The sequence below is a fragment of the Polistes fuscatus genome, unplaced genomic scaffold (genome assembly GCF_010416935.1).
Source record: "Polistes fuscatus isolate 324 unplaced genomic scaffold, CU_Pfus_HIC Scaffold6, whole genome shotgun sequence".
Classification (NCBI taxonomy): domain Eukaryota; kingdom Metazoa; phylum Arthropoda; class Insecta; order Hymenoptera; family Vespidae; genus Polistes; species Polistes fuscatus.
Genome location: NW_025113140.1, coordinates 12,395,622 through 12,533,974, shown reverse-complemented (window position 1 = coordinate 12,533,974; position 138,353 = coordinate 12,395,622). Strand labels below are relative to the sequence as shown.

At 37.0% G+C, this 138,353-nt stretch overlaps 5 long non-coding RNA genes across 7 annotated transcripts; 2 read left to right on the top strand and 3 right to left on the bottom strand.

The window, feature by feature from the left end:
- The first annotated feature begins 18,918 nt into the window (after positions 1-18,918).
- Positions 18,919-21,954, top strand: LOC122523237. Of its 2 annotated transcripts, XR_006305269.1 has the most exons (3): positions 18,919-20,103; positions 20,295-20,608; positions 20,932-21,954. It is a non-coding gene; the product is annotated as an uncharacterized LOC122523237 (long non-coding RNA). The 2 variants fall into 2 exon arrangements; XR_006305268.1 differs by having other exon boundaries at positions 18,919-20,608.
- Positions 21,955-30,618: 8,664 nt separating this feature from the next.
- Positions 30,619-33,169, bottom strand: LOC122523278. The gene is made up of 2 exons (XR_006305270.1): positions 31,440-33,169; positions 30,619-31,350 (listed from the first exon to the last, which is right to left on the bottom strand). It is a non-coding gene; the product is annotated as an uncharacterized LOC122523278 (long non-coding RNA).
- Positions 33,170-42,825: 9,656 nt separating this feature from the next.
- Positions 42,826-45,008, bottom strand: LOC122523355. The gene is made up of 2 exons (XR_006305281.1): positions 44,735-45,008; positions 42,826-42,947 (listed from the first exon to the last, which is right to left on the bottom strand). It is a non-coding gene; the product is annotated as an uncharacterized LOC122523355 (long non-coding RNA).
- A 159-nt stretch (positions 45,009-45,167) lies between these two features.
- On the bottom strand, positions 45,168-46,420 carry LOC122523356. 2 transcript variants are annotated; one of them, XR_006305283.1, is made up of 2 exons: positions 46,285-46,420; positions 45,168-46,121 (listed from the first exon to the last, which is right to left on the bottom strand). It is a non-coding gene; the product is annotated as an uncharacterized LOC122523356 (long non-coding RNA). The 2 variants fall into 2 exon arrangements; XR_006305282.1 differs by having other exon boundaries at positions 46,294-46,420.
- A 19,691-nt stretch (positions 46,421-66,111) lies between these two features.
- Positions 66,112-117,315, top strand: LOC122523354. Its single transcript, XR_006305280.1, has 3 exons — positions 66,112-66,248; positions 115,052-115,178; positions 115,864-117,315. It is a non-coding gene; the product is annotated as an uncharacterized LOC122523354 (long non-coding RNA).
- The last annotated feature ends 21,038 nt before the right edge of the window (positions 117,316-138,353 follow it).

The window sequence follows — 138,353 nt, the reverse complement described above, 5'->3', positions numbered from 1 at the left end:
ACATTAGATTAGTTATTATGTTCCTTTCTAGTATGAAGATTTATTCACGATTAGAAAATTTATAACTTTTTTGAGTAGAATTAAATGACAAGTGGCCTGAGAGAAATTCTCTCTTATCGTAGAAATACGAAGCAAGGCGGGTCGATGAACAATAAGGTCGACGGATAGATTCAGCTATCTCAACAATGGTGGCTTATTATCTTGAACAAAAGCGTCTTTCTGTTCTCCCTAAAGGGGGTGGTCCAAGAAACCCCAGGAAAGACGTGAACAACGTAAGCCTACTAATGGATTCCTTCAACAGCAGCTGTCGTCTTAAGATTGACCGACTTCAAACGGATTAATCTCTACGTCCATGACACTCGACTTTCTATGAGTTAGGGATCCAAATTCGACAAAATTTTCATTTTCGAATGTTGACCTAATAATTTCTTTCTTTTATTATTATTCTTTGTTTTCATGTAGAAGATATTTTGTCAAGTCGTTGTTTTGATTTACTATTACATTTCATATCTTTAAAACACTAAAATGAATTTTGCTTTAAGTTTATCAGTGAATATAAGAATGAAAGCTTTAATAATCTTTGTTATATACATCTGAAAAATTTCAATTATATATTCGACTAAATGTAGATAATTTCAATTAATATAAATCTGTAATATAAGAACTGAGATAATATAAGAATTTTAAAAATTAGAAAAAATGAGAAAATAAGTTAATGATTGATCAAAAACCAATAGAGTCGACGAAAATGTCCAGCCATCTTCTAAGAGATGGCGTAGGTAGCCATTTTACGTGCATTTTCAATAAATTATTGATTCTGACCAGTGTCCAGTTTACTAGAGCCACCTACGCATCCTCAGAGTAAGTTTGTAGTTTGAATTGGAGCAGCATCTCAAGAAAGCAGAAAATTGGTCGGTAATATAGTTTATCTTCTTTTACGATGATAACTACTTATTGTCTATTTTTATTTTTATTTAACTTTACTAATTATCAATGATATCACTTTTTTTATATATATATAAATTCGTAAAATTATTAGCACTATTTCAAATGATCATCTATATTTTATTATCGATTATTATTAAGGGGGGAATTAAAAGAAAATTAAGATATTACTTAACGTTATTAAACGTTTAATATTTTTATCAACTTTTCTCTTTAGAGAATTTCTTTCTTTTTCTTAGATAGTATAAAATTGATTATGTGTACTTTTTTATCATGCTTTATTCTTCGCAAAAATGATGCTACTGATCATTGAAATATTTTTCTCTTTTCTTTTATTCTATGTTAAATCACGTAATACGATTTCCGAGTTATAATTTTCGCTAAACCAGTCGACACCCTATTTCGACGTTAAGAGGTGGTTTGATATAGGCACTGGACAAACTGGTCAGCGAGACTGAGTTGCAGCATCGAGATGGACCAGTCATGGACAATGATGGACCGGTCGTAAGGTAAAAAAAATGCAATAGCGCGATGTGAAGACCGGAAATCAGCGAGAGATGACCAACCGGTCCGGCAGATGTTGGTCCATCTGCGTATACGATGCTATTCGACCAGTTAGGAAAGATCATTGGGGATGAATTCTTCCTTTAATAAAATTTCTTGTTGTTAATTCAATATCAGATAAGCGGTGAACTTATTGTTAGCGATAAACGAATTATTTATAAATCACACATTTTTAAATTTAGAAAAATACTTATAGAATAAAACTCTAGAATAAAACTTGGAATAGTATATTTAATAAGAAAAAACAAATTTTTGTTTGTAAATGTTTAATAGATGAAATTAATTGGTATATAAATTAATGAAATAATAATGTTAACCAAAATAATGACAGAGATATATCGATATCATTTAAGGGGGGAAATACGTGTAAAACGATGTTTTCATTATGATTTTCATGAATTTTTTTAACGTATTAAAAATTTATATTATTTATTAATATTATAAGGTCATTTTACACATATATTTAAGAATATATTCCGAAATTTTTAAAGATTTATCTCGAAAACTAGCGGAGATATCAGCTTTCACGCATTTTAGGTTTCTATCCAACTGAGCAGTTTGTATACATCTTGGAAGCCACAATTTTTATCAGAAATCAATTACAAAGAAAAATTACTTTTTTTATATGTGTATCTTCTATTTGAACCTCATTTCCCTAGAAAAAATGAAAATTTGTATTTTTTACAGTGGTGTAAACATAAAGCATGATTTTTTACTATTTTTTCATATATTGTTCATTATAAAAAAAATACTTTAAACAAAAATATCGCTTATGATTGAGGTTCAAATAGAACGTAATTATATAAAGAAACTATATTCCAAATTTCAAAATGATTGGTTAAAAACTTTGTAAGCTAGAGTGTACACAAATCCGAAAAAAGTCGTTTTGTGAAAAACGCGTTTGAAAAAAGTTCGACCGTTCCGTATTACATGCCACGCGTTCCGACACTTGAACGACGGGCGCTCACTTAACCGTTTATAACTTTTGAACGACTTGGATTTTTGAATTGAAATTTGATGACTATATTTTTTAATAATTTTACAAGCGATTTATAAAAAAAAAAATTAAATTTTTTGAAGCCTTTACACGTATTTCCCCCCTTAAAAATCTTTACATCAATCATTTATCACAATTCTAAAATCGGTGTGTATGAAATATTATTGTTATCTATTTTACTAGGAAATATTAGAAAACCGAAGTATATTTGCTTTCATTCTATACCATAGATTCACTGTTTATTTATCTTCCGTTGCTTTCATTCTATATCGTAGATTCATTGTTTATTTATCTACCGTGTGTAAATGTTATTAGTTTCGATTTAAATAGTGTACATACAATGACTGCGCAATAATTTGAATAGAAATAGAGATAGTAATTACATGTTGTGTACAAAATAAGCATTGGTTCTAATATCGATGCAAAATTAGTATGGATTCGATTTTACATTAAAATTTCAATTATTTAGTGCATCGAATTACTAACTTATTTTCTAATAATTTTTAAATTAATTTCATTATTATTTTTGAATGTTATTATTAACAGGGGGTGGAAAGTTATTATGCTTTATAATAAATAGATTCTTTGGTTGCAAGCGTGAGAACATTAAAGAATATTTCAAAAGAAATTGTTTTAAGGATTTATAAATATTAGCGATGATACAAAGCGCAGTTATTGATCATGATATAAAAAATTACAAAATTTCAACTGACGAAACAGAAATGAGACTAATTCTTTAATTTTACATCGTTTCGTGGTACTTAATATTTCCATTTAATTTATCTTTATCACTTCTTAAATATTTCATTAATAAATATTAAAATGCTCTAATATGCAATAATCAAAAAATGCTTTACCAACGAAATTACTTTCGTTATAAATTTTTTATTTTTATTTTATTAAATATATTTTATAATTTTATTTTTATTTAAATTAATTTAGAACGAATATTATTAATCTTTAACATCCTTTGCACAAAATTTAAGGATACAATTTTAATGGGAATTAAGTTCTAATACAATATTAATGCTTCCTGAATAAATGACAAAGTAATCGTCGAAAAAGGATTTATTTAAAATAAGGTTTGATTTCGTTTTCAAACGATCGATCGAATAAAAGATCTTTTTTTTTAAGGATGGCCAGTGTCGGAGTATCGGTCTCTCCTCTTTAACATTCGTTCGTGTCATCGAGATATATAGGGTGAACCGAATAATGTGACCAATTGGTAAAGTTGCATTGAAAAAATCTTTATATTTTCGATATACTCGAGATAATTAATATGATTATATTATAAAATTAAATTTGTATTAATACCGCGGTATCCAGCGGTTTGTATTCGATCTAAAGAAAAATTATTCAAAAAATATTGTTATTTTGTTCGGTTTCATTGTTAATAAAAAAAAGAAAATAATTAAAAATAGGAAACGGGTATAAGGATTGAATTAAGTATATAAAGAATTTTATACGTGATTTTTGAGAATAGATTGTGATAAGGGGATGAAACCATGCTGTGGTTGTAATTCGGCAGAAATGAAGATGTTAAATAAATAATTGAATAATATATATATATAATATATATATATATATATATATATATATAATTATGAAATAAATAATTAAATAATTATTTTTTTAGTGGTAAGGAATGAGAAAAGTGGTGTCGCCGATTTAATCCTAATGTTTCTCGGCTTTGGTGTTTTTCTAGAAAGTGTAAGTTGGAGAAAGAGGAGAAGAGTTTTAAAAAAGGGAACGAGACGGAGAGAAAGAGATAGAGATAGAGAAAAGCGAGATGAAACAAGTACGATGAATGGATAAGCGAAAAGAGGGGAAAATTTTGTCCGCGCGAAAATGTTCGCGGATGGTCACGAAGGGTCGATGCTATCTTCCAGAGAGATTCGCGGTGTGAATTTCTCGTAAAGTGGTAAAAACGGTGAGCTCCTTACACACGGTGGCTCTCAACTTAAAGCTTATTTTTCTGCAATCATCTCCATTAAAATCGGAGATTATAATTGTCTCGTTAATTATTTTCCAATATAAAATGAAAGGATTTAATATTGAACCTCTGTACAAATTTATCAAATGTTAATTATTCGTAAAATCGTAAAATTAATGAACGGTCGTTAATACAATTTAATTTTACGTAAAACAAATATAGAAATAACGATTGATGAGATTTCTAACAAAAGAATAGTTCTTCGTTTTTAATGATTTTGATGAAGTTTTGACTGACGAGGAAGAACAGGAGTATGTTAGTAAATTAATTTTTTATCATTGTTTTTGGTAATTATTAGGAAAATTGAGAGATAGCATTTCTTCAAAATTTGTATGAAATATTAAATGGAATATTATGAAAAAACTAGAATAGTATTGTAGAAACAATTTTTGAGAACCATAAGAGGTGAGAGTCGTCAGGGAAGCGAAGCACATACGAGGCATTACGAACTTCTCTCTTTCTTCTTCTCACCCGCTCATTCTCTCTCTTTCTCTTTCTCTCTCTATAATTCTTTCTTTTTCTTTTTCTATTTTGAACGTGTTTCTTTACCGCACTCAACTTTACCGCCTTACGGGAGCCGCGTGAAAAAGTAAAATGAATAAAAGAGCAGGCGGTGAGAGCACGTCGCCTGATGCTTTGCTATCTGTGTGTTGGTTTCTCGGTGGTGACACTAGTGATATATGTGTGTGTTGCCCGGCTGGCAACGTTTTATCGCACGGTTTATGTTGCTCTCTCTTGCGTCCTCTCAAGGCCGGCATTTGCCAGCAGACCTGTAAGGAGTAAGAATGCTAATTGGAATGCCGCTGGCTTATCTTTCTTTCGTCTTTCGCTTTTTCCAGTCGTAGTATTTTTCTTTAACGTTCAAACTCGACTCATCTGAGATCATCCTAATCAATTTCTTGAGCTTCAAATAACATTTAACGAGTTGAAACAAAGCGAGGAAATTAACTAAATTGTTTCTCCGTTTTCAGTTTCCTTGTTAATTAAATTCGTCGTTAACGTTGCGTTTTATTACATTTTATTATTATTATTATTATTACTTTTTCTTTTTATTCTCAAAACATACGTTCTATTAAAACAATTTCTTCTTTTGATTTTTCATTAAAAATCTTTTTAGAATATTTTCAACGGGTAATGCATTCTTTTGTTCGATTTACTTTGCTAGATTCTACCCCAAATTAGTACTTTTGTCATTCTTCAGGAAATGCAATTTACATCTGTTTCGATTTTTAGACGTTCCAGGTCCGTCGGATAATTTCGAATCGATCGTAATGCCCCGGATAGGGTTTATTTGCAATTCAAAAGCAGAACGTTTCGCATTTTTAATGCATTTCGTTATGTGAATATGAATGAAAATTGATAAGGCCAATGCGTCTATGTTCGTGTGTAGTCGTGTAGAAAAGAAACGATTTTGTTCGTTTATTGTTAGAAATTTAAAACTTCGTAATATCATCGTCGAATCGTTCGTAGCTTTGTTAATTTTGTATTTTCTTTTCTTTGAAGATTGCATTCCAATTTCAATTTGAGTAATCTTTAGGAATTACTTGTTGCTTTTATCGACACTTATTGCTTCGTTTTGATAATGCATCATAAAATTTTATTCATAAACTTAATGTTAAGTTATGTTTTCTTATGATTTTGTTTTCTTTTGATCTTCAGACGATGACTATCACGATTAAATAAGATTTTAAATTTTGTCAGGGAGTGTACTATGAATCGGAAAAATGTTGTCAACCGAAAAAGATTCTACTTTTGGACAACCCTTCTCTCGAAGGCTGGACGAAGGGAGGAGTATGTTAGTTAGCGGGGGGATTTAAAGGGTTCGCATAGGTGTTGCAGGAAGTTAAGAACGCTAAGTTGGGCGTGGCAGACTTGTAAGTATCACTGGACCTATAATCCAATGGCGTGATATATTTATAAAAATGAAGGATCTTTTTTTCTTTTAAAATTATAGTAAGCATTTGGACAGTAAATTGTTCTCGTTCAATTTTTTCACCTAACCGAAGAGTTGTAATGTAAATATTCTTATCTTTAGAATTTTTTCGTAAATCAGTTACTTTCGTTTCTTATTTTTGAAAATTCAGAAAATATTTCTAGGACTTCTAATTATTTTCTTTTCTGTTATTATAACTTCTAAATAAATTATTCTTTGCTAAAGTATTTTCATTTTTTCTTTAGAATTTTTTTAAGATTCGATTACTTTCATTTCTTATCTTTGAAAATTCGTAAAATATTTTTCAAACTCTTCATTCATGATTCAACATTATTGAATTTTTTTATGCATTAATAATTTTCCAATCGAATTATTTTCATTATTTGTTCAGAATTTTTCTCAGAAATTGATTATCCATCTATTTTCCTTTTTCTTCTTTTTTGAAATTCACAAGATCGATCAAACGGCATTTTTGAAATTTCTTATTCGAAATTATACGTCGATTTGTTTTTTCTTGAAAAAGAAAAATATCTTTCCGCAAAAGTATCTTATTTCTTGTGATGAAATCAGCGAAGGAAAGGTCAGAATCGTTTTCGGAAGGGTCGCTACGTAGAAAACGCTTGAAGTGGCCTCCACTTTTGCGTGGGTTTATGCTTTCCGGTTCCTCCGACGCTATTATCCGAGCTCCTCTGTTCTCGAGTTGTCGGCGTTGTGTCCTGAAACAATAAAACACGTTCATGAATGAAACCCTTCTCGAAGTACCTCTGCGTTTTCTTCCAAGCAACGTTACTACCACCCTCCCCCCAGAAATATACTTCGCCCTTTATTCTTCAGATTCATTCCAACGTAAGCAGGCGCGCGCGCGCGCGCGCTCGACCCTTAGGACGGGTGCGCCACCCTCTTTTAACGCGCTTTATCATACTCCTTCCATTCATTCGCGGCTTTCTCCGTTAATAAACTCAAAGGTACGCTGTGAGATACGATCTTTCTGCGTTTCCGCACGAACGGCGAGAAAAGGACGGATGAGAGATCATCGTTGATCTTGGGATCGATGTGATAGAGTTAACTTACACCTTCTTCCTTTCAAAGCTTCTAACTTTTCGTCTATGTGTAGAAAATATATATCAAAGTGTAAAATATGTGTTATATTATATATCAAAGATTATTCCACTTTTTCTGACGCGATTCAATAATTTTATCGGTCATTTAACTAAATGCAGTAAATTGTATGATTAAAAGTAAAGGAAATATGTTTAATTTATCGATACAACTTTCTTAGAACCCAAGCGAGTTATAAATTATTCCTAAATTTAGCTAAGAGCCAAGTTCTTGATATACGAAGCAGTGCATTTAATAACGAAACGACTCTAAAGACGAAAGAGGAGAGCGAAAGATAGAGTAGATTCAGAAGGAGAAGAGGGAGAAAATAGAAAAGCAGAGAGAGAGAAAGAGAGAAAGAGAAAGAGAGAGAAAGAGAAAGAGATATGGATAGATCTGCATCTCATTCGTAGTACGAAGCTAGAGATTGTAGTGGGCATCCATTGGCTAAAACTATGGGGTGGGTTGCCAACGCTATGGGCCACTATCGGTTCCTTGGGGATGTTTCCACCCCTATTTCTAGCAACTACCCTTCCTTTACCATATACACCGAATACACTGGTATAGTTATACAGACTCGTACGTGCCGAGCTGTTGGGTATTGATCGTCGTTGCCTCGAGAATAGCACGTTCTACCTACTTCTCCTTTACCTGCAACAACGCGTCCTTACACATCCTCACTCGTCCTTGCTCGTCCTGTGTCCTGGGACTATGTATCGCGGCGTTCGCCGTTCGAGTTCAACTTCGGTAGCAGAATCGGCTGGCCATTTAAACTCTACACTATTATTCGGGTTCGATCGATCCACAGCTTTTCTTTAAGGTTTTAGGATTTTAGGTAAAAAGTTTAATCTATAAAGGATCATGCAGACAATTTTTTAAACATATATATAATAAAACGTTCATGTTGATTTTAATATTTTTATGCTTTATACGATATTAAAAGATCTTGTTTTTAATTATTTAACAAGAATTAATAAAAAGAATGGTAACGCGGAAATAAAAAGGAGAAATTGTGCTATGCATTGGAATGTTTTTCGAGAAATTTATAAAGTCGTTCTCAGAAAATGCCTTGAGGCGAGAGCATGAAAAAAGGTCAGAGGAAGAAAGTGTGAAGAGGAATCAGGGAACGTGAGAGGGAGTGAAAACTAACGCGGCAATCGAAAGTTTTCATCTTTATTGCTGAATTCCACGTACTTTTGGGTAGAAAAGGACGGATAGAAATGAGGACATTCCTTTCCCCTATCTCACTCGGATTTGGTTTCGCCGATTAAGGATCCTTCTAATCCTTTCAACTTGACTTTGCGTTCTAGAGTTCGTAATGCTCTTCTTTTATTTCTCCCTTTTTTTTTCTATCTCTTTATCTCGCTACGTTTTCTTTTCCCTTTTCGCATAGAAACGACCAATAAATTTAAACGATATAACCTTTGCAATTTAACTTTTTTTAGAACGCAAATAACACACATATTGTAAAAAATAATTTTATTTCATTATATATAAATCTTATTTTTTAAATATTTAAAATAGTGTTATTGATCTAAATATTATATTATACGGGTTTATAAGCAATTTTTAATCAGTACTTCCTCTTTGTAAGACACGAAGCAGAATAATTACTTTAATATAATGTTGGCTTTAGTTGTGGAGGAGTAATTCACTTTGCATAATCCCTTTTTTCTGAAAATATACTTTAGAAAGTCTGAGATTCTCATTAATTAAAATATCGGTACGAAATTGTTTCTTCTGAAGTTTTCAACCCTTTTTCTAACCTGGTGCTCAAATGCGGTGGGTATTTCCTTCCCCTTAACAATAAGCTGAAATTACCCCAGCGCTATTGGCGCCTTTCGACGTTTCCTTCGTCGTTTGGAGGGGGTAAGTCGGAATGGTGAGTCAAGGAGGCGGAGGGTGGGGAGGACCGACCTGGGGAGCCACATTTTCAAGCGAGGGTAAGACGAGGAGTAGCGATGTTGGCAGTGGTCCTAGTAGTGGTGGTAGTGGTGGTGGTAGTACTGCTGTTGCTGATGCTGGTGGTGGTGGTGATGGTGGAGGTCTAACGTTTGTAGGGGGAATACGTGGGGCTTTGAAATGAAAGGCGGGGTAACATGATGGCCGCGGCTACCGCCAAGGAGGGGAAGTAAGACATTTGTCCATAAACAAAACTGCCAGCATACTACGATAAATTCTACTTAAGCCTTTTAAGAACTTATGATATATATGTACACTTTTTTCTAGAATTCTTGACACTTCTTTTTCACTATTTTATGTCTTGACTCTTATCCCTCGTATTTTTTAGGTACATTTGAAGGATATTTTTTCTGTAACAAAATATTTAACATTCGTCATTTTTAATATCTATCATTTTTTATTTTCGATTCTTGATTAATTTGGAAAACGATATCTGAAACAATTTTGGCTAGTTATTCGTGTAATTAAATAACAATTTGTTAATATGTTTAAATTTCTTTTATTAATTGTTCGGTAAAGGTATTCAAGCTCATCTGAAATGTTCTCTAAAATGCTGTCGTCTGTTGCAGATGTGAGTAACCCTGTGGTCAACCCTACACACACTTCTACATTAACTCACGGGTCTGTTCTGTTAATTAATCTCATTAATTTAATATCCTTGTGAGTCTCTGAATACCATGAGCGGGATCATTTTTATCGGAATAACTGTCAGTTAAAAGTGACATTGTAAAGTAATTTAAAGCGATGGCTTAATTTATTTCTATTATTTCTTGTTCAACTTAATTAATCTTTTAACGGCTATTGCTTTGCTTTCTCTTCTATAGGATTTAATGATCGAAATTTACGAGTAACAGGGTTGAGATAGTTACTTCTCGATTGGAATGAATAGCTTGAACGGAATCACTCTCGTTCTTCATTACGCGATAGTGGTAAAGAAATAGAAGGACGGACAGCCTCGACCGGCAAGCTCCGGAAAGGGTTAAAGGCGTTCAGGTACTCAATGCTGGAATTTCGAAGCGGTAGGAGGATCAATGCAGAGAAGTAACGTGCTATACTCGGTGTATTCGGGCTAGAAAATAGCGTTCGCATTCGATGTTGACTACGGGCCTTCTAACCCTTCGACAACTCGAACGAGAATGCCCTTGGTTGGATGTATATAGCTTTACAGGAAGTCACTCTCTGCCTTCGTTGAATGACCAGTACATAGGTAAGCTACACGTCGCTCATTTCTATCGGTGGGAATCCCTACGAATGAGTTTTCTCGTGTTTGTACGTGTTCGTCGCGTAGCTATCTTTACGCGAGCGAACGAACGAACGAACGAACGAACGAACGAACGAATAGAGGAACAGATAGACAGACGGACGGATGGACGGACTAGCGGACAGAGAGGGTGGTGGTGGTGATGGTGGTACTAGTGGTGGTAGCTGCCTGGACAGAGAAATGAGAATAGTGTCGGTCTACGAGCTGAGTGGAGTTGGTGAGCAAATTGCTCAAAGTAATTAATCGCTTTTGCCGGGTTGGCTAGCCACGTTGCCGGCTGAAGCTCATCCAAGGGGTGGCACCAGGTACCCTACGAAAAGCCATCGAAGGACTTGCCCAAAATGGCCGACTTAACGAGTTCGCTGATCTCGGAATTTCGACTTTTTCCATCGATCGACGATGAGAATCTTCTTGCGCTTGATTACCCTTCGATCCGTCCTCTTTGTTCGAACGTGAAATCGTTTGACTCTTATAGCGATAGGGGAGATATTTTAGTAGCACAGTTTTGAAGATAGAGTCGAAAACGAAAAATTTACTTAATCTCAGCTCATTAATCATTTGTCTTAAATAATAAGTAGGTTGTAGATATGTTGCAGATATGACTTACAAGCAATAATGTATAAAGAAATTACAATAAAAATGTACAATGAAATTTTTCAAATATATCGAATTTAATATTACTATCATTCTCAGAGCCGTAATTGTATCGTAGATGAACGTGGATAAGTACCGTACCAGAATAATCTTTGGGTCGTGTTATCCTCGGCTGAAAATATTAAAGTATTCCTTGAAAAGAACGACATAGAGCAGAGCGTCCTCATTTCGTGAAAGAGTCCTTCGACATTGTGCGTATACGTTACGTCGCAGATCCACGGGAGAAAAAGAAGAAAGAGATAAAGATACGTAGATAGAAAAAGAAAGAGCGCAAGTGCTTTACTGTAGATTACTGGAAGGTTGGAAAGAGAGAGAGAAAATATAAGACAAGGATAGGTTGGCTATTTGAGACGAATGAAAGGAACAAAGATAACGAGAGAGAATGACAAAGAGAGTCAGATAGAGAGAGAGAGAGAAAGAGAGAAATAGAGTGTGTGTAGAAGTGGGAGAAGGACAAAAGTACTTCGTGAAACAGAGTAGGGAAAAACGAAGTAGAGAAAAGGTGGAAAAATGCCAGGAAAGCTCCCCACCCATGTCGAAAATCTCGGACATTTGCGACCCTATCATGAGAAGTTGTTGCCGTGAGCTTTTACGCGGCTAACGCGTTGAAGAATAAGAAGACGAAGAAGAAGGGATTTAAAGAAGACGACTTTACACTTCTGGGAGGCGACTAGCCTACTACTACTCTTAAAACCATCACTACTACTACTACTACTACTGGCATTACCAGTTTCATTTCCACTACTACTACTACTACTCTTGCTTTCTCTCTCGAGAGAGAGTTAGGAAGGGTAGTAAGGGGTTCTACATCCGCGGAGCTGGGCGCGACTAACCTCTATCGATCGTAAGAAGACTTCCACACCTACGATCCTCACACTTCTACCAGGCCAAGCCACTTCTACCGGGTGAATAGAGAGTAAATAAATAATCAAAAGCTAATGACTATTATCGATGAATATGTTATAATGATATATTTTAACGATTTGGGGAGAACGAAGATTAGATTAAGTATTTTTATAAATTCTAATCGTGTTTTAGTTTCATCAGAAATACATTTCTAGTGATATTTGTGAAACGTTAATAATACTTCCAGTCAATTGTGAGACTATGAAATGAATTCGGTTGGGATTGGATAGTTTTATTTACATTAGATTCTTCTCATTCTCTCTCGATATTTTTAGAAACGAATTATCGTAATTTGTAATGAAATTTTTCGTGATTTTATATTATGTCTATTTTTTCGAACTTCTATTATCATACTTCTTACGTCTTATCTGTTTTTGTCAGCAGCAAATAGAAGGTGGACACCGGTTGGATCCGACCGAGTTGTCCGTGGGTTTTGTAGTCTCATGGATTCGTAAGAAGCGTAGCTTTGCTGTGGTGTTCAGCGACATAAGAACGTCGGTGGTTAGAAGAGTAGGGATGAGGAAGGTTTGTAGTGAGGGAGTAAGAGGGGAAAGTAAGTTGTATTGATCCTAGGCTGCAGGGGTGGAAAACCAAGCAGGGTTAGTACGTGTTCTTAATCGTCAAGTGACCGCCCACCCTCTCTACTCCTCTATCACCCCGAATCTCCTCCTCTACCTTCTACAGCTTCTCCAGCTTCTCCAGTTTCTCCGCCTTCTCCTTCTTCTCCTCTTTCTGTATCTCCACCCTCCACCTCCAACCTCTGACACATTCGACCGGTTAAAGGGGCTTGCTTCTCTTCTCGCCCTTGAGAATCGTCCACCCCTCTTTTTTGCCTTTGCCTTGGCGACGACGCTAGAACAAGGTATTGTCTCGGGATTAGGTAAGGGCTCCGTTCTCCTTTCTTCGCCATCCCAGATATACTCCTGTTTTTGTAGCTTGCCGCATTGTCTCCTCTTTACGATGGTACGTTGGGGACAAGCAGGAAGATCTTACGTTAATGCGTTCGTTCTTTGATAACGAACCGTGACTCGACGCTATGTTCTCTGTTATAATTATTCGTTGAGATAGATACGTTCTTAATTAAAGTCTTTTTATCTTTTAATTCATTTATCATTCCTAATCTTATTATTTAACAGCATTTTGTTTGTTTTATTTTGAAAGAGAGATACTGTTTTCACGATTGATAAGTTAGATAATAATATGATAAAGATAACAACTTATAAGAATAAAAGGTAGAGTATTTACTATACAACGTTGACATAACCATGATCAGCATATAACTTGATCCTAAGAGAAAAGTGCTCGCCAATTTGAGAGACTGACGTGTGTCGGCTAGCATATTACACCGTTTAAAATTCAAAATGGTGAAAGACATTCGGAGAAGTGTCAGCATTAATTGGATTCTGTTGAAATTCATACGTTATTGTCTGTAACGGTCAGAAATATAGAACAGTGACGAGGTATGAAGAGGGGCTGAAAATGTAATTAACGAGGTTACATAGCAATTTTTAATTCATGGTAGAAAGTAGAATTGCTTTAAAGTGTTTTTCAAATACATAGTTCTTTTTCGTAGTACGGCTATGATTATTTCTTTTAAATTTATTTTTTGTTTTATACTTTCATCGCGTCTCTTCTCACAGTTTGCGAATGATCAACTTTATCAAGTGGACTTTCGTGTCACATTTAAGACTAGTTCGAAAGTTCGCCTGGAACGTCCGGAGATGCTGGACCAGTTTTCTAGGAGAAACCTCTCGCACGACCCTTGGCTTGGACGAAAAGCGGTTTCCCTTCTCGCTCTGAGAGACAAGTTACTCTTCTCTTTTGGAATCCGGAACTCTGCGGTCCAGAGATTCCAGTAGAGAAAGATGTCCCGTGGGAATCGTCTTGGATGCTACTACGGTGGTACCTTCTTTCTAGTATTTTGTTTCTTTTTTTTTTTTTACCACAAACAAAACATGAAAATTTTTGTTACATAGGAATTTCACGAACAGATTGTATTAACTGATAAAAGCATTGGGAGTTTCACGACGAAAGCTTGCATGATTTCTATGAATCGTGATTTCAATCAACAGCAGTAACAATAATAATGGGCTAGAATTTGCTCTTTCCCTCTCACCCTTTCTCTCTCTTTCTCTTTCCCTTTCTCTCTTTCTCTCTCTCTCTCTCATGCTCTTTCAAATCGTAAGCAGTAATCGGGGGCGTTTTCATGGTGCGTTTTCGAATCGTACAGCTAACGCGTCACAATCGCGAGCTCGTACCGTTGACGCTTAAATTTCTCTCTCGTTTGCCCATGTTCCACGCTAATATTTCGACGGTGGCTCATTGGGCAGCGCATGGTGCACTTTGCCCGCAAACAAACCCCGAAACAACAATTGATTCCGGCAAACACGTCGCACCGAGTAGAACAGCACCGTGTAAAACATCGAACGACGAGCTTTTCTTGCTTCCTATTGGACATCGAGGGGTCGTACTGCCGAAGAAATTTACGGGATTGTATCCGTTCAAGAGCCTTTTTGTGATACTTCCTTCCTGCTACCCTAGTTTACCCAATCATTCCACTTGCCGGACACCCTTCGATAGCGGCAAGGGTATGTCTTTGCCTTATCGTTATTATCGATAAGTTTTTCTTTATATTTATCGATTATTTTTGGCTCCCTTTAAACAGATTTAGATATTATTTTTATATAAATAACGTATACAGATTTTTTTAAGTCTCTTCTTTTCTTGGTTAATCATTTAAATTTTAATAGGTTTTTACGATAATAAACGTACCTAGTTGTAGACCAGTAAAGTGCGAGCTTTTGTTGAGTAATTCGAGTACAATTTGCCTTTTACGAAGCCATAACTGTAAAAGCGTTACACTCGTTGAGTGAATTGCGAATGTCCAATAGGTCGTTTACTTTAACCTCCATATTCGTCGTTTGATTTGAACTAGACGTTCAATTCTATTTCTAATAAATAACTCCGACCAACTGGAGCCTTATTTAACCATGAAAACAATTTCTTCAGTCTTATAATGGTGCTACGGTTGTGATAATTTAACGTGAAATACACGTATCCGACGATTCAGTATGAGGAATAAGATAAAAAAAAACAATTTGTCTCTGCATGTAATAATTAATATATTGTCCGAGCTTCTGGTTGTCATAGTTATTTCCTAAATCGAATCACGTACGTATTTTGATGTCTATCCGTATGGTAAAATTCAATTCAATGTGTTTCATGAACTTTCATAAAATTTTAGGCGACTTTAAAAGAGAAGAGAATACAATTAATTAGATATACTATTCAATAACTTTACAATTTATTATATAATAATGAGTTATAGTATATTAAATAATATAAATATGAATAAAAATAATAGTATATTAAAATTGTGTATTAAAATAAATATAGGATAAGGTACGAGATTTCGTTAATTCTACGAGAAATCGATTTCAACATCTTCCAGCACCTTATTTCCAACTAGAATCACGTTTAACGTCTCTCAGATATGAAGATCTCGTTTTGCAGGTTATAGTCCAGCCAATCTTAATCGCACGACGGAAATACGCTGTGAGATGTATAATGCTCGGTAGGAAATGACGTCATCACTCAGTGCACTGTTAGAGGAAGATAGAGAAAGAGAGAGAGAGAGAGAGAGAGAGAGAGAGAGAGATGGAGCAAAGAGACGGAGAGGGTTGAAGTGGGAACACGATAGGGTAGTGAAGAGAAGCGAGAGGTTTGAAGAGGGTGAGAGAACAGGCTAGTGGGAAGAGGAACAAGGGAGGAACGGAGAGGGACACAGATTTTAGCGAAATACCGGCAGGTAGGATCGGTTGAGTTATGCTCGTATTTCCCGTCAACACATCCGATGATGTCTACGGTAATGTAACCGAAATGTATGAACGTTCCGTACTGCAAGATTTGCCCGCGTAAACGTCCACTATCATAAACGTACTTGAATGTATACGTGAGGAAACTGATCAGGGTACGCTGTATCAGTTCTTCGTATTGCAAAGCATACGTATGCTTTTCAAAAGTCATAGATCGTGGCACGATAGAAGTCAATACGGTGATTAGAGTTTGATTCGTAGTATGAATGAACCTGTTTCTCTATTTGTAAGTTCTGAAAGTAATGCAGTGGTCTCATTATACGTAGAATATAAGAATATATGTATTGGTACATTGATACAAGATACATCCGATTAGCTATCAATGAGGAAACTCATGCTTTTGAAACAAATTTTCTTTTCTTAACGTTCTAGGTCAATTCAGTAATTTCTTATGACTCTTTTCACTTTCTACGGATTAACTTTACTCGAGTACGTACTCGAACGTACAGATGTGAAAAAGAAAAGAGAATGAGAGAACGAACACACGTATTGTGTGTGTGTGCGCGCGTATGTGTAGCGAGGATAAAAGAAAAAGAAAGAGCGATGAACGCAGACCAGCGAGATTCGATTCTCTTTTAACCCCACCACCAACGACAGTGAGAGCACCGGTGGTGGTCTTTCTCTCGCGAGTCAGCCGCATGCGCCGTAAAAAAGTACGGCCGAAGCGGCAGCGTTTCACTCTTCGAGCTTGGTCTACCCGTTGACCGATAAAAAAGCTCTCCGCCGCGAGCTTTCGTCGGGGTATCCTCGTCGCGTACAAATCTACTTTTCTACGCTGTTCTTTCTTTCGTCGTGTCGCGAGCGAGCATTCCTTTGTGATAAGAACCACGGAAGGTTCTCCTTGTTGGGAAGGCAAAAAAGAGAGATAAAAAAACAGATTGATTTCAGAAGAGAAAGAAAGAAAGAAAGAAAGAAAGAGAGAGGGAGAGAGAGGAGAGATGGAGGAGAGATGGAGATAGAAAGACAAAGAGAAAGAAGATTCAACGTCGTCGTTCAATGTCTTCTATGCAAGTCGTCGTTGTCGTCGTCGTCCATGGTGCTCGGTCTCCGACGTCGACGATAAGGGTTGTTTCTCCGTGGAAACCCTGGGGGTGAGAATACGAAGCAGACCACGCCTCTTGTCTAAGGTTGCTCCCACCATTGCTAGATCTCTGCTCTTCTCCGCCGACGCTCCAGGAACCTAAGATTTTTCCTCCCCTGCATCTCTCAACCCTCCTTTCCTCTCTACCTCCTTCTCTCTCTCTATCTCTCTTTCCCTTTCTCATCCCTCTCATTCTCTTTTGCTCACTCTTCGCGTCTCACCCTTCTCACCAACGGCGACGACCACCGCTCCGTTGCCGACTTTCCTCCCACTCGGCACCTCAGTCCGGGCGTCTACCACCCCCCTTCTTCTATTGATCCGGCTCTAAGGGGTTGTTTCTTGTGCTCCCGGAGCTTCTGCATCGCCGTAATCCCCTCTTCTTCCTCTCCCACGTACCTCCGGCGCTCGCGTCGATTTCTAACCGAGGCACCTTTGCTTCCTACTTTTTTTTCCTTTTTCTTTTTTCCTTTCTTTCTTTCTTTTTTCTTCCCTTTTTTATGCTGTTTCCGTTTTTTTTCTCGACCTTGGCTTTCCTTGTTTTCTCCCATTCTTTTTGTTCATTCCTTCGAGAGAGAAAGTTCATTCCGATAAAATCAATTGTATCCTTTCGTTTTACTGTTGACTCTCGTCTTATTCTTTCTGCCTCGTGAAAAGTGTATCAAATGGAAGTCGCTAATTATCGAGTAGATAACGAAGTGATGTATACTTTTACACGCGATAATTTATATTTAAATGATGATAACATATCGATATAATAAATATAATTTCAACAATGATCATTGACATTATATGACGACTACAAAATTAATTGATCCTTTTATCAAAAAGGATTTCATAAATGTATATAAAGTTTTTGTCAGTAATGTAATACACGTTCTGGATTATATAGTAGGAAGTTTATTGAAGTTCTAGGGATACTTTCTCGAGAAGCTTTCAAAGCATAGATGGTTAGACGAGTCAAAAGTGAGATCGTGGCAAAGTTTCCGCGTTTTAGCTTAGCCATGGAGCGTTACCAACAAGCGCTTACCTATGTGCCATGTAATATACAGTTGAGGTTCTACGTGTAACGAAGTAAAGGGGTGGAGGGAACTACGGAAGGGCGGTGGGTGGATGGGAGGAAGGGTGGCTTTAGCCTGGGGCTGTTAAACACGGTGGGTCTTATCGGTAAAACTGTTCGGTACAGGCTACTACGTTCAGCCATTGGCCGCGCGAGTATCTCTGACCTTATACTCCTTGTCCGGTGGATATGCATGCTGGTACATTACGCCATATTAATGTCGCCGCTCTAAAATGGCTTATAGAAAGAGAAGGTTATAGGTTAGGAACGGCGCTAAGCGAAAGATCGTACCTCGCGGTTGACCAGATTCGATATATTCATGCGTTCATAAACTATAAACGGCTAAATAAATACTATCAATTTTTCAATTAAGTTTCAGCGTTTTATGTTCATCTGTTATCCGAAAAATCTGAAAATTAATTAATAATACCAGTTTTTATGGAATACATTAGAATGGAAGCCTCTTGTGCATACATTTTCGATATATTGTATTTTTGATTTTAAAATTATGATTCAGGAAAGTTAGTATCTTATAAAATTTGTATTTTTTCTTCAATGATTTTTCATTTAGATTTTATTAATGAAATTATTATATAATTATATTTATTTATATTTGCAAAGTTATTTTCCTCTATTTTAGTTCTCGTAATATACATAATACAGTAGATGCAGAGGGTATCGATAGATACATAGGTAGGATCACTTATAAGCCCGAAGTACATATGTGCAGGCAGCAGCCTTTCTGGGCATTAGATGGTCGGGCTAAGGTCTTAGAGGTCTCCTGGCAACCAAGCCTATCAAACTATCTTACGGTCTAACCCTTACAAACCCCTTATACCCTAAAAACCTTCCTCAACCCCCTGGAATCTCACTTCGAGCCCTTAACGACCGATCCCACGAGAGACACTGCAAAATTGAGAAAATTATCCTGCTTCGCGTTATACGTAGACGATAACTGCACGATTCTCACACTGTCTAAAGCGAGCAAGCAAACGTATATATCTGTATATACATAGAAAAGCTTCTCTATGTATGAGTTTTCGAGATGCAAGTTGAAACGTTGAATGGGAGGGTGGAACTAAATGGCCGACGGGTCGCTGCCATCTTAGTTGCGAATTAAGGAAAGGGTGCCGGACCCTCGTTGGAAACTAACTCTTGCACGAAAAGGGGATGGCTGCGTTGCGCTGCATCGTACTTCCCTTTGCGGCTTAGCCTGCATTGACGCCATTATGTGCGTTACGCTACCTTTCTGTTTACAGCCATTTTTGGAAGGTGAACATTGCAACCAAAAAACGATGCAAATTCAAACGCGTTGATTTGGAATGAAGAAGGAAAATACATGGATATTGTTAAATAATCATTTATCATTAATTTTAAATAAAATAAAATCATCCTTTATTGTTTCTCAGTTTGTAACGCGTTTTAGAAATTTCGCGAATATTAAGATAAGATCTTTAACAAATTCGTGGTTGAAACGTTTCGAGAGCACGCGTTGCCGGATATTATTTTTAGCGCGGAACCGTGTTTCCGCAGCAAATTGTAATATAATTTGGACTTGAGTTAAATGGCACGTGGAAATGATTCCATTCCATTACTCTAGAATACCACGAACTTGGTACAAACTAGATTTCTCACTCCGTATGGTAAACGGTTGGACTTGTATTAAGATGTAAGTTCGCCATTCGGAAACGAACTAAACTAAATTGATATTTAACCTGTCCTTCAGCCGAACCGGAGAGAGATAAGAGCGAGAGGAAGAAATCATAAAATGAATTCGGTATTTATACCATTTTGATTAAATTTAACTAAATATATGATCATAAAATTAAAGATACAAATAAAGGGGTAGAAAGATTTTAAACTCGTTGAAATTATGAGGGTTACGAAACGATCGCGTTTGTTTTCCTGAATACAATGAACCATGAACTCGTCGTGTCTCTCTCGCGTTAACTCCTTCCTGTATGTAAGTTTCATCTAGGTGAATAACAGAGATAGAGAGAAAGGACACAAGTGTGCAGATCGTAGAGGAACACCAACGACCAAAAGGGTCGGCCTGTCGTCGTTCTAGCACGGTTACAGCGGCCGCGAAGGCTGACAGAAGTTGTAAACTTTATGGTAAACCGTAGCGGCGACTGTCAGCCACGGCCGGTAAATGGTGAAGGTGCCGGTGCAGCCGTGTGCTTAATCCAATCCGGAGTTTGTTCTTTCGGCGATCGACGTAATCACTGGCCACACGTAGTTTCCAACCTGCTAGTACGACCGACCTAACGCTTCGTTCTAAGGTACGAGAAGCCACCACCGTTACCGAGTATGTATCTTGCTTACAAGTGTTTACCGATTGAGACCTTTTCGGGATTATCGATGTTTTCTAATTGACTTTACGCTGTACTAAAAAGTAAAAAAGTAGCAACGGTTTGCGAAATTAAAGGCTTCTGAAAAGATCGATTTCTACTAGGTTATAAGTTTTGTTGTTTTCCTTGATGATGATTTATTAATGTAATCGTTTTTATTACATTTAGAAAAAACAATTGTATCAGAAAGAAAAACTTAAGAAAGATTGTTATTTGTATAACAACATTAATATAATTAATTCGATATTTTGCAGGAGCTCGGATTTATAGGTCGAAGAGAACTATATGAATTTCAACGTACTATAATTTCAAGCGAATCCATTGCAGAAATATCGCAGTATTAGATTTCCGTACTTTTAGTCAAACGAAATTGCAATCTATCGCTCTTCGAAAGTACATATAGACAAATAAATGGATGTAACGAGGGGATGCACCAAAATCTATAGCTCGTCACTATATTTTCGATCAATAATGTACCACAGTAACATTTATAAACGCTATTGCAAACCTTACCAAATATTCAATTACCTATCGTTTCGATGAAATTAACGAGAAAGCAAAGAAACAATCTGATTATTTCCACTCAATTTGCGCGGATTGTCGGAGTGTAATTAAAAAGTCTGGTTATCCTGGATTCAACAGGTTACATGGATAATTCGAGTGCTGATCGGTTAATCCTGAAGCTATAAAAATAGCGATTGCTGCTAATGAAACTGAGAAATTTTTTTGTGAGAAGGAAAAACTAGTTGATAGAAATAAGTTCCTGAAGGAAGTATTGTCTATCTCAATTTCTCTCTTTTGTGTGTGCGCGTCCATAGGGAATTCATTTAGGTATAGTGAGAAGCTACCTCTATTCAGGGGTGTTTCGGCTGGGACGCGATTAATTATGGGGTTCCTTTTGGGGATGCCGAGCTCGAGGCTTTGAGCCCAGTCGGGGGTGGCACGTAGGGTGGGAAGTATAAGATACGTTCACGGCCAACGTAGAAACCCAGCTTAGCTTCCTCGAGTATTAGATCAATAATTCTAACCTCGAATTGCTCAGACACGAATGTCGAAAGGGATTCTCGAAGTAATGCGATATTAGTTCTCGTCTAGTGATACTTGTACTAGTCGAGATCGTTTTACTACGAAAGTATGAAATTTCAAAATAAGATCGGGTGATTTGTTTTCATAAAGAGCCATAAAATGAGAAGTAATGGTATATAAATTCAAATAAGACATCCATCCGCGGAATTGTAATATAGGTATGTAATTAATAAATTGATCAGAACACTGCACTCTCTGAAGTAATTGTTGAATAATAAAAACTCGTGTTTTAAATGCCATAAGTAATTACTCACTGTAGTCAAGTGCAGGACATCAGCTTCTCCGACTTGGTTGTCCAACGAAGTTACGTTCGACGTTTAATAAAAATTCAAAAATTTGTTGATGCGTGAAAAATGTCTTTCCGAACGGAAAGGATGCTGCGTGGACTGCAGCATCCCTCAAACTGACCATCAAACAGAGATTTCCGTCTCTTGAAATACACTGAACCAGTTTCCGGTTTCGATACATCGGCTTGTCATTAAAATGGATTTTTCGTCTTAGACCCCGAAATGATCCCCTCTACTTAACCGTTTCTTTCTTTTCCAAAGAATGCTGCTTGACTATTGGTCCATGGATTGGTCCAGGGATCGTGAGAACTCGACTAGTAACGGAACCTCATCCTTAGGTACAGCAAGACAGGTTTCGTCAATTAGAAGTCGAGAACATAGAAAAGAGTTACCTTTCGGAATCTTCTTTCAATTGCCTTATTTTTCACGTAAATATTTAAGAAGCCATTATTCTCGACTTCTTATCTGAGAATCTTATTTAATGTCAGATGTAATGTCATAACAAATATCATTTTTATACTGATAGCTTTATCAATAAGAATATTCAAGAATTCGTTTAGATTTGAGTATGAGTAGTATGAATGATCTATTGCAAGTTAACGGTTAACAGATTCTTTTTTATATTACTTAATTAATTTTATATAAAAATATATAAAATTTTATTATTGTATATTATATAAATAGAGAGCTTATTTTTTTGTCTTGTTAGATAATTATAATAGACATTTGCTGAATTTCAAGCAAGAAATGTTAATATTTTATTATTAATTTAAATTTTGAAAATTTAATAATGAGAAATAAGTTAAACATTCATCATATTTTTATATATAGAAAATACGAATTTATGTAAATGTCATCCATCCGATGCGCATCGTAGTTGTATCAGTGGTCCTGCACAACCAGTTTCACCCCTCGTTCTTACTCTTCAGTCGCCGTGCGTTGTCTATCCGCATCTCATGAGATGACCAATGGTCAGTACCGTGAGAAAACTCTGGACCAAGGTTGCTCTCGATCGAACAGGTTTTTCCAGAAATTCACTCTATTAACAAAAATTATAATGCGAGTTGTTACTTAAGCTGAAGATTTAGGGTGCATAAAATATTATGAGAAAGCATCTTGGTATCATACTACTAAATTTTTATTTAAAATGTATTGTATAGTATTTTATATATATATATAATTTATTATATTATATATATTAAGATTTTTTATCCTGAATAAAATATATAGAAATGCTCTTTACCCGGAATGACCAAAACATTAATCATTATTTTGTTGTTTTTAACAAAAAAATGAAAGAAGGTTCGTCATAATATCTTTAAACATGAAGCTATCTACTTATTCTTTGTGCGTGTTATAATCCTTGTTGGATTACGTGGATGTATCGTTCATAAAATCATATAATACCATGATGGTGCTTAAACGCGTAAGGGTTGAAATGCGGATTTAGGGTAGATGCCAGAGCGGCGATGTCCGTATCATTAATCGAGCTTCGAATAACTTGGCACAAAATGTACTTTGCTCTCAATAGAATTTTACATAAGCTGAGCGATCCTATAAAGACATTCAACGTGTTTCCGTTGAACGTTTCGCTTCCGTGAATGGATTTATGTAATCACTTTGCTTTCGTTCCCTTTGCTTAGAAACTCGTTCGGCCTTGATATTTTGATGCATTCATTCCATAAATGATCTTTCGCAGTGTATTATCGTAGCAAATTTATTGAACTTTTGATTAGATTATTTTTTTAACTGAAACTTCTTAGGCGACGGTAACAATAAAATTTTATGAAACTACATGAAAAGAAAGTGAGCATAGATGTAGAGAGAGAGAGAGAGAGTGAGATAGAATCAACAGTCGATCGATAGTTGAACAAAATTATGGAAGGTTCTAGTGTTAGTTGGTGTGAGTGTGCGTGTGAGCGTATTTAATACCTATTAAAGTAAGAATAATATAAAGTACATTTGTTTAAAAATTACATACATATTTATTAAGGGGGATAGGGTTAATTCGGTCGAAAAATGGCATATTTTTATGAATTTTTATTGAAGAAACCGTTAATATAAATGATGTTATTCCAATGGGGTACTGTCAAGTCATATTTCAAGAATACTCTGTGAAATTTCGTGAAAAAATATAAAGATTTAAGCCAGTGGCAGCAACTTTTGTTGTTTAAAAATTACATACATATTTATTAAGGGGGGATAGGGTTAATTCGGTCGAAAAATGGCATATTTTTATGAATTTTTATTGAAGAAACCGTTAATATAAATGATGTTATTCCAAGGGGGTACTGTCAAGTCTAGTCAAGAATACTCTTGAAATTTGTCGTGAAAAAATATAAGATTTAAGCCAGTGCAGCAACTTTTGTCAGGCGCTGGCGGAAAAACGCGTTTTGCGGTGGACATCAGAACTCAAGACTGGATCATCGAAAACAAAAAAACCCAGCGATTCGGTGTAGTTTATAAGGTTTATCTAGGGAGCCCTGTCAGAAAAATTTTTTTTAAGTTTTGGATTTTTGGTGGCATCTAAAGTCAAAAAACGATTTCGACCAAATCAACATTTGAGCAATAAACTTAAATGAAAAAAATAAAAAAACGCGACGCGTTACCTCGCTAAATAGGTGTAGAAAAAGTGTGAAAAAATTTAAATCGATCGGTTCAGTAGATTTTAGTGACAGTGTCCACCGACGTTTTAAAAGCAGTTGTGGGAAAATCGATATAAGTTTGACATGAGAAATTTCAAAATTCATCATAAATAAGGAGGTATATTATTTTTACGTGCATAGAGTCGTCAATTTCGGGTCTGTACATTATAGAAATGTCATCAGAGGTGTCCAGAATACATTGCTACTCTTGTCCATGTCTAACCCGACCTTCTTTGCTTTGAAGCGTAGTTTTGATTTCAGCTCGATTAATCCTTTTTATGTAATATAAAGCATACTAAAAATGCTGTATCTCCGTCAATTTTTCTTAGATCGACTTGAAATTTTCACAGAATATTCCTGAAATATGATACCTTCGCCTCAAAAAGTTTCAAAAAATCGAAAAAAAAATTAAATACCCTACCCCCCCCTTAATACACTTCATATATATTATAAAACAATTTCGACGAGATATTTTATTAGATAAAAAATTTCAACTAACATACACAAAGTCATCATTGGTCAAGAACGTTAAAACAATCCAAAATATTAGCAGAGTTTATTAGAGTGTTCGAAATATATTAAATGATCGTTAATTAATCGAAAGAAATGTATATTGTAGTCTGAAAGCACGGAATATAAGTTCGACACACTGTTCTCTTTGAAATCCACCGTATAAATAGCTCTGTTTTTTGTGAAAGTCAATTAAAATTCTTCTATTAATTGTTGTTTATATGCCTTTCTGAAGACTACATATATATATATATATAACGAAAGTAATAAGTAAACAAAATTTATTCTTCTGAAAGTCATATAAACAACTAGAATTTTAATTGACTTTCATAGAGGATAACGTGCCAGTTTAACAGTGGATTTCGAAGAGGACGGTGTCTTGAACTTATATTCCATGCTTCTAGATTAAAAGATACATTTCCTTCGCTTAATTAATCAATTAAAGTAAATCTAATGCAGTACTGTATTTCATTAATATTTAGGATTGTTTAAATTAAAGTACATTTGTTTTAACGTTCCTGGTCAGTAATGACTTTGAGTTGAAAATTTTCATTTAATAAAATATCAGATCAAAATTGTTTAATATTCGAAATATATTAATAGATATGTATTTAATTTTTAAACAAATGTATTTTGCATCATTCTTACTTTAATCGGTATTAAACTGATTCTGATTCTAAAAAAAATTTAAATAACAGTAAAAACAAGAATAACTAATTGTTAGACACGAAAAAACCGGATATTCCCCCTGTTTTTACAATTATACTAACATGTATGATTTTAAGGTACGAGCGTTTTCTGTACATTATTTTCGTATTTGTTTAATTTACTTATTATAACTAAAGCTTTAAGTTAAACTCATTACATATGTTATTAATGTATACTAATGTATTTATTTCTAAATGTTCTTCAATTTAAACACATTATATCGATAGTATTCAATCAAAAATCTAGTAGGTGTAACGGTGTAGGATTTTAAGGGACATTCACCGTATATGTAAATCAATTGATTATTTTTCACATGATAATACGAGTTTCACTTTTATTGCGCGTGGAGTCCATACACATCTTTTTGTAAGATGATAAGAAAGAACTTAAAATAATTATTACTAATATTTATAAAACTCTAATTCTATATTAAATGTATATATTAAATATTCATGACAATTTTTCATCATTGTATCATTTTTATACAAACATCAGACTATTGAAACTTCAATATTTACCATTCGCTTATCTAGAAGTTTCGTGTTAAACGTTTCGATTCATGGTCGGTAAGAGAAGCTTAGCCGCGACATTCGTGGTTCCGCAATTTCACCTAGGATCCTACGTGAATTTGGATTTGGGATTGTAGTGGTGAGCATGGTAGCAGCCATATTCGTGTGGGTTGGACGACGAGAATCGAGTCCATTAATTTTCGGCGGGCTTCGCGCGTGGAGGGGGAGGGGGAGTGGAGGGGTGTGGGCTCGGTCGAAGAGAAGTACCACATTTCTATTCGTATAACGTGGGTTGGGGGGAAGTAGGAGTCTAGAGGGTTTGGGTAGAAGCTGACTTGAAGACGTCGATATTCACGACGCCGACGCCGACGCCAAAGTCTCGTCTCTTGTTCGACGTTCTCTCGCCTTTGTCTTCTATTTCGTTCTATGTACATATCTATGTATAGTTTCCGAGAGAAAGAGGAAATTGTGAAGAAATGAAGCCTGGATAATATTGACAAAGATGTTTCTCATTCAATATACAATATCTTTCTGGTATTGAAATTATTATTTCCTTAGTAATTATAATATATATGTGTGATTTTTTTCTAGGAATAAGTATGATGGCAAAAATACAACCTATAGAAACCCGTGAAATTGTCAAGCCACGTTGACAGAACTTCGAATTATTTGTTACGAGGTAAAATCATTCTATACCACTTGGTAGGTCCAGTCCGCACATCGATTAACGGACTAATCCAACGGTTCTAACTCGTCGAACTTGAGGATCGTAATCGAAAACGGAAACTGAATCGGAATGTCAATCGAACATATAGATCGAATTTGGTAGTTAACGATCGTTTGATTGGAGAATGAAAAACGATGATGAGATTGGAGTTTCGAAGGTGCATAAACACAGCTGGTTCATACATTGCCGAGGAGAACAAAAACAATATAAACTTTTGGAAGGGACGGACAAACTCGGTGCAGTAGTATCCGAGTGAAGATACACAAAACGTCTCCGAGGGTGCAGTTGGTGTTCGACTCTATGGAGAGATAGAGATAAAGAGAGAAACAGTGAGAGTAGTATGTGTGGTAGTGGTAGTAATAGTAGTAGCAGAAGAGGTAGGAGCGATGCCTGGCACAAGTTTACAATTTAATACCGGTGCGAGAATACACGAAGGAGGAGCACAGCGTTGTTGGTGGCAGTTGGTCGTAGCTAGAGGTGGCAGTGTTGAGGTGGGTGGAAGGAAAGAGAGAGGTGCTTCGGGAGCTGATGGGGATGGTCGGGTGGAGGCCGTAGTGTTTGGAGGTTAGACCGCAGTTACAATATCGCTTGATTAGAAATGTACATAGCGTATATGCGCGCAGGCCGCATATCCAGATGGTGGGTGGTTGGGTTGGGTCGATGCCTGGGCAACTCCATAGTTTAATGCACGGACCGTGGAACTTGCAATAAGGAAGGGTGAACGGAGAGAGAGAGAGAGAGAGAGGGTGCAGGGAAAGGAAGGTTACAGAGGTCGAAGTGATGCTAGGGGTTTTGTGTAGGTGTCCGTATGTATCGACACATACGCTAGTAACAAACTCGCGACCAGCTCTGCGTCATAACGCGATCGCACTACTTGCACCAGCTTTCTCGTTTGTTTCTTCTCCGAAAAGAATGCAGTACCTCCTCTTATTCTTCACTAGCCGTTTTTCTCTCTCATCTACTTTCATTTTCTCTTCTAGCCTTGTCGTTGATCTCTCTCGATCTATGTTTTTTAATAATGCATGTCTTATTTCCTTTAGCGGAAAAATCATACTATTTGTAGCACAATAGATTTCGATGCGCGAGACAATGACCGATCGATGAAATCGAGCAAAGATAATAATACATCAGATATTTTACGTCGTGGTTAGTTTATCTTAAATTAGTAGATTTTTTATATATTCGAATTGTTTAAGTAGATATTAATTTATCATAAATTTATATCTTTTCTAGAGAGATTATTATCGGATATAGTTAATTGTAATTTATTGAAACTTTTCCATTTGGAAAACTGTTTTGAGATTCGTCAATGTAATGCTAAATGGAATGTTATATTTAAATAGACTACATAATTATCAGACTAAATATTTATAAACCTATATTTAGTAACCTAATTTGTAAAACACACTAGCGGAGTTGAATTTCATAAATGGATTGAATTCAATATTAAATAGAATTATAATAGCAGTATATTTTTCATCAGTGAAATTTGCGATATTTAATGGAATCAGAAAACAACAAAAAATATCCGAAAGACGTTTTCAATTATTATTATTTATATAATATATATATTTCATTTATTTTTACGAATGATCATTACCGTTAAATTTATTACATTTCGATCAGCGTATTGACTCAAAATGACATCAAACAATTTTCGGTGAATGGAATCGAGTCTAACGTTTTCCTCGTCATCTTCTTCGAGAACACTACACGATATTGCAGTGGCATTCGGCGTTTCCTCTCAAGCGCGAGCTTTCCAAACTTTGACCGAATCGAGAGAAGGTGGATCGCATGGTAAAAGAGGAAGTGAGATGAGAGTAACCAGAGGGTTGGTTAGGATGAGATAGAGAAGGAAGGACCAGTAACGGGAGAGAAAGAGCGAGCGTTATTGAGAAAGCAGAACGGCGGTTACCTAAAGAGAGGAGTAGGAGAAGGGGTAGAAGGAGGAGGAAGAGGAGGAGAGGCAATGGCTGAATATTCCTCGAGGACGAGCTGCGGAAGTAGCGACAGTCGTTCCCCGAAAGCCCAGTCTAGAGACCAAGGCATATCGCTAATATGCTGCCATCTTGATACTATATACGTGTTTCTGCTTTCTATACTGCTATTTCGAAACTGAATGCTATGTATCCTTGTCCTCATCATATCGTGGTTGGTTCTTTGAAGATATTAAACAAATTCATATCTTTGACGTTAGGTATTTCGAAGTAATCGATATCAAGAAAAGATATTTTTAATGAATGATGAAACTAAATAGTTTCATGTTTCGTTTTATTTAAAATAATTTTCTTCTTCGACTTATACATTTGGCGAGAAACACTGAAGTGAGATTTCAAGCATTAAAATAATAATAGCACGGCAGAATGTGGATAATAGCGGTCTTGATGTAGGTGTCTTCGGGTATGGCTGTAAGACAAACGACCTCGTTCCTAGAGAGATAGCGAAAACACCGACAGAAGCGTTCCTAGCAGTTAATTAGCTGAATAATGCAGCGTTAATCTAGTCAAAATTGCATGCATTTGGACCACGCACGTAGTTTCGTTCTGGGAAACTCACGAGCTCGGACGTTCGCCCGCCAAAGTATATGCGTTCGTTCGTTTACGCGAGCGTACATACAGATATACATCAACAGAGTACGTATACAGGTAGCAATACGATTACACGCTGAACGGAGATACACAAAATTGTTAGATTTACTTCGGCTGGTTCATAAGCGCGAGCTAGCTCCTTCGTTTTGTTGAATATTGCATCAAAATCCTTGGTAAGTCTCTGCAGTTTGCAATTGTTTACGGAATATTTACGTTTAAATGAAGTTATTCATCTCTAATTTAGCGTATATAAACAGATAAGTATTGTTGCTACAATAATAGATTGTTATATCAGTAAATAAATGTATAGGTATGAATGTATATTTTTATAGTTTTTAACTTAAAGGTATTGTTAGTTTTATTTCATTGGTTGATATAAGAAAGATCGGAGTGTTCAGTTCAGTTTTCTTCATAGATGTGTTAGTGCATAGAACTTACAATCTCCTTTGCTATTAACCTTTTTCCTTATCCACCATAGAACACAGCTCTTTTCCACTACCAGTCCGCAAATTCACGACAGGAGCAGTTTCTCGCTCCCTGTACCTACATGTAATCGAAAGTAATTATATTAATTGCATTGCACATCCCTAGAGCTGTTACGCGGAGTATTGGCTCGTCGCCTCGTCGGTTAATTCATACACATACATATACACGCTTAGAACGCTTTTGTGGATCTGTGTGTCTGGGTCTATGCGTGTAGATCCGCGTTACCGCGGCTTAGAACCTAAGTGTCAGAGGGACCTAAGTGCGCAATTAAACGTTAACGATTTCGCGTCTGCAAGAGACATCTGCGGTCTTCGACAAGGTGACTCGCGCTTCGCCTGAGTTTAATCGCTATCTCGCAATTAATTCTTCTTTATCGTCCGATTTTCTCTCATCTAAATCTAGTATTTATTTTTATTTTCTCTGCTTACAATTAATCTTCTTGGATTTGTTTAAGAGTAACTTCTATCATCACCAGATCATTGGGAAACATTTTTGAAATGACGTTTACAATATTGATTTATATTATTGTGATAAAGAATGTGGAAATAATTATAATAAATTAAAGATTAACTCTATATAACTTAATGAATAGTATAAGTATTTCGTATTATGGAGAATAGTAATGAAGGAGAATTATTAATTCCTCTTTCTCTTCCTTTACCATTCGATTCGATTGCGTTACGATGTAGAAATTACGATGTAGTTCGAGTAGTGTAAGAAGATTCTAATAATTAGAAGATAAAGCATGCGTGCCAATACGTCCGAGAGAATGCGATTCCCGTCAAAGGTTTCAATGCTAATCTACCACATGGGCGACGCCTGTTATTTCCTTATAATTACTCCATTTCCTCTTGCAACTATGTTTCGCGTCGATGAGCTGCTAACAGTGGAGAGTAGGAATGAGAAAAGGGCAGATATTCGAACATTACGTAGATACGCACACACGATCGTGAAAGCCAATGGATGACAAGCGGTCGCTGCTCCCAAGATATCGAGGAAATGAATGGAATTGGCTGCCGAGCAAAATCGCACCGTGATAATTACCTATTAACTACACTGTGCCTGTTATCGACTGCTACCACAAAGAATCTCCTCCTAAGTGCATCATTTTCTGATAAGCCAAAATTCTTGAATAGAAAACATTAACACAGATTACATATAAAGTGTTTCTAATCTCATATTGTATCTTGGCGGGTATATGTATATATATATTTACCTTTAAGATCGACATATCATTCTTTAAGTTGAATTTACAGAGATTAGGTAGGATTTTTTTGTCTTAAGAGGCAAGGATTCGGTAGGGAAGTCCGGTCAAAGGCCTTGAGTATCGATATCGCGTAACTGGGTCGCCGTGTACTCTGGAGCTTTTAATCTTGAACTCGGACTGCCTCAAAGAGATTCCGCAACAGCAATGTTGCTGAGCAAAGCTTCAAGAGAACTCTAGACTCGTAACGGAAATAGTAACGTAGTAAGGTTAACGCTTCGGTACTAGCCGTATACTCTCTCTCTCTCTCTCTCTCTCTCTCATTCTTGGAGATAGAGAGACGTCTCTCTAAAGACTGACAAAGCCGCGATCCCTGGCGCGGACCGGCTGAAATGCCTGGGGGTTGATTGATTAGAGGGTACGACGTAGAAGAGAGAGGCTACTCGTAGAGAGACCGGGCTGAGTTGTAGGGGGTGGGTTTAGTTCGGCAGGACCCTTGGGTTATTTGGGGGCGGTGTGGAGACGGCGAGTCGAGCGTTCGAAGCGAACGTAGACGGTGAACGGTGCAATAGTGGGGTTGTCCAGGAAGGAAGAGGAGGTGGCGAGCAGGAGAGTAACCGGGGGTAGGAAGAGTGGAAGCATGAGGAAGAAGAGAGGAGGAGATGGGTGGGAGAAGAGGGACCGGAGGCGGTAGTTCGAGGTGCTACAGTTTATAATAGTTGCCGCCGCCCTCGGGCCAACCGACCCTGCCCGCAACTTCCACAGAGTTGCTTAAACCTAGCCTCCTCTTCCAACCGGGATGATCAAGTCTCGTCCTAATGTATCCTTAAAGAATTTCCTCTTTTTATTCCCATTTTTATATAGATGACTATTATTTTTTACTGATTGAACAGTTGTCTTAAGATCTACGATATGATCGATCTTTCCAGGTCGAACGATCGACCGACTAAGAGAATCACGCAAGCGGAATATTTCCCTCGAGGCAATAGCATATCCGCGATCACGAGTGTGTGTGTGTGTGTGTGTGTGTGTGTGTGTGTGTGTGTGTGTGTGTGAGAACGAGCGCGCACGCCTGTGTCGTAGATTAGTTTGTAGTTCCTCGGGAAAAGAAAAAGAGCGAGTTATTAGTTGCGGCTAAGGGTCAGAGGAACTGAGAAGGAAAGATGACGAGGTCAGGTGTACCGTAACCATGTCGACGATTTAGCCCGCTTATCTCCAACGTTCCGACAACTTCCGCTTCTACTTTGATCAAGGAAAACGAACTTGATAATTGAGTTTGCGTTTGGTGATTACTTCCTTTCCGACCTTCGGTTCTATCTTTTTTTTTTCTCTTTTTCCTTATCCATAGATTATTTTATACGAAAATATTCACTTTTTCTACTTTTTATTTAATCGTATAAAATTTTTTCCGCATTTGATCACTGATACCAATTGGTAATTAGATTTTAATAACAATAGTATTTTAATATCTGCTAAACAGACCGCATTTATTATAATGGTTAGAATTTAATGTATACGTATAATCCATTGACTACAGTATTGCCAATGTATAACGGTTAAACTGCACACACACGTGCGCGCATGTACACAGACTCGTTTGGTAGGTACTATCGAAATTGGTCTCCGTGTTTCCGAATCAAATTCGAAGAAAGGAGCGATTTATATGTCTACGTGCGTACGTGCACACCTATGAGCATGCTTCACGGTTTCTCGGTCCCGTGACAGTGGTCTCCGTTATAATTCTCCGTTATCTATGGAAATTCTAAACCGTACTAAACAACAATATATATCCCAAAACTATGTAATTCTCCGTACTACGACTGCATGGTATGCAATATGCCTTGGTGAAGGATTCTGACCGATGGTGGGTCTATCTTGTTTTATGTTACTTTATCCTATTGTCGAAAAACTTTGTTTCATTTGTTTCTTTTTCTATAAAGTATTTTTTAAATACTATTCGTTTTGTCAATTATAGTCTTTAACCATTGGAGGATTAAATTATAAGATTGTATTTAAATGATCTATTTATTTACAAACCGAATTATATTAATAATTAATAATAACAATGAATATTATCGACAAAAACATGCAGGCTATCGAGCAAGTATCTGGAGAAAAGTGTAATCGAGAAAAAGATAGAAACTGGACGAATCTCAAAGCCGGACATGGAAGTGGACTCCAGAGTCAAGTCCCACGGCAATGTCCTTGAAAGCTGACCGTGCCTTAGGACAGTACGTAATCACACCACTCCGCTATTACTTCCTATAACGCTATCTACGCCAGGAAACGCCATTGCTCGGTCGTTCCTACGTTGGTACGTGGTTCAGGGAAGCCGAGGATGATGAGATCTGCAGGCTTGCATCCTGATGAGACTATTAGGATGGCTTGATAAGTCCATAATATTCTGGTCGATGCTGGGCAGCGCCGTCGACTCCACCCGGTGTCCTCGCCAAACCGCTCATCCTCTTCCATCTCGAATCTCTGCAAGTCCTGATTTCCTTTACTATACCCATCTTTCTCTCTCTCTCTCTCTCTCTCTATCTCTCTTTCACTTTCTCCCAATCCCTTCACTCGCTCTCTATATCTTTCTCTTTCTCACACTATGGTATTCTACTACGTACTTGGAATTTACGTATGTGTACGTTTATGCTGCTTCTCGGTCAGATTGACGGCGAGATAGCTGACGTTTCCATCGACTTTGTCAACCTCGAACACCTATCATTTCTCAAGGTAGAGGATGTATCGAGCTTTTCCTGGAATATAGATTTCCCATAGAGTAGATGGGTGTCCATCCATCATTTCTCTTTATACAAATTAATCAATTTCGTCTTAATTGTTTATATTGTGTAATAAAACGGTAAGTTTATTGGACAAGATCTTGTCGATGTTTGGATCAAGTTCTAATGAGTTTTTGTGCCGACGAATGGTCATACCTTTATCACTGTTTCCTTTTCGTCTGCTCTTTCGAAACAACTGAGAATTAACTTTGAGCATTACAGATGTTGAGGTGTACCGCGGTGAGAAGCTAATACCTTGTTAGCCTGACAAATTCGGTCCATCTCTACTCCTCTCTAAATACTACCTATCTTGATCTTTGGATTTACAACAACTACTTATCTTGATCTTTGAATCGTCATCACACCTACTTTAGTAGTCATAGTTCTCGGTTAATTACTAATTGTCGTAACAATTGATTGTTAAGACAATTAATAAGTTATATAATAATATCTATTACGTATAATATTTCTGAAATATGTTGGAATATATGAAAAAATTCTTATTCTTTTTTCCTTTTTTTTTTAATTTGTTAAATAGTTAAGGAATGAAGAGAAATTCCAAAGTCTTAATCACTGACAAATATTGGCAACTTCTTGCGCGAATTCCATGGCTGCTCTTCGCTTTGGACGATAGCTCGAAATTGGCGCGAATGGAATCTCGAGCAGTTTCGAATCGGCGAATAGGTGAAGGGTGTCGGTTATCGAAGGATGACGGCTCTTGCTCGCTTAATCGTGTCGCATTCTCATCCGCTTTACCCTTTCACCCTTGCACGATTTCACTCTTGAATCTTCTCTATTTCTCTTCCCTTTTCTTCACCTATATATTTCGTTGCCTGCCTCCTATTTACTCATCCCATTTATCAACATTTGTTACCACTTTTTTTTTCTTTTTTAATTTGTTAGTTTAATTATAATGGTCATATTTTTTTTGCTATACTGGTTGATTTTCAAGGTAATACATTATATTCTTTTGATTTACTTCTCATCATCCTTTATAATGAAAAAAAGAGAGAGACGAAGTGGGGGAGAAAAAAGAAAAAGAAAATGTGATATTAAGAATTGAAAGGAATTCGCCCGATATTTAACGATTTGGATGACAATTACTTTATCTCGAGTCAAAGAAGGGAAGGAAAAAGGATGGATGGTGAAGGAGGAAGAGAAAAGCTCTGTACGAACGATCGTTCAAGGGTGAATGGGAGTGGTGATAGGACTAGCAGCATAGGATAATAGAATTGCATACCCGAGGAGTACCAATATCCGGAGCAGCCTTGTCGGCGGCGTTTAATTGCATTAGTATTTTATCGCGAGACCAGCTGTCGGGAGACTTTCCGATCGAGCAAGTGTCACCAATATTGTTTGATTTTATCCTATAAACAGGGAATGAAAATTAGTTTGTAAATGAAAATGTCTTCTGAAGAATACATGTCACATAATTGTATTTTATTTTTACACGTAAGATTAATTATTGAAATAATTGTTCCATGTGTTACAGAAAATAAAGTGGTAAAAAATGATATTTCAATAAAGGAAGATTTATCTAAGTAATATTTTTTAATGTAAATATTAAACATTTTCAATATGATCACTAGTTTAAAATGTCAATGTTATATTTATTTCCTCTAACCCTGTAAAGTTCCCAATCCACCATAACTTTATAAAGATATATTATTCATGCAATGCAAAATGCCTCGTTCAAACTCATTCTATTCGACTGACCTGACACTTTGCAGAGCATCGAAAGAGATTCAAGGGTGAGTACGAAATATTCGTTGGCAGGGTTACTAGCCGGAGAAAATGATGTGAAAGCTTATGAAATGGCGGTCTAGTCCAGTGAGATACTGTACTATGGTGTGTTTCCACCTTGCACCGAAAGATAATATGCCGGGATAGTAATAGTTAGAGCTTTATCTTTGTTGGACCATAAAACTAACCCCTTCTACGTTTGACGATAAGCCCACGTCGCATTTCGTTCTATAGTCAATCCTAGAATTTTAACGATTATTTACTTCCTTCTTTTATATAATACGTATATATATATATATATGTCTAAGTTATTGAGATATTATTGTTATTTTATATTGTAATTATTTTTTGTTATCTGATATAAATTATCAAAGTAATAATTATATATTAATTTTTAATTATATATTAATTTGTCAAAGTATTAGATATTGAAAACACCAGTAAGATTTCAGTAGTATATTTCTTTCGTCAACATCTTTAAGAATCTAAGATAAGATGTACAGAAGCTGTCTTGCTTGATTTACCTGAGATTGTAAGTAAGAAAATTAAGAAGATAAGACGAAAGGAAGATACCGGTCAGGTTGTTATTTCAATGACGTTGTATAGTAGGCGATCGTAAATTGTAAAATCTATCAAGAGCAACGCGGTCGACATAACTCAGGGGGTTGCTATCCCGGGTGGTATGAAGCATGGCGGCCAGACTCGGCATAAATACCCTGCTTGCAGAATAGTACCGGAGCAGAGAGCAAGCCCAGACCCGTTGTGGCGTGGCAACATCATCTATCTCGAATAATTTATTATCGCGCGACTACCGCGTCCTCGAAATCCGGACAAGAACGCGACTATAGGAACTGCGGACAGGAAACAAGTATCCTACCGACGAATCTCAACGTTCTCGACTTTGGACTCGATTGTGAGTCACCGAGGTCGCCGAGGTCATCTTTCCTTGAGACCTTCTGAAGCCACTGTGGTATTCTGTGATTTTTTGGGTCATATGATTTTATTACCCACATCATTTATATATATTTATATTATATCATTAATAAATATACTTTAGTTTTTTGAACAAGTTCCATATATTGAAAATGTATAATATAAATTTGAGGATCATTTGAAAAGTTCATAGATTATTTTTTGTTAATAAATAGATTTCATTTTTTACGTAAAACACACATCTTAAAGTAGAAATTAAAAAGAAAAAAGAAAATTCGGTATATATTTCTAGTAATAAAATTTTGTATGAATTCATTTATTTATTTGTTGATTTTTGTTATTTATCTTACAGTCTCAATAAATGTGATGAGATTGTAAGATCGATAAGCTTTGTCGAGCTTGCAAATGGGCGATCGTGCGAATCGAAATCTTGTGAAGTAAATGCACGTTGACGTTAGAGGCCGTGCAACAGGCTGTTAATAGGTCTAACCAATCGCCATCGAGGACGATTTTTAATGACCTCGTATACTATTCGATCGACGTCGTTAAATTATTTTTAGTTGTGAACTTCATTGCCAATATTATTTTATCGTACTTATATGTTGTTGAAGATTCAAGCAGAAATAATGAAAGATATCAAAAATATATTTTTATAGAAATAATTTAATTTATTTTATTTTTTAATATATCACCAAAAATATGTACCTGATCATTATTGATAATATTGATGAAGACACACAGAAAAAGTATTAATTAAAAAATAAGTAAAAAATATATCAATCTATAATGTTATTCTAAGAAAAATAAGAAAAGATAGATGTAGAAACTTTTATGGCTTTTATTAAATTCATACGTACTAAATGATTAGTGAGAGAAGATAAGATTTCATCATATTATATCGATCTATACTCCATCTAAATAATATTCATAAATTATAAGAATTAAGGTTATTCTTTTCGAACTTGGGTCATAAGGCATTTTAAAAAGAGAAATTTTCTTATTTATCGCACAATGATATTATCTGATATTTGTGGTGGAAAAATACGAAATTATTAAAAATTAAAAAAATCTAATTAAATATTGATAAGTCAAAGTAATCAAAAGATCATAATATTAATTATTTGTAACAAAAAATTAACAAATTTTTTAAATAACCTTAAGACATGTGGCGCCATCTTACAGTGAATGCTGGAACCCCATAACGCAAGGGCTTGAAGAAAATCAGAAGGTGTGAAGAAGAGAACTTGTAAAAAAATTCTACTAGATGGCACCAGCCTTCAATTTTTTCGATTAACAGCACATTTTTTTTTTCGTCGGTGAATCGAATTTTTCGCGGGAAAAGTAAGTAGCGAAGAGAGATACGAAAAATCGTAGAATTTTATCGAGTTTTTAAGGATTGTTCTATGTGCCATAAACATTATAAAATTGTTATAAAATTTTTTATAATGAAAAAGAACGCACAAAAGTAGTGATCACTTATAAAAATAATTTATTTTTTAATTTTTTAATTTTTTTTTTTTTTGGTTGGAGTTGTCTTTAAAATCGCAAAGCTAGGAGGGTTAATATCGAACGTGCTGCAATATGGTGCCCGCTCGAGATCGCAAGCACTTCCCATCTTGATATGCGGTTCAGGTGTAGATACCGCAGAAGAGAAGGGGAGCGGAGAAGAGGAAGTACCAGGTTGGCGGGCAGATTTTCAAAAAACCGGAGAGGCTGCGCGCGCTTCGCCTTCATTGATCGGAGGGTTGTGTCCAGAACGGCCACTCTCTCTCCGTTTTGCTACGAACGCAAACTACCCTCTTCGTCGGCACGGGGACACGGAAGAGGGACTCGTGCGGCGCCGACTTTCAGGGCGGAGCCCAGGAATCTCCTACAACCGTGTTTTCTCTCTCACTCTCTCTATCTCTTTCTTTTGAGGAAAAAAATGTGAAAAAATAAAAAAATAGAAAAAATAGGAAAAAAAATCACAAAATATAACAAAAATTGTTATATATAGGCCGTCAGATTTTTAAAGTTTTTTTTCACTTTGTATATCTTTTGAATCCTTACGAGAGTTTCCATAGGAAAGTTCTAATAATTAAAAAAAAAAAGATACAAGAGAATTCTAAAGAAGTAAAGAAATAGGAGGATGCTTAAAAAAAATACATCGCTTGATCCAGTCTGTTGAAGTCTCCGTTTTAAAACGATCGCTATCGTACCTTTCTTTAAACGTAAATGCGAATTTTCTGAAATCAACATATATATTACGATCTGTCGAGTTTATCTCGCTGAATCTCGGAAGTTAGCCGGCAACAGAATCGAAAATCGGTTGGTGAGAGAGTTTCTCATTACAGTTTTGGGATGATTTCGAAAAGAACCTTCCCTTTCCCCCTTGTGCTCGGCCGGTACACCGCAGCATTTTTCAGTCTAGGGTACCAACCTCTACTGGGTCCTGGCTTTCGTTCTAAAGGTAACGAAATAGAGAGAGAACGAAGAGAGGAAGAGATAGAAGCAACGAGAGATAGTCAAGCAGAGAAAGGAGGATGAAGAGGAAGAGGAAGGTGGGAAATGACGAAGTGAGGGAGAGAGAGAGAGCGAGTTAACCTAACCTCAAAATTCCAGCATCAATTCTGGAGCCCCTCTAGTGTCCTACCCACCCGGTGCAATTAGGAACTACCCCTTCTATCCTATTCTGCCTCTATCCTCACTTCCCTCGACCTCCCACTCCGTTGAGAGTGCCGAGACCACGTGATCTGGCAACTACACTCTTGTTTTTAGGGTGGCGGCCCGGGAGTCGGCGGCGTGGCGGGGCAGGAGACGGTGGACTGATGCGAGCCAGAAGGAGGGTGGTGGCTCCAGGTGGAGGGAAGGAGGGAGGGAGTGTTCGAGTTGCTGGGTAGGAATACCACGTCCGCGTCGCCATGGCTACCGTAGGGGGTGGTATATACTTGAAGGGCTACCCCGCTGTACAGTCTCGGCAAAATCGTGAAAACTCGCGAAAACTGGTTGCGGAAAAAGTTCGGTCAGTTCTACGAATACTTTTGGGGTTGCTTTTACCCCGTTGCTTTCCCTTTCGTGGCCTCCTGTTTACATCGCTTAAACGTCTAAGACAATTAATGATTGAGCCTTCGCGGTTTTTCAACGGATTTCTCGTTTCACCCTACCATCTTATATTCCTACTAAGCTTGGATATCCGACATTTTGAGTCATCTCGACATTTGACCATGATTCACCACGTTATCGCGACGTCAACAAGTCAATCATCGTTATTTTTTTTTCTTCCTATTTTTAAATTTTCTTTTATAAGTATCTTTTAGTTGTCATTATATTTTTTTTGTTTTTCCTACAATTTTTTTTTAATCAATTTCTTGTAAGATTATAAGAAAAAAAAAAGTTATGCAAAAGAAGAATACATTTTTTAAACAGAGTGATTTTTTATTTCGGCGAAAACTTTAAAGTTTATCAAGCCACGCATTTTATACGTGTATCTTTGTAACAACCTATCCTTTACGAAAACGGTTATGTTTATTGGCCCCGTGGTTAGTACTAAAAACGAACGATAATATCTTGCCGTTAATGTTTAGGAAGCATAACAACGTGCTCGTATGCGGAAACATGAACCTATTTACGAATGTATCATCAATGAGGTATATATTATATATAAATAAGAAATCATCAGAAATGTTTGATATGATACTAATAGAATACGAATTTGTAAAGTGGAATCGTTTCAAAGCTCGGTACTTTCCATTTCCCGCACCCTCGTCTTCAAAGAGTAACATTGATCCAAGTCTGTAATGAAATGTCATCAAAGATTCATGGTCCTTCCATTAGGAACACACTAATTATTTTAACTTGCGTCGCGTCGTTCGCGATTTGGTCATTGCGGCAAAATTGAGTCACTTCATCGTCTCCTTTCGTGGATTAGTGACTTTTAAAAAAGTATCTATAAATTCAATACATGAGATTTATATGTACTATATATGAGATGCATCACGAATTGATATATTATTTTTAAAAATACAATGAACATGAAAGTTAATTTATTAAATATAATTAAAAAAATATATTTGAATTTATTTTATTGAGAGCGAGAAAATATAACTATGTATACATATCAGCTCAGAATAATTTTCTTCATAAAAAAATGAAATTTGGATTGAAGGGATGGTGCGATTATGGCGTCGTTACACTTGATTTGGTATAAGTGGCATTGCCATCAACAATTTCAACTATTGACAGGGTCATAGTTGCGATACAGAAACGCTACACGATGGTTGGAGTGGGGATAGTTGGGGGTCCAAGAGCACCTCGCGGTTGCAGACAATGCACCCGAGCAGAAAGGTGGCGTGCCTTAAGCTCGTTAGAGCTACACGACTAGTGCTAAAGGCACCAGTAGAGGAGAATGCGGACTTGTCAACATTCAACCGACTGAATTCGCTAACGTGTTGAACCTAGTCGGATGCCTCGAGCACAAGCCACAATCTAATCATGGCACGCCACATTCGCAACTTCCCGTTTTACGAAGGCACCCCTATGATAGTACCCTCTTTTTCCACCTGTTTATCCGTACGGCATATTATATTCTTTTTCTAGAGTAACTATATGTATCTATGCCTGTTTCGTTCATTTAGGACAAACTCCGAGAAGCATTTAATTCTACAGTATATTCTTACCTGTTTTCTATTTTAGATTTTATCTAGAGTTTAATCAAAAATTAATAACATTACGTATACTTATGTAGATTTTATTTTAACATTTTCAAAAAGCAAGGTTACTTTTTAGTGTCAATTTTTAACGAAGCGATAAGTTTCAATCTATTCGCGTCGATCGTATTTTCCTATATTTTTCTTCTCTCTCTCTCTCTCTCGCTCTCTTTCGCTCTCTCTATCAGGTTCTCCGATTTTGGTGAAGAGTCGCGATGGAATACGAATTGGACTTGCTTCGATCGCACTAACACGCCGGGGCTTTTAATCGCTTCGAAATGATTTTTGTGGTCCTACCGTTTTGATAAAATAATAAGCACGGTTGGATAGGTTTGGGGGGAAGTGGTCGCGGTCAGTTTTAATTTGATTGACCTCCATAGAACGCGATCTATAATATTTCAACGACGAAATTTACACGGCGTTGTCCGATTCTCGCGCGTATCACCTACGTGTAGTCTACGTATCGATATTTTCAATTGTAAAGCTAAAGCGACGATCGACGGTGTGTTACCTTTTTTAATTTAAATTAATTCTTTTTTTGCTATACACACACACACATAATTAAATAAGAAAAAGATTTTAGGTAAAATTTTACAAATAATTATTTTATCTAACGATATATTTCTATGATTATAATTTTATTGATACACGCATACATAAATTCACTTATAAGATTTCTAATTTTACAAATATAATAGTGTACTTATGTTGTAAGAAAAATATTTAAAAACTAAAAAAAATAAAAAATTAGAAATAAAAACAATATAAAAAAAGAATGTTTACTCGTGTCTGTTTTGATTACACAACTCATACGTTGTGATACATCTTACTAGTTTCGTGAATGTCTTGTCGAGAAAGCGAATGACGCACCCTGCTTCATAACAACACCGAGGGCAAAAGATGATCATCTTCAGATGATCATCTGCCACGCTCACAGTAATATCTAGGCGGCTATCGAGCATATAGCTAGTAGACGAAGGCGGAGTCTACTTTCCCCTTTCTCGCTACTCCCACCCCGCTTTCAGCGATTCTACCGTAGGTAACATAGCATTAGGTAAGCTTTTCGTTTTATTGATTTTTCGAAAAAGCGCGTGCGCGCCCGGAGTCGCGCTCTCCGCACTATCGCCTACGAGCTGCATCGTTGTCGTGAAAAACGCACCCCCATCCCTCTTTGTCTCTTTCACTCCTTCCAGGACTCCTATTTGGTTGCGCAAAACATTCTCTCTCTCTCTCTCTCCCTCTCTCTTTCTTTCTTTCTCATTCTTATTTCACTTCCCCTTCAACCGGTACAGCTCCTCGCGCTTTTCCCGCGAAAGAAGTTGAAAACTTTTCACGATTTAAAACTCGTTTCTTCCTTCGTCTTTTCTGAGGGGGATCGTGTCCTATAAAAAGGAGAAAAAAAAACACAATTTTTTTCTTTTTTTTTCTATTTATTTTTTCTTTATTACTTTTTTTTTCTTTATTATTTTTTTTCTTTATTATTTATTTCTTTAATTTTTTAGGATGATTTTTTCTTCTGTATACATTTCTGGGGTGAATTTGAATGAAGTCAAATAATAATAAATGTTTTTTGTTTTTTCAAAATAATGACGATGAATTTTCTCATTAGCTTAGTCTTTGTATTAAATATTAAGAATAAAAAATCATGCATACAATTTTGCATCGAAAAAGTTCCTATTTTATTATGCTGCAGATACGTTTTATATTCAACAAAGTTCGGTAACGAGATGCGAGCATAGCAAGCTATATTGAAAAACCTGTTGTTTCAACCGATTTTGACTCAAGCGAAATTTAAACATTCAAACGGAAGATAATTATCCTTAATTTAAAATCGCACGTGAGTTATAGCAATTTTGGTTGTAATAACTGAGCTATATTGAACTTTAGTATTGAATTGTAGAATTTTTTCCACCCCCACCCTAAACAATAACAAAATTAAAAAAAAATTTTACGCCGAGCCATTTTTCTCTAAATAATATTTTTGAATATTTTTTTACATTTCATCAGTTCAATCTCTAGGTATTGTTCGATATTTTCATGCTTTGTTTGGATATCTTAAAGCATGCTCATTAAAAAGAACACGATCTTCCTCAGAAAGATCATAGAGAAGTGATCGACATTGCGAATGCTTCGATTTCGAACATCGATAGAAAGAGAGAGAGAGAGAGAGAGAGAGAGAGAGAGAGAGAGAGGAGAAGCAGTACGTCATTACGAAACGAGAGAGAACAAATCCTTGGCCGCCGGCAACGAACATTCATTATTACTCGGCATGAAACGCTAGCTCGTCCAGCATCCTCTTCTCCTCTCACCCGTTCAACTACCCCTCGTACACCTCTTCGAACTCAACGCACCACCGTCATCCCACTCCGTCATTTTCTCCTCTCCACCCTCTCCCTTTCTCACTCACTCTCTTTCGCTCTCCTTGTCTTTCTCGCACACCGTCTCATTTCGTCATCGCGTATCGCTGCCTCGCCCGGACGACTAGACCGCTCTGCCATTGGTCGACACTGCCGGCCGTGTTTTCCGAAATCATTGGCCATCCCGCGCGCGTACATGGAGCACGGTAGAATGCACGTGCACGCTTAGGAAGAGAGCGAGATAATAGTAGTGGTGGAAAAGGGATGATGAGAAGTAGGAAGCGGGAGGAATGGGTGGGTGGTGAGGTTGAGGCTCTCGATGAGTATGCAAGAGGCGTACGCACGTATACACACACGCACACTTATGACATACATAATCGCACATATACGCGCACAAACTTTCTCTCTCTCTCTCTCGTTCTCTCTCCCTCTCGTTCGTTCATTCTCTTTCTCTTTCCATCTCATCGCGAGCTCGTAGTTTCGCCATCGTCATCAATCATCGAATGCCACCGGCAGCGCCGACATTTTCCGCGAAAAGCACACGCACGCACGCACGCACAATCTGAAAGAGGCCACCTTTCTCTCTCCCTCTCTCGTTTCCTCTTATTTCCTCTTTCTACGTTACGTGCGAATCTGCGTGACTTTCTTTCGTTCTCCGTCCAGTCCCTTAACTTCAAGGTCACGTGGAAAGGAATACGCGAACGTGAAGATTAAGAAGATAGGACTCTAGAATAGAGTTTCTCGATGAGGAAAGCGAGGTGGTTACCACGGCGCGTAAAAACGCAGAACTGAATTCGCGAGTCCATACCCACCAGGCACATAGAGGGATACGGCCGCGGCAACGTATGATTGGCAACAATCGGCACTCTGATCGAACGTTTGTTTCAGAACACATATGCATTTGTCTTTCTCCTGCAAACGTACCAGCCGCTCTCTCCTACCTCTTCGCACTCACCTTCTCTTTCTCTTTCTATCTTCCTCACTCTTTCTCTCTTCGTTCTATCTAGCAACGGCAGCTTGCCCTCCTCTCACTTCTTTCCCCTTTTCTCTCGCACTCTGGTTCTATCTTTCTCTCTTTCCCACTTTTCCCTTTCTCTCTCTCTCTCTCTCTCTCTCTCTCTTTCTCTCTTTCGATGAATCTCTCTTCACACTCCACTCTCTTTCTCTCTCCTCTTTTTCCTTCTCTTCCCTCTCGATCAAATTTTCCACTCTTTCACTCGTTCTCTCCCTCCCTCTCTCTCATTCTTTCTCTTTCTGTACCTACCTCTATCTGTCTTTCATACATACATGACTACTTTTCTATCCCTGTTTCACTCTCGCATCATCCCATTGGATTCTTCTCTCTCTCTTTCTCTCTTCACTTTGTTTTCTTTCTCTTTCTCTCTTATGTTCAACCGCGCCTCGCTTTTTCATCTCCCTTCTCCCTCTTTCTCACTCCCTTTTATTCCTCCTCCCACCATCGATCCTCCCGATGTTTATGTATCGTTAGAGCTACGCGGCAACGTATATTACGTGGGAGGTTTTTGTGCACGTGCGAGTTGCATATTCTATACATGTTTCTCTCTCTCTCTCTCTCTTTTTCTCTCTTTTTCTCTTTTAGGAATACACGAGAGGTTGGTAGATTCATGTAGTCGTTAGGCCCCGTGTGTATACGTGCGCGTGTTCACGAGTAATTTTGTTACTCGTGTATCTACCAGCCAAAAAATGGACGAGTATGTCGTCCCACGGCTGTCATCGTTCGCGCCGGAAACCACGTGTAAATACACACCATGACTCTAGCATTCGTCTCGAACGGCGCAAGCGTGCATGTTGCAGTAGGTCAGTGGAAGTGATTCTTTCCTTTCTTCTAATTATTTTTTTTGTATATAGTCTTACGTAACTATAGAACGTTTATCAAGAGGATGTCAATTGCATTAACGTGATATGTTGTATTATAATATAATTAATATAATTATTATATACGAGCTTTGGAAGAAACAAATTGTTTTCTTTTACTTTCATTTTTATTATACTTTCAGAAAATATTTTTTTTTTTAAGTAAAATAGGTCAAGCATCAATGATGTCAGATATAGTCAGTAATATTTAAGCAGCTTACTACTTGCGAACGGGAACATCGTCATCGGTCTCATTGATCGTCAAATTTGGATATTTTTTTAGGAATGGCGAATGCACGTCTTTTTCCATATTTCATGTCTTATCTAGGGACAATATATTTGTCATTAAGAATCAATATAATACGAGTAAATAGATGTATAAAGGATTATATAAAATCTCAGTCAGGCATTTAATTTATCGTGAGATATATGTACAGCACAAAAGGTTAGGTCAGTGACATTATTGATTCGGTCTTAGGATACGTACGTCACCTACCTGTGGAAGCTCTATACGCGGGAGCTTGTACGTTTTACGGAGTCCTGGGAGATGGTCGTTCGTAATTTAAATTTGCGAATAACACGAGCCTTCAACGCGGCAGCGAGTGCAACGACAATGAGTTGCACATTTGTAAGGTAACCTGAAATTTTCTTTTTAGAAAAAAGTGGGGGTTGTTTAAGGAGCGTAAGGATTCTTGAAGGTTTTTTTTCTTATCAATCTTTTTTACGAGAGTGGCGACACTCACGTTTTATTCGCGAATTCGTAAAGGATTCTTCGTGATCGGTAAGGTAGCTTCCTGAGTAGACCGACCGAGTCGGTAAGGATGCCATAGTGGTGAAAACTAGGATCATATGATTCGTTCATCGACGACGTGGATCGTGGGAAAGATGATTTACCAGCGCGAGTTTCAATTTATTGGAATTGGAGAGCCGTTTAATTGCTCGAAACGAGTCGCGGTTAATTTCTTGGGTGAGCCAAGCGACGCCGCAAAAATATTCTCCTGGCGTTTCGCGGAGAGAGACTGGAAACGCCAATTATTTGAACCTTTTTCTCTTTCTCTCTCTCTTTCTCTCTATCTCTTTCTCTCTCGATCTATAATACCCTCGCAACCCATCCCCTCTTTACTCTTTCGAGCTATTCTATTACCGTTTCCGCGTCCGAGACAAACCACACGTCGATTTTAAAAGCGTTCAACGCCGTCGCGACGATTAAAGCGAACGGTGAGCCGCGTGCATTTTTTACGAGCTTACTGGGGAACAAGCGCGGCCACGAGCCATTATCATCGAATTTCGCTTCGCCGAGGCGCATTATCGTTATGAGCTGCGTCAGCATCGCACCATGATCGCTGATTCGACGGCGGCTCGCGCGGGGAAAATAGAAAGAGTTTTTGATTTTTTATGAAGAAAAAGAAAAGAAAAAGGAAATTAAAAATAAAAAAAAGAAAAAATATTTTTTCCACTCGACATTAATCGAATGAATGTACGAAGTCAACTGATTTAAGTAGAGAGAATAGAATAAATGAGTAGGAGAATGGGTTATGAAGAAGGTCGTTTATTACACGACGATGAGTTTCCACGATGAATTGGTGTTTTATGGTGGGAGATGAATCGGGGTGGTTCGATGAGCGACAAGGATCGTTGCCGCGAATATTGTCACGAATCGTCTCCTCTTCTTTCCCTTTTTTTCCTGCTCGTTTCTATATCGACACCGATTCCTAGGTATATGCGAGAATAAATCGTATCGACTCACGGATGTCACATATTTACGCTTTCACTGTCGAATCTGTCGGACGCATCGATGGCTTCAAATTGATCAAAAACGAGGAAAAAAAAGAAGCGAAAAAAATCCAAACAGAGTAAACGTCGTCGTTCTTCCGATTCACATCGAGTGTTTGTTTCATATACGATTTGATTTTTGTATCTAGGCCGACGATGATTATAAAGCTTTTAAGAAATCGATTTAAGTCTGTTATTGTGGGTAGCAATGAGGTATTGTTTTTTTTGTTGTAGATATAACCGAGAACAGCCTATCTTTTTTTTTATCTATAATAGTATCTTTTTTTTTTTTTTTTTTAGAAAAGCCAATACTTTTTACGTCTGTACGATATTTATGGAGCTATCATTATCATACTATCATTATAATTCTTTCATTAAAGACTCGAATGTCTGAAGTATCTGAGGAGTGGATATTAACGTCGCAGTATGGCGAGAGTCCAATAGCCGTACTTTTTTATGGAACGGGCATTTGGCCATCTCCCTCTATGCCCCATAAAGCCGACATGGAAAGTCATCTCTTAGGATGAAACGGCGCGTGGGTGAAACGTAAAACGTTAGGATGTAAAACAGTCTCCGTCCATTGTTATCTCACTTCTCCTCCTATCCTTCTTCCTCCTCTTCCTCTTTCTCCGACCTTCTATCTCATCACCACGGAAATGCAGAATCCGAAGGTAGTACTTCTGGTACCATAGTGACGAAGGAGGGTCCTAATGTGTCGTAGGAACATGGGAAGCATGTAGGGTAAGATCGACCGAACCGTAATCGTAAGTAAGAGCTTCGAACCGTCCTTCGAAATTAAATTTGTTTCGAAAATTTTCAGGATTTTCATATTTTATTGCAGTTACGATATCCTGTCGTTTTCATAATTTTTGTTTTACATTTTATTATATATATATATATATATATATATATATATATATATATATATATTTATTATACATAAAAGTTAAATAAAAGAGTCTGTATTTAACATTACAAAAAATAAGAGTTATATCTTGAATGGATTGAGCATAGCATGGAGCTTTCACTAGTCAATCGCTAGGATGTAGACATGGAATAACACTGAACTGCACTCTCTCGATTGAGTGTCGGTCGAAGTGCTTGAACTTTATTCTCTTACCTTCTTTCATTTCTTTTTCCATACACCTTTCACCACCTAAAAGTGATTTCTTTACTAATTTACAAACATAGAATTCTGGGTAAGTTGGAAAAGATGTATAAATCGTGAATCTTTCTCCGGTCGTAATATTTCACCATCGCCAAAGTTCAAGCAATGGAAGGACACAATCCTCGCGCCTGATTAAACAGCACGCTAATTCGGCAAACTCATACATCCTGAAGCGAACGCATGGTAAACTGACGTCGTGTAAACAAGACACCCGTTGTATCCTACGAAAATATTGATTGGCGGTGGAGTTCTGCAGACATGCCTCTGATTCCTTTGTACGTGTGACAAATAATTGTGGTTCCTGCTGTTCTCGATCGATATCCAGTGTGCGAGAGATCGGAGATTGAATTTTTTCGTAGGATTTCGTGCGAGCTTTCGAAAAAATAATGAAACTATCACGCGCGACCGCCTTTCGATAATATGTAATTCGGTTCGATGAGTTTGGACTTATGTAGACTGTTAAAGCGATTATAAGCTTAGGGAAGAGATAATGCATAAAAAAGTATTCGAAAATGTGAAACATTTATTTATATAATGTGGTTGTAAGATAATAATAGCAATCGAAAATATCTTGTTTGTCAGACTATATATCGATCTATACTACTAAACTTGTTTGAGCGTGGACTGGTTTGTATTCCTTTTCTGACTATAAAGTGGCATAAATTACTTCGTCAGACTACATATTGACACAAACTACTTGGCTCGCTAGATAGTGAGATACGCAACGTTTAATCATAAATCTATTTACGCTATTAGATTCTTGCTGAAGAATTAAAAGGAAGATTTCAGCGGACAACTGTACAAAGTAAAATTAACCAAGAACAGAGTGACGTTATCGTGTGATCCAGGGACCCTTCCAGTAATCGTTGTTTTCGTTAGACGTTTCTTGTCCGTCGAATGAGCACGTGTACGAGATACTATAACGAAAACCCTAATGTTTTCCGTCGCAACATCCCCAGCCACGATGGAGAAGCAAAAAGAGGGGTTCGTTAAAGGAGGAGGAGGACGAGGAGGTGATGAAGGAGGTGGGAAGCATTTTTTCCTTTTGCATGAGAAATGGAATGATCCGAGGGGTTTCCCTCGAGTGCCGCACGGAAGGACGTCAGGTTTCTAGGCTGGCCGTGTAACGTGTAATGTAACCCACTGCTACAATAGCCAGACGCGTGCTGGTGATGGTGGTGATCGTGGAGGTTATAATAGTAGTAGTAGTGGTGGTGGTGGCGGCGACTGTGGCGGTAACGCTATAGCCTGGCCCAGGCTCTCTTCTCTCTCATTGATTACGCGAGAAAGAGGGAAAATTCCGGACTGTGCGTATACAACAGCAGAAAGGTGGTGTAGGCGTGGCAACGCGTTCGCGTCGTGACGCCTTATTCGTTGAAAACTTTGCGCAAAAGCACCGCCCTACGCAGGTCGTCGTCTCACTTTCCCTGTGTTAGTTCGTTCGTGCAACTTCGCCGCTTCGTTCGAACGCCTCGCGCGTATTTAGGAGTGAGCACGAGGAAGGAAAGAAGGCCCCATGAGAGGCTGTGGAGTGTGCGTCAGAGAGAAACCGAGAGAGAAAGAGAATGAGAAAGATAGAGTGATGAGGGTAAGAGGTGGGGGTGCACCTACACCGACGGCGCCATCATTCCCCGCCAATTTTTTTCAGATTGTGGCTCCCTCTCGACGCTCGGTACTCAAACCATACCGTTCTTTCACCCCTTTGCATCCCTTATTCTTTCTTTCCCTTCATCGAGACGATATAAGTCTCTTTGTCGAGACATGCCAGGATTCGACTCGATTCCATGCTCCTGTCACTTTTTTCGGCAGAAGGGAATCTGAAGGGACGATATAGAATTGTTTCTACTTTCTCTTCATACCTTTCTTCATTTTACTATCCTTATTGAAATTGACGAGTCCATTACTTTTACAAAGGAACAGGAACAAAATAATCCTGTTTACCTTATAACACGAAGGTTGTTGGCTTTTCAAAGAGAAATCTTTTCGTTCTTGTGAAAGAATTTTTCTCATATTTACATTTCTACAAATCCAACGATCAAAAATACATTTTTCATCTTATAACATAACCCATTATTCCTAATTAATAATTATCTTTGATCTTATCTTCAACTTATACGCAATATAACGTATTCCAATATTTTGCAACAAGCTAATTATTTGCATTATACAATACATAAATATCATTGTACAGTACTTCATATCTTTACAGTCTACCTCGATAAGTAATGTCGTTTAATATAGATCGAAGTTCAAGTTAATAAGAGAAAAATATTTGGAAGGGGGATGGAAATTGTAGATCGCGGCATGTTGCATCGTTCAACGCACGTGTGATGAAGCGGAGAACGCATGCGCGTATTGACACGCGCGGATCGAACGCGTTCACGTATTAGTGGAATACGAGTTAGGTAGAATCGGTGTCGTACGGAGCACGTGCGCTGCTTTACGTCGAAGGTATTTGCACGATATTTTCTCTCTCTCTCTCTCTCTCTCTTCTTTCTCTGTATCTTTAGAAGAGGTTGTGGAGAAAGAGACGATGGAGTTGGAGCGAGCGGGGGAAGTTAATAAGCAGTCGTCGGAAGTGACTGGACACGAAATACGCGTGAGCTTGAGAGCTAGAAGGGGCGTGTGTTGAAAAATTAGTCTTCTTACAAAAAAGGCTCATTGAAAGGGAGCGGAAAAGTAGAAGGGGAAGAGATTCTCTGCGCGGTACGAACGGTAAGGGGGTTGGATAGGGAGCATAGGAGGTGGTCTGTCGGTCCTACGGAGATGGAACGAGCATAGAAAGAGTCGAGGGGATGAAAAAGTTACGGGGTGAGCCGGGAAATCGAGCAACGTAAATACGCGGCACGTTGCTATGCGCCGTAAGCACCCGCCCAGTCGACCCTCTTTACAAAGGGTGATTCGAAAGTAAGGTACGTGATACCGCCAAGTAAAAGGGAACGAATGAATAAATTAAGCCACCGCCCGAGCGTCCAGGCGGAAGGGTCGCATGTACTGTCTCCCTTTTTCTCTTTCACTTTACTCCCTCTTTTCTGCCTACGAAAGTCACCATCACGAACGCCATTTTGGAGAACTTGGATCTTCAAGCTAGAATAGACGAAAGTAATGGGTTCCGTTCAGTAGCAAGCGTCTATCAAGTATTTCTTTCCTTTTTTTAGGCACAACCGACAACTCTGAAGTGACATATTATATTACGTTTTTTAATTTCTCCGATGTTCAACATTTGGTTCTTTTGAGAAAGGATTTTTATCTTTTTCTTTTTTTCTTTTATGAAAGATATTGAACTGAATTATGTCTATGTAACTTATAATATGATTATTTGTGACTCTTACATAGCTGCAGGCCTGCAACTACTCAAATAATACTGATTCGATCAGTGATGCAAGTTGTCATGAATTCGAAATGGTAAATAGCAATAATTAAATCGGAAGTCGACCGAATTTCGCGCGCTATGCCGATGAATTCAACGTAATCGCCGACAGATTAACCAATAGCGTCGCTAATCACTGCCAGCCACGACGGCACTGTACGCTGGTTTCGTTTTAGTAATAAATCGCAGTGACGTGTACCAAACTATAGATTCCGCTAGAGTTAAAAGGAAGTTTTGCTTTTTTTACAAGTAAGTATAATAATATTGAAGATACATTTAACATCATATACGCTCGATGATACGCAGTAAAATATTTAATTATTAAATATATCGCTGAATTAGTAATTAATTTTTTGTTTAAATGATTATAATGATATTCGGCTAACTTACCACTTCATTTCCTTTGAAAATGCTCGTTTGAAGATAAAACCATCCGCAAGATAAAACAAAAACATAAGACTCGTGCTTCTATTCATAATAATCAGTTGGGTATCGGAGGATAGAATTGTAGGGTCCTGGACATTGTGGGAGGAGGAAAAAGGGGAGAAAGATAAGGAGGGAGAGTAGATAGTCGAACTAACGAAAAGAGAAGGAAGAAGAAAAACGAAAACGACTAAGAGAAGGAGAAAGAGTCGTTTAATATCCAATTTCCGAGACGTCAATCCCTTAACAAATTACCAGTCATCTGTATTAAACTAAAATCCATCTAATTTTCTATCTTCCTTTCCTGATAGCAGAAGGATGAGATTTTACTGATATCAATGTTATCATTGATATCAATTAAAAATTTGTATCTTGCATTAACGTTGCCCTTTGACGATCTCACCAATCTTCTTCATATTTAATGTGAATAAAGAATCCAGCTCTCGTAGTTAGACCAATTTCATTTGTTGATTTACTACTGCCACTGTGAAGAAAAAAACAAAAGAAGGAGGATCAGTTAAAAGGTAAAATTATTTTCTCATTAATTTGTAGATAAAGCGAATGATTTTTATTTTCTTATTGGAATTTATCAAAGAATTTTTAATAGTTTTACGTTCAATTTCATAATACTTTGTTTTTTATTCTATCATCGTTCGCTGGTTAGTATGCTGGTAATTTAAAACAGATTTTTATCGTACATTGCGATGCCGTCTCTATTCGAGTAAGTAAATTTTTAGTCAAAACGCATCATCCGAGGAACCGTCCATTATGCTCGATGTGAAGTGGAAGCATTTCGAGTACTCTATTCGCTTTCCTCTCTCTCTTCCTGTGCTATTTAACTAAATACGGTTAGGGAGGCTTTTATCTAAAGAATTATGAACTTGCCTGCAGAATTATGAATTCACGAATGTAAAAGAAAATGATCGGAGAGAGAGAGTTAGAGAGAGAGAGAGAGAGAGAGAGAGAAAGAGAAAAAGTGTAGTCGAATTAAGGTAAGTGTCAAATCTTAAACTAAAAATATAAGTTACGGTTAAAGTTACTATATATTCAGAAGGTACTAGGTCAAGAATATATTATACTTTCATTTTTTTTTATTTTACCATTACGTAACGAGCATTAAATTTTTATTTTCAAGTGAATACTTTTGAGAATTGAAAATTTCAAAGCGACGAATTTGTTTGCGTTCTCCACCCAGAAATATTTTTTTAAAGTGAAAAAAAGAGATATGGAAGGAAAGAAGTAATAGAGGGAGAGGGATGGGGAGGAGGAACAATTTATTCCAAGGATTTTAGAGAAGTGACTTTGGATGTAATCTTCGACAAAAACTCCGATCTAGTTATGCCGTTCTTCTTTTCTTTTTTGCAAAGATGGGTTGAAAGAGTAAGAGAAGTAGAAAGATAAAAAGAGAGAAAGATAAAATGCATCGTGAGCTTTAGAGACGCCCTCTCTTATGGATATCTGTGAAACGGTCACTGATGGTAGGAAAAGTCGTCGTCCGGTGATAGCGAGCTCATTTGTTCGTAGGGACGTGCTTGCGAAGTAAAACTGTTGAAAAATGATATCCGAACGCTTGGGGGATCGAGTTAGGGAGTGAGAAAGAGAGTAGTTTAGAGAGAAAGAGAGGGAGAGAGGGAAAGAGAGTGAGCGAGAGATAAAAACGAGGATGCATGAGAGAGAGAGAGATGAAGAGAGAAGAAGAGGAACAGACTCGGCCTCCTCATGGCCGTTAGAACGCGTTACCATCCACGTTCTCTCGTACCTTTTGGCCCTTCCCCTTTTCCATGCCGTACTTTTGCAATCTCATGTCGCATAGGATAGGAAATTCTATTCGTGGATTTTTCGTTCTTTCGTTTGCAGCAGCCAAACGTTAAAATGTGAATACCATTATTAAATGGCTTATAGCGTACAAGCTTGAATATTTTTCACGGAATATTTCATTTAAGAATTCAACGTTTATCGTAAATGTTCGTATACATCACTTAGAGAAATCTTGCATTTCTTAACAAATTTTTGGGAAAGATAGATCAGTTAGGTACTTGAAAGTGTTTAGGTATACATGAAAGAAGCGGTTTGTATGTGGATTGGACATTGTTGGCTGTACCTTAGTAACATTGTCCGGAATATCGTTAATAGGACAGGTACACATTAATACCTCAAAGTACACCCCCTTCGTTTGAATGTAGCAGAAATGGAAACCAGAAGCCCCCGTACACAGAACTCGCTTTGTACTTGGAAGACTCTTGATCGTCAAAAGCATTCTTTCGAGCGTGTAGAGAAAGGTCCGTGGTAGAAGGACGTGTTGAGACGGAGGAGGGTAAAGAGCGAGAGGTTGAGAAGAGGAGCCGAGAAAAAAGAGAAGAATATAGAGAGTGAGGGAGAAAGACATAGAGAAGAAAGAGACGGAAGAATCTCTGGTAAAAAGAGCCGGACGAAGGTTAGATTAATGGTTGAGAAATGCAAATTGTCCGGTAACCCCGTAGACCGGCTGGGTGGTTGGATAACGCCGTCTCTCGGCCGCTTAGCAACCAGCAAAAACCCCTTAGAAATATATCGTAGGTCATTTCCCTTGCTAAACTCGAGGGAAAAAAAAATGACCGGGCATGGGTCTTGCTTGGCGTTCCAGACTGCGAGCTTTCCAGCTTTGGCATTCTAGCTTCGTAGCTGGTCCCTGGTTCTAGCCATGAGGACGTTCAGGAAAGAGCACCAAACATACGTATTCGGGAACCAACAACTTTTTCACGCTATGGATCGTATGTCTTCTCACGAATTCCACGTTGAACCTATGGAATGGAAAAATGGCCGCGAATTTGTTTCGACCAGTAGTGAGGGAGAAGAACTGGTAAAGGGTGAGAGAAAGCTTGAGAGGTAGAGGGAGTCGATCCTAAGAATGGGATTCGTGCGTTCCGAACAAAGAGGGTTGGATTGTCCAGGGTGGTTTATAATTCGTTCTGGAGGGAGAAGGATTGAGACTGGCCGACTTATCGATTAGGCTCGATCCATTTTGGTAAACTTATTTTCTTTGTTCACCATTGATACTCTGATACGATATATCAGTTCGTTTCATATAAATCATTTTTGTTTATTCTTTTTAAATCTTGTATGATTTATCTATGATGTATATTTATATGTCAGCGTTAAATTGTATAATTCAGTTAAACCGTGGAAACTCTAATTTTTATCTGAAATAACTAGGCGTTTTTGGGAAGCATATATAAAAAATTGTATTATATACTAAAACTGGCAGTCTTAGGAGATAAAAAGGTTATAATATTAATTCACAAGAGGTGAATGTTTAAGTTGGAGATTGAAATTTGACCCATCTTTAAAGTCTGCTTTTTTTTCTACAACAATGCTAATAATTATTCATTCTTATTTCTTCTTGTACTCTTAAATCAATGTTCTGTTAGTCGTACCATTCTATCGGATCTAATCTACGGACCGAATTTCAATTTCATTCCTTAACTACTTGCCTCTTATAAATTCATTTATTATCTAGCTGAAGTATATAATTTGTCTTCTTTTCACATTTAAACAGGTCAGTATAGTTATTTCAGGGTTTAGCTAGTCATTTCATGAATTAATGAATTTCACAAAGTAACGCTAATGTATGTAGAAATATTTTTTTTTCTTACTTAATGCTTATTATTTTTGTGTTTTTACGGAAGATATTTAATCTGCTTTGATCTTGAATTAGCTGCGAGAATGTTGGATTATAAAGGATGGCTTCAACACTTTCAGAAACGGATTAATCGTATCGATCGATTGGGTGAAGAGAAGTTTTATCAATAAATGTACGCTCTAAAGTTTTCTTTTTTCCGAATGAAACTAGGTTTTAAATCAGCATGATGAGAAACCTTCATATGAAAGAGAATTTGTTATTGTTGATTGTGTAATCTAATATTATTAATGATAGATAGATAGGAATATATAACTTTTGACGATTGTCAAAAATCAATGAATTAATGGGAAAATAAAGTTTTTATATGAATTATAGGAAGAAAAAATATACTTGCATGTAGATATTCGTTTATTGTCAATTTTATTGTTTATTTTAATTCTTTAGGGATTTATAAAACGTTATCAGTAATATTGTAGACATTGAATGAATTTTACGAGCAGTTAATGTAAATTTTACTATCGACTTTTTTTTATACAAATATTTTAAGAGAAAGATTGTAGCGTAGTCGAGGGGGCAGAAGGTATATTGACTTATACCACTTACGCATAGACGGATGCACGAGTATAACGAAAGTTATTGATTTGCATCACTGCTTCTCTCCGCTTTACAATGGTACGTTTCTCGTGGTAAACGTTGTACCGATATTTCAAACGAACGAGCGTTCGATCGTCGAAAAAAAGTGTTTCTGCTCTGCGGGGTCGAACATAAAATCTATATATCGAAAATAAAAATAAGAACAAAAACGAGGGAATTTTCTCGTAACACTTGTTGGCAAAGCAATCATAAAACTTTTAATGAATCATTGATTAACGATAAGATATTATATAAAAGAAAATAAATGAAAGAGTCTAATGTGAAAGAATTTATCAAGCGTAGGATGAGTTGTGAAATCCGTAAATCATAAGCGAGCCAAGGTCTCTCGATTACGTCACGAAAGGACGCAACTCGGGGTCAACCTGTAGCACCCCTTCGGCAGAGTAGTAGCTATCTATCGACGTCGGCGCGTCTCGATCGTTTGGACATTGTGTCAACCGTGTCACTTTGACCGTATACATCGGCGTATTCTCATCCCACTCGCCATTCCTCCACATTCACCGATACGTTCGTTTCTTTTCCCATGTGTTTCGCTTTGCCGTACAAGTAAATTAATCTTTTCCTACCAACCCAGAATTCGATTAAAATCAGAAAATATAATAAAACTTTAAGAGAAATTTTATTCTCCATTATTTTACGAAAGTATTATTCAAATTATCTAATTATGTAAATATCGAGTATTCTATTAAAATATCATGCAGGTTTATTTGATTATTTAAATTACAAGGATAATTGCAATAAAAAGAATAAGTCAATTGGTAAAGAATAATTCATGTTAAAATGGGTTGTAGTAGTACCAAGAGGGTAACATTTTTGCATAATAATACAGAAAATAGCGAAAATGGCGAAATGGAAGATTTCTACTACCAGTATTTCGCAATTAACACGCTCCTTAATCCTCTTGGTGAGAGTAGAAATATTTTCTCGGGAAGGTACTCGCTTTGGTTCGGCCCGTTCTTTCCTACGGCGGACATTTTGCGAAAGTTGAGCTTACGCGCGACAAAATGGTATTAACGCCCGGTCGTTGGTCTAAACTTGCTTTGTTCTAGTTGCTCGATTGTTAAAAAGACATATAGGTATATATATTTTACTTTTTAGTTACTGCAAAGTAAGATTTAATGTCTATTAGGTTAATATATAAAATAACGTTCCTTCTCTTCAAGGGAAATAGGATTGCAGCAAACAAAAAAGAACAAAAAATAGGACTATTTATGTGACGAGTCCAAATAAAGTTCTTCCGTTTCAGACGATTAAATTGCAAATATTTCTACCAATAGTAGCTTATCGATAACGTCAGCGTGTCTGTAACATGCGCTGACCGAGCACGTAAATCTCTTTGGGTTATTCTTGAAAATGGGAGTCATAGGAGAGTAATAAAAAAGTTGCGGGAAACGAGGCTTCTCCGAGGCGAAAGTACGAAAGGAAATGAAGAAAAAAAGCTGGGAGGTCGAGAAGTGGGATACACTTATTTTCATTCTCAGTCGAAAGAGAAAGAAAAAAAGAGGGAGTGAGAGAGATAGAGAGAGAGAGAGGGAGAGAGGGAGAGAGAGAGAGAGAGAGAGAGGAAATCCTAGTGGAGGAGGACCACGTAGTCTCATTTGTTACCCTTAATGTCCTCGAGCCTCGTTCTCCGGTGCACCCTCGCCGGTCGTGGATCTTACGAGAGGGTGAGAAAGGAGCAGTGTGAAAGGGACCAGTCCACGTATGCACTCTCTACGTGCTATCACCTATTTCTCTCCCTTTCAGCCTTTCTCTCTCTTCGCCTAGGATTTCAGGAATTCCTTGTCACTTATACACAATGTTGGTATGCTAATGGTTTATGACATCATTGGTCACCATTGTAATAATTTTTTTTTCTTTACCTTTTAATTTTAAATTTACGAGTAAAAATCATTTTTATATACCTTTCTCTCTCTAATATAAATTTTCAAATACTATTCTGTTTTAAATACAATTTATATTTTATATTTTTCTATATATATAATTTATATTCATGCTTAAAAATTTTTTGAAGAGTATGCTTACATATATTAAACTATTCATCCGATTACTTATTAGCTTTTAACATTTTTTTTCGCTTTCGTTTTTGTATTCATTGCCCTTTGTAAAGCTTACATTTTGATTTCAGTTGTACGACTTATTTTTCCTACGCTTATAGTCTGTTTCTATCCATCGAACTGAGAGGATGATGTAACGGTGACAGCCGAATAATATAAACAACGATTTCCTAATTGTTATCATTCAAATGGAAAGAGATATACAGTACAGGGCAGAGATTGAGAGTGGTTTTTTTCTACGGTAATTATAAATTTGGTGGTATGAGAAGGTATTTTAATATTGAATTTTTTATCATGATGTTTCTGAAAATGTTTCTTGTCAAATAAAAATATGTTACTTATTTTTTGTCGGTTTATTTTTATATCTAGAATTAATTCTCGTTCGGATATATCCTCTATATATATATAATATATTTATACATATATAATATATATTCTGTATATAATATATATACATACATATATATATATGTATATATACAATTAAATGTATTTTATTGAAGGATGATTTTATGAAAGGGTCTCTTTGAAAAAATTGATGAAATAGAAGTTCCTCGAGAGAAAGTTGCCGAAGTAATTAACGATTACCAATCAACAGCTTCCACTTGGGTTAGCTTGAGGATGGGAGTCAGGAGGGTTCGTATAGCTTCAACAGGGGAATCGGAGGAAGGAGGAGAAGGAGGGGGAGTGGATGGAGACCGAGAAAGAGAAAGAGTGGACGATGTGTGGTCGTTCGCTAATATGAATGTCCTGTCAGTAACAGCGGCTCCTTGCCAAGAACGTACCGCTTGCTAATAAGCCCGTTTGAAGGGAATATTTACGAGGGTGAAAAAAATATCGCGCGATATCCCCCAACCTTCTTTCTTTCTTCATCATCTTCGATAGGTACTTCGGATATACCAAAAGAAAGAGATGGAGAAAGAAAGAGATGGAGAGAGAGAGAGAGAGAGAGAGAGAGAGAGAGAGAGAAAGAGAGAGAGAGAGAAAGAGGAAAAGCACCAATTGATTTTTCTCGATATCAATTAAAATCTGACTCGAGCCAGGTCCCTCTTCTTAGATCCTCGAAGGAAATTAATTGGAAGGACTTTATAAGCAGTACTTATTTGATTTATTTTCACCAACGACAGCTTACGCGTTCATTTCTGATGCTTCGGTAATCGAGCTATAAATTGGAAAGAAATTTTTTAATTGCCGTTAGTTTAATGACATTTAATGTAATTTATTTTAAGGGTAAATATTTATACGCATATAATTATTTAATTTTAAATAGAATCTCTCTCATTAGAAATTTTAAATATTTTTGCTGTCATTTATCGTACGAGTTTATAAATATAATTAAAAGAAGTCGATGTTTGTTATTATCAATGAACACACGGCTTATCGACGTAGAGTAATTTATATTGAAATTAGATCTTGATACGTATTCGATCATTTAAAAGACAAAATATAAAATACCATCCGTGTAATTATGCGAAAGTGAAAAGTAATATCGGTCGATCGATGATTTAGTCACATTTAAAATTCATGAACATTTAATAAATGAAATAGTACAGTACCATTATTGCTCGTTTATCGGAATATGTTTTTCGCGAGAGAATATTCGTTTGTATAACTTTTTAAGTATCTCTCTTTGTATGTAGTAACCGTGATTGTGATCGGATCCTTTTGGTGATGATAAAGTTAACTCAAAGAGTTGACCTTACTCTCGATATTCTCGTATATCAAGAAAAATACCTGCCCGTATTGTTTTCGCCTCACGTTTCCTTACGACATAAATTACATGAATTTTCGGCCACATACGCGAACCCCTCTTTCGATTTATCAATAAACAAAACGAAGAGAGTAGGAGAGAGAAAAAGAGAGAAGGAGAGAGATAAAGAGAGAGAGAGAGAGAGAGTTTTGCATTGTCGTGGCTGAGCTTCCCGAAAACCGCTGGGCGTTCCTCGTTTCTTTTTTTTCAACTCTTTTTTTTTCTCCTTTTTTCTTTTCATGTAAATTTTACTGCGCAGCGGAAGGAGGCCTAATTTTTTTCACAAGGGCGGTTCCCGCCGCCATTTTGTGCGGCTGGAAGGGTCGCTCGGAGCCCTTGAATTTACTCTAATTACTTTCCCGGGATATTACGGTTCTGCAAAAATGTTATTGATAACAACGACTTGCTCCACGCGGATTCTACAGCTTTTTTCTTGTTCTTCTTCTTTTTTTTTGTTCTTTACAACAGCAGGACGGTAGTTGTAAAACGATTATTTGTAATTTCGTGAAATTATACGAATTACATTAGCAATTACGTAGCCACTGTTCGAAGTGAAGATAATGAACGCTTCTTTCTCTTTCAGATCTCTTTTTTTGTCCCTTCAAAATAATTCGTATTATCGATTATGTTCATCTCACGTTTCTGTCACTGATACTATTTAGAAGCAAACAAAAGTTCTTTTATATTATAAAGTTGATTTGTCTGATAACGTCATTATCTTTTGGGATAGATATAAGTGAACGAATTTTCATAATTATTATGGTTATTATCGATCGTGTTCATCCTTTCTTGCGAATAATTTAGATCAAACAATATCTTTGGTATTATATAAGTTACATATTTTTATGGTTTCTAGTATTTTCAAATTTTTCATAAATAAGTATTTAATGTTAATAAAGTTTAAAAAATATTTTTTTTATGTTTATTTAAGTTTAATTTTAAACTTATAATGTAATGTTACCATAGTTTCGTTTATCTTAGAAACCCATGAAGTTAAACAGGTTTTAATCACCACATTGATCATTTTACTCCATATTAAACACCAATTAATTATGTCTGGCAATGTATATGATTGAAAATGAAAATTTATAAGTAAATTTCTTATATTTTTTATAGATTTACGGGAAAAACAGTAACGGCAGTGCTGGTGAATGAACGCCGACCGTCGGATAGACGCCATTGTAGGTGACATTTTATTTAATCTTTTTCAAATATAGGATTCGGGATAATTTTCATTAATAGCCTCAAGTTTGTCTAAATTAGTAACAAAGTAGTCGATACCATAATTACGAGGAGTTGAAGAATTCTTTTTTTGTAAAATATCAATTGTTCATCGTTCCTTTAGATATAAAACGTTCATTCAATGTTAAAATAGTAGAAAATGCGTAGAACAATAAAAAATAAAAATAAAAGAAAATATTTCATTGTCACAAACAAATTAAAATTGTTATAATTAGGGATCTTAAAGTTTTGAAATTTGAAAATATATTTTTTCGGTGGTAGTAAGAAATAATAGAGAAATAAAATCTTATTAAAGAATAAAAATAAAATGTCAAGAGAAAAGTTTCCTTTATTTTTTGAAATCTAATTTAAAGACATCGATGCGAGTCTCTTTTCTCGTGCTTCAATCTTTGCGAACAAAGAAAGAAAAAGTAAAAGACGAATATAATAGGTAAATGGAAAAAAGATTGGAAAAGAGATCCACCTCTAATCGCGGCACATTAAATTCATTCTCTACGGTTCATCGATCGACTGTTATATTGATATAATCGCTCGGGTAATGGAGCGAACGAATCCATTTTCTGTAACCACGGTTCTTCGATCGACCAAAGTCAATACACAAATACCGTGATATATACACCTGTGTACGCTCGGTTTGATTCATTATTCCGATGGTTGTAAATGGAAAAGGAAAAGATAGAAAAATTGTAAGTATAGTATAATGTAATTGTCTAGAAGAACGAATACTGACATTAATTGTCAATATATATGATATATATCATAAATGGACATTGTATTATTTACGATACATAAGTGATCAGACCTTAATATTTATATGTTTATATGTAACATAAGTATATAATATAAGAAGAACATTATTAATGTACAAATTTGGCCAAAACACGGAACTATGGAGACGTTGTCGAAGTATAGCAATTCATCGGAATATGGGAGAAATTTAACATATAAATTATTTTACTTGCTACTTATCGGATTACGATGCTTTGAATAGAAGCATTAATGTTGTTCCACGTGTAACGACATAGATTAATCCGGTTTGTCGGTAGCATCGCGATATTGTAATCGTGAGTAGAATCATCAGTTTCATAAACATAGTTCTTTATGTATAGTTTACGATCTTTAAAGAATGATTTGTATTGATGACAAATCTCCGTAAGATTTTTCTTTTTTCGATTGCTTATTGATATTAATTATTATATTTTTTCTTCTTTATATTTCTTTAGAATAATCTCTTACTCATATTCTTTCTTTTTCTTTTATAGATAATGCTTATTTTACGATTGAAATTGAAAATACATAATAAACGTTTGCGCGTTGAATACGTCCTATTAGTTATTAAAATAAATATATGCAAACTTATATGTCTTTCTAATTCAGCTGAGTTAACATACTTCGTTGTTTCGCATTCTCATGTAAAATTAATTAATCGAAAAAGCAATACGTTAAAGTATCGATGAATAAACAAAGATAGGAGAACTGGCTGTTTCGAAAGCATTACAGTTAGCCCATTCAGCGAGAGAGAAATCGATAGAAATCAAGATTATTAGATCGGACGTTGTATTGTGGATGGACGACCTATCGTTTCCAAGTTCCAATGTGGTCCACAAGAATTCGATATCAGCAACAACCTGCTGGCCTATCTCTTCCTCACATGATACAGATTTCATCGAATCTGTCTATCCTCCTAGCACAATTTCAATACTCCCGAATCTTAAATTATTCTACATAGATTTCGCATTGATTTAAATATACGTGATAATTACTAATTTTATAGAAAAGTTAAAACAAAAAGTTAAAAACAATTTTTACAATAAAAGATATTTCACTTATTTCATTTGTTGTGTAATCAAGCTAATTAAAAGATTGAAAGAATTTTTAAAGAATTAAAGAACGATCGATATATTATATTTTAACTGGTTATTCAGTTACCAGATATTTCCAATGAGTTCAGGAAAAAAGATAGAGAGAGAAAGAGAGAGAGAATGAAGGGGAGGGAAATCGAAAAATATTTGGTATATCGATGGAACGGTCCTACTGACCCATGTTTCACGCGCGATGCATTGAATCGAGCCCACCCATTGTTCCCCGATCACCGTGCTCCTAACCACGTGGGATTTTCCAATCACACGCGCTGATCCCGAAGCGCGGCTACGCTTAGGTTAATTCGAAAACGACGAACGGATGGCTGCCTCGAAAAAGTGGACTGTGGATAACGTGAAAGATAGAGAGAGAAAGAGTAAGAGAGATAAATAGAGAGAAAGTGTGAGAGAGAGAGAGAGAGTGAGTGAGTGAGTGAGTGAGTTTGTGTGTTTGCTGGAGGGAATATCTGGAAGCATCGTTGAGGATGGTTAATCCTTCGAGGAATACGACTCGTCCAGGATATTTTGTTGTTCTCCGGAGGTCCCTCAAACTCTGGGAGGGGCTCGAACGTTGGACTCCAGGACGCAGTGCCGCATAATAAGCATTATCCCTCCCGTTATAATCGCACGATCGGACGCTTTCTCTCGTTCAGGGCTGTGCGTTCTCTGGCCCTTTGTTTGCGGAGATGCTTTTTCGGGAAAAGTGCGAGAAAGAGAGAAAGGAAGAGAGAGAGAGAGAAAGAGAGAGAAAGAGAGAGAGGGTGGGTGAAAGATGGAAAGAAAAAAGAGAGAAGAGACACAGGAATCGAGAGAGAAAAAAGGGAGAAAGCGAGATAGATAGAAACCAACTCCCCCCTAGAAATGAAAACGACGACGAATGCTAAACGATCCCTCAACCTCAGGCCAACCCTCGGCAACCCTCTTTTCCTCGTGTTTCTCCACGTTGTACGGCCTCGCTGATAGGGCAAAACTCCGGCCTACGTCGTTGATGCGAGACTCATCGCAAAAGATGGCTGCTCTGCCCTCCATTGTTCCGCCCGTAATGGTTAGGCACTTTGAAATATTATGTTGGTTGTACCATCATCTTCGTCGTCGTCATCGTCGTCGTCGTCGTCGTCGTTGTCGTCGTCGTCGTCGTCGTCGTCGCCATAGATAATTCGACCATGAGATTCGAACGAATGAGATTCTACGACGACGATATCGTTGAGAATGTCACCAAAGATGATGGTCATGGCAACGACGACGCCGAACTGTTGAAAGTAGTCCCTTTGTCGGGGAACTTTCCTTTCGGTTAATTTTTAATTAATTTTCAGCCCCCTCCAGTGTCCATCGAACCATTTTACGCTTTTACAACCCTCCGTATTTTTCTCTCCACGTGTGTTAAAGCTTCTTTCTTTGTTTCTTTACTTACGGTTCTCACGATTCTTTCATCTTTATTCTTTCTGTTTTATATAGTAATCAATTTAGTAACTATATGACTTTAAATTTCTTAACAATTTTTTTTTTAACACGAATTTTTTTCTTTCTTTTCTTTTTTAAATGTTTTTTGTTTTTAATATTTTTTGTTCTTTACTTTCTTTTTTACGAAGAATCAATGGGATCTTTTCAAGCTTGCATCGATATTACCGTTCCGTTCTCGATTAGCTCGCCTCGAAGCCCGATGGATTCAGGTAACGTCGTGGCTAGCTCACTGTATGACTCGTTATACTTCGTCGTGGTGCGGTTCACGCTTGACGTTTGCAGAGCTTTCTCGCTCTCTCTCTCTCCTCTCGCCTTTCTCCTGTGCCAGCACGATGCAGATCGATAGGATTAGCTCGGTGCGATGAACAGACCGAGAGAAGCGACCGATCGAACTGTCTAACGATCCAATCCTGTATTCGGGAAATCTTTCATTGAGTCGCCTAAACGCGATCGATCACGTTTACGATTACGTCGAGTACTAGTTCAAGTCAAAGCAAGCATTTCTTTTTTCTTTTTCTTTTCATTATATTCTATCTCTTTATTTTTTTCTTCCTATCATCTTTTTTTCTTTGTATAAACGAATTATATCCGAAACTATCGAATGATGAAAACTACCGATAAATTTGTTTCTCGATAAACAAATAAATGCGATTGTCGCTTCGAGATCAAACCATTTTGCTCGACGATTCTTTTTCTTTTACTTTTTTCTCTGTTTTTATCAAAATTCACTTTCAGAAATGGATCGTTCTATATTCCGTATCGTTGCGCGGTTAGCTCGAGCGTTGAATCGTTGTTCGACCGTTTGACCGTCTTGTTTGTTATTTTGGTGTACACGTACGAGTTGGTAACACAGTTGCTTCGAAGACTTGGCGATGATCGAACGTGTTGCCATTTAGTCACGTATTTATGTAACGCTTTCGTGAAAACTTATTTCTTATCGTTTTCATTTCAATGTTTTTTAACATTTATGTATGACAATTTAGTGTACCAATACAAAGAAGACATCACGTGTAATTAGAATGTCAATTGATGTCTTTAGTTTAATGGATAATAAGGAGAAGCTCAATGTTTGAAGGTAAGATCATTAATTTGAATTATAGATGTTTCATCCGGTAAATTTAATTAGTGTAAGCTAATGATTTTCAATCGTAAACAGGGGTTCGTATCAATGCGGTCTGAATGTACGAAAGTGACAAAAACGATCCTGTAAAATTACGCTCGATTGAGCTTGCGATTGTAACGATTCTTTACTTCGCTCCTTTTTTTTCTTTCTTTTTTAGCGTTTTTACATTTTATTGAATTTTTATTACCTTACGCGCTATGTTAAACACTATTATCGATTTATTTGCACCGATTAAATGAGGCCTGTATGGTATCCACTCTTTCATATTCGACGTTCGTGGATCGGTCTTTCAGTAAATTTCGTGGAAATAGATCGATTACATTGGTCAAAAAAAGAACGTCAACAAAATCGTAGAGAAAAAGTGGATGAGCTCGTTTTTTCGGAAGGCGGTCGGGAACATTTGTATTGGCGTGACTCTGCTTGACACATACACATCTACCTGTATTTATTTGCATTTATGCGTACGTGTGTGCGTATACGATCGTGTTTGTGTATATGTCATGTATCGTACGTTCCGAATCAGAATCGCAGGTACTGTTACGGAATTACGCTTGCTACTGTGTATAGGTTACAGTATTTTCCCTTTATCGACGTGTTATTGCCGATAGGTCGACTGTGTTGCACTCGTATACAATAGTGTGCTTCGTTCACTTGTATTTCAAAGTTTTATTTAATTGGTAATATTTTTATTTTGCATTTTTATTTTTGTTTTATTTTTCTAAAATTTTTAAGATTCTCGCTAGTTCATTTGTTGAAGGTATAGTTATAATAACTTAGGACTCATGAGAATTTATTTTTTACAATTGTACGGATTCATTAAATATTGCATTTGATGTTTAACTTGGATTTTCGATTACCGAAGGTCTTTTAGTAGTGACAGAAAGTAACCGAGAAGAAAAAAGAATGATTCGAAATTTCGTCCTTGAAGTATTATAAATAAATCGTAGGATAGTCGACGATTAGTTAGGATTATGATCGCAATGGGTTCGATAAAACGTGAGTGTTAATGTCGAAGGTTATACGGTATAGGTTTATCGAAAATAAACGGTGAAAATCGTTTAAATTCCTGTATATCGTGCTTGCCCATATTGAGTCGGTAATCGATTATTCGAAAAAGAAGAAATATTAGCGGTCATTCGATAATAATTCAGTACAGCTTAATGTAGGAGGTACTTTATTGCTAATATGTTCATTAACTTTTCCATGAAGGTTATAATTTGTGTACAGACATAGGATATACATTTATGTATAAATTCATACATATGTACATACATATGCATTTATATAAAGCGGAAAAGATCATTGCCACATTTCATCAGAAACAACAGAACGATGTTCGACTCTATTTTATCCATTCAAAAGGAATTTTTGATTGACAACGAAACGCTATTTGACAGAATATCGAGCGATCCTGTTAGATAGGAATAGTGTGCGATTAATTACGAAGTTTATTACAAAAGAAGAGAAATAGCTGAGAGAGTCTTGTTCGATGGAACGTCTGATTTGCGATTTATAAAAAGCTTAATTTATGTGACATGGAGGACAAACATACCAATCACACAATGCATGAGAAATGTGGCCAGCTCGCGTTACCTTTCACCTTGATCGATTTGGAGTTTCCCTTTCGCTTTCTATCAACGAATTAGCACCGATCCAAATATACATCCACGTAAGCATCTTCTTTAGTTATTTATTTTCATTTACAATTTACTTGCTATTTCGAATAATAAGTATTGTTAGAATCAAATAAATCATTTTGTGTTGTCAACAAAAAAAAATAAAAATTATTGTGATCCAAATAATTACGATATAAGTAATTAATAACGTATTGAATTTATAATAATATCGAGTTTTGATTAGTTCATTTAAGTCATTTTAATAAGATGATCAACGAACAAATGTGTTTTAATGTATAGTATTTGAATGTAATTATAATATAATATGAAGAACGAGAATTTTTCAAGATAACGATAAGCACATAACGATGAGCTCATACCGATAACGTCGAAGTGTTTGATGGAAATGGAAAAAAACGAGAACGAAAGAAGAACAAAGGGACGAAAAAGCGATCAATCTATTTCACATGGAAGAGATCGATGAAATCAGTCATAATCCTCAACAATTATCGTATCTGGGCTCCCTTACTTTTCACGCGATAAGAATTTTTCTGCAAATTCGATCGGAGTTCTCGATAACTTAGTTGAAAAAAAATTTGTAATAAAAAGTTTTTAAACAGTGTTATTTATATATACATATGTACTGTGTGGGCACCTAATTAGATATATATGTATATATATACGTGTGTGCTCGTAACACGTGTATAAATCATTTACGTTAACACAAATTAGTTAACTGATTGAATAATTTGCAAAGGAAGCTATTGTTAGGTGTAGATAAAATAAAAAATAAATAAATAGGAATAAAGTGCCACAGGCTACGATAGATGGCTAATAAGTAACAATCTGTCGAACTTTACGAAACTGCATAATTATTTTCGTAGGTTTTATGTGAATCCTTAATTTTATTCTATATTATGAAACAATCGTTATATTTTTTATCGTTTCGTTAGAAGGACGATATTTGTTTGAAGGGCATTTTTCATAAAATTTTCAGAAAGATAATATCATTTATTAAATTTGCTTATTTCTAATAACTCATGAAATAATTAACATAAGTAGTACAACGAATTTAAGAGCATCACGTTGAATTATTTATTATAATATTATTAATATTTCGATTAGCGAGTTCATTAGATTTTTTTTTAGTACAGGCGACTATGAAACTTGAATTATTTTTAATCAACATCCCACACTATGTAGTAAGCGATGATTAAAAAAAATGAAAAGAAAATAAAAGAATAAAAAAATGAAAATAAAAAAAAGAAAAATCCAATAGCTTTTACATAGACTTTCACTGAACGATACTCGCCCATACATATTTATGGCTTGTCTTCGATATATTTTATACATACGCGCTTTAAAAATACAATCCATGCGTCACATGTCTTCATAACATGTAATTCCATAAACACGAATCGAACTATTGAGTAATATTTTTCAAGAAACCTCTACTAATGGTTTCCTACAGATTATACATATTTGTTACCGTTATAATAGTGAGTGATACGTTTTATATTGCATTAAATAAACTCGGTTATCGATAAGTTAAGTAAATTTCAATACGGATCAAAAACTCTAGCTCGAAATTTACGATTGTTCGATAGTTATAATCAATTTTTTTTTATTGATGAATAATCGTACTTTTATTTTATAGCATAGCGCTATTGTAATCCGATGGGAATAAATATATTTGTTTATAAATATTGTTTAAATTTAATAAAAAAAAAAAAGGAAAAATATATATTTTCAAGCAACAAGGAATACTACCATTTTGATGTTTTATTCCCTTTAGCGAATGCCAATGAATAAGTAAGTTTCAGAAAAATGTAACTACCATGTTAACGAGTATTGTTTAACGAGAATACATAAACCGTAAAACATTTATAAGTTCGTTATAAATATTTTAGAATGTTTGAGAAACAAATTCCAAGGAACTTTCGCCGACGGCTGTGATAGAATATTTTTCAGTACCGCCGGCGAGATTCTAGACTGATAATATTCAACATTAATATTAATTTTGTTAATTTAATTATTTTGTTAGATACAATGAAATTATATCATTGAAAAATTCGATAGACTTCTTATTTTTCTTTACACTGACCGATGACTTAATATTTAGAATATTTGAATTTAGGAAGAAACATAGTTGTTCAACTAAACTTGAGTTTTTAATCAAAACATATTCGTTCAATCTGCCTAATTAACTAGTTATTAATATTTCAGAATATAAAAAAACAATGTACAGTAAACTACTGCATAATATGGACTAACGCAAATTGCGTACCCGACGGCAGGTATGTTAAAAAAAAAAGAACATATTTCTATAAAATTATTATCATGGAAAATATTCCTGTCAATCAAAAAATACTTTTTCCGTAGTGAAGCTTAAAAGAAAATTATTTTTATATTACTCAGCAGTATCTTTTATATTTTATGATAGACTTTACTAACTTTCTCAATTAAAAAATTATGATATAATCAAATAATTAGGATATTACTCATTCTCGAATATTGCAGGATATTTCAGTTCGAATAAGAAAACGAAATAAATCATTTACTTTAGATAATTAATTTTATTTTTTTTAAGCAAAGTTTTTCGTAATCCTTTTGTTTTTTTTTTGTTAATTATAATAGAGTGCTTTTAACAAATAAATATTGTGTTGTATTTTTCAAAAAAGTGTTATGTAATTTTTGTCCATTCGAAAAAAACTTTGTAAGTACTCGTGGGTGGAAACGCGGGAAGAAAGAAAATGGACGAGGCTCGTGAGGCCGCCATAAAAATACGGTGATTTCAACCGACGGCAAGCGCAAGTTCGGCTTTCTTCTCGCGTATCGATTCGCCTCCATTTTTTCCCATGTAAAATGGAAGACGTCGTGCGAAGAATAAAAAGGAAGAGTTTCCCAACATAAATCTTATAGAATCAAACTACTTATGAATATATTGTCGTTTTACAATCGATAATTTTAATAATTTTTGTCGATAAATTAAACATAAATTATTATTATCCCTTTACGTATTTTGTATTTCTAGACTTAGAACGAGGTTTAAGGAAGATGAAGAAATAGAAAAAAAAAAGAACGAGAATCCCTATTTTCCGACCTATTCCAACCTATTTGTTTTTTTGTGATAATGAGAGAAAAATGAATATCGTTTGAGGTAGGTAGCTATTATAAGACGAACATTTACATCCGAGAAAAATTTATCTTCGTAGTCTTTATCGCGTTTGAAACTGGTTGGATATAAAAAGGAAATCGAGAGGAAATCCATAATCGAAAAAAAGCGCGGGTATAACCTTCGGGCTAGCAGATAGTAGAAAGCTCTTCTTCACTTTATCCGCGATCAGAAAGTGAAAGGGAATCGCACTTTCGGTTATCGATGGGAAAACGAAAACGCGGACTACACTTCGTCGGTACCGTGTGAACGGCGGATTTTTATATGCTCTGGCTGATATTAATTGGGCTGTATTGTACCGATGGAAATTCAGATTAATCGAAATAAACAACTACAGTATATATATTTGATATTTGTACGTGCATACGTTTGTACTACGAGTAATCCTGCTGGAAATATTTTGATAAATATATTAAATGGGTATCGATCGATTGATCAATTTTAATTTTATAACTATCTATAAAAGAAGTTGAACAATATTTTTCTTAATGTAAGTAAATGAAATAGGATAATAAAAAATATTAAATTTTAGGAGAACGAAGTGAAAGGTAAAAGGATAAAGTTATTCGTAAGGCTCGACCTTTTAACGATCAGATAAAACGACATCGGTACAAAATAGAATCGGTACACGGAATCTGAACGGGACCTGTTGAATTTTTCAAAAACATCGAGAGTTATATACGTGATGATAAAGTCCATGTTAAAGTCATTATTTTCTCGAAAAAAGACAGGATATTGACATCTCTATAAAAGTCCTGTCAAATACCGATGACTCTTGAATTTTTACAACAAACAATTTTTACGATTTTTTATCATGAACCGATTATTGAACGCTCGACGTCATTGACTTATTTTTATAATCAAGAAATATAATTTGTTCTCCGAATCGTGTCTAATATTAAAATTAAAATGAAAGGAAGAAAAAAGTTTATATATATATACATATATATTTATATATGTATAGAATAAATCTCTCAAGAACCAGAATTATTGCAAACCAATTTGCAAAATGTTTTGTTATTTTTAAACCTCACATTTCTTTTCTTCTAGCATAATTTTTCTACACACAACTATTAATAAAAAAATGTTAAAGTAACACTGTTGTAACACTGAGTTATCACCTAAACGAAATAATATTGGACGATTGTAGAAATGATAATAATGAATTAATTAATTCGATTGAATATTTTTAATAAACGGAAACAGAGCGTACGATCCACCGAGTTCGACGAATTTTAAAGACTGAGAAGTATATCATGTGAGTCCCAAGTTTCGTGGGACCGTGAGAATATTCTTCTGTGGGCCGGCCAATCGCAGACAGTGGCGAAAACGAGTTCGTCTCCTCTTCGTGGGGGATATTCTTCTACCACTTCTACCACACGCACGAACCACTACACATGCTGTTCACATACATGATAACTAGACGAAACTTCTACAGGCATGGATTCTTTTTATAATTGAATTATTTATAAATCAGAGATTCATCTTGAAAAAATTTATAATGAATATTATTTCATTTTATTCATTTTAAAAATATTTTTTATATAATCGATAGTCAATTTATATAGTCAATATCATCGAGACATAGTATCAATAATAGATTGAAATCTAAGACAGTGAATTTAAAGATAAATTGGAGATGATATATTTTATCTATGAAGAAGGTCAAGAAAACGTTCTTATATTTATGAAAAAAAGTTCTATGATTCATAGTATATGTATAATCTTTACTGATGTGAATGAAGAGTTGGTCAGTGTTAGTAAAGGGATGCTATACAGATTTCGGAATATTTGTCGTGCATGTAAAGCAAATATTAATAAAACGTAATATCTTCTGACGTGAGTGTATGAAAACGTAGTGGGTGAGCCGGAGGCGAAAAGTTTGGAGCTGATCTTTCTTCCTTTCGTTTTAATATTGGAATTGCAGAAGAACATTCAACGAGCGCACTTTCATCACTCTTTCCGCACAATGATTTTCGTTATGAGCAATTCGTAATCAAGACTCGGCTTTTGGAGATCGACGAATTGCGCTATTAATCGTTAGTGCGAGCGCATGGTTTTATCGTCGAGAGACAGACCGGTGAATATCACATTTCTATCTATGTAGTAAACGACAGGTTGGTCGATAGTAATTAAGGGATAAAAACGTTAATGAGGAGAAATTAAGGTAATTATCGTAATGAGATTGCTATCAATAATGATCCTTTTTTACATATATATATATATATATATATATTCAAAACATACCTAAATGATATAATTTAATACTTATAAAAAGAAGAAGAAGATATAATTTTTAATGCTAGAAAATATTTCTAACTTCTACAGAGAGGAAACAGTCATTAACGTTTATTTAATTTGATCTTAATATAATTACTTAGCTTAAATATTTAACATATATTTCAGAATAAGTAAATTTATTAAATCGTGCGAGAAGCAATGATTGTAAAAGTAGATAATTTAAAAAAAATAAATAGTAATCATTAATTATTATTAATGAAATTTGTAGTGTATTTTGTAAAATGTATATACCTTTTTAATCCTGTTTCTTTTTCTATTTCCTCGAAAAAACAGAAGCTCCTACATAAAAATACCTAACGATATTTCAGATATGTGTCAGAGAATTCTGGCGTTCATGTACGACGTGCGTGCCCAAGGCAAATACGTTTGATGCGGGATTTTCGGTTGTACACGATATGCACGTGGAATTTCGATCGATTTTACTCAAATTGGAACTCGGACCATAACCCAACGATTGGATAATACTATTCGAGACGCTAGCTAGGTATGAGAACCTTTCGAGTGGACAGCATAACACGTTTCTCTTGTGAAGAAACATCTGGCAGAGTCAGCAAGACCCTCTTTCAATTTCTTCATCTTATTTATTATGCATCCTTTTATTTGTACCATCAAGCTCATACCCTTATTATTTACTTATTAATCTTATACGAGAACAATTAAATGATGAACTTTTTATATTTTTAAAATCTCAATATTCTAAGAGATAAAAATTTAGGACTTGGTTTGAAAATCATCATTAACGTTAATACTTCGTAAAACTCTAAGAAACTAAAATAATATTTCTCTTAGCTAAACGAGCGTGCTGCGTCCCCTAAAAGAATTTCCTTTTCCTCGAGCTGAGAAAAATAGCGGAAAGGAAAGTACTCTCGCCGACGTAATTTTATTTCTCTCTCTCTCTCTTTCTTTTTCTTTTTCTAAAGACAGAAGACCAACGACGCCGTTATCATTTTATTATCTTCTTGTTTTACAACGAGTCAAATAAGTTATTCCGATGGTCCAGCTTCGTGGAGAGTTTTAACGGTACGCAACTGAAAATGGTGGAAAATAGCGCGGGGCGTCAAGCTAGTATAACGGTCGTATAAATTCCGCGGAATTGCCCGATGCTCGTTCGTGATGTGTGCCAGCTCAGTCGGAGAAAGAGAAAGAGATAGAAAGAAAAAAAGGGAGAGAGAGAGAGAGAGAGAGAGAGAGAGAGAGAGAGAGAGAAAGAGAGACAAAGAATAGGAAAAAAAACGATCGGTCGTCAGTCGATAGAAGAGGGGGTTCAAGGGAGAAAGGATGAACGGAACAGAGTGAAAAGTTGAAGAAAAACCGTGGCAGTGTTTACTGGAACCGGTCGTGGAAAAAACTTTTCAGACGGCGGCTTTTGAATGGTCGTCGATCGTTCGGCGAACTCTGCTAGCTCGTTTCACGACGCTTGGATTTACGGTGTCTCTGTCTCTCTCTTTCTCTTCTCGTCCACCATTTTTCCTTTTTTTTTAATTTTTATCGGCAAATTCATCATAAATTTATCGAGTATCATTTAACGCGACACACTTTTCCAACGAGCGGAACCGCATAAAATTGGACCCCTTTTTTTTTATTAATAAGATGAAGCTTTCCGCGTAAACTGATGACTTAAGAAAGATATCAATTTTTTTGTGACTACACAGCGAGGATAATTATTGAGTTATTTAGCGGAAAATATTATACGTACTTAACACGAATGATCGTGTAATTGTGAATGAGTGTATGAAAATATCGTACATTTACGATACATGTATTTAATACACATGGACATGTATGTGTACGTAAATGAATATAACAATATTGTACGTTCACAATTACTAATGAGTGAAAAGAAATTGTAATATAAGTATAAAATATATAAGTTAAGCATAAATGAAATTAAAAATTGATTACTCGTTTATATAATTTTTATAGTCGATTAAACGTATTTTATTATGAGTTTTTAGTTAGCAATTGGTGCTATATCGATCGCTTTGATTTACATCGAGACATACCTAATTATCAGGCAATTTAATGAAATCACGAATTTTGCATTCCCCCTCTCTGATTATTATCAGATATCGGTTTAATAATGCGATATATTCATCTGATTTCAATACTTATTTCCAGTCTATATAAATTAACGAATATTCTATATATATAGTACGCTTATATGAACGACAACGTCTAATTATCTCGTTTCTCCAAATCACAGTTGTAGGTACTAATTAGCTATTATCAATCGTGTAATACTTTCGGAGCGTACCACGTGTCAATTATCCGCTTGAAAAAGAAGGAGATAAAAAAAAACTCCATCAATTCTATGAAATCATCTCCTTAATGTGGTTTAGGGAAACTATTCGTTCTTTCATTGATTTACTTCGTTATCAGAAGGTGAACGTAAACGTACATGCAATCGAACGAATTGTTTACCTTAACATTTACGAGTATCGTTTGAAAAGATCAAATGTTCCGTGATACGTGAGATAAAAACCACTTTTTTACATTACTCTTTTTTTCTATTTTTTTTGGTTATAAAATTGTAATCATTTTTGATTCAAAAATGAAACGAAAGTTAATCATTCCGTTGGTTGTCGTAGTTTATCGATTCGAACAATTTCCGTAATATGTGGTTAGATGGTCGATGGAAATTAAAAAGCGAAAACATATTGAAAGCGTTTCACTCAAGAAAGTTTGATGCGGTTCACGAAGGTGTATGTACGCAGCGAGTAATGACTGGTTGGTGAGAGGATGAGTTGCTAGTGGAGGTAGAAGGTGGCGTTTGAGTTTTCGATCGGAAACGGGGTAGCGTCGCCGTGCAAGGTAATGCGATTAACGCCATGCAAAATTGGACCTCTTTGAGCAACGCATCGTTCGTTCGGTTGACGATGCAACGCAGTTAGCCCTTCGTGAAGTGGCGTTTGGAGGTGGAGATCGTCACGTCAGAGAACGAATACCACCGACTCCTATGTGTGTACCAACCTTCGAAGTGTCGAGATTTCTCGTGATGTCAAAAACGCGAAGATTTATCTCCACCGAGCCGTAAGGATGTTTGAGTTCCCGATTTCACACGTTATCCTGATTTGATAGAATTATACATTGCACGACATGTCATTTCTTTTCAATGAGAAATGCTTCCTTTCTCACACTTTCTTTCATTCTCTCTTTATTTCTCTTCTACATAAATAATGATTCAAATGTATAGAAAAAATACTTATTACATTTCCTGAATTGAAACTCTCGATCGCTGATAAATGTTTATTAATAAAGACATTCTATATGTTTCAAATAAAAGTTATAAAAATTAACAAGCTAATTAAAGAACTACGATCCTTGGTATTTATTAACGTTAACGATCAGCCAATTACTTCGCCTTTTATTTGTTAGCAAATTAAGATCCAATATGTATACGTCGCGTCGTCGTTGTCGACTTTGGTCTCATGATTCGATACGTGAAACGCTTGGTAAACGCAAGAAATGGAGAGTAAAAAAATGTTATTTAAGTGTAAAAGAGTTCAAAGTTAGATGACGTCAATGTATTACCCTTTCTCTCTCTTTATACAGCATTCATTAACTTTGAAGTCAATTTCGTCTAAACAGTGCTTTCCTGTAGACAGCTGAATATTACGCGGTCAACGCTGAACAAGCGAACGATGGAATAAATAGATAATTAGCAGCTCGTGGAAAGAAGTGATAATTTTTGCGTTTCCCACTCTCATTAATCTTTCCTCTCTCTCTCTTTTTTTTCCCTTCCTTTGCCAATTGACTCCAACTCTATCTCTCATTACCGAAGAAGAAAAAAGGAAGAATTACCGACCATACTTATGTTTATGTTTTGATAGATATTCATAACGATGTTTACATGCATGAGTAAACCACCATTGGAATTCTTCGATTATTATATAAGTGATAAAAAATTTGGTAGATCAAAACGTCGGTAATTATTATCATATATCCATTTATAGTTAATCTCCAATAGTATAGATTTAAAACTATTCTTTGGTGCCGGTTATATAATGGTGATCCTCACATCAGTAGTCTTCATCAAGAGTATATATCTACCCAATATGAGATATCTTTGTTAGGTAAAGCTCAATAGATGCAATGCTGAGAAGACAAAGGTGTCAGGGTACGATGGTAAAATCGGTATTCGGAAGAGGGCGCATCGTAATTCCGAAGACACAGAGAATATATATCAGTAGAAGGTGGCCACAAATGGAACCCTTAATACGTTGGCATTGTACGTTAGATTGGAATCACCCTGAGCGATTCTCGGCTGGTTTCATCGGTCGAGAGATTGAAACCATTTCGACGAGCATAACCACCGTCGAGTTTCGTTCAATTTCGATGGAGACGATCGGGGTGACCCGATTGGTTGCTTTGATTCACCCACTGTTCATCATGGAACCTAGACTTAAGCGTTAGTATGAGGTGTGTTCTACAAAAATACAAGTTTCCAATAACCGATATAGTCTTTTCTCTCTATCTATCTTTTTCTTTTCCTCTCCCTTATCTTTTTCATTCTCTTATGCCCAATCTTTACTTACCCCTTTTTGTTTTTATTTGATGGCACAGAGAAACAATACATTATGCGCGAAAGAAGTAACACTTCTTTCTAGTTTTCCTCTCTATTAGTCCGTCATTTTTTTTCTATAGTCACCATCGACAGGCATCATCTCATGCTATCTTTGTTCTGCTTTCTCTCAATCTATCTGTTTCTCTTTCCTTCTCTTTCTTTATCTATCTGTCTGTTTCAATTATCTTTTTCTTCTTTTCTAAAACAGTTTAATGCGTGTATTATTTCAATCTACGTTTTTGGAGTTCTCCGATCAATAAACAAGGATCAACAAACAAACTAGAAATCATTCTTCTTTTCTCTTAAATCGGTCAATCTCTTGTGATTTGTTTTGTTGAATTTAAATCAAATGAATACTTGATTGAATAAGTTATTTGATCAGTTTGAAATGCTTATTACTTTTACATGTTTAACAAGTAATCTTATAGATACTCGCTAGATTTTGGCCCAGACACGGAGTCAATCGAGATTATCCGTTAGTTAAATGGTAAAGCATAAATGTTGAGCATATTGCCAATTTCACAGGTGCATGAGCTTCGAAATGGGTTATGCTGTGTTACCATAGGGATTCGTAGTAGCGCACGACCGTGCGTAATATCGGTCATTGACAGCGATAGTGTTCCGCAATGTTCCAGAGAATGTGCGTTCATGGTCACGCACATACTGGGTGGTACTAGGTTGGTTTATCATTAGATTCTATGATATCTGATCGAGGAATTAACTAGAATAGCTTACATATGTTACCTTTGTACTGATCATTACTTTTTTGTTAAATGGTACGTACTATGGATGTTAACTATTTAATAAATTATTATAATAATAAAAAAAGTTATTAATTCGTAATTAAATAGGATTGTATTTTAATTCACAACCAAATTTATTTATTTATCATATATATATGAAATGTTAATATTTTATAATATATATTATTAAATTTTCATTTCCAAAATTTCAGTCTACTTGTATATCGATGTATACGAGTATACTCGTATATCTATGTATGCATATCTATGATTCAATTTCAATGGAAAACGACTCGTTTGATATTCGAGGGCAATGATCGGATCTATTAGGCTTATACAAACGTAATGCGGGGAATTGTATACCGGACAACAAGTATCACCCAGTATATAGTTCGGTCGCATGTATATAGTCGTTAACGTGGCACACGTACGCACGGTAACAGTGAACCACAGGTTTGTAGGAGAAAGTGAGAGGGGTGATACACCAGGCGTTAATTGGTTCAGTGTCAAGGTCAAACCTCTCTCGCGCGTCATCACATTATCATCGATTATTGGACATATCTCGTGGTTATGTAACTATAAGTATATGTGTTTCTGTGTGAGACCGATATTATAGAGACCGATAAGACGATGATGAGATAGTGGGCCACAATATGATATAGTTACTGCCGAATCGATTGCCAAGTGTAATCGTGTGTAAGTTAACCTCACTAATAATGTTCCGTTAGAGAAGTACATCGATGAGCTTTCATTGTCCAACACGTTCATTGTTTCGTTACTTAACTATACGCTCTGTTGTATACGTGCCGATAGATTCAACAGGCTGAGATTTATAGTGCTGAGTTTATATAGAGTTCAACCAGCGTATGGGCCTAAATTCCACAATTTAAGTATATATCCAGATTACTTATTTTTTTTAAATTTTATTTTAATATTTAGGAAGTCTCTCTGAAGAAGTTGCATACTTGTCTGTTTTCATAAGACCAAAGATCTGAGATATTCAATTTAAGCATATATAGCAATAGTAAATCAAGAGTATAAAAAGTAATTTAACATACAACATTAAAGCATTAGAAAAAAGTCTTATGGTATTTAATATTTTTAAGAATTGAAAAAAAAAGGAAGAAAGACAGAAAGAGAGAGAGAGAGGAGAAAAAGAGAGAGAAAAAGAGTAAGATGACCTTGGCCTAGTATACGAGAGTAAACGCGGACATCCAAATCCACGTGGTACTTCGTGCCTTTGTCCGAAGGTCGTGGTTCACAGTATACGCGAGAAGTGAGAGAGGGATGAGTGCGCGTGAAAGAATTGCGACGAAAAAGCGAAGAATAGAAAGAATTGAGAGCGTCGGCTGGACGAGGAGCGTTGCAATAAATCGGTCAAAGCGTTCACTCGACGTTGGGAGGGGTCGTTGTATGTATATGTATGTATCTACGTCGATAGTACGTGCCTTGGCTCGAGGAGGGGTGTATACCACTACGGTGGACACAGTTTTTTCACGTCGTTTAGCTCGATTTTTTCCACTGTCAGCTGCGGGGATCGATCGAAAAGCGAACGAGACAACGGTGATTGCGTAATGGCCAGTGTGCTGTAGTGCCGATCGAAAACGAAAGTAGATGACGCGACTGGATACATATATAAACGTATATACATATATAGACACATATAAACATATACATGTACATACACATACGCATACATACATATATACTGGCTAGGGACTCAGCAGACGGACAATAACCAATCATGTGCAATTAACCTGTGACACCATGACACCTAAATACTCTGCTGTGATACCTACATAGCGGTTATGTTCCCATTATGTGGCCGTATCGACATGTGTTTCACGCCGTGCCGTGGCACGCGCGTTGCCCGCGTTCCTCCGTGCATTTCTGCATTCTATGATATGCCAGTGCTAGGATCGAGCTTGTAGAGATCACGCATAGACTATGTATCCACCATGTCTACGATATATATATGTATTATCTCCTATGGCCCGATTATATTGGATATACATAAGCTATAGATCGTGATTGCGTACTGCCCAATAAAGTTATTGTAATCAGGTCAACTTGCTCTTTTAGGATACATACAAATAATTTATTAGCAAATAGACCCTAGAAAGACAAAAGTTGTAAGAGTTAGATTCTGATTAGATCAAGAATATCGTTACTTGGTTTGGTTGTAACATTTTGTAGAAATAAAGAGAGGAGTAAACTTATGCAAAGATTTTGCAGCCGGTGTCTTGCGAAGATAATACCAGGGATATACCTGTGATAGGTCAGAGGTGGTAAACTTTAGGTCAAGACCCTAGAACTCCGCTGAGTCTTTTACGGCAACCTGCTAATCCTGTTTCTCGCGTGACACCCCACTTAAACTCGTCTTGTGTCTCTTAACCCCAAACTACGTAGTTCAAGAGAGCAACGGGATGGTTTGCAGACTCTGCATAAACCAGTTTCTTGCTAGAGGTCCTATAGCCTTGTGCTGGGTGGTCTAGCAAATTTTGTACGATATTTATTGTACGATGGGTAACTTGCGATCCAGAAATTTAGCTTTATTCATTAGAATGATGCTCATCGTGAGAACGAGACAATTTCTTAAGATACGAGGTGGCTCGAAATAAAAATTCACGGATCTCCCTTCTTCATGGATGGTAAACGTGAGATTGTAAGACTCTATGGAAAATAATGAATTTTATGCAAGGATAGGATAAAAGTATTTTGAGTAGATGAAAGAGAATTTACACGACAGGATTGATCAAAACTGTCACCAAAGCTGAGGCTTCTTGCATACGTAATTGTGAGATATTTCGTTGACAAGTAAGGTCTATAAATAAAGGATAGCCTTGTGCGTCGTGTAATGCTAAACGACGAAATTTCAAGAAACCAGATTCTTGAGCTAGAATTTTAAAACATGAAGGTTTGGATGGTTGCAGCGTTACGCAGACTGTGCCAGAGATCATATGAATATCGTGCACATTATGGAATTAACGAATGTATTAGAATAATGAGAGATTTTCCCAATCCTTTCATAGAGGTACATATTTCAGCAACACTCGTTTCTTCTCAACCAAAATATATTTTATAAATTTTAGCGAGTTGTATTTAGTTAGCAAAGAATTATCATCGAAATCCTGATCGATAAAATAAGTTGAATGACTTCCTTGTAAACTTATTGTGCAGCTCGGTGTTTTTAATGAACTCGAGAGAAATTTATACGGATCGATGCTTCGATGCTAGCTTTTAGCCTTTGTTCAATTATGTTTGTAAAAGCGAGGCTGACTTCTGCTATTTGTCATCGAACGACGGTACGATTATTGAACGCGGCATGCAGGCTGTTGATCGTAGGAAATGAATGAAACAAGTTGCTATACACGTTTCAATGCCGATGTAATATACTACATGAGTTTATAGTTATACCACCTTCATAATTTCAACGCGTAACAGAGTATGCGAGTTATGATTTTCGTAATTATAATTAAACGTGCTTTCATTATTATTAGTATAATAGATGTCGGTTATAAATAGGATATGTAATGATTTTGTCTATTGTATCTATTGTAACCTATTGTTAATAACCATTGATTTCTCTACTGTTTATATTTTAATGCTTTAGAAATCTTTCAGTCGAATACAAATGATTTGGAATTAGATCTTTTTCGAAATAACGTACGGATCGATCATTTTCTCCAGTTGAATGTGTTACCCCGTCTTTTCTTTGAAATTCGTTCAAATAGATAAAAGTATCATGCAAAATGGTCGTTGAAAGAGTTGGATGTAGTGAACTGGGCGATCCAATTGTAGGTCTGACTGTGAACACAAGTTCGACCGATAATAGGAAACTTCGTGCAAGTTGATCGTATTGTGAGTTACCCAACGTTATTGGTACTACGAACCTGACAAGTTTCTCAAACGTAATGTGAGAGACTTTCTAGAACGAAAAGATAAGGCTAATATTTTTGTTTGCAACGAGGAAATAATAAATTTCTATAAAACATTCAAAATACTTTTTAAGTTAAGTTATAAACAATTTATACATACGAAATATCGCATTCAAATAAATAAGAAATTCATCATTGATTATTTTCTTATTAAAAAATGTAAAGATGTTACGGTTGGTAAAGGGAAGGGATTAAAAACAGGTTTAGGTTCGTTCGAAAGACAAGACAATTCGTATTCTTCCATTCTTAAAGCTAGCTTGCTTAGAAGAAATCCGGTAGGCTCGGTAGAGTTCTGCAGGATTTTGCAGAGCTGTCTGCAGCTCAAGGGTACGTGGAGGGGGTCGAGCTGAAACTTTGCAGGGGGCCTAACAATGAATTCTAGCTCCATCATAAAAGGTGCCTCCTCGGATTCAACCCCTCTCTCTTCTATCCTTCGAGCACCAACTGGCTATGATTCTGCAGAGCTTTATGCAAATTGACTGAAAAGCGGGTTTTTGCATTGCGACGACTACCGATGTACCGTGAGGAAGGCCGTCAGTTTTAAGTTTCGAGCTGAACGGATAAGAAGCAAGCGAATGGTACATCGTACGCGAACGATTTTCGGAGCTGAAAACGAAAGGTTGATGGAACGAAAAGGGCGGTGGTAGTGGCGACGGTGGTCGCGCTGCTACCACTGTTGGTGATGGTGGGGGTGGTAGTGGTGAAGAAAAATGGCGGGAAAAGCTGGTGAGTGCGTGGGCGCAGGATCGATGAAGAGCACAAAATGGCGACGGTAGGGAAGGACGGAACGACTAGAAAGAAGAGGAGGCTGCGAGGGTAGAAGGGGTGGCCTCTAAGGGGGCCGACGGGATGAGGGGGAGGAAAAAAGAGATAGATAAAGAGAAAGAGAGGAAGAGAGACGGAGCGAAGAGGAGAGAACAACGTGCCACAGAAGGGAGAAAGGTGAGTATCGAAGGAAAAAAGAAGTCTGCGAAAAAATTGAAGCCAACGCTGGAATCGAACGTGGTCTGTGGGTCAAGGATGCTGAGAGTGAAAATCAAAGAGTATCGGTCGTGGTATCTCTCCGCTTTCCAGACGGCCTAGTTTTTTTTTCTATCTTTCTTTCTTTTTCTCTCTTTAGTCGGATAAATAAATTCCTTTGGCGTGTATATGTGCATGCGCGTACATGTTTATTATGACTCGTTCGTTTCGTAAAATTCATTTGTTTTCAATCAGTGAAATACGATGTATCGCATATTTTCGAAGGTCAGATATTCTATCAATTGTCACTTACGTATTTACGATTATTTCCTTTGTTTTTGCGAGATAGAGAGATAGAACTATTTTACGTAATATAAAAACTCTATTTCTTTATTAACCTAACGAGGCTATTGATTAGTCTTTAATATAGGATAACCGAATGAAAATTTAATATGATCGATAACGTACGATAATTAATATCTAATATGTTGCAAAAAACGTTTCACAAAATCATGACCGCCAGCAGGTAGCTCGCATCGAGACGATTGATTTTTATAATTTACCGTATTTCACTCCGCATCGGCACCATTAATCATAATGTAATACGATACGTATAATAGATGTTAAAGAGAACACGATGTTGCCGAAGATCATTTTTCTCTTTGTTTGGAAACGTCATTTTTTGTTTTTCTCATTCTCGATATGGGACTCTACGTAATTTTCCACAATCTTTTTATCTTCGGTTAAAGATTTAATGATCTTTTTCTTTTTCCTGGTTATTATCATTAGGAGTACATTTAACGAGTATTCTGTATGAGACATGTTTACATTTCCAAAGAAATATTTTTCAAAAGATCTTTATTTCTTTTTAACACACGGAAGAATAATCGAGGTTAAGCATTGATAGGAATGCAAAATTGTAGAGGAATGTTTGTAGGACGAAAGTTTATGTTACAAGATAATTGTTAAATATTTCATAAAGATTAAAAATTTCCCTTTATCGTTTAAACAAAGTCTTTTGAAAATAAATGTATCTTGAAATTGATCGTATTTAATTTCGATTTTCTAATAAAGAAGAAAAAATTTCATTTTTATCGAGTCATCGCGTTGATTCTATTATGTTTATCACATTTCTTTCTTCTGTTCCTTTTAAGCTCGTGGAAGAACATGCTGGGATATTAAAGTCTACGGTTGTCTTAACTGAATTTTTATCTGAGTTTATGTACGATATTCTCTCGTTTTCCCTCGAGGAGTGAGTTGGAGGGGTAGTCGTAGAACATGGAGTATGCTGCTTGGGTAGGCTGCAGCTTTTCACGACAGCTCGTAAAATAGAAGCAGCACGCCCTTGAGACCTAGATGAGAACTCGGACTCGAGGATCAAGTTAATTAGATATTGAATTAATGCTCCTGCGAGATGCAACGAGTTAGACTGAGTTTCTACCGTTGAAATTATCGAATTGACGCACTTAGGAATTTCCTTAATCATAAAAATATTCTTTCTCGGTAACATCTCTATTCTAATACAAAACCTTATTCTTATGAAATTTCTAAATTAAAAAAATAATCCCTTTCAGTGATATCTTCCTTCAAATAAAAAACTTTATTTTTATGAATTTTCTAAACTATAAAAATAGTTCCTTTTATAGATATTTTTCTATGAATATATTACTTCATTCACATTCATTGTCTCCACTTTCTTTCTCTTTTTTTTTTATTTTATTTTCTTTCGCTCACGTACTATAGTCTCTTGCTACCCTTCCTTGAACGAAACTCTTACCTTAAAAGGGCACGATCGAGCTCATCTTGGCAGAATTTTAATTACCGGTGTATCCTTACTCTTAATTAATTATCTCTCCCGTGCCGTTTCTTAATAATTTTAATTAAAATTATCGAACCAGGCTCCTTTATCTCTTTTATTTTTTCTTCGGCAAATCGACAATTTAAAAATTTAATTACCGCCTTCGATTGAAGTGTTTCGAGTGTATTAAGGCCTTAGATTTCGTTAATTTAATACGTACGTGTCGTGTAGGAAATGGACATAAATGAAATTGTCAAAGCTATCTAATCTTTTTTTCATTCAAAGAAAATGAATTGCTTATCGGACGAAATGTAACGAAATTCCTGTCAAAGATACAAAATACTTATCGGAAAGATTACGAAAATAGCTTCTTTGTTATAAAAGCAGAAACCTTTAGGCGTATGCGAACATGGGGTAGGCTTTTTCTCTTTCTCTCTCTCTCTCTCTCTCTCCCTCTCTCTCTCTCTGCCTCCCTTTATAGCCGAAAACTCCTAAGGGGATCGCTCTGGTAAGCGATGGTGATGTTGGCGTAGGCAAAATGGTGGCTTCGCCGGCGAGAGGTGACTTTCGTGCTAGGTACTTCGTAATGGCTAAGTTTACTTTGGCCATTTGTATCGAGAAGAGAGCGAGTCCAGGAGAGGTGGAATGAAACAGGGGTTTCGGAGGACGAGGAGAAGAGAAAAGAAGAGAAGAGAAGAGAAGAGAAGAGAGAAAACGGTCGGGCTAGACGGAGGGACGAGGCGGTGGGTGAAAGATGGAAGGCGAGAGAAAGAGTGAGAGAAAGGTGGGAGAAAGAACAAGAGGTGAAGGGGGAAGGGGGTTGCTGCGGTCGGAGAACGAGAATAGAAGGAGAGTGAAGAAAAAGGGAGAAGGAGATATAGAGAGTGGGAAAAGAGAGGGGATAGAGGAGGTGGAAGAATCAGGGTGGATTTTACCGCTCTAGAAAGGGGGAAGAGAAAGAGAGATAGATAGATGGGGGATAAGAGAGGGGAAATCGGGAGGAGAGGCTTGCTATAATAATTCACGATATAACGCCAAAGTACAACAAAGTTTTCGGCTGGTGGTGGTGGTAGTGGTGGCGGTGGTAGTCGGACGCGCGACGTCGATAAATTAGCTTAGACTTTTTACATAATAGGAGGAAGAGCTAGGGAAAACGTATTCCTCAGTGGAGATGAGGAGAATGAGGACGATGAGGGGGTGGAAGTAGAGGTGGTCTGTGGAGAGGTATACCTAACTACCTCCGACTACGACGGTCGTCTCTTCGGGTCAAATTAATTCCGGTATTAAAATTTGGCTTGCAAATATTCTCGACCCGCGGGCAGGCCGAGTGCGCTCGGCCGCTCGTGCGCGCGCGTACATGAGCGCACAGTTACGGCCTCGAAAAGGTGCACACGTGTACGCACGTAATTTACATCTCTTATTACGAGAGAGAGAGGGAGAGAGAGAGAGAGAGAGAGAAAACTCGACCAGTTTCGTTTGGCTACTACCACGCTCCCGATGTTTCGACGTGCCATCCTCGCGGTAACCAAAAGCTGAGAGGACTCATTGCTACTTCTTGCATTTTCATTCTTTCAATTTCTCTTTTCTGCTTTTCTATTTTTCTTTTTTTTAATTGGAATGCGAAACGGTACCGCTCGAGTTACCATTTTCTCTAATTCTTTCAAAAACGATTTTAATCTTAGAATTTCTACTGATTTTCTTCTGATTTTCTTCTTCGTAAAATTAGAAAAAAATCGTTGTATTTTCAATCGTTTTTGTAAGAATTTCACAGAACTCTTTGATTCAAACATGATATAATTTTTTTGAAAGACCAGAATGAAAATTCAAAACGCGTTGGAAAATAGAAAATAAGATAAAAGGAGGGAATGTTGACGTTGGTGCAAGCGCTCTCGTGAATTCTCATGGAAATTTTCATATTCATGCATTCATTGTTTATTGGCGTGTCGCCGGTGAGCCGGTGTAGGAGGGGAGAACGCGTAGTCGCAGGCAGTAACGTAAGAACAACAAGGCATTTCCAACGAATGCGTTCGAAGCTCAGAAGAGCTGTCATTACGGCCGATCTGTAATTGCTCGATCGTTCGTGAACGAAGTCGAGACGCTATGCAGTTTGCGAGAGGATAAGGATGAGGATGAAAAGGATGCAGAGGAGGAGGAGGAGAAGGTCGAATAACGCTGAACCTCCCGATGTGACGTGTCGTTTCCATGTATGTTCGCGATACGTAAAATTAGTGTGTGCGGGGACCATGGAATGTTTGCAAATTTCCAAGTCCACCGTAGTCGATTTCCATTAAACTCTGGCTCGTTTGAAGAGGCTATCCGATACGCGTTAAGGTACGGGTGTCTCGTAGGTATTCCATTACGAATCAGTATTGCTCCATTTCTCTTTCTCTCTCTTTCTCTTTCTCCTACGCGCAGTTTCCTAATCGATTCAAGTTTGATTAATTCTAGAGCTATCCAACTTTTTGCAACGAGCTCGTTTGTCATGGTAAATTGACCGATAGATAAGAATTAGCGGCAAGTTTGATTAAGATAAATAAAAATCTTTGACCTGAATCTATATCCTTCTTAACGACTTTATTAAAAAAATAGTAGCGAACATATTTGATTCAATGTTAATAACTAATATTTTATTCTTTTCAAAAGATATAGTAATAAGACAAATAATTGTTAGAAAGTGGTAAAGATTAAAAAAGTTTTTTTTCTTTCTTCTGTTCATTGTTCAATGTTTACAATCTTTCAGTAATATTTTAAGAAACACGATTGACTTATACTCGATGATAATTTAATGGGTAGTTTCACGAACCGCGAGATGGTTCGTTCGTCTCATTCGGCGAGGTCTAATTTTCGAATCAACCACGGTGGAACTTCCAGCGGTTTAAACATGCACAAGTTTTGATTTTTTTCTTAGCCGTATTCGCGTTAATTTGCCACGGCAGCAACAGCAGTAGCAGCAGCAGCAGCAGCCGGTGCGCGGTTGCTTCTTGCGCCATTCTCATCCCGAAACGGGCGATTTATATAGGTATCTCATACTCTTTGTGCAGACGGCACATTTATTTTTCCACGGTAGTTAAGCTTTTACTTGGACCGCCCGCCACTCGTCTTTTCGTTGACCAACAACCGCGTCGAACAGGTAATCCTCTAAACCACCGTAAATAATATCCGTCATCGTCATCAAGAATCATCTCGTAATCGTTATGATTCATATTCTATCTAAGAATATGTTAAAAAAAAAGAAGAATGTTCTTTTGTTTTGATTGATATCTTATATGTCCAAATTATTCATAGTTTTAAAATTCATCTGTAATTTGCTCTAGTGAAACAGTATCTGTTATATTTATCTAATAGAATTTCTAATTTTGTAGGCTATCTTGATTAATCGGTAATATCATTTAAAATTCCATGTGTGTCTAACTAAATTATCGATCATACGAGAATACTTATCGATCAGTTCTTGACCTTCCCAAATAATTCTTTCAACTAGTCCCTTCTCGTATTCAATTCATTTGCCGACACTTTCCTCTCTTAGTCTATTCTGATCGTGAATCGAAATGAAGGCCGTTTGAAAGGAAGTCGACTGCGAGAGCTCGCTTCGGCGATTTCGATGAGAAAGGGAAAGGAAGGTGCGAGAGGAGGAATCGCGAAACGAATTTAAAGCGACACAGGGAGGAACATTCAGCTTTGTTCTAATTGATTCGAGTCGCTCTTCTGGGTCGTGATCAAAACTCCGCTAAACCGAATTTGATTTGCTGAAAGCTTCTTGTAATTGGACGTAATGTTCTCGTTGCCAACGACTGTGCGAATGTTTGCTTAAGAGAGAGAAAGAAAGGGAAAAGAGACAGAGAGATAGACACGAAAGAGGTGGAGAAAAAGAAAAAGAGGGGGATAAAAGGAGGAAAGGAAAAATGGAGAAAACAGTAGAGGTGGAAGAAAGTACGTTGGAATAAGGGACTGTTCCCTACCGAAAGGGACGACTACGTTGCGAATTCGATTGTCCTCAGGTCTATCCTCTTTCTCTCTTTCATCCTCATCCTCTTCGTCTGATTGAAAACATCTCTGGACCCTATTTTCTACGCAGCCAGGAACGACCCTCCCAGGCACTTCGTGGTCTCCGGAGGAAGGTGGTCCCCTCATTCTATCTTTCTCTTTCTCTTTCTCTTTTTTCTACGAAAAAAACACAGAGCGCGAAACCTCTTCAAATAAAGTCCCTAAGCGCTTGCGGGACAGCTTCAATTTTTCGCTCGTTGCACCTGCGGCTTTCGAACCACCCCCAAAACTGGTCGTTGGGAGGACCTGTTCGACATCCTCCGATCGGTGCTCCGTGGCTTAAGGGTGATGTGTCGGTACGCCGAATGATACTGTGAAAGCGTGTCGTTTGCTACGCGGTCGATGGCCTGCGCGAGTCCGCCCTTCTCTGTATTTTTTTCCATGTTCGATTTTTTATCATCTCTTTATTCTTCGTCGTCCTTTGCAATTATTATTTGCTTTATTTAATTTTGTTACAATTTTGTTTAGTAAGTTTTATCTCATTTTGGTCCAGTTATGATTTCATTACCAATTTCTTTCAAGATGCATCTATGATTAATTAAATAAATCATAGGAAAATCGATTACATTCGGTTTCTAATAAAGTTGATCTAAAGGTAATATTTTCATTGTCTTTATTTATTAAAAAAGGTTATTGAAAAAGGGTACTTCTCATACTGATCAAAGATGACACATGCTAACACACAGATGATTATCGTCGTTCAAAGCGTTTAACATTCATTTTCGACGACGTTTTGCACGGACGAACACGTTCGGAAAAGAATAATAATTATAATACGTTGAATATATAACGAGATTCTGTTTATGCGTTTTCTCGAGGAAAGATGAGTGAATTTAATGTAGTCGGGACGGAGTTAATAAAGAAGGTACGGACCATGTAATATTCATGAGTCCAGAAGAAAAAGTGTAAAAAAAAAAGATAGAAAAGACTCGAAGGGGTCCTGGTGGATACCGTAACATCGTAAAGTAGCGCATTGTTCGTCGGTCAGGAGTATGTGTTTTAAAGGGATTTCTATTTATTTTTTCCCTATCTCTCTTTCTCTCTATCAATTTTTTCCGCACTCGGTATAATTACATGTAATTACATAGTTACATGTAAGAGTCAATAGCTCGTCAGAATTAGTTTTCCCATTGTATAGTATTATATTTCTATAATTTATTTAACAATGAAAACCTTTCAAAACCTTTAAATTTATTCTACACTTCATGTTAAATATATTTGTACTTAAATGATGATGCGTGATGCCATGAAATCGTGTGACCTCTACGTTTTACGAGTCATTATGAATCGAGTACTAGTAACAGGTGATTCCGCGAATGGTAATAAATTGAATTTCTGTAAAATATGGATTTCACGGTATTTAAACTACATCGACGGCGCATTATGTACACAGATGGTATACATATACACGTTTATCCGATAAAACGATAAATAATTTTATTTATTTCGAAAGGAGTATCGTTCCTTTTTTTAAAGAAGGAAACGATCGTAAGAAAGAAAAATAATTAAACGCAAGATGGTTGATTTCGATGGTAAAGAATTTTTTCCAATTTTCTTTTTTATCAATACTTAAATATTATTATGACGGTATCTATTTAAAAATACGTTATCGCGCGATATGGGAAAGTATCAATCGTTTTATTTTTCGAAATATGATGAAAATTAAATAAAGAGGTAAAGATCAAACGCCGCAACGATTATATATATTTTTGCAATTACTAGCTATTTGGTTGATTCTAAAGAGATACGTAATTAGTACGTTTTGGTTGCATTATTGTAATACAAATGGAAAACAAGAGGTCTTTTCATTAACGAAACTATTGATTTTACGTCCATTTTTCTTGTCTTTTCTTTGTTCTTTCGCGTAAAAGACTGGTGCGATTAAGCGATAAGTTCGAATGGTCTCTTTTGTTTTTCTTTCTAAAGCAGGTAAAGAGGAAGTAAGGACCGGTTTAAGGTAACACAACGATACGACCACAGCACTCGTGAAGAGTTTACTTGTAACGAGCCACTTCTTAATCTCATATCTTTTTTTCCAAATCCCTTGGACGCTCGACGTCAACTGTAACAAACTCTTGCGATTTGCATCTACGATTAAATGAGAGTTAATCCACGAAGAGATGGCTAATAAAGCGTAAGGATTTCGCACTAAAGCCTAGTTTAATTCCTCCAATCAAGTCGAAGGTCTCGAACCGCGGACAAAGGACTATCGGGGAATGAAGGTAAACCTTTTTACGAAGGATTTTCTTGCCGTTAGGAAAATCCAGATATAGACCCTTCTGGGAAAGTAATTTCCGTGGTTATATATAATTTGAAGAAATTTTTTATACAAGAAAATCCATCAAACATTTTCATTTATAAACGACATATCTTCGAAAAAGACTGTATATTTTAGTCGGACATTAGCGCAGTAAAGAGAGGGCTCCGTCTGGAGTAAAAGCGAGGCCGAGCGTAAATGGCTTCGATTCGGCAAATTCATGAAACTCCACCGTCGGGCTCCGTTTTCTTTTCCTTTCTTTTTCTGTCTTTTTCCCGCTCTCGCTCTGTTATTAGTAACAACAAGGTGACTCTAGAATACGCGTACGTGCGTTAGCTCTGGCTCGAAGGTTCGCTCACATTTTGTACTTTAATAGAGGGCTTGCGCGAAAAATGCGGAGAATAAGAGCGACGAGTTCGTGCGAAGGGTCGACGAACGAGAAGGGGTATAGAGGGTGCGGAGGTAGAGAATGAGACGAAGAGAGAAAGAGAGAGAGAAAGAGAGAGAAGGTGAGAGAAAGAGAGAGAGAGAGAGGGAGAGGGGATGGAGGAATCTCCCTTCACGGCACCACCATCTCGGCCGAGGGCTGTTTTTCGCGTGACTCGCAAAATGGCCGCCACCCCCACCACCACCCGATGTGCTTGCCGGTTGGACTGAACGCATAGAGGACTCGAATTTTCTCCATCCTGCTCTCTTTATACCCCATTCGTTCGTTCGTTCGTTCATTCGTTCGTTCGTTCGTTCGTTCGTTCGTTAGTGCATCTCTTTCTCTCTTTCTCACACACGAGGTTTATCCCTTCCGGAGTCTCACCCACTACTCTAGTCTCCCCTCCATGTGTTTCTAGTGATCCCCACTCCAGCCACTGGCGAGAGTCCCTATCGGCTACCCCCACTCTCTCGACATTCTCGACACAAGCAAAAGCCACCCTCCGTATCTATCTTCGACTTCCCCTCTTGCTCTCTTTTACCCTCTTCCGTCCACTCTTTTTCTACCCCCTCTCTTTCTCTCTTTCTCTCTCGCCCCCTCTATTTCTCTCTCTCTTTCTCTTTCTTGCTCTTCTTCTCCCACTCTCTTTTCTTCCACCTCCATCACCGCTACATGATGTTCCAGGAAGGTCGCATAGGAATATTGTTACGTAGAACGCGAATGAAATTTATAACTAATTACGGGAAAAGTTTAGATGACCGTCGGTTCGTTCGGTGGCTGGCGAAAGGGGTGCTGGACTCGGGGATTGACGAGGAACGAGTTTGGACAGAAAAAGAGAGATAAAGATAGATGGATAGAGAGGTAGAGAAAGAGAGAGAGGGAGAGAGAGAGAGAGAGAGAGAGAGAGAAAGAAATAAAGAGTAGGAATTATCGGAGCATAGAAACCAAATTACATTAATTAGAGTGTTAAACGTCCGTTTCGTGAAAAAAAAGAAAGAGTAGGAGTGAATAAAAGATAGGAGTTAAGAAGGGTGGGTCTAGTATCGTAGCCGACGGCGATAACGGGGCTTAAGACGGATTCTGTGCTTTTAGGTTTACATAAACTCATGTTTTATATATTTAGCCAATCTATTTAGCTCATCAGTACACAAAACCATTCGAATGTATTTTGGAATTGTTTGGTAACTATGACATCTTGTTTTATCAGCACTCTTTTTTTGATTTTTTATATGACATCGACTGACTTCGTATGACGTAGAATGAGCTAGTTCTTATTTGCTTATTTTAGATGAGAAGGATCAAAAAAATTACATTCGACATATATTACTCAAGTTCAATGATGTTCTATTTTATTCGTACAATTATAAAATTCTTCATGAAAATGATGTTCATTCTCTTGTTTGTAGTTTCCGTGTGTAACAAAGAGAAAAATAAAGATGGCCGCTTACCTTCATTAATGTTAGCTCGAGTCGTGTAGATACACTCTATACTCGTTTTACGCATTCGCTAGCTTTATGAACTAGCTTTTATGAGCATGTAATTGCAAGTAAATGAGTATTTACATGAATGCACGGAAGCATATATTATTACGCATCAATAGTTTCAGGTATTTGTCGAAATATTCTCGTTTGAAAAAGTTTCCATTGTCCAAGCTTAACAAATTTATATTTTAATTTTGACGATTGATCTTCGTTTCGTAGACTTTGTTTTAAGACAATGCTTAGCATATCTATGTCTACGCGCCGATACTATCTAAAGGTGAAAAATCGTTTTAACAACAATTAATTTGGCTTAGATCTAATTTCGAATATTCGTGTATAGCTTTTTTTTTTGATTTAGGGGAAATCGAGATTTCCCGAGAATGGAGCAAGACAACGCGGATTTGATTTTTCTTATTTTCTAGTCGAAACGACAAGTTGTTGTCGTGAACAACAGGAACGACCACGGACACTTTAACTAAATTTGCGGACGCAATTTAGTAGGACTAAGCGTCTCGGTGCTATGAATTACTAATGTCCGTCGTGCAGTGTTCCATTTATACATGCTTCATTTGTGTTAGAACGAAAAGGAAGAGTAATTTAATTAGGAACGAGCTGAACGTTTCAAACGTATGCGGCTTATATCGCCTAGCAGACTGTAGAATATAGAATACGAGTATATTCATACAAGCGAACAGTAAGCGCGAGCGCGCGAAATACGAAAATTTATTTCGTCCCACGATAATTCGATCCTTCACAAAATGATTTATAGTTCATCGTATCGACACTGTTATTCTGACGAGTACGTACATTTTACGCAGATCGTCGATAGAAATTAGATAGAAGATTTATAAATGCTATGCGTCGTCATCGTTTTACGAAGCTCTTTCGTTATTTTAAAATTATTCCTGGCTTCGTTTCGTAATCTAAGCTTTACCATTCTTATAATCTACCGTTGCTATCTAATCGTATAACTATAAATAATATTTGTGAAACATTTGTCAATAAAATCGATAAAATCAAATAAAAGTTAGCGTTGATTAGTACGATAAATTGAATTTAAAAAAGCAATAATTTAGACCTAAGTGAAGTTTCATTAACTCCTTCGATTACAGCTGAACTTTAAATATTTGGACGATATTAAATATCCTTATTTAGGATGATTTATGCCACACATTAGGTCCTTCATTAAATATACGCATGGTTAATAATAGCGAGTTTCTCTGGTATCTTTAACAATTGTAAATAGTGAAAGAAGTAATCGAAATTATCACAATGCGATAGTTTACAAAAAATAAATAGTATTGGAAATGCTATTATTGTACTCCTTTAGCCGCGTTACGAGATCCAATTTTTTTTTTGTTTCCTTTATGTGGAGGTCAATCAGTTCCCGCCAAAACGATCGCATGTCCAGCTTCAAACCGCTTTCACTGTGACGGATCGTGTGTGCCAATAAACACGAACTAAGCGATATTTTCTGAAACAACCTGTAAATATCTCCGATTCTCCCTCAGGAAAAGGGAGATAGGAGGAATGGGAATGTACAGCAGTGTCGTTCTCTCGATACTCTCTCACTCTCTCTCCCTCTTTCTCTCTCTTTTCTCCTTCATTATGTATATATCTATATAGGTATATACATATGTAGATATAGCACTATTTTTGTCTCTGTCACACTCCAACAACCCCACCACGAATGATTTCGGATCACGCTGTACTCCCTCTCCTATCTGCCTCTCCTTCGAAAAAATGAGCTTCTCTTCCCGCTCCTCTCCTACCACATTTTTCCTATCTTCCTTCCTCTGCATCTTTAGTTCTCTCTTTTCGAGAAGACCGATGGTGGCTCCGTCTCCTGCTAATTTTTATTTTCCCACAAGCGGCGTTTTAAAAATTACCCTTCGTCCTCGCCTCCATTCTTCTCGCTTCCTCCAAACGGGGAAGAGAGAGGGAGAGAGAGAAAAAAAGAGTGGGGAAAGTGGAGAGGGCGACTGAACGGGGGTGGTGCTACAATTCTTCCCCTACCGTTGAAAAAGTTGTCCGAAAGGAGAGGTGGTGGGGGATATTTGGACTCGAAAGAGAAAAAAAGAGAAGAAAAGTAGAAGTAAGAAAGAGACAGAGTACGAGGGAAGGGAGAGGACACCCCAAAGGACTAGTCAGTATTTTTCTTCCTCTTTTTTTTCCCCTTCTTCTTTTTTCTTCTTCGTCCGGTTTTTTTGTCGTTCCCTCTGCCGGCGGAGAGAAACCTGCGTGATGTATTGCCACGCGTGTCCCCCGCCGTGTTCCTTGCATTGTCCCACCACTCCTGAACACTACACAACGTTTGTATTTCGATTCGTTTTTCCCGCCAAATTCCCCACCTACAAGCTGCTGCCACCTTCTAACTTGATCATCGTTTTTCTCTCTCTCTCTCTCTCTCTTTCTCCTTTTTTTTATTCTTTTTCTTTTCTTGCCCTTCTGTCGATCCTCTTGATCTACTTCGAGCCCTTCCTATCCCTTCCTCTCATTGATACGTTTGACGTTTCACGTGTGAGCTTTTCTTAGATTGATTAATTACAGTTCGTCAAAATGAAGTTTCCTTCCTTTTGTATTTTTATCATCCCTTTTTTTTCTTATTTTCTTTGCCCTCTCTGTTTAACATTTTCCTTCCGCTTTTCATATATTTTCGTCGTATCAAAGTTCGAACCTGAGGATTATGAAAAGGCATCCGGTCGTACATAATTTTTGAGAAACGTAGATGTGTACGTCCGACTGCTTACGGGTGATAAATTAGAAGGTAGATAGGAAGGAAGGAAGGAATGAAAGGTGGAGAGGGGCGGGGTGGGCTTTAATTACTACGAGTTCTTTCTCCCGGTTGCAAGATGCGTATGGACACATAGTGATCGTGCGTGTTTCCCTGGCTTTCCTCTATTATACGAACGTCCCTGATGTTCGTTGCAAAGTTGCGAATGAGAAGACATGTTTTAGGATGTTCCTATTTATTCAGAGAAGTTCGAGTTTTCATCGCCATTATTTCCATTGTTGTGTAAGGAATGATTGCTACGTTATAGTAATAATTAAAATTCTTTCATTTCGTTCTTCGTATCTTTTTAATTATTATTCGTTTATTAATATTACAAAGAAGTTTCTAAATTTTATAAAATAATATATTGTATTATATTTCGAAATATTTAATATTATACAAATATTATTATTTCAAGTATGTTTATTCGATGTAACCGAGTTTCATGAACATTCATATCAAAAATAATCTAATCCATTTCGAAAAAATAGTAAGTACTCGACAAGAAAGGTTTAAAAAGATTGTGAATGTAGTCGATAGGAATAGGGTAAAGTTCCTCAGGCGAATAATTTGGAGAATGAGATAATTAAAATAGGTCCGCTAAAAAGCTGTCAGCTGTGACGGGCAGATAGGTCGCGCGTTCGTGTCTCTAAAACGAAATTATTCTATGAATGTTGATCGCTATGTAACGCACATTATGCAAAAGAGTGAGAGAGGTAACGAGAAAGAGAGAGGGAGAGAGAAAAAGAGAGAGGGAGAGAAAGGAAACTGGCTGAAAGTGACAATTTTTCCGTTTTCCGAGTGTCTCGGTGCCGACTACTGCCGCCACTCCGTTCGTCCGTCCGTTTGTACGTTAAAACGAGGAATTTCCATTAGACGACAAGAAGCCGTTCGCACGCTCGTTCGTTTGTTCATTCGTTCGTTCATGCCTGCCGTTTGTTTCTGTGGCCTTTTCGCAAAAATCGATCAACGAGATGACGGTGAATAGACTCCCAGCATTTTCGTCTTTCGGCTCAGCCGAAGAAAATTATTTAAAAAATTGTTCTACTGGATATCCTAAAATTTAATCGAATCAAAAACAAGCCAAAATAAACAGGAAGAGTGAAAGGAACAAATGAAAAATTCAAAATCATTATCCATGCGAATTAATCTTATATTTCGCCACTTATACGATCGCTAATGGAAACATTAGTGATAATGAAATACCGTCAGTATCTTCGCCGTTCGTGAGTGTTCGAAGGTATCAATGCGTATGTAATCCGCATTAAAACGTAGCGTTAATTTACGTAATGTTATATAGACGGGAGCGTGTGCGCGTCTGTACTTTTACGTGTTCATAGAACTATCACAACATGATGCATATAGCAATACACGTTTGTGATCTAATCAGATATATCTCATATAAATTATGCTTCTAGATAAAAGGAAAAATATCACGTAAGCCGTCTTTAAAATATTAAACGATTTTAGTCAGCATAAATTTTCGGTTCAGACTTTATAACCCTTCGTAACTACTTCCCTTCGAATAAGTTAATACTCTATATGCACTTCCAAATTATTTCGACGATTATCATTATTTTTATAGGCATTGAATGTGCGTAAAAGGCATTAGCATCGTTCGAAGAATTTCATGGAAAGGCAACGGCGTAGGATGCGTGCACTCTTTCCGACACGGGAAAAAATATTTTCGGTCGGAAAGACGAAGCTTTGGGAAAGATGGGTGATAGAGAAAGAGAGAGAGAGAAAGAGAGAGAAAGAGAGAGAACGAGAAAGGGTATAGATGAGGGATGGAAAGAATGGAAGAGTGGGAGGGCGGATTTTCGCGAATGCGGCTGTGAGCATGGAAAGGAACGAACGATTTTCGGTGGTAGAGAAAGATAGAGAGAGAAAGAGAGAGGGGTCGAAAAGGTACCCTACCCGGTCGCAACGATCCAATCGGAACTCGGGGTAGTTTTTGCCCACCTTTCCACCACTAGTCGAGCAGGTGGGAGCAGGAAAGTGGTAGCTATGTTACTAACGCGTCTCGTGACTCCAGCGCCACCTAGCAGGAGAATATCGCGAAATGTAAATATATATATATATATATGTATATATGTATATACATATACATGGGAAAGTATATGTATATCATATATACCTATATATACACATATAATATACATTTATCTGTATTTTCCCCTCTGAGGTCGCGAGCCTGCCTTTTCACCCGAAGCCCTCTCATCTACCACGTATCTTCTTCTGCTTCGTAGTTATCGTCGTAGTGCTTGTGGAAGGGGTGGCGAAGGTGAGTGGAAGGGGTATCGGCCAGGGGTGTGCGCAGTACGCAACTTTTACGCGGCCGATGGCGTCGAGCTCGAGATCAATTTCGAAATAACATCCCTTAGACTTTCGAGGCTCCCCAAATCGATTCGAATTCCGTCTCTACCAACCCCTTTCTTCTTGCCTGACCAACCCCCTCCTATCACGATCTCTCATGAGAACCTGCTTCTCGCCTACCACTTTCTTCTATTCGTCTCACTCTTACTCTTTCACTCTCCTGAGTCGTTTATCTCTTTTTCTTTTCTTTCTTTCTTTCCTTTATTTTCTTCTTATTGCATTTTTTCCTACTACTCACTCCTTTTACTATGCACACTCTCTCTTTCTGGTGGTACGCGTCCTTCAGCAACGATATGCGCGATCGAGGAATATATTCAAGTAGTTAATTGAAAAGTCAAGATCAGGATATCATCATGAAGTCCTTTTTTCAGTAAATTGCTTGGATTAATTAGTTTTCTGTCGAACATTGTGCGTAGATTCTTTTATTATTAGAAGTGCCCCAATTTGATAGCTTTTAAGATAATTGATAGTATTTGAAAAAATAAGATTTATTTCGTCTTAAATACTGCATAGAATTTTTAGAAGCAATTTTGATTAGATTTTGAAATCGTCAAAGTGGTAATCGATAATATTAAATATACAGTCGATATGTTCTTTCGATAAAACGATTGATAACAAGATTTTATCAGATATATATATAATATTTTTTATTCGATCTGTTAATATCATCCATTACAACCACTATACCGATATGTAATTAATATAATTAATAATGTATCTTGTATCTGGGGAAAGCGAATATTTTAATAACCTAAATAATAAAATACTTTCGTAGTAAAATAATATTACGAATTTGGTTACATCAATGATATCAACGAAGAGACATTTGATATAATATAATAATGTATCATTAAAAATCATTTAGACACACAAAATGAAACAAGCGTATAGAAATGACAAGTATGTATTACAGAATTATTATTGGTTATCATATAAAATGTTGTGGACGATAATTACAACAAATAAATCTTAAAAGCGTTTACAAAATTTCCGCAAATAATGATAGATAAATAATTATTCGTGGCCTCTCGAAGCTTTCGTTTCTTGCATGATATCGCAAATATTGTAAAGCTATTACAAACATTACAGACGAATGTTTATATTAAATACCATGGGAGCTCTCCACTAGTTAGTATACGTGAATATCTGTTTTATTGAACCTCACGTACTAAATCTAGCAATAATTGTGCCGTAAACTCTATTCGATATTCGTATTTATTCTCATATTTACCCCGACTTACACAAATTTTTGACAAAGAAGAATGAAAAGATATGTAACATTTCTCGAAAAAAATTGATGCCCAATTCTGATTTAAACAAATCGTACAATTGATTACAGAAATATTGGATTGATATGTTGGTATATTGGATTGATTTTAGAAATAGTTTCTAAAATAGAGTTCCGACCGTAAATATTCGAGCGATTCGGGATAAAATTACTTCAATTAAATTTTTTAACGTGCTATGGTTATTAGACAATATTTATCCATTCGCTCTTATTAAAAAGATACCAATTGGTAATAAATTAGGCAAGTCACCCTGTATATAAAATATAGCGTAGACGTTTTTCGTGGTTGAGCTTGCCTCTTCTCTTCCACCTCCGCCTTGTCCTCTGCCATACCTACCCGAATAAAAAGGAAACTTATCTGGAGTATTTTATCGCTTTCGAGTCGGTTGACCCTCAGCATAGTCTGAGGGCGAATGGCGAGAACAACGGAAAAGGCGGTTCATAGAACATCGTATACTTTACCGTCATTTACTTCGGTTTCTTGATGGCCTGAGGCAAGAGCGGCTACAGAAGCGGCATCTATTTTCAACCCTCTGTTTCTATCTCTCTCTTTCTCTTTGCTTAGTATCCCTTTCCCAGTGGCCACTCTTTCTCTTTTTCTCTCTCTTTCTTCTATATACATACATACATACACACATATACATATATATATATATATATCCATCGCTCGTTCTTTCTCTATCGCGGCGCTCTCTGCGTGCTCTCGCGAAAATCCTCGCGATAAATTATGCCGTGCAGGAGGGAAATAAATGACCCACCCTTTTTGGCCCTTCTCTTTCTCTCTTTCTCTCTTACTCTCCCTCTCTTTCTCTCTACCTCAACCACCCCCGAGCATCCCGAACTTCAATCCCCAGTGTGCACGAATCCGTCCTCTTCCTCTTCCACCATCGCCGCTACCATCCTCCTCCGTGGTCCTCCTCCGTCGACGGCCACCCATCGAGCTATCCTTTTCTCCTGTTCTCTCTCTCTCTCTCTTTTTTGCTTTGCCCCTAGCCGTCGCTTTCCGTGGACCAACGAGAAAGCAGCGGTGGTACTGCGAGAAAAGCCGGCTTTAAAATTATAATGGCACGCGCAATTTTGATAACCGTTGTCCGAACCAACGTTAGCCACCGCCCAACCACCCTCTTTTTGATATTTCAACGTCCATGAAATTTCCGACAATGTCGTCGTTGTTTTAGAAAAATTATATCTTTAAGAATTTAAGAATAACGATAAAATCTATTTCTTTCCTTTTTCTTGACTTTACTTTTCTTTTCATTTCTATACTTTTCTTTGTTATTTCTTTTTTGATGAAATATTTTTTATTACGACCATGGCGCCAGAGATAGCAATTCCGAACCAAAGTTCGTATCTAGGCACGCGGAACGGTTCATCGATATTTTCAATAAAGTTGCGTGTAGTAGCACGTCGGTTTAATGAAAAATCAATGATGAAGGTCCTCACTGTTCGCTAGGTACGGGAAACGCGGTTGCATTTCTTTGTTAGCGAGACCAGTCAGGATAACGGTCGATGATTCTTCCTCTATCTTTCATTTTCATTTTTTTTCTTTTGTTTTCGATTCATTAAATCACGATCGTGTGGGATTTAACTCCTAAGCTAATTTTATACAGACAACAATGTCGTTTCAATAAGAAAAGTAAGACTGTCAAATTTAATATAACCAAGATTATTGACTTTTAACTTAATATATGAATTTGGTAATTCGAAATTTTAAATTATTAATTTGATATTATCTGAAAAGAACAACTAATAGAAATATAATAATGATAATAAACAAAAATTGAAAATTATTTATTGCATTTTATAAATGTTCGGTGAGAATTTTTTACTTTTTTTCTTTAGCGGTCATTTTTTTCTTTTGGCAAAGTTAAAGAATTCGTAAAAAAGTATGCCAGCATCCTTTCTCGTCTTTTCACCGACTTCCTTCCAGAAACACAACGTGGTTGTTAAAGCGATATTGCGTCCGCGGGATATTAACACGGTACGTAGCCAACCCTTCAGCCCCTTCACCCTTAGCCACGGCCCAAGTCCACCCCACCGTTTTGCGTTTCCACCCTCTTCCTCTCTTAGCCGTTCGCACGTCTCTTGCCCTCGCGGACTGGCTGTCCTTGCTGGAGCCCCCGCAGAGCCAAACAATGGCATGACGTCGCCCACGAGAATGGCTACGCTTTTGTGCTCGGAAATTGTTTAAGCTTTTGTTATTTTGCGGCTTCTAAATCTCAGACGTCAAGTTGCCGTTCTACGCCATCGTCTCGAAAGAGACCGAGACGTTTCCTGTTAACCGTCTACTTCGTCTTTCGCTTTTATGCGTGAAACTGAATACTCTGAGACAGACGAGCACGTCTTACCTTTCATGCATTTCCTTCAAAGAAGTTCACCGTATCAAAATGAGAAATAGAAAATAAAAGAGAGATAGATATATTTCTTATAAATTCTTTAATCATTGTCGGTGGGTACTGACTTTCAAAAGAAATCTTTTTAGCATTTTTAAACGAGAGTCTTTATATTTTTTCTTTTTAGAAAGTATTATATCTACAGTTTATTTAGAAACCCTTAGACGTTATATGCTTCTTATAAAAATTCTATTAAAGTTTTCAATCCCATTGGATAATATTTTTTTTTTTTAATCAGTTAGCACTGGGAAGTACTTTTGTTCTTTGACGAAAAGTATCAAATTTTTGAATTTCTTTAAGTTAAAAATGAATAATACGGAAAGTATGGCGGACCTTTTTGTGTAATATTTTCATTACGCTAAATAATTATACGCGAAGTGGTTTAGAAAAAAGATAAATAAATTGTCAAAATTGTCGATATAATAAAATAATTTCTGGTCTTATGTTAATATTATTTAGTAGATTTTGGGAAGGATTCGGAAGGTATATATGTTTAGCGTTCGCGGCATGGCGTGCAGACGTTCCTACGTATCTGAAATGCCAGCTCGCGACTTCGCACCGTGTACGGTATGCGTGTAATAATGTTAGTAAATTCATACATACAAGCAAGCACACGCGCGCATACATCTTCGGTGGCTAAATAATGAAATGAACACAGCGGTTTCTGTTTATTTGAAAACGGACGTACACATAACCGTGCATTTATTTCATATTACAAAACTTTGCTTGCAGGCTCATAATTAAAGTGGCTGCGTTTGACAAGGGGCTATTTTTTAAAAATTTGCTTCAAGATGACGGAAGAAACTAAAATAATCTAAAGTAATCGTTCGATCGTTATTATTCTTGTTTAATCAGTTTAAAAAAAGAATGTTTAGCTATATTTAATGTTTATTAATTTCATTAATTTTTTAATTTCAATCGTATCTAACCGTTTTAAGAAAGAAATTTCAAAACGTCATATTCTCTTTCTTTAAATCTCGATCTGATTCATGTTGGAAAAAGTGAACATTGTCTCGATAATTCCGAGCATTAAAAATACTCAACGAGAAGCAACAATTCATACTCGCAGGAACTGATATCAAACATTTTTCCTTTTTTCATTACTAACTAGCGAACTGTTTAACGTTCTCCGGCAAAACGTCGGACGGGCACCCTCCCTGGTTCGCCACCCCCGCCGCCGCTACATCGTCCTTTTCCCCGTCGACCCTTTGCAACGGGTTTGTTGGAGATGGCGGAGGGAGGTAGAGGAGGTGGTGGAGGAGGTGAAGAGGTAGAGATGGAGAAGGGAAAAGAGAGGTAGTGCGCGGACTTTTGGAGTGGTCTGTGCCCACCTATCGACCCTTTCGGTTTCTACTCTCTCTCTTCCTCTCTTTCTCTATTTTCCTCTTTTCCTATTTCTCTCGCTCTCTCTCTCTTTCTCTCTTCTTCGTTTTCCACTCCTCCTTCTCTTTCCTAGCCACCGACCGACCTTCGTGCGCACACACAGAAAAAAAGCACGTATCCAGTCGAGCGGGTATGCGTGAACTCTCTACAGAGAATTTATAAAAGAGAAAGAGAGAAAGAAAGAGATACAGAACGAGAGAGAACGCACGCGCACCTACGCGAGCACACACGCGAGCATATCCTAATTTTAGTCGGCGTTTGGCGCAGCTGTGCCTGCCCACATGTATCGTGCGGGCTCGAAACTCCGAAATTTCGTGCAAATAGCACGGGAAGGAAACCGTCCCTGATTAAACCGGTTATTTCCTAGGAAAAAAAGGGATGGTGTACGACAAAATTTTTTCAGGAAATTAGGTTATCCGTCAATGAATCAAACGATAGCGATTTGAAGAATGAACGGATTTGGCAAAATTTGTTTTCCTTTTTTTTTTATAATAAATTCCTTGATGAAACATTAAACTTCTTTTTTCCATCCTTGTTTCTCTATGCTTTGTGATTGGTTAGTATCTTGGTACAAAAAATTCAATTCCGAGGAAGCTCTTAAAGATAATTGATGTAAAATAAATCGATATAATGAAAAAAGTAACAAATCATATTAACAATGTAAAGCAATGTTAAAAAAATGTAAAGAAATTGTTAAAGAAAAGGTTGTAGAAATTTATTTATACAATTTATCGTATGAAATATTTGATATTACATTTGTTATGAACGAGAAATATAAATAAATTAAGTATATCGAATTTACGAGAGATTCATTTAATGTTATGATTAATGTTGCATTGTAACAAAATATTTTAATCCGTCATGATAATATATGGCAAGCCGCAAAAATGTGGGTTAGGAGGTATTGCTATTGCATCGAACTCATGAATGATACACTCTCTCCCCACATATCGATGTTACCCTCTACAGTTCAGACGTATTGCCTATGCACGAAAACCACGATCGGTAACTCCCCTCAAATTGACGTTTCGGTCGCTTTTCTTATTGTGCCACACGTGGAAGAACTTTTTTTGAAAAAAATCCTTCTTTCTGTTATTTCACTGCAATCTTGTTTTCCTAAATTTTATTTGATGATATCAAATAATTATATAGTCCTTCCGAAAATAAAAAATGTTTAATATCAAAACTGGGTTAAGAATAGGATCTATTTGTAAAATAATTAATAAGAAATAATTATAAAGAAAATTATGGTCATAAATGAACGATAGTAAGAGATTATAAGAAAGATAGAAAATTGGCAATAATTCTACAAAAAAAAAAAGAAAAATAAATTAAGTTACTGTTTTAATAAAAATGTTATTTACGAAAACATATGAAAGCAATTGTGGTGATCGATCGGAAATAGTTTGAGGCGATGGTCACGTGGAAGAAATTCACACGTGGCAGTCGGTCAGGGCTGCAAAGTCGGGCGTTGTCGTTCGACAAAGGGGAATAGGTGCGATGGAAAACAAAAGAGCGATGATATCTGTTGAACAATCATGTTGAGGACGATAGAAGGAGAGGGAAAGATAAAGAGAGAAAGAGAGAGAGAGAGGGAGGGAGAGAGAGAGAGAAAGTGAGAGAGGGAAGAGGAGAAAGGGATGAGAGTGTAGTTTACCTATAACCCATAAATCGACTCTACTTTTCTATTAAGAGACGCACGATTGACTTGCGTTGTTTGGCGCTTCCTTCCCCCGATATTCGTCAATCTGTTCTTCTTTCTTTCTTTCTCTCTATCTTTCCCTCTACTTCTCTTTTTATCTATCTATCTATCCATCCTTTTCATTTTTCCCCACTCTTTCTTTCGTAGCAGCAGCCGCTACTACAAGCGGTACCAACAGCAAACTAGAACTCTCCTCTCCCTTCTTCTTGCGAGAGCTCAGCAGCCGTCTCCACGGCTGAAAATATCACCCCCACTATCGTCTACTATCCACGCCTGGTGTCCTCGCATCCTGCGCAAACCTCGTCGAATCCCCACCAAAAGTTACTCCTCGTACTCGCGTTTTTTCTCCGAGCTACGCAGTAAAGCCGACGCGACATCATTCACACACGAACTTCCTACATATATACATATATATATATATATATGTATATACATGCATATATATATGTGCATTACACATACCGATCAATTTCCAAGGTTTCCTCCTAATTACCGAAATCGTGGAAGCGTGAGCCGATACAAAAGGCGTAGTATCTCTTGATTACCGTTCACGGAGAAAGCGATCTCATCTTTTCTTCTTCTCATTTTTATTCTATCGTTAAACGTTTTTCATTTTTTTAAATTGTCTTTTTTAAGGAGATGAGGTTAAGCGATTTAAAATCGATTAATTCGATTGTTTTTAATTATATAGGAATTTATATTTCATTATTTAATAGAGGGATTTATTGATAAAGTATATCGTTTTTAGCTTTGCTTTATCAAGATTAATTTTGTTTGATATTTGCCCGATGACGTTTATAAGTAAAATCATTGATCGGTAATGTTGAATTTTTAAACAATTTCTAGATATATAGATATGTATTCAGACGCGTATAAAATTGTTTTTTTTAGACAAGTTTAATTGAATTGTGTTGGAAATCATACAAAAATCCTATATTTTGATAAAATTACAGAGTTAGGAAAAATTTTTTAAATAAATAAGAAAACAACGAAAAGAGTACGAAACGAAAATGAAGCTTTTCTGCGTTATTGAGGTAACACTTTAGCCACTTCCTAAAATTTTGATAATTCAGCCGATTCTTGTTTTCTTAACGTTTTGCACGTACTAGCTAACATCTATTCGTTGCGGCCAGAGAATACCAAGCATAATTACGTGCATGCGTTCTCATAATTATCGAGCATCAGGGATTAGCCCTTTAAATTTGATCGAATCGTACGTGTAAACACGCGAGAGAAAGAGAGAAATAATACGAGCTTGCGTGTGTCTGTAATACAGAAAGTTATGGACGTTTGTCCGAAGTGGTGCAAATCGAATCGCTCGCTGATAAATGTAATTATAGTGTAGTATTTGATATTGCGAGTTTTTATGTTATCCTTAGTTTTCTTCGAAACGATATCTCATTCGTTAAGATATTTTTGGTTCAATTTTTGCGGCCAAAAGAGAGAAAGAGAGAGAGAGAGAGAGAGCATATCAATCGTAATTTTTCAAATTTTTTTTAAACGAATAATTGCGTAGACTGTTGAGAAAAAAAACACACGAAAAAAAAAGAACATTTACAATTCTAATAGTATTTGGATTGACATATTTGATTGATAAACGAATAAATAGGATACGTGAAAAATTAATCGTTACTTTATGTAATGCGAGTTAATCGATTCTTCAATGACGAGTACGAGTGTCTTGTCGTTCATTATTATCGCAAAGGCATAAATATTTCAACGAGCTGTATTGGATTATCTATAGCATTGCTTATCTCCGATATTCTCCACACGCGGAAATACATACAAGCGTCAAAGGAGAAGCGATTAATCCATTATTGGGGCTGGTAAGGAATACTTTGATAAAAGAGAAAATCGTGTTAATGTTACAGTCCGTGAACAAAAAACCCCTTAATAAATAACGAAACAATCTCTTTCGTTCAGTTAAATTAAAATCTCGTGAAAGCGGAAAGAAGAGTTTCTAGATTTGTTGTTATATGTATTACATTTTTCTACAATGTTCAACTCAAAAAGAATATTTCGTTAGATACACAGCTTTAATGTACACACACAGTTTTTATGTTATTCTATAAAAAAAAAAAAGAAAAATAAAACAAAGTAACAATTGGCCGAGTGACTAGGAAAAAAATAAAATATCGCAATCGGTGGCAAGGTCAGCAACGATTCACGTATTGTCCGAACCGCCGATCGGCTGGTAGTAGGAGGATCAGACGAAAGCTCAGACAAAACGCGTGCGTGCAATCGGTTAGGTAGATGCGATCCAAGGACATATATTTTGGTATGGATAGATCGCGTCGTGGAAGTAGGATATGGCTGAGGGACCTCTTAAAATACACCCCTGGGATTGAGATGAGGGAAAGAGAGAGGGAGAAGAAGAGGGAGAGGGAGAAAGAGAGCGTAAACGATAGAGATAGAGACAGATAGATGGATAGAGTTAGAAAGAGAGAAGGATGGAAGGAAAGAGGGAGAGAGTTAGTGGAAGGTATATAAAAGACAAAAAAAATTCTATATAGAAGGGAGGAAAAAGATTCGCGACCGAGTGAGAAAGGGAAATATAGGAAAAGTGAAAGAAAGAGATAGATTGATAGAGAGAAAAGGGCGACGCCCTCGCGACGGATTTCGAACGCGGCCATTGCGCCGAGAGGGCGTGGCTGCGCAGACGCTCGAAAAGAAAAATCCTCGCTCGCGGGATGAAAAGCGGCGCTACGCGGCGCGTGTCGCGCCGTCTGACGCTCTCATCGCTACGAAAAAATCGGAGAGGGTGGTATGGGCGCTCGGATAAGTGGGGAGGGAGGGAGGATGCCTCGCTAAGAGAGAAACGAAAGAGGGAGGAAAATGCGCACGAGTGGTCAAAGAGGGCGCCTTTTCGCTCGACAGAGCGCGCACTTTTCGGGACGAGGATCTCTCTCTCTCTATATATATATATATATATATATATATATTTCCCTCTTCTTGCTTCCCTCCATTCTCCCTTTTCTACCTTTTCGTACCCGCCTCGCCGTCACGGTAACCACCACTGGCTCGATGATCTCTCTTTCTCTCTATCCGTATTTCTGTCCTTCTTTTTCTTTCACATTGCTAGGATGACGAAGAACGTGTACGTGTGTGCACTTATACGTGCGCAAGAGAAAATGAGAGAAAGCCATGTGCGTGGATAAGAGAAAAGTAGAGAGAAAGAGGGAGATAGAGAGAGAGAGAGAGAAAGAAAGGGAGAGAGAGAAAGAGCAGGCATCAAAATTATTTTCCAACGGGTAACACTGCAATGCCTCGCGGTACCAGCCGAAATTTCAGCCCTTTAATTTCAGATGGTATGATAATTCGCAGCGATATTTCACGCGAGTCTGGAAGCAGGCTCAACGTGGATTTTATTGCGGCCGTCCCGAGGGTTGAAACGTAAAAATTTTACGGAATTACCGAAAGAGATCGGCGAGTAAACGGAGATGAACGTATAGATGATCTAGGAGAATAGGGCCTGTTAATTAAGATAGACGAAATTATCGAACACGAAGAAGGTTATGCTAGTTCGTATATATTTGGAATTGGATGATTTGAAGTGCGTTGCCTTTAATCGGAGTACATTTTGAAAGGGAACCCCTTGCTGAGATAGCCTTTCGTTTTCGCGTTTGATCTAACATTACGTGAGGAAAGCATCCTATCCACCGTTTGGTCTATCGAAGAACTGACGACCGATCTATTGTCCTTCCTCCTTTTGATCCTGTCTCTTTTGTTTAACTATTCCATTCGATTCTTTGTTTACATTTCGCATCCGTTTTGTTTGTTTCTATTAAAAAATGTAACGGATAATATTATTAGTTTTTTACATTTATAAAATTTCCGTACGTATTGCAAGCGGAATTACAGAAAAATCTTTAATGTGTACATTGTTTTTTGTGATTTACTTCGCCATGATATCGTACTATTCCGTGGAACAATCGGATCACACGAAAATCTACATAAAAGCAGGATTTTTTTTTATAAAATTATGATAATAGTTTGTAATCAGTGATTAAATTCCTCTACGCTTTCCTATATATTACATTTGCATCGTTTTGCTTTCAGCAAAATTTTGTTATTACTTTTGATAAACGTGACAAGCTCTAATGAGTTTCAATGAAATCAATAAAAATTTCTAAAGAGTCCTTCAGATCTCTTCGAATCACATGATTCTTGTAAAGGATCGATCGATTGGTCCTAGAGAGTTTTCTCGACGTCTGATCACTAACACACCAGAAAGAAGGTGAAAACGGGTTAAAAATTCTTGTCTGCTACGGTATTCATAATAGGAAAGAGGAGAAACGTTCGCGTACGTGGAGAAGGTGGACTATCCAGAAATTTTATCCCCTGGACAGTGCAAAGCGACGCAATTTCGTTTAGGACGGTGTATGGAAAAGGGTAGAGGGGGGACCGGTAGAAGGAGGACGACAAGGGTAGTCGAAACGACAGGGGAGAGGCGGCAATTTTTTAAAATTAAGGCTGTTAAACCTAATCTCCAGGTGTGCCGGCGCACGCGCTCTAGAAATCGTAAAAATTCTGCTGTTTCCAACCCCGTGTTTCTTTCTCTCTCTTTATCTCTTTTCGTACTCCCACTACACCCTTCAAAGCCCTCGGCGTCTCTTCGTTCCGTACTTTCGTCCGCTTGGTGACGCTGCCTATGGTGTCCCTGACGTCCCTCGACGGTTGTTAAATTGCCGCACGAAACGTTCTTAATGTCCGCGGCGGTAGTCTGAGTCTTTTTCTCTACATTTCCTCCACCCTAGCAACCTTTCAAACCTCCAGCCCCCTTGGTCGCCCTTTACCTTCTAGGACGACTCTCTTGCTCATTTTTCTTCTCTTTTCCTTCTCCAGATTTTGTTTTCCGTGGAATCGATTTTCTTTTATATTCCTGCCGAGAGGCTCTTCTGCCTCTCGTGTAAACGAATACGATGGTAGTCGAAATGCTATTGCCGCCATTCTGAGAACTTACCGTGAAAGAAAAAGAGATAAATAGAGATGCGATCAACGTCGGATTACGAGCAGCTACGGTGCGATAAACGCACAAATTGTACTTAATATCGTTGGTTATCAGCTACGAAGCGTGATTTTCGCAATTCTACGAGTATGAAACATATCTGTATATGTACGGTCGATGCTCAACGACGGTAACATCTTCGATAAATTGTATAAAGTTTCACTTCTTATCGCTCTCTCGTGAGACTTTACGTAAAAAAGGCAATTTTGATTTACAGTATTAAAATTCTATTTTTGATGTTTATGAAACAGATCTAATAGAGATTCTTACATAAAAGAATTAATTTTCTTTTAGTAAAAATTAATATATATACACTTTATTAAAAGTTATGATTTTATATAGTAAAAGAATAATTAAATTATGAGCAATACCTTGTGTGTGTTACATAGAAAAATTAAAAAAAGTCTTTTGAAACATAGGCTTATGCATGACATATATGCTACCACTAAGAAAAATATATCCAAATACGAGGAATCCATATTTTTCCTCGAAGTCATTCGCGTTGTTCTGAATTAAATAAATTTAAATTACCCAAAGTAAGAGAAAAAAAATAAAATAATGTTGACGGCAATATTGAAATCTCCCGGTTAATCGCGTTTAAAAGAGAAATTGAAAAGAGCGAACGAAGCGCCGCACGACGGTGCCTTTTTTTGGGGATTTCCCTGCCCCAGTCGGTAGGGTAGAGCGCGACAACCGTTTTCTCTTAAGAGAACAGTTACCGACGTCATTCGACAGACGCCTAGATACGGCCATCTTGGAAAAACAAAAGCATCGCAGCGACGTAGGAAAAACAAAATGAAGGCGCTTGCGCCACCGCTTCGGTATTGAGCGAGGCCGCCGGCGCCTTTTTGCATTTTAACCCTCTCTATTCCACCCCCTTCCGTCTTCCCACCATCGTTCGGCCAGCCCCACCACAGTGTCGAACAACCAAGCTATGGTGTACCCCTTCGCCATCGGCCTTCCTCGTCGTTCTCGTGATCGCCGACTCTCTTCCTCTTCCTCTTCCTCTCTTTCTATTTCTCTTTCTCTTCCTCCTCTTCTTCCTACTGCCGCCGTTTTCTCCACCCTGCAGCCGATATCCCCATCGCTACGTCGACCATTCCGAGCGTCGGCTTTTTTTGCATTCTAACACGTTTTTAAACGAACGAAAAAATAAATCGCGTTTATTCGTTTGATTATGCCTTCGAGTAATTGGCATCGATGATTTCCGCGTCTAATTACCCCCTTGGGATGTCTGATTCCTTTATTTTTTATTTTTATTATTATTCTTTTTTTATTCTTCAATATATTCAATATCTCGTCAAAGTGATACAGATGTTTATTTCAAAATCGATTATCCATTCTTCATTAAAGTAGGGAGAATATTTGTCTTAAGGGAGAGCTGATGTTGCCTGGGGTAGCAACTTCTGATGTTTCTACTGTCCATAGTAACGTGGCGCCCTCTTTTTTTCGAGCGACAGTAAAGGTTCGTTTAATTAATCGATTAAAACCCAGTGGACGTTTGATTTTATATTCTTTTTGTTCGCGATTCCCTTTATTACTGATCGATCGTTAAGACCTAATTAAAAAAGAAAATTAATGGTAAATAATTTTGCTACCTGTTTATCAGTTATTTTCAGTAAAATATTAATAATCTTCAGACGAAAACATATAAATAATACTGTAAGAAAAATAATATAGTACGAGACTCAAACTGAACTGGGAAAAGAGTATGCTCGTTTTTCTAAGAAAAAATTAAGGAATGCAGCTCGAAAAGCAAGAGAGTAATATGTGCTTTATAATGCACGCCTGAGAAAAAGGAATAAAACCCGGGGAAATGTTTTCGCAAGCTTGTAGTATCTACGAGGGTGGCAAGCCAGCGGTCTCTCTTAATAATCTCACATTCTTAAGCACGTTGACTTAATTTACATTTTAACCGTTTTGCAAGGAAAAAGAAAAGAAAAGGAAAAACAGAAAGAAAAAAAATTGCTAAATTCTGTCTTTTTCAGAGACGCTTTAAGTCTGTGTGCCTACGACCATTACTTGCCTTTCGCTTTCTTTCATACCAAGAAATCATGACTTTATTCTCCTTATGATAAAAAAGACCTTCCTAGATGCTATAGAATGCAAATCTTCTTTCTGTATCAACCGGGTTTTGAGACGATTATATAAAATAAAATGATACAGTTACCCTTTCTCTTTCTATCGTGAACACTTTGAAATTCTTTAAATTATGAATAATTAACAATCCCTTACCGTGTGCGTACGTGAATTAAACTGAAAAATAATATTCTATAATGAATTTAAAAATATTATGAGATTTTAAAATTATAAATATATTATTATATAATATTGGTAATCAAAGAACACTAGAGAGAAATTACTTATTAATAATTTTAATATGAAATGCAAAAGGATAGTGCTCTCTTTAACAATTAATAATTTATGCAGCTATATTCAACGTCTCAAAAAGTCTTCAGAATGATCTTCCTTAATATTCTTTCACGAGCTGCTGCGTTCCCATCGAGTGCGCATTTATTAAGGGTTGTTATCCTCCTTCCCCCATGTCGATCTGCACATGCTTGTAGGTTGGCGCGCTTATGGCTCATGTGTGCGTGTACATGTGTGTATCCCCACCATACTCTGTTTTCCCCACTCTAGTTCCTTCCCTAGCCTTTTCATAGAACGCAGTAGTGGGGTAGCGATTAGATACTGAAGGGAAGTTAGATGAAAGTTTAGATAAAACCAGGGTGCGTCAACCTTCGTTGAGAACTCTCTAATATCCAAAGCAAAAGGAGCTTTAGAAAATTATTTTCTCGTAAAAGAGAAAAAGAATTCTTTTTTAACGTATATTATATTGATTATCTCTAATTCGTTGAATTTATTAGTCATTAACTCAGAAAACATCATCCGTATAATACGAACGCGTTTGGATTAAATGATAATGTATCATTTAATAATCACGTAATATTACACGCGCATAATCAATCTAATAAATTTAATTGTATTTTACCTATAATGCGCGTACAATATCGGCGGTAGCGTGAATTAATTCGTATAATCGTAGAATTATTAGCACCCGAGAAGAATTGTATATTAACGGGAAGTGAATCGTACGAGGAAAATTTTCCAGGCTGGAATTGGCGAATATAGAAGAGATCAAAATTGTATCGACGAATTCGATATAGGAAATTTGTATTAATAAATATATGTATTATAACTTTTGGAGAATTTTGTGACTTTAAAATAATCAGATTCGGAGTACCTAGGTGTCGAATTTTGTACGTAGGGAGAAAAAAATTTTCCTCCTCTGAATTCGCCGACAGAAACAAACAGAGAGACAGAGAGAAAAAGAGAAAAAGAGAAATGGTAGGAGCGTTGCAGTCTGTCGGCTGCGCCGACGTTGCATCGCGCATTATTTAATGGACGGTTTTTCGCTTTGTTCGGCCGACTCATTAACCACGGGGCCTCCCGATTGTACTTTGCGTTGGTTCTCCGTTGCAGCAGCAATGGTGAACCGACGCCCGGTCGTCGCAGCACCGTGTGCGCGCGCGTTCACTCGTGACTGAGAAAGAGAGATGGAGGGTTTGAGGGGTGCAGTCGCGTCGTTGCATAATGAACAGGACACGTTGCCTCTCTCTCTCTCTCTTTCTTTTTCACTCCTTCGTTCCTTTTTTCCTCTTCCTCGTCTCTCTCGTCAACCTCTTTGGCTCTCTTTCCCGTTGACGACTCTTATCTCACTCTCTCCCTCTATCTATCTATCTCTGTCCTTCTTTTTCTCTTCTTCTCTCTCAACTCTTTTATCTCGCTCATCAACCCATTATTCCTCCATATTACGTTACGTCGCTATGTCGCTATCCGATGTGAGCGAGCTATTTGTGTTTTCTGCTTCTCTTTCTCTTTCTTTTTCTTTCTCTCTTTTGCAAATGTATGTGCGCGAGAGGGAAAGAAAGAGAAAGAAAGAGAGGAACAGAGAGAAAGAAAGAGAGAGAAACAGAAAATGTTGAGAGTCGGCCTTCGACCCTCTTCGATCCTATCATCCTTTCGTTTTTGATGCTTCCGTAGAAAAGAGAAATGCGTTTTGCCTGAAAACGACGACACCGACAAGGACGACGACGCTGACGACGACGACGACGACGACGACGACGGTACCAACGACTACGATGACGGGTGCAACGAATGAGTTTGAATCAGCCTGCGAACGCGAACGTCCATGTAAAAGCGGCGTACCAGCTAGCGGAAAATCTGATTTTCTTTTGGCTTGTCGCGATAAAAACGTGCGTCGACTCCGGTTTGTTTCGTCCCAACGTTCGTTCTAGCTCTCTATCGCACTCTTTTTCACTAGTCTCATTGTCTTCCCTTACTATGCGCTTCCTCTTTATGCAAATTCTATGGTTTTGTTATATACTTTGTTTACAGGCGAGATCGCAAATTGAGAATGAGATATATGCGAGAAGGTCGTCTTATCTTTCAAAATCTTTTTTACTTTACATCTCGCAGCGTCAATATAAGCTTCTCGATTCTCCGTGGTTTTTTTTATGTTTTTCAGATCGTTGGATTTTTCGGATGGACTTTTCCTTGAGTACGAGATAATACGGCCACATTGATATATTTATAAAGTTCACATTTATAAATAAATAGCAAAGGAGTTTATTCACTGATTCGATGAAATATTGGTAAGTATATTTTCATTAGCTTTTTTTACATTTACTGTCTTTTTATGTTATGAATGAATTCAATAGAAACGAACTTTCCCTAGCTACCCAAGAGAAAATCGTCCAATGAAGAATTTTACAATGAATAATAAAGTCTTGTCTCTATGGAGCTCAGATAACTTCATATAAATCTCATTGGAAAGCGGACTCAGGGCTGTAATATTTTTATCTACCTCTCTTTCTTCTTAATTATTTCATTACTCCATCCACTATGGTTCAATTCCGATTTAGTTCTTTGAGATTGCAAAAACAGTAGTATCCTATTGATCTCTTTTAGTTGAACGGTTATTTTCCTTTGTCCGTCTAATATAAATGTCCAAAATGAACAATATTTACTATTTTTTTTTCATTTTACGGGGAATATGTATTTGCCATAAGCAGATTAATTATGTTATAGATTACTGATATTTTATCTGCATACGTATAGAAAAATGTTCGATGTATCGTGATTTCAATGAAGACGAGCAAGTATTTATTGTGATCTTGTATTTTAAAGTAACTAATTACTTATGAACGATAAATTGATTCACATTACTGTGCTGTAAATAACAATGAGAGATAACACATTAGAGTTATTCTGAAAAAGAAGAATTTACAGCGAGGAAATATATCTCTAATAAGCCGCATTTATGCTGACTATTTTCAGGAAGGAGTGAAGGAGTAGAAAGTACGTAAAAAGTTCGACAGGTTGGCCGGTAGGAAACCACAGTGATCGGTGTTAGTTGGGTTTCCAAGAGTTGCTACGGTCGAATTTGGAAAGAGGACTACGATGAAAATGGAACGCAACTTTACAACATGGACAGACACGTACAGGCGTGACAGGGTGCTGCCCTCTGCGGGCTAAAATTAGAGGGTGCTGTCCGAAGTTCTCCGCTACACGTTTGCATTTCCTATGCACTATTTCCCACGTGTGGGTGCGTACAGTCCAGTGTGAAAGCTGGATACCTCACCGCAAACGAGATACACACGTTGCGGATTCACGGACTCGCTGATGCAATATTTCTATCAGTTTACCGTGCCGGAATATGAAACAAAAAAAACGGGAAGACCGGATCGCATGGTTGAGTGACGAAAGAGCGAGAGAGCGAGAGAAAGAGAAAAAGCGATAGGGTGGGTAAGAGACGGCCGATAGAGAGGGAGAAAAAAAATGCTTTCGGCTTTCTACGCTCGCCCAAATATTTTCGTTTTGTTCTACGCGCTTCTGGCGCTTTTCAAAATCGATCTTCCATTATCGTTTGATTCTCTTGTGTAGCTCCGCTGTAACCGAAATTGAAAGTTTACGTTGTATGTCCTTTTTTTCCCCCGCGTTTATTCCTCCATATATAAACTCATTTTGTGGTCTATTACTTTTTTCGTCTTATTATTGGTAAGCTGCTTAGAAGTAGTTCGATCGACCATGCACGAAATTTACGTGACAAGCATTTATTATTGTCAATGATAAAAAGAAATATCAAAAAAGAATAGATTCAATTAATTGATTGAAAATAATCTTTACAAGGAATAAAACTTTGTATACATCTCGTTGAAGATTCTTCAACCCACAAAACGATTGATCGTCACACTAGGGTGAAATTTTGACCAACAAGATTATTCTTTTTTTGACGTCGGGTAAGAAAAAGAGGATCGATCTACTATAAAATGACTACTACAAGAAAAAGGAATCTCTGCATCCTAGAGACTTTTGCGAAGGACTGTATCTCGCGTATCCGGTGTACTCTCTCCAGAGGCATTAGACGCAGTGTATCGGCGGCCGTGCTCGTGCGCGAGTATTAGACACCATGCCCACAGCTCATTTGCCAACTCCGGCAAATTTACCAAATTTAAATGCAAAATCGGCCAGTGCTCCGTCGCTTCGTGAGCGCCTGGCTGAGAGCGAGATAGAAAGAGAACGAAATAGAGATGGCGAAGGAGAAAGAGGGGAATGTAGAAGAGGTGGATGGATTGAGCAAGAGAGAAAGAGGGAATGGGAGAGTGGAGAGAAAGAGATGAAAATAGAGAGAAGAAGAGGGAGAGGGAATAGGAGCGGTAGACCGAGAGGGTAGTGGCCGCTGTTGGAATAGGATGGACGGATAGCGAACGAGCGTGAGTTTGTAAGAGAGAAAGAGAGAAATAGGAGAAAGGGTGGACAGAATATAGATGGATAGAGGCGCGATAGTGGAGCGTGCGCGGGAGAATGAGAGGCAGAAACTCGTTGGTAGTAGGAAACTCAAATGGTCGCAATGGTGCAGTATAGTAGTCGGCTGGTTGTCAGGCGCAGCATGCGATTGGTTCACTGGGTATGCCTAGCCTTTCTGCCTTTCCTACGTCCTTCCTACCTCCTTCGTCTCACTTCCGTCTCCCTTTTTTCATTTCAGATAACTCATGCGAGTCTTTTTGGCTATTCGCTTTCCTTCTTACTTCTCTAGATGGCTTTCTTTAATCAACTGGTTTTTCTATTTCTATTGAATTCTCATGAGTACTCTCAAATGCTCAATAAAGTTTAATGAATATCGATTGTAAGATCTATATCTAGATTATGTACTTACATAGAGGGTATAATATCGCTACAGCAACTATATAGCGAGTTTGTTTGGCTATTAAATTACGTAGTATGTAAAGGGTTTAATTGAATTTTTCTTAGTGAAAGTTAATATGCTGTTTGTATCATATTTACGTAAATTGTATCTCTTTAAAACAAGAAGATAAATTAAGAGGACAATATTCCGATGGTGTTTATTTAGAAGATACAAAAACTAAAAGTGATTATTTATTGTCTTAATGAATGTAATTTGAGTATGAATAAAATGCTAGACCTGTAAAATGTAGTCAGTTCTAGTTGAAGCTATCTTTTCGAAAAATTTCTCGTATCGTTTCTCCTTTTGTATAAACCACAAGCATACACTGCCAAAGGGTTAGCAATTAATATTCTCCATGCACTTCGCGCCGTTTTGTTGTTCATTGGCTCAACCGTTTATTATTCATCGCTCGTCATATAGAGGTGGATGTTACATACTGTGCGACGTAACGACGTGGCCCGGGATAGGTATATGTCGTGTGCCCCCGCGTTGTTTTACACAATGTTACAACTGACTGACGTACTACCGGTACGGGGCACGGAGGCGTAGAAGAGAAGGACAGAACAACGACCAGACATTCAGGGCTACGTTAAAACGACAAACTTGTATTATTTAATGTAGAATCGTAATTCGTTTCTTTTAAATGTTTAATAAAAGAAAAGAGTCTTAAGAAACGCACTGTTTCTTGTCAATTTCATGTTAGTGCACCTTTATCGTGATGTTTTAATTATAGTGTTTTTAGTAATAGAATAAGGAAAAGAGATTTACGTAACGTTAAATTTAAGATGCAAAAGCTAATGAAAATGTATCTTGATAATTTGTGTAACAAGAGAGAAAAAGTCTTAAACAGGTAAAGTTTGATATTAATAGAGGAAATCCGGCGTGCCGTGTTGCGGTAAATATATCTCGGTTCTTCTTCATGCTTTCTCGTTCCACCGCGTAATTTTTAATCCTAGAGAAATTTATGAAACAGTTCGTATTTCATTATACGCCGTAATAAAGATGTAGATAGATAATCGTGGAAGTCCTTAACTAAAATCATTACTTTCGCTTGGCAAAAGTTTGCGACGCGTGGGACTCTTTTGGCAATGTCACTATTCACGTGTTTTATGGTATAAATATGATATTTTTGTTCTAAATAATCATTTAAAAAAGAAATTGATGGGAAGATAATAACGAACTATTAACGATCTTAAAAAGATATAAATAACTATAAAGTATTATAAACAGTTTACAAAGAATCTCATTTTACATAATGAATTCACATTTGGTAATAGCCCTAAGCGAGAATGAAATATGTATGATTAAACGCATTTCAATATAATTATAATACATTATAATATTTGTTATAGTCTTCAATTATTCTATGCAAATTCCAAATATGTATATCTAAGAAATTTTTAAAATTGAATTAATTTCAATGTATTTATGAAAGATTTAGATAATAATATTAGATAATGTATGAAAGATTTAAAATAATATTAGATAATGTACGAAAGATTTAAAAAAAGACGTGTATTTAGAATATACATACGTATAAAGATGTACGACCGAACGTATAAGAATAGGGAGTGCGTTAAAGAATAGAATAGATAGAATAAAACGAAAATCGAAATTGTGTTTACGCTTTCATTAACATTGAAAATTTTCGAAATTGTCAAAGCTTTTTTAATTCCCTGATAATTTTGACCGATCCGTAAGGATTCTACGTTTTATATTTCGCACGTGAAATTTCCCTTTACTGTTAACATCTAACAAAAGACTCATGATTGCATATGACCACGTACGTTTCCATAAAGTAATCGACAAAATAATGGATTGGATACGTCGATTTTATTGCATAAAGAATGTTATTATCCTTTACAATATTCATTGTGTTTTTCAGACACATACGAATTGCGTTTTTATAATTATCGCGAATGGAACCGTGCGTTAACGCGAGGTATCCGAGTGCGCGCACCCACAAACACTAATGAAACCGATGAAATATTACAATTTTATATTCGTCGAATTCGAGTTGATGCAAAGAACACGAAATATTTTGTTTATTTCGTAGTATAGATTATTTTTAAGATTTAGATGTGTGTGAAACATATTCGAATGATAGTGAAAATAACGAATCTGCGTATCGATCGATTATGAGTGTAAGCTTATCTTTATTATAAATGACTTTTTCGTTGTTGACTTTTTTTTATATTGAAGAATCAAACTTCTGCATATAAAAAATGTTTGCGCTTGTATGCTTTTTATTGGATTTTCTCACTCGCTTATTTCAATATACTCGAAAGCAATGTCTAATATTCTTTAAGATGTTGTAAAAAAATACGGTAGATAACATTAGTATAATCATTTTTGTGTTTTTAATTTCTCATTAAAAAATAATCAAAAACATAATTAACAAATAAAAATTTGTTATTGATCCTTCGACCGACATATCGTGTACCGAAAATGACAAAGGACACGTGTCACGAAGTAACATATGCCTTTCTTCGCTAGATATACATTTCGAAAGAGCTTGAAGAATGGTGGAAAAGAGGAATTTTGTGAAAAAGGGAGACCAAGAGAGACTTAAACCATTTATATTCGACCCTCTTAAAATGCGCGGGAATGCGGGCATCATTAACGTTACCCCTTAACCGTTCCTCCCTATTCCTTTTTTCACTCTCTCTTTCTCTTTGTGTCTTATGGCTGATGCTCGCTCTCCTCGAGCTTTATTAACCAGTTGTGGTAGCCGTGCTCGCGCTATCCAATAAGCTTGTGGTTCGTCTATCGTATCTTTTTTAGTATTGTATATAAGTAAAACAAACACACGTTCCGTGTTTTTACCTCGGTTTGCGAAAAATGTTTGTAAGACGATAATTTTCTCAGTTAAAAAATTAAGATGAGCGGACGAGATACGTTGAATTTGTTAGTAATGTAATAAACCAATTTTTATTGTACTTAAAATAAAATATAAAACGTATTATCATATCTTCGTTCATTTCTTTTGTGTATTATTTTCTATGCGTAACGGTGGAAAGAATCTTGTAACGATCTTAAAGTAAGAAACTTGTTTGAACAAACGGTTTTAAAACGAATCGACAGAGAAGATAGATATACCGGAATGATTTTTTATTTTCTATTCAAACGGATGTTTCGAACAAAACGAGTTTCTTGATGGACCACCACGAGGGGGGTAAGACTTGTTTCGAAATAAGAAAACGGGTTTCTCGCATGAAGAAGTGAGGCTGGACCACCAGGAGGGATGCTGTGTTTCGCGTTGATGCATGATAATACCGATAGAGTAAAAGAGAGAAGAGAAAATGGAGAAACAGAGAGGGGAATGATCGTGGTGGTCCAGTTTTTCGGAAGGAGCCAGAGATGAACCAGAAGGACCGGTGCAGACCCCACCTGGACCAAAAGACCCCCAGCCGTCATTCAGGTTTCCATTCGTTACCGTTTGGATCTCTTTGATATTCAGATTCGTTCTTGTTTCATGAGATCGCAAGGATCTCCTAGTGGTATCGCCTCTGGTATGTTTTTTAAAACGTCAGTTCCGTCGCTGTCGTTTTCGCGTCTGTTTCGTCGTGTCGTGAGATAAAGGGACGAAACGATACGACTTCTGTGATAAAAGCGCGTGAAAAGCACGAGATCTATACGTTCCCTTTGACTAATCCAAAGTTACATCATACTGATTCACAAAATATATTTTTAAACGCACAGAATAAAATATATAAGTCGAACGAGACTTACTTTATTTTTTTTGTATTTATTATTCAAATGATCGATATATTCGTGATATTTTTGTCGATAATATATTTTGTTAAGATCACATCAGAATTACGTTTAATATTCCATAACATCCAAGTGTCAATAAATTTTATATAAACATTATTCATCCATGTAATTAGTATTTTGTGTATGGGTTTGCTTTAATCGAAAAGATGTCTCATAAGATAAAAGTTTACGACTTGTAGTTCATATGATCGTTAATCTCATCACTTTACGAATCTGATTATTCGGTCGTGAAAATGTTGTCTACAACTTGTATGTTATATACACGATCACATACAACGTAGGTTACCTTCGGGGAAAATCGATAGAGGTTGGTCGTCAGTATCAATGCGTATAAAAGAAGAAATAAAAAACAAAAATGATGACAAGCTCTTAGAGAACGATGGACGGGCAGCATCCCGCTAATAATCGGTAAATCGCAAGTTAATTCTATTACGTCGTTGGTGAGAGTGTCCGAGCGATTCGCAGGAATAAAAAAGAAAGAAGAGAAAGAAAGGATGAAGAGGATGAGATGAGAAAGGAAAAGCGCTCGCGCTCTACCACGTAGCACCGATGCGAGAGGAAAAAAGGAAAAGAAGATTGGAAAAAGAGGAAAACGTCACTGTTGTGCGACGGTGAAAGCAGCTTTAAAAGCGATCGCGATGAGCGGAAAAACGAAGGCAGCTGGGTTACGTGCGAAACGAAATAAAATCAAAATAAAAAAGGGGGATGAAATCGAAGAATTCGATAAACCTCGAAACCACCTGTCAGGCTTAAATTCGGAATGGAGACGCTCTTTCCTTTGCTCTCATCCTCCCCTTACTTCTTGTGGTTTTCTCTCCACGGCATGAGTTTTTCCTTAACCTAAGTGGGAGAGTGCGATACATTGTTCTTCTACTATAAAAAGGTGAGAATTAGAAAGATGCAAGATTTTTCTAAAGTGTCATTTTTTCTTTCTTTCTCTATTTTTCCTCGTAGATCGATTAAAATTAATTAAGAAGGATACTTAATAATAATCTATAATCATTCAAGCCTCTTTTATCGATTAACTACGAAATGTTCTATTTCGCGTAAACAAAAAAGATCGAGAACCATTGTTACGACAAAAAGAAAGTGTAAGTCTGGTGCGACAAGTCGGTGACGATTAATCAGGTCTTTTTTTTGTCAAAGGGTAGTAGCTAACTAGCGTGATGAAAACCGCAACAACAAAAAAAATCGTGCCGAATCTCGAACGTCCGTGGTGTGATCAAATGAATGACGTCGGTGTATCATCGTGGTGCGTTTTTAAAACGCAGAGCAAACTCGTTTGCTCGCTAGTACTCGTTCGTGCCTTTGGTGTGAATTGCAACTAAACTAAACCGCGTTTCATCTATCCCATCTACTTCCGTAGTTGACCGCCCTCCTCTTCTTCCTTCACTCTCCCACTTCTCACTTTGACTCACCCCCTCAACGCTTGAAACACGTATACATTCTCTCTCTCTCTTTCTCTCTCTCTCTCTCTCTCCCATTTTTTCTATCTTTTTCTTTCCTTTTCTCTCATTCCCTCTCACTTTCCCGCGAGAGAGCGGTTAAAACAAATGAGCGGCCTGTGCCGGCCTTAAATTAGCGCAGGCAGGGGTGGTTTTCACTTCTACCCTTAAATTAGGACTAGGCCTGGTGCCTCTAAGTTTTACGGTTGTGATCGGATGAGTTACCATTGCTAAAAGTTACACCGACAAAGATTAACGCACGATCTTATTCGATCAAAAGTAAGAAGGAATTTAAATGACTTCGATCGTAAGTTTTTATAAAACTTTTCCATGTTTATAAACATTTAGCTCGTGGCACAAGCTTGTACCAGTGAAAGCGAAAAGAATGTTATCTTAAGCTAATAGGTTTTTCTGAGAAATCGACTTAAGTTTTTCTACCACCGGAAGGATAAAGTTTTAACGAGCACGTAAACAACTGGATGACATTCTGTGCTGAGCTACTTTTTCCAGGGTTAAAACATTTTATGACTTTATTAAATATATATACGTGTACATTACAGAACCCGAAAGGCGTGGATAAGGAGTTTATGTTAATATCCATGTGTTAAATATTATGAAAAAGTTTTTAATATTTAAATATGAGAAGAGATTAAAACGAAGAGAAAGTGAAATAAGAAAAAAAAAAACATTAAATTACGCGATATTCTTCGCAAGAGTTAATTGACTGTTTTTATTGGAAAATTATTAGACGATTTGAACGATAGGAGTATTTATTTTTTTGTGGTATCCTTGATATAAATATTCATATAAATGCATAAATATCATAGTTTCTCCAAATAATTAAAATTGCTGTGACATTTTATTAGGTCGGAATATTCTACATATCTTTATATTTTTCGATATGCATCGCTGTATGGTATTTAAATCATTAACCATGATTGACCGCGAAAAAGTGAAGTGTCTTAAATAAATAAAAACCATTTTTTGATAACAATTAAATATTTGATTGTATCTTTCAATAACATTTTATTGAATTAACACGTTGATTGTTATTTTTAATAACAATTCGAAAGAATAAAACGACGATAACGATGTTATCGGAAGAAGGAGACTGTTTCTATCTCCTTGAAAAGCTGATTGAGCTGAGAAAAAAGAACGAGGAAAAATAAGCCGGTACTTTTCCTCTATACCATCGCGCACGTGGTAAAGAAAGAACTCTCACACATGAACACACGTTTGCATTTCCCGCGGCGTTTTTCCTTTCTACGGTAATCCGACATCTCGAGCGAGAAATCTACGAAGGAAAGAGAGAACGTTATGCACGCCCGATTTCACGCATTTCACCGCTAATCACGGACCTAATTGCCTTTCTAAAGCCTTCTTCTCTCTTTCTCTTTCTCTTTCTTTCTTTTTTTCTCTCTTTTCTTCTCTTTCTTTTCCTTTCTCTTTCTCACCTTTTCTACCCTTTTCGCGTTTTCCGTGGAGAAAAGTTATACGCATGGATATCGGGACCGATCACGGTCGGGTCACTAAGAGAAGGGGCTGATTTTCGTGAGACTATCACGAACGAAGACATATATTCGAAAGCTTATAAGGGCAAAGTAGGAGGGGGTTGAAAATCGAGGGAAATCGAGGATGGCCGAGAGGGTGGTAAAGTTGAACGTAGGTGGAGTTTGAAATCAGTCGCGGAGGTGCGCGGAATCGCGCTTAATCCAATAGTGGTCCTTAATAATCGAATAAAGCCTGCACGGAGAATCGTGTCTAAGCAGACCGGTCGGGTGGTTCCGGGGGATATGCTCGACGCTTGGAGGGTGGTAAGAGGGTGGTAGTGTGCCCGAGGAAATCCAGCTATTCCTCTCTCTCTCACCGTCTTTCTCTCTCTCTCTCTCTCTCTCTCTTTCTATCTATCTCTACTTGCTTTACTCGCGGTAACCCTTTCTCTCTCATTTCCTATCCACTCAACGTGTGCGTGTATGTACGTCGTCGCGCGGCTCGGTCGCGGCCATGTTGCCAGAATTGCCACCACCCACCCAACACCCCTTTTCTCCCTCTTAATACCCCACCGCCTAGTCATCTAGTCCTGCTGGGTCCGCTATGTAAATGCGAACCAACCAACCCTCCCTCTTCATCGCGAGCTCGCCATCTCCACCCTTTTCCTAACCACCCTAACCACCCTGGTTCTCTCTCTTGAACTCCACCAAGCTTTACCATACCACCTCCTCCTCCACCTCTGCTTCCTTTGCCACCCCTCTCCCCAGCGAACTGCTTCCAACTAGCAGCCCCTAAATCTAAGTCCACCGGGGTGGTACACTCGTTCTAGAAAGCACTATTCCTACATTATTCGATATTATCTATTCTCCCTATGGATCGTTATTTGTCTATTTATATGCAACTTATACTCAAATGGCAATATTTGTAAAATCGAGTCATCGCATATATAGCAAGACTGTTTAATTAGTAAACTCTAGTAACAAGATCGTACGATTTCATGATTTTTAAATATTCTTAATATATGTTAGGTATGATATAGATGTTTTATTAGAACGTAAAACACAAATCAATGAATGTTATGCTACTCAAACAAAATTTCGTAATATTGCTTTAACGTTCTACGATTCTATTTCTATTTTAAACGGAGAAGAAAGATAACTAGAAAAGATAGAAACTATTCCCTTATTAATTCGAAGAGCATTCCCTGATGAAACTGTAGTCCGACTAATGTCCTCCGAGCGAGAAACTTTGCTCGATGGCGGAAGTCAGAGAACGGACGAGTTCGCTTTTCAGGCACTCCGTGCAGAAGGTCCTTTTTCCGTAATTTCGTCGTGGAGGAGGGAAAATGAAGGAGCGGCGGGGAAGGGAGGGGATGAACGACTCATTACGGGCAAAGAACTAACAGGAATTCCCAGATTACTGGGAGTTCGGGCCTCACGAGTGAGCAAGCAAGCAAGCACAAGCAAGCTAGCAAGCACGCAAGCAAGCAAGCACAAGCAAGCTAGCAAGCAAGCTGAGGATTCGACTAGGTTCCCTCCTTCTTCGTCGTTCTGTTCTTGTCCTTCCGAGCTAGACAATTCGTCCGGTTTATGCTTCGCTTATACAGAGCTACGTAACGTAACGTATGTATGTTCCGTTGGCGGACGGAAGGGCGCCATTACCCCAACGGGAGCTAGTTCTAAGCACGCTAAATAATGGCCGTTAGAAATTCGCCGCGGGGGTTGAAACGGCTGTATGGGCTAACCATGGCGAAGGTACGCATACATATTTACATGTATGTACACGATTACGTGTGCCCTTTAGCGTGTATCTACACCTAACTATGCGCCCATATCTGTGTAGCTTTCCAACGTTCTTTACGACGAAGACAAGGATACGAGAGGGATAGAGTATTAATTTAGGTACGCAGTCCTTTCCTCGGTGAGCTAAGAAAAATGCCTCTACGTTTAGAGGGAGGCAACCCGTTAGAATTTAATCTCACGTCATACATGAGCCACTATGTTTAACGGTGTGTGTAAGGCTAGGACGCCTTTGTTCGTACCCTCTCTGCGTGGGTGGTGCGAGCAACGCGTGTTCTACCCTTTAGAGAAGGGTGGAAGGTCGAGAGAACGAGAATGGAGGAAAGGACCTAGACGGGGAAAGAGGAAAGTAAGAAAAATGCGAGAGAGAAGGGGCAAGACGAAAGAGAGAGAAACCGAGTAGGGGGATGGTGTTATATGTCCGAGGGTAGATCGAAACTCGGGGTAGGGGAAAATGGAATAGAAATGCTCTACATCCCCTTCGTCGTAAGTTTCAACGTCTCTAATAAAAGGTTTTAAGGAAATGTAAAAGTCAAGATTAGAGATTATATGAAACTCGTTAATTAAGCTTTAGTTTCTTTTAGATTTCTTCATTGCTTCATAATTAATGATATATAACGAAGATGTATAATGTAAATAAAAAGAACGGAAAGTGATTTCCTTTTTAAAGGTTCAAACATGTCGATGTTGATAATGTTTTAATTCAAATCAATTAATTACAGTCTATGTTCAATGCTTAAAAATGTTCACATACGTACACACACATTAAGTTTGATTAAAAGTTAATTAATCTATCTCTTGACAGATTAGAAACGTCCGATGAACAAAAGAGAAAGTAACGCTAGTTATATTAAGAGAAAATAACATAATGAGATTATATAAAATTGTCGGAGGTTCTAAGAGTCAAGTCATTCTCCGTTGTCTGGTAAAACAAAAGAGAAACTTTTTGAGATTCCACTATTCATCCTCCAACTCAGCTCTCGTCTTCCATTCACACCACAGAAAAGAAGAGTGGTTAAGTGGAAAAAGAGAGAAAAGAAAAAAAAAATACTATCGTTGGTTCGTGAAGAAGTAGAGAAATGTGAGGTAAAAGAAGTTTCGTCGAGATGAGCCACCGAGAAAGTTACGGCGAACGTGCATTGTCGGTGCGGCCTTTGGTCGTTACACAAACATACAATAAGTGAAAGAGTGAGAGAGAGAGAGATAGACAGAAAGATAGATAGATAGATAGATAAAGAGAGAGAGAGAGAGAGAGGAAAGAAGAGATAGATAGATAGATAGATAGATAGGTAGATAGAGAGAAAGAGAGAGAGAGAGAGAGAGAGGAAAAAAGAGATAGATAGATAGATAGATAGATAGGTAGATAGAGAGAAAGAGAGAGAGAGAGAGAGACTCGGTTGAAGCGTGGGTTTAAGCAACTTGCGTGTTGGTTAGCTGCTCGTGAATCCGGTTGAACCAAGTTGCTCCAGGAGAAGGTGGTAGAGGTGTAGTAGGAAGAGAAGGCATCAGAGACGGTTAGAGGATGAGGAGGATGAAGAGGAGGGATTGAAAGAGGAAATGGTCGGGGGTTTGTCCCTTCCTAAGCCAGCGTTAAGGGTGGCCGGAGTAGCTATGTGAAGCTTACCGGACGGTAGGATAGAGACGGTTAGAGAAGAGAAGAGGAACAAGTAGAAAGAGTGAGAGAGTGACAATATGCGCGCGCGTGCTCTCTCTTCATCTCGCGTCTCAAATGTATTCGCACCTACACATCTTCCTATGAAGAGAGAAGGCGCTGATGGAGAATGTGGAGATCGAAAAGAGAGAGAGAGAGAGTTCGTAGCTTGGCAGTCTTACAGATCAATAATGCTAACCACCCTCGTCACCCTCTCTGACCACCTTTTCGAGCTATCCACCTGTCCGTTCGGGGGTGAACCCTCCTCCTACTAGGACCGCCTCAAGAACAAACCCCAATATGTCTGACAACAATGCCCACCCGATGGATTAGACGCTTCCACGAGCTTACTGCTATCCCTTCTTTTATATCCACATGTACGTACGTGAGAGTTTTTTATCGTCGTCTTCGTTGTCGTCTTTGTTTTTAGTCATATCTTTTCACTTTCTTTTCCCTACTTTTAAGAATGATTGACCACCAAGCGAACGATAACATACATGCTTGGCGACAAGCCCCGTTTCGATCCATCTATTAAATTTTCTGATTCAGATGAATATTCATGCTGGATTTTCTCCACTCATACGCTTCTCAAGCCTTTGCTTTCATCGTTGTTAATTGACACTGATTCCTTGATATGCTTTTTTGGCGGACTCTGCAGCAGTTACGCTTAACATAGTATTGCCAAATATTCTTTTACGAAACAAATTGAATATGTGTTGTCATTAATAAATAAATATTTCGGCTATTTTTCTTCTGTAATTTTTTCAACAAGGAGAAGCAATGGACAGTTCTTCAGCAAATGGACAACAAATATATTAGGTATTTTAAACGAGAAAACGATAAAAGAAAACGAGGTTTCTTATTCTTCTAAAAAAGAAGTAAAGAGAAAAAGAGAGAAAGAAAGACGGGAAAGATCGAAAAGTACGAAAGGGAAAAGAGCAGCGGCGTTTAACAGAGAACGGTGAACACGAAAACTCCAAAAGAAATCGTGTTTATCGACTAAAGGGTCGGAAGAGTAATTGCTCGTACAACTTTTTACCGCTCTCGGCCCTTTTTTTGTCGGAATTTTCTAAGCTCTCAGGGTCGCAGTAAAGAAAGAGAGAGAGAGTGTAAGAGAACCTTGGAATTCTCGTGGTACGCGAGTAGGATCGAATGGAGGCGTGCTAGGGTTATGTATGCGAATTGGAGAGTTGGGGAGAGAGACAGAGAGAAGAGATGGATAGAAGGGTGGGGAGGTAAAGTTCACGGAACGAGGGAACACAGGGCGAAGGCGCGCGCACGGCCAGTGAGCGACCCCTTTCAGAATACTTTCTCGGTTCTTTCTTGCGGAGCCTCACCCTAAGCAGTACGACGTAGAGGGATAGAGCCTGAGGTCCTGGTAAGACCCCCCACCAACGTTGCTCCTTATTGATCGTCCACCGACCTACCTCCCAAAGGGGCGAAGAGAAAGCACACACCATAGCGGTTTGTGCTTTCTCCTTCTCCTTTATCCTCGCTTAGGTCCACCCTCGCGGGCCACCCTCCAGCCTTTGTGGCCCACCTACCAAAAAGCACTCTCTCCCTTTCGCTCCCTCTATCTATCCGCCTATCTGTCCTCTCTCTCTTCCTCTTTTGCTCTTACTCGCTTACTCGCTAGATCGTTCTAGCTCGTTCCTCGTCTACTTGCTCGTTCACCGAGTTTCATCCCCTCTACCTTACTCAATAGTAACCCTTGGAGTACAAAGGGACTGACGTGATCCCTAAGCGTCGTCTGGGCACCATCAGTCGCTGCTTCCGTTGACGACTACGACGACGAGGACGGCGAGGACTACTTCTACGGTTGCGATATTCTGCAAACGATTCTACCTTCACTATAGCTAGTACCTTTGCTGGTGACACTACTACGGACTAACCTACTCGGACACTCGCAGCCCGAGAGCCGTCAATTTACCGGCAATTTCGTTCCGGGGGAAAATTAATTGCGGTCCACGGAAATTTATAATTAGTTGCTCGAACTTATCCCCTACTACTACTACTACTCCTAATATGCTATACCCCTTCCATACCTCGAGTATAGCTCCTCGGAATTGAGTTAGCCGTACTGACGTTATGTACGGCGATTACTTCTACTTTTTCTTTTGAAAATCTTTACCCCTCGAACGTTGGAAAGTTCAATGCCGGCGAGTCGGAACTCGTGGCTTTTTATACGGTTCAATACAAAATGGATTATTAGAACTAACGCCTTTTTGTGTTATTAACTATTAATTAAAACTTTGATTAGAATGAACAGTTCTCAGAAGAGTGATTTTTGTTTTACAAATTAAATCATACTTTATATTAAACATTAATTGACAATTTTAAATATAAATTCCTCGTAAATGTTATATACTTTTAATGCGATGTAAATTAAAATCTAGATAAATTTGTACAAATTTGTTAATAAAGAAAGAATCGTATCACGTGCAAGTAACTTATATGTGTGCCGCAAAGTTTCAATAAAAAAGGAAAGTCTAACTCTGCTCGACGTTCAACGACGAGTACACGATGAGGTTGGGGGTGGTAGTAGATCCGAGAAAGGGCGGTAAAGCTGAAGAGGAGAAGCCGAAGCACGTGGTCGATCGATGGTCGGCCAGCGTGGCTCGCCTCCTTTTTTTCCAGGCGGGGTTTTTCCCGAAGAACCGCGCAGAGCCGTTTTTCATTCATATTTCCACTCACTCGTGTCCCGTTCATCGAAGGCACCGCACAACGGTGAGCGTTGCGGAATCGATTTTGAATGGCGCGACCTCCCACCATGTTACCACTTCAACCCGCCATGTACGTTCCCCTAGGTCGGGGTTACATTTATGTACTCCCGTGACAGTTTTTTCTCTTTTTTTTTGTTACTTCTCTCTCTGCTATTTTTCAGTCCGTGTATTATTCGCTCACGAACGATAAGTTCGATTGACGGGATCAAATTCTTTTTCTTTCGCTCCTGTCTCATTTGTAAATATGTTTTTTGATAGATTAACTTTGGTATCGAAAGGTTACAACATGTGAAAGTTAAAGAAAATGAAAAATTAGTTCGTAAAACGAACGTAGGTAGGGATATAATTCATTTACAAGGAACGAATGGTGCAGAATATCAAATTCATCATTCTATATTTTGCTAAAATTGATAAAATATCATTCCAGAAAACTTTTACCCTGTCTTTTTTTTCATCAATTGTAAGATTATACCTTTTGGAATTATCGATAGTACGCGAGAGAATATTTAAGCGGTCAGTCGTACGTATAAAATCGATCTGTTAATAAAAAGTGGTGTTTAAAAAATGAAATGAAGCAACAATTTTAACGCATGTGCTTGAAGGGAGACAGAGAGAGAGAGAGAGAGAGAGAGAGAAAGAAAAAAAAATAGATAGAAAAGATTTGAATACGACAGTTTGTGAAGAGTAATATCTAGCTCGTGATTTTTGTTCTAAAGGTAGTATAGAATTAGACACGGCATTAGTTTTACAGCACATATATAATTTGTACGCTAATATAACGTATATACGTATCACGCGTCATATACATGTTACATAAAAATGTATGAGTTACGTTCCTGTAAAATGACAAGTTTATTATTGGGAATGTTAAACGAAATATACACTTATATTTTTGTGAATGGATACTTTTTCATTTCCTGATAAATTATTAAATATATTACTCTTACGATCTAGTACCTAGAAGATCGGACTTGCATTTGTGGTTGAAAAAAGTGTCGCTATTCTTTAGTACATTTTTTACTCTTTTTTCTTTTTTTCGTTTTTTTTTCTTCTTAGTCTTCTTTTTCTCTATCTTTCTCTAAAACTGACGGTTTACAGTCCGTCGACTGTAGGGACAATAAAAATCGTCCGACTCGACGATATCGCACTGTTGGGTAATATAACGTTGGAACATTGGCTCCCCGATGAAATTGTCCTGAACGAAAGAGGCACTAAACAATATATGTAATGAAAAACTTCCAGGAGGAAGCTGTTACTAAACAAGTCTCCAACTCGTTCTAGGTACCACCAAGTTGACACGTTTTAAACATATCGTAAAAGTTACAAAAAACTTTAATTCGTCTGTATACATATATATACATATATATATATATATATATATATATATAGATACATATGTATATGTTAGAACGAACTATTATACCAATGGAAGCTGCTAATATTTCTGCTAGATGCGATATCAAAATATTATATTACACACCCAAGTAATTTTCATGTCCGCTTCGTATGACTTTGTTCTATGGTAAGCGTGTGCGCAATTTTCGTCTACGTTTTCAAAGGAAATCTAGACAAACTCGATAGAACAGTTTTTCTCTCAGTATAATGAATATTATCTTACAACCAAATTGTTATGTTTTGTGTAAGTACGTAAAAAAATATTAAAAATAATAATAATTAAGATTCTAAGAGATTCTAAGAGAAATATGTTAATGCGATGAAAAACAGATTCGTAAAAGAAAAGATGATTTGACTGATGTTTGTTTCATTTTTGAGAACATAGCGTAAAAGCGAAGGTTCGAAGAGAAGTCAAGATTGGCAATTGACTGGGGGGACAATTTGGAGATTGTTCGTAACGCGTATTCGCAGAGACAACTCTGGCCTATCGGAGATATCCGATCAGCGTAACAGCTGATGGTTCGTGTATCTATCGACCTATCGACCCATCGACTGCCATCGATATTGTAATAGTTTCCTAATAGTCCAATGATCGTTCGACCATTGACGCAATCTGTAAAGCGTTTGAAAAGCTGGCTTCTCACATCAGAGAGCATAACAGAAGAGGAGAAAGAGAGAAATGCGCCTGCGTGTATATATATTTGCCAAAGAGACAGAGAGTCAGACAGAAGAAGAGAGAGAGAGAGAGAGAGAGGGAGAAAGAGAAAGAGTGAAACGAAAGATGCATAAACGTTTACGGAAAATTTAACACATTATGCGGTGGCGCGGTTAATACGGATTTGTATATCAAGTTTTCTATTCAAAGGAATATGTCTAAATTATCACTGCTTTACGAAGTTTTATTTAATCTCAAACGGGATAGTAATTAAATCTTCAAGTTTAAATAAATTTAATTTTATCTTGGGTAAAGCAGTAAAACCTAAAGATAAATTAACTAGCAGCGATATAAATTTGAATGAATTGTATCTACAAGTATAAAATTTGTTCTATTTATATACTCTATCTATATTTAGGGTAAAGGAAGTTGGGTCGTTTGAAAAAAATATATTAAGATATTCTTTCGGATTTTCTACATTTCTTTTTACAAGACTTTTTATCGGTCTTAACTGTCTTTGCAGGATATCTAATCGAGTGGAGAATGGTGTGCTTACCGAGTTGACTTCCCATGTTCTGACCTCGCGCGCTCACAAACTCTTTGTAAACGCGGGTAAACACTTTTTACCGTAGCCATTAGCAATGACCATTCGGTTATCGTAGACTCTGAAGGCGAGCGCAAGGCGGATCGTGTGTCCTCAAACAATCGACCCTTTTTTCTTTATTTCTCCACGACTATCCCCTAATTATGTTTGCACATCTGAGTGCTGCTACACTCACTTTTTGCTCCTAATCAGTCACGCGGTTAATCGACCTTTCTGAAAGTACGTTCGGAATCCTTGTTGCTCGTCTTAACGTCCATTTTACGATCATTAAGAAAATCACCTTTCACATCGGATCTTTTTTAATACTTGCTGTGCAATCATACATATCACATGGGTGTTTACTCATTAAGTTTGTTCTTTTCTTATTTTATCTAATCTTTATATAAACGTCAATTATTACGGATTAAAAAACCGTACAAAGGAAATAAAACAAATGTCACGCGATCGATTGAATCGATCGATTAGATATCTGCCGATACTAGAAATATGCGTAAATGAAGAATCAAATGTATTATGGGATACTTGACTGTTTTTACGAACACGTATTTATTACAATCAATTATCGAGAAATCTAAATCTTGTCAATAAAAAATGTAACAATTAAGAAAATTTAATTACAAAATACAACTGCATCAAATTTGATAAGATTATTTATTCTAAATATCTTATCCCATAGGATCTTATATATATATATAAGATAATAGACTTAAATATACTGCTTCTGATTTGGACGATGTAAACAATATAAAAATCATTTATAGTTTATATTTATTCTTTACAAAATTAGATCTATAAAAAGATCGAACTAGAATGAATTTGATAACTAGTACACATAAAACAGTCAATGAAGAAAGAAGTCATAAATAGAGAAAACGCGAGAAAGAGAAAGAGAGAGAGAGAGAGAGAGAGAGAGAGAAGGAAAAAAAATAAATAAAAAAAAGAATGAATATGAAATTGCCTTTGCATCAAATTTGATAATAATTATTCCAAAATAGTTATCTTAAAATGAACCTCAATAAAAAGTGTTTATGACTTGAAGGATGTAAGCAAAGTAAAAATATATGATAGTTTAGTTATTCTTTAAAAAATTCGATTTATAAAATAGTCTGAATTGGAATGAATTTGATAACTGGTACACGTTTAACAGTCGATAAAGAAATAAGTTCAAATAGAATAAAAGAAGGAGGCAGAGGGAGAAGAAAAAGAAAGAAATAAAAAAAAAGGTTAAAAAGAATGGATTCGAATTTGCGTTTGCGCCTCGTCGTCGTTGCGGTGGCGGCGAAGTAACAGCTGTTTCGCTATAGTAGTAGGAGGTGGAGAAAAAAGGAAGAAGTAGGCGAAGTGGGGTGAGTGTGACGCGTAGGAAGGTGGGGAGATGAGGAGAAAGGAATGGAAAGCAACAACACAACAATCGAAAGCGTGTCGGGCAACGGCCGTGGCCTGGCCGTCGCGACACGTCGTATTCCGTAGCGGTGCGATCATATGAAACACACGTTGTTTCAATGTCGCCGGCTCTCACTTGACTTTTTTGTAAGCAAATCGGACCGTAGATACCGAATCGAATGTGTCGATAACAGAGCTGAAAGGAAAACAACCTCTACCTACATGTATCTCTATATACGTCTGATACAATCTACGTTCTGTTTGCCATCTACCTCAGATACTGTATCTCACTCCATGTACTTGATTTCCAATCGATTTATTAGAAACTAGATGCTCATTCGATTACTTAAACGTGATATATTTTCAAAGACACTCATTGCGTTTTTACTTATTTGATAACGCTAGTTTATCGGAAGTTAAACTTACGTAATGCTAATATGTATTTCTTTTCCAAAAGAATAACATAATATTTTATATTTAGATATATTTTGTAATCGATTAAATAGCTTTCATCATACAATTTATATTTGCATATTGAATTAAATATAATTACTTAAGAATTCTCTTTAAAAAAGTTTCATCAAGGTGCGCCCAAATAAACTTTTCTTTATCGCGAGCATTTGATCTCATATAAATTTATAGTAACTGTCAATGGATAATTAATAACTTCTCTTTCCCAAACGATGTTATTGTTCTTAAATAATAATAAATGTTGTGCAAGTTTCAATCAAAATAATATTACTTTATCCGATAAGTGATTAAAGTGGTTTGTTTTGAATTATTTAAACGGAGATGTTTATGTTTCATCAGAAAAGTGTAATCAAACACTTTTTTCTACAAAACAATGAAATATCATATTGAATTTAATTGAAATAAATATATGATTGGATAGTAACAGTTAGATAGTAAGATCTAAGAAAACTTGTGCTCCAATTATTATTTTATGAGTAGTATCAAAGTTCTTCTTTATTATAACTGTAATCATTTTCGATGCAGTATCAAAGATCGTGTTATTAGAATTACGAAGAATCGTGGAATAAATGAATTTAGATTATTCGCAAATGAAAAAAATTGCTTATATATGTTATTAATTAAGTGTAAGATATATTTTTCCGATATCACCATTATGAAATAAACTACAATTTTTCGTATATATCTCGACACGATTATTTTATAGAATTCTATTGAAGGATTGTTTATTAACTGTTTACAAAGTAAACTATTCTTATTATATATCGTATTATTTTGTGGAAAAAAGGTATTAACGGATTTGTTAAAACCACATTTTATTACAGCTCGTTCAATAATTGACGAGGATGGGAATATCACGTTAATCTATTTCCAATCGAATTAAAAAGAATACGGTAGATGTAATATTGAATGTGTACGTAATTGTTTACTGATCAACATTGAATTGTTTCGTTATGGAAAATATAAAAATTTCTTTGGGCTTATAAAAAACTGTCATTTGAAAGATCGATATCACAGATAAGACTCAAATTGAAAATAAAATTTTAATTAACAAAGTCTGTTTGATTTTTTGGAAAAATTAATCATTTGTATCCACAAAAGGAAATAAAACGATGAGTATTTAATTATTTGGAAGATCGAATCAAGTAAGACGAAAGTTTCACCGAAAACGAACTTCGTGTCCGAAAATTAAGAGAATCAAACGAGCGTGAAATAAGCAAACTTTTGGAAAACACGTGATTAAATTCGAATGGTTTTATTATACATCGTCAATTTTCGTAATATTATATCTCCATAATAACGTGCTCGTAGCTCGAGTTCGGCCGGGGATCTCAGTCCCAGCCGAGAGAGTAGCTCGAAGCACGATCAAAGCAGTCTTGAAGGATATACCGATAGTGGCTAGGAGGATATTTAGATTAATCTCAACATTTCGAGCGCATTTTCAGGAGGTAAGCTTCCCGGTGATCACGTAGACACGATCGAGCAACGTTAGTTTCGTACTCATACTCGTCCTCGGGTTATACAAGGCTGTTGGTGAGAAGGTCTAGTGGTGGGGTACTAGAAGGGGGTAGTTTAGGAAGAGGAGAAAATAGATAAGGGGTTAGAAGGGGGTAAGAGTAAAACGCGCAGTGCGAGTGAAAAGGAGAGATCGACGTGGAGTAAGCGAATCAGAAAGAGAGAGAGAGAGAGAGAGAAAGAGAGGAAGAGAAAGAGAAAGAGAAAGAGGGAGAGATGGAGAGAGAATGAGAGTGAGAAGGGTTGGTAGTTCCTGGGGCAAGGAAGCGAGGGTCAGTGGGGCGACAGGGGGTGCGTTAAGCCACACCCGCAAAAACAGCCCCCTGCAGCTCCAGCAGCGACCGAGCGCATCGACCGACCAGTTTCCCCACCATCACCACCGCGCACAACGCAAGCGACAAGTTCGACTCGGTTTGCAAAAGCTTCTCGAGGATACTAGCTAGCCCATCTCGTGCTCCTCCTCTTGTCGATCCTCTTTTACGACGCCATATACGAGTATAGTTAGGTAGTTTCTCTATGCTTTTCCATCCTCCACTTCCACTCCCGCCTCCATCACCGCTTCCTACTCCTCTTCGAAGCTTCTCGTTCTTCTTCTCATCTCTACATTCCATCCTATACTCACCTTACCCTCGAAAAAGCCCACCTTTTGCCTTTAAAGCTCCATTTGCACTTGCATGTTTACCTACGATGTCTCGATTACGAAAAGACGATGATCAGGCCAAAATAAGGAAAAAGAATTCAACAAAGCGCGATAAGGTCTCATTTAAAGATCCAAAGGAAAATTTTCGATTTCACATATATACGTAGTTCCTAGCGGCTCGTCATCATCTAGCAGGGAAATTAGACGAGACGAGCTGGCTGCTGATGTATCCTTTGATGTAAACTACTAGTCATCCACCTCATTTCATCCACCCGGACGCACTACAATGGCTATGCGAGTTTTAGTTTGCGATAATATAGAGGTTATAGGTGCATGCTATACAAAGGTACTGTACATTACGTGAATTACGTATTAAATATCTAAACGAAGAAATGAATTCTATAATACTTTTAATCACATATATGTACCTTTTTTCTTTGTCTTGTTTTTTATTTATTTATTTTTTTCTCAATCTAACGAACGACTTAAAAAAGTGTCGTCCGTGAATATTGCTCGTTATTTTTATTCAATTAATGAGATTGTACCACAAGACATCATGGTTAAACATTTATGCAAACGATTTAATTATTAATAATAACTCTTTGTAAAATAGAAAAATAATCTATCGGTCTAAATAAATAAGATTCTTCTAACTTTGAATACTTTTCGAATAACACGAAATTTTATGTGTCTTTCTAGGAAATAATTTCGTTCACAATCGTATTATCTCAACCGTCTTCCTTTATTTCCTAGACGAGGGTAAATTTATATGGCATCCTTCAAAGTGATTACTATGCCGCCGCCAGCAAGGAAGCTACTAATGAATGAATAATTTGTACGCTTGCGAAATAATCATGACGGTCCATCTTGCCTTTCAAATCGCAATAATGTATCTTTGCTGGACGAGAAAACGCGTACCGAATCCCAAAAGGATTTCAATATTCCAGTAGAGCGATCTAGGATACCGAGAAAGGCCCCTATTTGTCGTTTTTCCCTTCTCTCTCTTTCTCTTTCCCTTGCCCACCCCCTTCA